The 144,179-nt window shown below is 40.0% G+C and overlaps 1 protein-coding gene across 1 annotated transcript; it reads right to left on the bottom strand.

Moving 5' to 3' along the window:
- Positions 1 to 36,417: 36,417 nt before the first annotated feature.
- LOC126203611 (integrator complex subunit 2-like) lies at positions 36,418 to 128,305 on the bottom strand. Its single transcript, XM_049937978.1, has 17 exons — positions 127,911 to 128,305; positions 127,700 to 127,838; positions 127,311 to 127,533; positions 114,343 to 114,473; positions 103,895 to 104,068; positions 93,472 to 93,641; positions 80,635 to 80,832; positions 73,996 to 74,179; positions 71,466 to 71,614; positions 65,553 to 65,959; positions 56,369 to 56,512; positions 52,315 to 52,467; positions 51,701 to 51,875; positions 50,765 to 50,993; positions 45,780 to 45,890; positions 37,043 to 37,256; positions 36,418 to 36,937 (listed from the first exon to the last, which is right to left on the bottom strand). The coding sequence occupies exons 1-17, from the start codon at positions 128,192 to 128,194 to the stop codon at positions 36,639 to 36,641; spliced, it is 3,384 nt and encodes a 1,127-aa protein (XP_049793935.1). The 5' UTR covers positions 128,195 to 128,305; the 3' UTR covers positions 36,418 to 36,638.
- Between the last annotated feature and the right edge of the window lie 15,874 nt (positions 128,306 to 144,179).

The following is a 144,179-nucleotide window of genomic DNA, read 5'->3' as shown; positions in this document are numbered from 1 at the left end:
TGCCTTCACTATTTCATCCCTAAGAGCTACCCATTCTTCTTCTACTGTATTTCTTTCCCCCATTCCTGTCAATTGTTCCCTTACGCTCTCCCTGAAACTCTGTACAACTTCTGGTTTAGTTAGTTTATCCAGGTCCCATCTCCTTAAATTCTCACCTTTTTGCAGTTTCTTCAGTTTTAATCTACAGTTCATACCCAATAGATTGTGATCAGAGTCCACATCTGCTCCTGGAAATGTCTTACAATTTAAAACCTGGTTCCTAAATCTCTGTCTTACCATTATATAATCTATCTGATACCTTCTAGTATCTCCAGGATTCTTCCATGTATGCAACCTTCTTTTATGATTCTTGAACCAAGAGTTAGATGCAACTACTATATCTTAAAATACATCTACGTAATGGGCCACCGTCAGTAATTATATCAGCATTTTCATTTGGCAACGTGATTTCAAGAAGCGAAGACGTCACGGAGGAGGCCCCTTACGTACTGGCTGTGTCGGGTAAGATGCGGAGACGGCGGCTTGAAAGCTCCTTGCCTGAGAGATGGCTGCTCAAAACTACCTGCCGGAGGGGGTGACCGCAAATGTCGGCGATCGAAATTGCCCGGCATTCGTTCATACACACCCTATTAAGAACCGTATCCCGCCTTTTGTAATGTCCTGGGGATCGTCATGAATTGTGGCGACTTCAGCGTGATTATCGTCTTTGAATAAAAGTGCCATTTCTTTTCGTCTCCTTGCGTGTTTCTTTCAGTTACCCTCTGTACTATACTGTAACAATTATTTCTATGTATGGTCCAATTTCATCGGGTTATGTTGCTTGGCAGTGAGAAATCACGTGAAAGTTACTTTCATCCTTAAGTTTTGCACACCAGAGTAGCACTAATGAATGCAGGTTTCAACAAGAATCTTAATAAAGATAGGAAAATATCCATGTGTAGCAACCTAAACTCGAAGGTCCACTCACATAATATAGTAGAAAGAGGAGATGCTAGACTGAGATTCATTCGAAGAATACCAAGAAAATGTAATTCATCCGCCAAAGACGTTACTTACAAAACACTCGTTCGATTTATTCTATTCTGCGAAATAGTTGTTGGGTACGGTATTCGGAGTTGGTCTAGATAAACCGCTGCCAGGTATCTATTCAACGGAGGTCATAAACCTGCCTAAATGCTCGAAACGATCTGGCAAAATGTACAGCAGAGCAGTTTTAAGGCCAACGCTAAGCAAGTACAGCAGAGCATGAAGGCGCAGTACTGTCTTACTGACACGGTGAGTGCATTTTGTTAAGGAACTCTGCAGTCAAAAAGGGAAAGACAAAAAAAATACTGTCTGCTCTATGAGGGACCGTACCGGATTACTCGTCTAACGTCCCCTGTCGTTGCCAAGAGACAACGAGCAGATCGCACTGTACTAAAGCTGTTTGATAGGTTAAAATCCTATGGTGTGGTTCAGAGGGAGGCCCCCCCAAGCAACAGACCAAGAATTCAGCAAGTGGTTAAGCCACGTAAGAGTGTTTTCGTCCTGGTACCTCATAGGTATACAGGGTGTTTAATAAAGAATGGCCGGCTTTTGGACGATAATAACTGCGAAACGTGGGACGTGCCGGGGAAGGAAATGTGCCGTGTTTGAATAGGTGTGGCCTAGAGTTTCAGAAAATCGTCGTTAGATGTCAGTCAATGCGTGTTCTCGGTTTTCAGTCGGTGAGGAGCAAGATGGCGTCCACTCAACAGAAGGCGTTTCTTGTGCTGCAGTTTGTAAAGAGTAAGTCAGTGATTTAGCTCCTGCGTGCTTTTCGTCGGCGTTTTGCATTGATCCTCGTGCATTCATCGACATTCGCCGTTTGTGTCGCCAGTTTGAAGAGACAGGATGCTTATGCAAAGGTAAGATTCCAGGTCGACCTCGCACTTCTGATGACATGGTAGCAAGAATTCGGCAAACCTTTGCGCGGAGTCTACAAAAGTCTACTAGCCACGCAAGCAAGAGAACTGTCCCTCATACGACTGTCTGGCGAGTGTTAAGGCGTCGTTTGGTTTATAAACCATACGGATTACAGTTAGTGTAAGTTATTCAGCTTGGTAGTAAAAAGGATATGGAAGATGATACTTTTTTACCATGGTTAATTTTCAATGTTGAAGCAATATTTCATGTTAACGGTACAGAAAATTGACATAACATGCACATATGGAGACTCCAGAACCCCATGACAGTATCGAGCACGAAAGAGACCCACCAGAAGTGAATTTTGTTGTGCTATTTTTCGTGAAAAAGTGTACAGACCCTTCTGTTTTGAGGAAAACTCGTGACTGGATTAAGCTATTTTCAAATGCCGCAGAATTGGAGTTTTCCTCAACTTCTGAAGGACACCAGTGACTTATTATCCAACAGGATGGAGCTCTACCACACTGGCACAACATTCGTCAATTTCTCAACGACACGCTGCATCAAGCCTGGATAGGATGCACATAACCCAAGACACTATCCAGCGTTCTTGGACTCCGAGATCGCGATACACGACCCACACGACTTTTTCTTGTGGGGATATGAGAAGGAACGTATGTTCATCTGCACTTTACCTCGTGAGAAAAAAGAAGTGAAGAACAGAATAACAGCCACCATAACTACTGTGAGAGCAGATACGTCATGTAAAGTTTATGACTAATTTAGCTGTCGTCTAGATGTCGTTCATGCTGCTGGTGGTGGTGGACACACAGAGCATTTGTAATAGCATAGTTAAAAAAGATTTTGTGAGTATTTTGCAATTGATCCCATGTTTGTAGTATGTTTTATCAACAAATATGGAGTATTGAAATCCGGTCATTGTTTTTGAAACACCCTATATCTCATGTTCCCATCATCCCTATGTCGTTTGATCAAGGGATCAAATGAAACCTTGAAACCTCCTCCCCCTCTGGTTGGTCTTACTGGAGTACCAGTGCCCTTTTGTCACTAAATACAGAACATTCCTCCAGAACTTTGTAACTTGTTATGGGTGGCAACCACAGAAAGTTCAGCTGATCTCAGCAATCTTCCCATTTCAGCCTCATGCTGCAATCCATACCCTCTTCTATTACCTTTTCTGGCAACGTATACTACAGTCCCACACCTTCTGACCCATGACAGGAAGACGAATATTAGCAGTTTATTAGTACAATGTACCTCACCTTACGCTACATTCATGGGTAAATAGACGCTATGCCACTACCCTTTGCTAATACACCCCGAACAGCCTCCTGCCATTTTCCTCTCCAGAATGGAAAGTGTTAACACCGTCAAATGTTTTGCTTTTCCTGCCTGCCATTCAGCATTTCATATTCGACTACCTTAGCACCCAGACGTCAAAAGATGACAAAACACACGTCGCTACTTGTGTAGTGAACTGAACAAGAGTAATCCAAATGCAACTTTGCCCCTTTCGCTGCTCCAACATCATATTTTGTAAACATTGGGACCCCAATATCAGTTTTACAGGTCTACCTGGTATCGTGTTCCTGAACCTGAGCAGACTACATGGTTTCTTATTGAGAATTTGCGTTCGACTGAGAATTCGCTAGCTACACAGGCGGCTGGTGATTTCTACACAAAACCAAAATCGGATGAGCAACACCAAAAACAGAAGAAATTTGCAACAGAGCGGAGTAAGTCAAAGAAGAAAGAAATTCGTAGGCGTCTTTATTACAAGAAAGCTGGACATATTATCGCAAACTGCCGAAAGCGCATGGCCTCAGAAGAAGCAAAAGCGACAGCTAACAACAATAATAATTCGAGTTCCAGTTTAACAAACCAAATACATTTCTTGCCACTAGCTTGTTGTCTCTAAGTTGGATAGTGCAGATTCTTGGATTTCGAACTCTGGCACAACACATCATATTTCACCAAATAAATGGCATTTCGCTATATCTGAAAAGTTTCCGAGTGCACAATGTGTACAGACAGCTGGCAAAGAAGCTATTTTTGCATATGAGACGCACTATTCATACCTGATGTCAGACACCAACTTTTCTCTGTCCGTCAAGCTACACGTGGATATAATGTGACTTATGATAACAAAGGTGTTATCATTCGGCGAGGTAGTGAAAGAGTCGCAACAGTTGGTTCAAATGGCTCTGAGCACTATGGGACTCAACTGCTGAGGTCATTAGTCCCCTAGAACTTAGAACTAGTTAAACCTAACTAACCTAAGGACATCACAAACATCCATGCCCGAGGCAGGATTCGAACCTGCGACCGTAGCGGTCTTGCGGTTCCAGGCTGCAGCGCCTTTAACCGCACGGCCACTTCGGCCGGCCGGCAACAGTTGGTTCAGTAAACATTATGAACATGAGAGTTTGTCCTCCGGATTCACAAATAATGATTAACTTAGCAACTTCAGAACAACTACAATGCTGGCATGAGAGACTCGGTCATCAAGATAAACGTCTTGTACGAGATGTGCTCTCTCGTTTCGGTGTATCAGTTAAGTGCCCTGGTACCACACCGTTTCGTGATGGATATGTTCTTGGCAAATCTCACCGTAAACCATTTAGCCATCGCAGAGATCGTCCACAAACTGTCGGTGAGCTGATCAATGCAAACGTTAATGGACCCATGTCTGTTGACTCTGTAAATGGTTTTCGTTACTATGTGATTTTCAAAGATGATTATTCTCGTTTCGTTCGGATGCATTTCATGCGAAATAAAACTGAAGTGGCGAACAATTTGAAAACATTTTTGAAGGAGTGTTATGCTGTTTGTCATAAGGTAAAAGTAATTCGGTCTGACAGTGGAGGAGAGAGTAATTGTAATGTGGTAGCTGCTGTTCTAAAAGTTCGTCTTACATGTCCAGACACTCCTGAGCAAAAGGTGTTGCTGAACAAGCAAATCGACATATAGTTGAATTAGCTCGTTCAATGTAATGTCTAGCAAGTTATCTAAATCATTTTGGGCTCATGCACGTGACACAGCCGTTTTTCTGCTCAATCGTACTGGAAAGTCAAATGCTGAAGGTAAAACACCTTTCGAATTGTGGACTGGCAAAGTTTTTAACAGTTTTAGCTATCTACGAATTTTTGGATTATAATGCTATCTTTATTTCCCAAAGAAATTTCGTTCTCAGTTCGATGACAAGGCTATACCTGGCCATTTCATTGGCTACGTGAACAACAAAGGTGGTGAAAAAGTGTGGATTCCATCAAAACATTGTGTGTTGAACTCACGCAATGTTGATTTTCAACCAGAAAAGCTATGTACAACTGGAAATTTTATTGAATTGGATTTTAATTCCGTACCTGAAGAAACATGAGAGAAAAGTGAATCTACTGTTGGTCAGATAAAATCTAGTGACCAAATATTGGGTTACCAAATCGACGCCCAGTTCGTGAAATACGTCCCCCAGTAAAATTTAGTGACTACGAATTAGGACACCAGCCTCACCACTCTCAAGAAGCAAATGCACTAGATTGCCTGACAAAAGCAATCCATGAAGAATTTGCACCAACAGACTTCAACGAAGCTGTGGAAAGTAGTAATTCCAATGAAAGGTTTAATGGGATGAAAGAAGAAATGGAGGCATTTGAAGGAAATGATACCTGGGACTTGGCGGAACTGTCAAAAAGGAAAACGTGTTATCGATAATCGATGGGTTCGTCGTATTAAATATAAAGCTGAAGGATCGATTGATCGATATCGTGCTCGCTTGGTTGTCCGCGGTATGTTTCAACGTGCCAGATTTGATTATGATGAAACGTTCTGTCCAGTTGCTCGTTATGACGCTATTCGTGCTGTAATAGCGACTGCAACAGAAGAAAATTTGAAACTTGTTCCATTCGACGTTAAAATTGAATTTTTATGTGGTCACTTGGATACAGTAATACACAATGCTCAGCCAGAAGGTTTCGATTGTGATTGTGATTTTTATTGGTCCCGTAAATTACCTTTTGTAGCCGGCCGAAGTGGCCGTGCGGTTAAAGGTGCTGCAGTCTGGAACCGCAAGACCGCTACGGTTGCAGGTTCGAATCCTGCCTCGGGCATGGATGTTTGTGATGTCCTTAGGTTAGTTAGGTTTCACTAGTTCTAAGTTCTAGGGGACTAATGACCTCAGCAGTAGAGTCCCATAGTGCTCAGAGCCATTTGAACCATTTTTACCTTTTGTACAGATATGTGTTTGTAACATAGGACTAGTCATTAGGCTTACAATGTATATAAAATAGCTTACCCATCAAGTATACGTAGGAGCTTTCACAGTGTATATAAATAATGACTTATGATGCAGTATATTCATAATATTACACGGTACAAAATGACTTATCATACATGATACATACAAAAAAATAATAATTTAGTGAGATATAATTAGCTTGTATTACACATCAGTGGTTCCTAATTATAGTTAACTGATTTTGTTTCTAGGTCTGTTTACGGTGCGTGAGATTTATCACTCTCAGGATGAACTTTTTATCATTGTTTGCTAATGTAGTCAGCTACACTATAAAATTCTCCTTGTATCAGAAACTTTTTTAGAGTTGTGGGGAACGTTTTCTCAGCTTTGAGGTCTTGTAATTCCCTTGGCATTGCTTGTATTAACTTGATGCCAGAGTATTTGGGTCCTTTTTCAAAACTCTTATCAATCTATGTGGAATGCACCGCAGTTGTTTTCTGTTCCTTGTGTTGTGTGTATGAACACTCTTATTAGTCTCCAGTTTTGTGTGATCACGTAATGATGGGTCAGGTCGTGTTTGTCGCCTCAATAAATCATTGTATGGACTTAAGCAATCACCTCGTTGCTGGAATAATGAGTTTCATTCATTCATGACAAAAAATGGCTTTATTAGTTCGACAGCAGATCCTTGCATTTACATTCGACAAAACAAAACAGAAAAATTGCTGATTCCTATTTACGTCGATGATGGAATTATCGTAGGAACGACTGAAAGTGCAGTGAATTTATTTTTAGGTATGTTGAAGTCTGAATTTAAAATAACAGTGGGATCCTTAGACTAATTCTTAGATATGCAAATAGAGCAACGCGAGTCTATTTTATTTCACAGTCACCATACACAGAGAAGATTCTACATCGTTTTAACAGAGCTGATTCAAAACCATTAAAAACTCTGTCTGATAATGAACAATTAGACAGTGAATATAGCAATAAATACTCTTGACAACAACGTTCCTTATTGTTCGGCTGTGGGATCATTACTGTATCTGGTGGCATGCTCTACTCGTCCATATCTCGCTTATGCTGTTTCAAAAGTTGCTCGATCTATGGCTAAACCCACTTCTTCTAATTGGAACACTGTAAAATGTATTTTCAGATTTCGTGGTACTTCAGACTTAGGTCTCTTCTGTACTTCATCCGGCGGTAAACTTTGTGCCTATGCTGATGCTGACTTTGCTGGCAGCACTAAAACAAGACGATCAACAAATGGTTTTGTATCAATGATTAGTGATCGGCTGTCTCGTAGACATTTCAACTGCAGAAATCAGTTGCACTTTCCACCACTGAAGCGGAGTTCGTTACTGCAAGTGAAGGAGCCAAGGAGTTAGTGTGGCTCAACAGACTGCTGTTGGAGATCAGTGGAAAAAGAAACACGCCCATATTGTTAACTGACAATGCAAGTGCCATTAAATTAGTGAGAAACGCAGAGTTCCACAAATGCTCTAAGCACATCGAAGAACGGTATTGTTTTGTGCGGGAACTCTATCAAAACGTGGATATCAACCTAGAATATCTATGTTCTGAAAATCAACGTGGTGAAATGTTCACAAAGCATTTAAAATCAAAGAAATTTAAAGCAATCTGTACCAAGATAGGATTCGTAACTAATGTGTTTTTACTTATTATTTTTTATTTAAAAGTTGTTCAGTGCACCACAGTCTGATTGGGGGGGCGGGGGTAAAAAATCAGAACTGTTTCCTCTCCTACGATGGTTCTTGGTTCTGTGTTGTGAATTTCTTTGCTCCGAAGAGTTTCTTTTATTTTCCATGCTTTTACTCTATGAAGTTTTCGTTGTTGCTATGAGACTGAGTCATCATTTAGATATTAACGGAAGGAGATCACTGTTCCTTAAGTGTTGTGTTCTTGCTATAAAATTATATCCTAAGTTCACCCACAACAGGATTTACTTTGGTACGAAAAGATATATTCCAGATATTAGTATGCTTTGAAATAAATCTTTGAATATTTTTCTTGTAACAGTTTAGGGATAAAGGATAAGTCAGATGCTGACTTTTTCAGTTTAAATTGTCTGCCGTTAATTCGTTTACAGGTACAAGTCAGTGTTTTAGTTCATGAGTCCTGGTTCTTTATTTAAAATTCCACTAAGCGGAAATGTCAACCACTTCAGGCATTTGACTTCTGCGACCCACTAAAATTTAAAACTTAAATCACGGCACTTGACTGTCTCTTTTAGAGAGAATTAGCGTGTTCTCTAATAAATAGTTCTTGATTTGTCGTTTAGAGACAAGGGGAAAATCGATCATATTCTCAATAACGTCCTTGTCGTTCTTCAATAAATAAGTATTGCTTAGGACGACATTCACTGCATCCCGAGATTTTGAATTTACTATATTACAACGCTCGCGCAAAAGTCACACAATAAATCCTAACCAAATATCGCAACGCCACTACTACTCTGTTTGTGTACACCTATACAATCACAATAATGCACTGCAACCCTACTATCCCTTTGTGCATGCTTTAGTCCTCAGCTACAAAATAACTCAACGACTTCGCGTGAATTCATCTCTTCACGTATACCATCCAACGGAAAATCTCCCAAAAATATTGAAACACTGCTTGCCAACAAACGAATGGCCATTAAGCAGCATAATGCACCATTAATAACAAATAGGAGAAACTAATCTCACACTTCAATAAATCGGAGCTCTTCCTATATATGGCGAGTCTACACACTACCAAAATCGGCGAAATAATCACTTTCTACACAAGCTGATAATCTTATCAAAATATCTTTCTAAATGACTTAGAACTGCACTGAATACACTGGTGTTCTATCCCCGTCGCAGACTAATTCACGTATCATACGTGTGAGCCGATCTCACAGCACTCTTGAAGTAATCTCTCTCGAGGCTCACTGCTCAAACAATAGTCGGATACTCAACTGAAATTGTAAAAGGAGAAGCCAAGAACCATTCTCTGCGAACAAACATTTCACGGTAATTTTGTCTTTAACAATAAGTGGTTCTTCTTAGCAATTGTCGTCAGCGGTTTCTAGTGGCTACCTACTCCATAGTCTGGAACCGCGCGACCGCAACGGTCGCAGGTTCGAATCCTGCCTCGGGCATGGATGTGTGTGATGTCCTTATGTTAGTTAGGTTTAAGTAGTTCTAAGTTCTAGGGGACTGGTGACCTCAGATGTTAAGTCCCATAGTGCTCAGAGCCCTTTTTACTCCATAGTTTGTCATCTTTGCCGCACGTCGCAATTCAGAATTCGGCTGGGCATTGCAAACGCGCTGATTTGACAGGACACAACTTTTCACGAACATTAGGTGCTACATATTTACACCGTTGTAACAAAAAAATATAGGAATACTTTACAAACCTCTTAAGAAACTCTTCATTCGCTCAAAACATTAAAGTTTATAATAAGTTGCGGGGATATTAACACCTGATGTGCTTTTTCGAGCTGAAGGCGTGCGGCGCATTTCATGGAATGTGTGGGGACGTTCAAAAGCGAATAGGAGTAGGTGTCTCAGATTGAAAAAATAATGAAAGGCAAGAAATTAGAAGATGGAAAGCCACTGGGGGACTGACAGACAAGGAAATACACACTTTACAAATATATTACGGAAAAAGCATCAGGGATAACTTACATAGTATGAAAACAATTCAGAAAGCCACGAGGGCAATATTCTTTCACAAACTTTCCACAGAGGTTGGTCTTATACTTCCCGTTTGTGACATATCGTGGTGCAAATATTTTCAGGCAGAAACCAGTGGAAAACCATATACTCACAAACATGGTTTGCCTCTTGCTGTTTTGGATGTTATAAAACCAATTGTCAGGTACCCAACCAATCCCGAACTGCTGGAAAAATGTGTACATGGGAAAACACAAAATAAAAATGGGAGCTTCAATCACCTTATGTGGACGTGTTGTCCAAAAACAGTATTTGTGTCCGCAATTGTTGTGAAGATAGCTGCATGTGATGCCTGTCTAGTGTTCAATAGTGGAAATGTAGGTAAGATTAAGTGCCTGCAGAGACTATTCTTCTCTTCACATTGAAGATACTCAGAAGCATCAATGAAGTGCACCTGGACTGTACAGGATGGCGGGTATGGGCAGGCGGTGGGCGTTGTGGAATAATAGTGTGAATTTTAGAGAAAGGCCATTTATTGGCTAAAGCATGATGAACGGGGCTACATAGGCCTAGGGAGGTGAGGGTGAGCCAGAACTTATAATGTGGCGAACATTGTTCGCGAAGCTACCGAAAGTTGTTGTCTGCCATAACTAAGTCCACAGTGCCGCAGCACCGGGAGAAGCGGGAGATGTTCAGTGCTACAGGGCGCGCATCCGACTCGCGGGTGAGCAAGAATACAAGACAGCGGGCCCGGCGACGGGCGGCCGGGTATATTCGACGCACCACGCGGCTTCCTCCACCCTGATTGGTCAGGACCGAGCAAACCGTGCGGGCGGCATGGAACTTTCCAGAGCGTTGCCTGCTAAGCGACGCCTGGGGCGGCGTTACCTCGTAAGCACATGAGAGAGGCGCGTGATCAAGGTGCCCTTCCTCGGTGCTGACTTCCTGTTACTAGACCGTGGGACGAAAGAATTTACAGGCAGCTAACACTGCCGGCTGTGGCTTGGCCGTAATGGAAAAATGAAGTTACCGTTTGGAGGCTCATATAATAAAGTAAAATCCCTTATTGTCTGGCTCATCCTTTACATTCCTCCCCCTTCCGTGGGAGCGGAGAACGTACGTGAATTCGCTCAATGTAATTATTATTTGAATGTAAACAAATTTATCTTGCAAAAGAAAGTGAACATCACTTGATTAAGAATGGCCCTCACGGAAGACGGCAGGGGTCTTAACCTACGGGAGGATATAGACTCTAAAGACCTCCTAAGGGTCGCAAGGGGACTTACATCAACAATATTGTGTGCATACAAGAACCATCATAAAACATCAAAACATCATAAAACATCAAAACATCATAAAACATCAAAACATCATAAAACATCAAAACATCATAAAATCATCACAAAATTAGAACCAAACATACAGTGTGAGTTAGGTAAACATGTCAAGTGTTCTTGTTGCTAAGATGGAGTAAAAATGTCTTTTTTTTTAAAAAAAAAAAACAAGTTGAAAATGTAAACATATCACCACTGATGAGTCACGGCGAGGGCGACAGACGCGAGGCGGCGTGGTGTGTTGTCCTCAGCGGGCAGCGCGCAGGCTGCCGGCGGGTAGGGGGCGTGGCCGTGGCCAGGTCCGTGCACTGGAACTCAGCGCAGGGGGGGTATGAGGGGAGGTCCACACGTTTCAAAACACAGTTGAAAAGGGAGTTATCACTAAGGGATCACTTCACTACACTACGCTAGTTTTTCCACATTAATTGATATCTCAGTTTCACTCTTAAAACTAAGGGAGGGCACATGCCTGATAGGTTTTTGTTTTCTCTTTTTTTTTTGGGTTTAGTTTGTGGCTGTTTGTCATTCATTCAAGTGTGCCAACAGGCGAACGTAAGAAATTTGTCCTTTTTCATGTTTTAGCAAGTCATCAATTGACGATAGGTGATCATTTGATTTATTAGATAAAGCTGGCAAGTTAGCTGACAGAGGAATCATGAATGGGCTTTCAGGTATAAAAAACATAATTAAAGGGGGCGCAAATACTAAGTGAGTAAGCCGTAGTGGCATGAAACGTCATTAATGGCGTTCCGACAGGAACCGTTTGCTAAAGATCTGCGCGGAGGCTACGTCAGAGTGGCAGCTGACTGCAAGGCCGAATCTCGCTCTAAGTCAGAAAGGCGCGCGGCAGATAATTTCCAAGGCCAGCGCGGCGTCAGGGCTGCACGCGGCAGCTGAGAAGCGAAGCCGAGGCGGCTACGTGCGCACGCAGAGCGCACGTGCGCGGCTCAGGAAGCATGCGTCAGATGTAAGAGCGAGAGAGAGCGATGAAGCTTACCGACGCTGTTCACTGCGCTGTCTGTATTTTACATTCTCTCCAAAGGGAAATAGATATGCGTAATCGATATGGTTTATTCACTGATGACAAACAAAATAGAAGTGGGATTACGCGTGTCATCACGCTAGACGCGTTGTTACCGTAGGTTCTGTTTAAAATTACATTATGCATCAGTAAATTGGTTCATAAGTGACAGATACGTCACAACCCCGTAATACAGGTCTTATGAAATCCATTTTAGCCAAACATAATTGTTACAAAAACATGAAAATAAAAAAAGTAAGGTACACAAGTATCATATTAAATTTACTGCATATTCCATATCGGTAAACAAAGAAAGTTAAGTGCCTCTTTGGGCTGACCCTAACGTGTAATGACGTTCACATTATGAGAAGTTTCTCATGCATCAATGTATTTGCTGAACATATCAAGTGAAATTGACAAAGAAAAGTGACACCAGTTTTGTGCAGGTGGGGCGTAGATTGTGTCGTTGGATGTCAACGCTGTTGTTAACGAGAGGAGAGAAACAAAACACGACGATGTCCATAGTGGACAGAGGGACGGATAGCTGAGTACTCGGTGGGGCAGTTGCGTTGCTGTAATTTGTGGAGGCTCAGCCATCTTGGAGGACAGAATATCAGGAAGCAGACATCTGACAAATGGGCGGACTCTCTGCTGTGGCACTTGTCAAAAGTGCTCACAGGAACAGGAAATAACACAGGGAGAGACGAGATGAATGGCAAGGACCCAAGAACGGGTGGATCCCCTAAGGGCGTGACACTGTTTAATCTTTAGTAGTAAATCAGCCTGAGAGTAGGCTGGGCGCAGGATGAACGCTGCTAGACTATAGTAGTCATATGGAGACAAGAGCCACTGACGCGTAGACGAAAGTGATAGGTAGGCGATCGATTTACGAAACCGAAAATTGAAGGAATAAATCGATCAGCTGGGCTCTCTGCGGGCGCTAACCGCAACGTGTAAGGTACACGGCCCTGGAGGAATTCAACGCCGTTGGTAGGGAAAAGCAAAACTCGACAAGAACCTAAAGATTTCCACAGTAGAAGCAGAAAGCGCAAGGAGTTAAATTAGAATCAACTAAGTTGAGCGTAATTTCTGAAGGACTTTTCCTTTATGAAGATACAGTGCATGGCGCATCGTTGACACGACGTTTTCGCCTACTTAACTGTGTACATGACAATGCTGCGACTCCAAGATAGCTACTTCATACTTCTTCTACAAACTCCACTTCTCTCACATAAAAAAAACTTTACTGTGCGACAAAATTCGCCGTCTTTATCCTCTCAACATCTTGCGAATAACTTTACTTTGCGACCAAATTCACCGTCTTTATCCTCTCAACATCTTGCGACTAACTTTACTTTGCGACCAAATTCGCCGTCTTCATCCTCTCAACATCTTGCGACTAAACTCGCCGTCTCTATAACTCCATGGTGCTGGCCTCATTGGGCCCAGCTGGTTGCTTAAAACTCCGCCTATCATTGGTTATCTCGCAGTGTCCTGGGACACGTCATACAGTTAAATGCTACTACTTCAATAGTCGGTATTCCTTCGGAATATACAATGGGAAAACAAAGAAGGCTCAAGGTTTTGAACAGAGATTTCCGCTTACTGGCGTTTAGCTGCGGGCTAGACGCGGTTCGCGTCTGACGTTGCCTGATCAGCTGTCGTCAGAGAGCAAGGAACACTGTTCTCGTGAACTCTTCTTCGAGATGGAAGATCAAAGTCTGGGCTGAATAGTTTTGTGTCTGTTGAAAGTTGACAGATCAAAGTGGGTAGGATGGACTATGTCGCGAAATGGAGAAGTGAAGAAACGACACAGACAGCTGAGGGACCGCGCGGGTGCCAGCCGCGTCACGTAAGGTACGTGCCCTTGCGGGTGGTGCATGACTCTTCATGTGTTGTGTTGTTGATAGTAGAAAGATGAAAGTGGTTAGAACAGACTATGCCGCAAAGATGAAAAGTGAAGAAACGGCATAGACAGCTAGGGTTCCGCGCGATCGCCATTCGCGTCACGTCAGGTACGTGCCCCTGCGGGTGGTGCATGACTCTTCATGTGTTGTTCTGTTGATAGTGGAAAGATGAAAGTGGCTAGAACAGACTATGTCGCGGAACGGAAAAGTGAAGAAACGACACAGACAGCTAAGGGACCGCGCGGGTGCCAGCCGCGTCACGTAAGGTACGTGCCCTTGCGGGTGGTGCATGACTCTTCATGTGTTGTTCTGTTGATAGTGGAAAGATGAAAGTGGCTAGAACAGACTATGTCGCGGAACGGAAAAGTGAAGAAACGACACAGACAGCTAAGGGACCGCGCGGGTGCCAGCCGCGTCACGTAAGGTACGTGCCCTTGCGGGTGGTGCATGATTCTTCATGAGTTGTTCTGTTGATAATTGAAAGATGAAAGTGGGTAGAACAGACTATGTCGCGAAACGGAAAAGTGAAGAAACGACACAGACAGCTGAGGGACCGCGCGGGTGCCAACCGCGTCACGTCAGGTACGTGCCCTTGCGGGTGTGGTTCTCTTGTTCATCCAACAGACTAAGTATATAGACAAAGCTTACTCGTTCTGTAGGCGTGATTCACTCTGTTTACGTTATCTATCACGGGGGTAGGCATGTGGTATGTCCCTCGAACTCAGGCAGCGGGCAGCGCGGCGGCGTCCGGCTCACGTGGCTGACTAGCGTGGGCTGCCTCGCTGCAGCGCGCGCCCTGTGCGTGTTTCGTGGAGCAGCCACGGCCCACGTGGAGCAAACGTGGCGGCCGGTTGGCGCATTCCATGCGCGAAGTGTACGGCGTCTTGCCGGGAAAAATTTACTATAGCGACAAAGTCACTACGGGAACGCAATCCCACTTCTGACACCAATTTGTACAGGATGGCGGGTATGGGCAGGCGGTGGGCGTTGTGGAATAATAGTGTGAATTTTAGAGAAAGGCCATTTATTGGCTAAAGCATGATGAACGGGGCTACATAGGCCTAGGGAGGTGAGGGTGAGCCAGAACTTATAATGTGGCGAACATTGTTCGCGAAGCTACCGAAAGTTGTTGTCTGCCATAACTAAGTCCACAGTGCCGCAGCACCGGGAGAAGCGGGAGATGTTCAGTGCTACAGGGCGCGCATCCGACTCGCGGGTGAGCAAGAATACAAGACAGCGGGCCCGGCGACGGGCGGCCGGGTATATTCGACGCACCACGCGGCTTCCTCCACCCTGATTGGTCAGGACCGAGCAAACCGTGCGGGCGGCATGGAACTTTCCAGAGCGTTGCCTGCTAAGCGACGCCTGGGGCGGCGTTACCTCGTAAGCACATGAGAGAGGCGCGTGATCAAGGTGCCCTTCCTCGGTGCTGACTTCCTGTTACTAGACCGTGGGACGAAAGAATTTACAGGCAGCTAACACTGCCGGCTGTGGCTTGGCCGTAATGGAAAAATGAAGTTACCGTTTGGAGGCTCATATAATAAAGTAAAATCCCTTATTGTCTGGCTCATCCTTTACAGGACAAAGCTCAGGCAGCAGAAGAAAAAATGCAAAGGAGGCACAGAAAGAGATTACTCCAGGAATAGAATAAAGATTATTGATATGGACAGCATTAGTCACTAGAAGAACAGCAATACGGCTAAAAATTGAAATAAAAGCTTTAAATGCAAATTATCATAAACTGACGTTTTTGGGCTATAACTCAGGAACTATAAAAGCTAACAGCCTGAAATTTGGCATAGTTCTTAAGAATTACTTACAGAATAATCACGTGCAGCACTTTTCCATTAACTTTTCTATGAGGAAAGTTCTCCTTTAAAATTTGAGAAAAATAGAGCAGTCCCATGCAACATAAAACTGAAAAATTAATTTCAAAGCAACTATGACCTTAAATACAAATGTGTTCCACACATTTTATTAGCCTCTTATGCACATGTAAACTATGAAATTCCAGTTTTATTGCTTAATTAGTTTATCAGAAAAGGTACTTTATAGAAACAATGGTAATCAAAAATTCAAATTCTTATAAAATGTGTGTCAAGGGGCATTTCTGAACAAAAATTGCGCAGAATATCAAGCACTATATTGTACATTATAGTCTTAAGTTTTACTGTTTTAGCTGTAATATTTTTGAAGAGATATACGTTTATGTACAAGAATGCATTTTGATTTACATTTGTCCGTAAGACAAGATAAAAGCCAAGCCATTCCCCAAACAGACTGAAAGCAGAGCAAATTGATACACAGTGATGTAATGAGTGTATCTGGGCCACAATCACTCGGTGGAGCAGAATATGTTGCCACATTCATTGATGATTACTCGATATATGCTGAAGTATTTCCGCCATTCAAAGAATACACAGCATATGCAGAAAACTATCAACAGAAAAGAATAGGAATGCTATGTTCAGACAATGGAGGTGAATATACAAGGAAATAATTTGAACATTATTAGCAGAAAGAAGGAATTTGGGGGCAGTTGACTATGCCTGGTGTGTCTCAAGAAAACAGTGTTGCAGAATAGTTCAACCATATACTTTCAATGAATGCTTTTGCAGAGTGGAATGTCAATATTTCTGGGGTGAAGCAATAGTAATGGCAAATTACTTGTGAAATCAGTGTCAGACAGCAGCAAATGATGGAGAAATGCCCTAAAAATGATGGCATGGATGAGAACCAAATATCTGTGATTGTTTGTATGTTGTCCATGGTGAAACATGAAAAACCGATGTGGCAAATTTAAAACACTGGACAACTTCATGTAATGGTTGGATATTCAGAAATCATGAAAGCCTATAGGCTGTTGGATCCTTAAAGAGCAAATATATCAGTTACCAGAGACGTTGTATTTGATGAAAATATCATTCCTTCAAAACTGAACAAAGGTGTTACAAAAGTGATTGATCATCACATATGATAAAAGAGCATTACAAAATTTAGATGTTATGGAAACAGGAGAATCATCTGACGTCAAAAGAACCAACTGAAGATTTGGAAACATGCGGCTTTTGAAGACATGAGTGCAGAGAAGGAGACTGAAAGGGTGGGCAAGAATGATTGCTCCACAGCAAATGATGTTGTTGTTGTGGTCTTCAGTCCTGAGACTGGTTTGATGCAGCTCTCCATGCTACTCTATCCTGTGCAAGCTTCTTCATCTCCCAGCAAATGATAATAACTGCAAAATATAAGAGCCTCAAATAAAGAAAAACTCCAGAACACATTCTGGGTGACAAGTCAAACCACTGCAGTGGCTAACAGATTACAAGACAAATGAAAAGAAAAAGGCATATGTAGTTGAAACGAGAATAACCAAGATCAAAAGATCCGAGAAGTGTACAGGAAGACATGTCAGCCGAAAATATAAAGAAATGGCAAGAATCAATGTTTGGAGAACTGAACAATCTAAGGCAAAACCAAATCTGGACATTTGTACCTCATATTAACAACACAAAGATGATGTGAACAAAACTGGTGGTAGCTTAGTTAATGATCATTGACCAGGAATTTATTTCGACCATTGTTAAGTCCACTTTCAAAAATGAAAATTAAGTGACTACTTATGGGAATATCAATGAATGAGATTGAGAAATTCTTCACTTAGATGTCCTTGCAGCATGTTTGATGGCTGGCATAAACTAGGAAATCTATGCACAACTACCAATTGGTTGCACAAAGCCAATCACAAACCACGAAGAAAATTAAATGAGATTAGATTCAGTTTCCATTCTATAGACACAAAAGTTAGATGATTCTCATGGGTGTGGAACATGTCAGGAAGTATAACATAGAAATATAACATTTGGGTAAAATATTCACTTCACTGATCATTCATCATGAGATTGTCAAAATATAGGAACACATTACAGTAAACTGGAACTGCTAATATTTACAGAATTAATATACTGCCAGAATGAAACATAGTTATGCACTTATAATAAATTGATCATACACAAAATACCTAATCTTAGCCATTATGACCAAGTCCTGTCAACATTGAAATCTAACAGATACTTTTACTTCAGTTGGTCTAACAGTCCCTGTTAAGACATTCACCTATAGAGTACAAGGAGTTGGCTATCAAAAAGTCTTTTAAACTGTTTTAAACTGTGCTTTATCTCAAGCCAAGTTTTAATGGTTACTGGCACTCCTTGTAAAGAGGCTTAACTTTAGCAAACTTTAGGCAGTTGGGAATCATTCTGCTGATAAACCATTGAACTGTTTACTGAACTTGACAACCCCAAGGTGTCAGTAACAGAAACAAAGTACCAGTACTTGTTTAAGATGTTTGCAACATTACATGAACTTTGTTAACAATGTCTCATTTATTTTCTGAGCCATCTGCTCCTCTTCCTTTCTGTCTTCACTATATCCCATACACTTTTTATTTTGTTGCCTGAGGTAATTATCTTTTTCTCATAATAAAGCTGCTTAGATTTCTGGATTACTTGCTTCAATATTTTGCAGTATTCTTTGTACTACATCACAAACTTAAAATCGGAGCTGTTCCTAGATAGTAGAGACAATCTTATTTTTGTCCCACATGACATCTTTATTCCTTGTGTAATTGACGGCATATTTTTAGATTTCTGTTTGATATGAGTTACCATTAGGGGGAAACAATTTTCAAACAAGGAAGTAACGTTATTAATGAATATTTGGGTCAGAAGTATTGTAAACATCGGTACAGTTCTTGTCTTTGAGTAATCTTCTAAAATTCTCAATTTCTGACTGATTTATTGCCCTCCTCTATTCAGGTTTAATAGATTTTATAGCCTATACCCTAACAAGTTTCAACATTTAGCGTAAGATGCTGTGTGTCATAATCAGATAGCCCATTTACTATTGGTTTGTGATATACTATTGGTTTGTGATATGACTTTTTTTGCCTAGATTTGTCAACAAATATATTATCAATAGCCATCTCAAAGCATTTACATACCCCAGTTACAAATATCATAGTAGGAATTAAATTGAATGACAGTGTTACTGATTTCAATAATTGTTCACTGACAGAGCTTTTCAGTAAATCCACATTAAAATCACCAGCAACCACTATCCACTGGCATATGAAATCAGGAAGAATTGAAATATGGCAATGGGATCTGAAGACTTAAAAAGTGTGTCTTTGTGCTGTATCAGTCCAGCAGAAGATGGAATGAAACATTCAGCAAGTTCCTGGACAAAAAAGGACACTGCTATTAGATGCTGACCCTTGTGTTTACTATGACCTAAAGCGTGAACTTATAGTAAGTGCGTGTGTGGGTGAGTGATATAGTGCTGCATCACGAAAAAAGTGAAATAAAGAAAGTGAAAAATATCTTAAGCACTGAATTTGAAAAATCCAAGCTTCGAATAGCAATACATGTAAGGGAGGGTGTGCCTGCAGTGGACACTATTTATTTTTTGTGTTTTATCCTAAAAGTATTTCAGGCTGATTTTTGGGATTTAATTTCTTTGAATCAACACATCTCCACACCAAGAGAAGCTTTAAAGCAGTGCTTTGTATCTTCAACATTTTGAACACCAGCAAAAAAAAAAAAAAAAAAGAAAAGGAGAGAGAGATTTTTCTGAAACTATTTTCTTGATCAACATAGTTTAAACTAGGTTGTGTGTGAATTTTATCATAATAGCAGCTTTAGAAATGCCTTTAAATTGTTAAACGGATTAGCTCTGCACTGGTGGCCACTCTTGCCATTTCCGACATTTGGGAAACTGCTTACTTCAGTGGGATTTTTGTCAGTATGAAGGCTATTTTCTTTCGATCTCTTTAGCTGACATCTATATCTCGCATGTGTTTTATTTATGCTTTGAGAATACTACCACATATTAGTAGGTGGAATATCAAATTTGCAAACCTTTACGTGGAAGTCAAGATTTATGCATAATGGGTAGTGGAAAAATTGTGTTTAGGAAATGGAGGTTTCATGGAAATCAGTTTACCAACAAAAAAGAGGAAGCAGCTTGAAATGAAGAACATGAGCTCTCAGCTTCAGCCACAGAGGGATATTAGATTGTGGCTTCAGCACTGAAACTTGGGACAAAATAATTGTACAGGTGTGTGAATGATGTTGATAAGGATTCAACTGGATTCAGACTTGTCGATTTAGAGCTTCTCTGACAGGCTATAAGGTTCTCATGTTCATGTGTTAGCTGTAAAAATACAGTATGCATGATTGTTGTTGAACAAAGAAGAGTGGGAATAGCTTGTGATTTAAAATTAATTTGTAATTCGTGTGGCTATGAATTTTCATTTTCCTCCTTCATAAAACTGACACTGGTACCTATGAAAGCAATTTTAGGTTAGCATATGGTCTGAGATGCCTTGGACAGGACAGGGAAGGAGATAATTTATTGTGTGGTTTTCTGGACATGCCTCCACCTTGTGCAAGGTTTGAAAAAATAAATAAAGAAATGTCTGATGCTGTATGTGATACTGCCAAATTTTCTATGAAGAAATTGGTGGAAATAAACCAGAAAGAAACAAATCCTGAAGTAGATCATGACAGTGAATCTCCTACAAATGTTACTGACCTGTGTGGGTCTGTAGATGGGACATGGATGAAAAGGGGTCACATATTTCTGTATGGAGTTGCATCTGTTACTGGTATTGACTCAGTTAAAGTTTTAGATGTAGAAATTATGTCCCAATACTGCCACCAGTGTACAACAAGGAAAATGTCCAACAATTAAGTCAGTGAGGAACTGTGGCAAGAAAAGTATGCAGTAGAATGCTCTAAAAATTATAGTGGCACGAGTGGGGGCATGGAGGCTGCTGCAGTAGTGAAGATGTTCTCCACATCTGAGGACCAGTATGGTGTTAGATATACTAAATACGTTGGTGATGGGGACTCCTCTTCGTTCAAAGCTGTAACAGCTAAAAATCCGTACAATACAACAATAGAAAAGTTGAAACGTGTTGGCCACATCCCAGAGGATTGGTGGTAGGCTTCGTTGCTTGCTGAAAGTGAAGAAAGGTGAAGTACTTGAAGATGGAAAATCACTAGGAGGAGAAGGCAGGCTTACTCTGGAAGTAATTGATTCGCTTCAGTTATTTTATGGGAGAGCTATCAGGAAAAACACACACAATTTAGAGGCAATGAGGCGTACTGCATGGGCAATTTTTTTCCATAAACTATCCACTGACCGAACACCAGTGCACAATCTGTGTTCGAAAGATGATTGGTGTAAGTTCAACAACAGAAATGAGACTTACTCACATAAACACTCATTACCAGAACCTGTTATGAATGCAATTAAGCCCAAATTCAGATTTCTTACAAACCCTGATTTATTGAGGAAGTGTCTTCACAGAGAGACACAAAATGCAAATGAAAGCCTCTATAACTTTCCACATTCTGTGGACTTGAAGTGCTCAAAATAGGTGTCTATGATGCATTTTATGTTACAATAATGGAAATAATGACAGAATTGAAATTCTGAAGAGAGCTGATAAAGATCCTAATGTGTTTACAACAAAAGCATTTTACACCATCGACGAGAGCAGGGACAAGAAAGCTAACAGATCAGTGTCTGACCTGCAAATACAGGCCAGGCAGATTAGAAGAGGAGAGAAGAGAAATCTTGAGGATGAGGAGTATCAGTATGGAGTATTTTAAAATTGAGGTAAGCTTATTACATGTAGAAGTATGAGAAGAAAATCTTTGAATACAATTTTCTCTGTTTTACATTTTTTATGTTATTAGAAGGCTTTTCTCAAAAAGTATATGTGCTAATGTTATGAAATTTTCAGGAACTGTTCGCAAAGTGTAGCTGTCTCCCTGGAACTAAAAAATACGAGATCCTGCAATTACATTCTGATTTTTAGATGATTGTATGTACAAAAGAAAATTATTTTGGATGTGCAAAATTAAAAACTCTGTTAATGATACAATTTGCACCATTTTAATAACCGTGGTTCAGTGGTCTTATAACCTTCTCAGGACACTACAATAAAATTTTTGGATTAATTGTATGATCAGAATTTTGAGTTATGGCTTCAGACTTCTGGCAAAATATTAATCCTGCATATTTTATTATATTTTTCTATTAAAACACAGCTTTTTTGCTTTACACACTCAAAATTTTAGATTTGTACATTAATGAATATGGCTGTAATGATTTTTTAAATAAATGTTTACATTTTCCGTTACATCACCCCTTAAGAAGTTGGCATTTCAGTTAGATCTGCACCTGTGGCAGGTGAAGCATCACACAAGATTCTACAAGAGAAGCTGTATCACGACTTGACGTAGAGGCTCCTAGCTGCTCAGTTATTTCTGGTGGCCTAAAACCTTCCTCAGTGAATGCCAGACTATTAAAGGGCCACCATCCAGGCACCTTGAAGCCAAATGAGATATTTTTGAGTAAAGGAAAGTGGAAATGCTATCCCACAAAACACAACAAACTCTGAAATAGTGACTGAGTGACCTAGATGCATTCTCATCCAGTCAGTTATTTCTGTTCTTCGATATCCCTTAAATGGTCTAAACACCATGATATCTGGAGGCTGCCTTCTGTGGAAACAATGTGCTGGAAATCTCAGAAGAGTGATTCCCAGTTTCCCTAGCCATACTAATAATGCCAGTTGTGATGCAACTTGCATAGGTGCCGAGAAGTATGCGTAGGCGATAATCTATAAAACAACACATCTGCTTAGCTACATGCTTCGGAACCTTAAGGAAAAATTTAGTTGCCATATAACCAGATTTGTCAGCCAAACCAATACTTCCTCTTGGCACATGATCCAGAAATTTGTTCGCCATAAGGTTTTGTGGTCTAGTGGTAACGTCTTTGATTCACAATCAAAATATCTTTGGTCCCAGGTTCGAATCCCGCCGCTGCTTAAATTTTGATAAATAATCAGCATTGGCAGCCAAAGACTTCTGGCATAACAAGTCACCCTCATTCAGACAATGGCCTTGTCAAAGAGGGCGGAGGAGCGGACAGAGGTTCAGGGCACTCTGTTGTCCTAGAGGTTGGAAACTGCCCCTAAAGGCGGAAGAATCAGCAATGATCAATGGCATGAGGATGCAGAAGGCAATGAAAACCACTGCATTAAAGACACACAACATACCGTATTTACTCGAATCTAAGCCGCACTCGAATCTAAGCCGCACCTGAAAAATGAGACTCGAAATCAAGGAAAAAAAAAATTCCCGAATCTAAGCCGCACCTGAAATTTGAGACTCGAAATTCAAGGGGGAGAAAAGTTTTAGGCCGCACCTCCAAATCCAAACAATGTTGGTCCATTGTAATATGAGACACAATTTAGGTCGAATGAATGACGATACAGCTACAGTAGTTTGGTTCGAGTCGTAAGCTTAGCAGTTAAGCTTTACCAGGTAGCCATTGCTATGCGTCAGGCGCTCCGTCCGTATTTATACTGGTACCCTTCCCTTTTCACGTGCTTCGTGTGGTTTAAATTGATTGCTTATTTTGCTTTGATCTGATAAGTGCCATTTTCTTTGTTATAGGTGTTAACGTCACTCTAAGCTAAAAATGCCTTATTGTACTGTCAGGCAGTTTGTTGCATTCTGACGATGAGTGTTTACGACCAGTCGCCGCTCGCGGCATGGCTTGCTCTTGTGCGCGCAACCGCCGCTTAAAATAAAAAAAAGGAGAGGAATTCTCTCATTAGCGAAACAATGGCAAGAGACTGCTACTTGTTGTTACTTACACTACTGCTTTCTTTGATAAAGAACAAAAAGAACCAAATAATAGACTGCGTATGATAGACAATGTTGTGAACGAGAATTTAGCCAAAATTATTCTCCGTTTGAAAATCTTTGCAGACGCCTCTTTAGTACATTACATTCTACACAGAAATTAGTCATCTTAGATTCAAAAATCTAGTCAGTTGCCGTGCTTCATTTCTGACTATCACTATTCCGCATGAGAATAATATGAATATAAATATGACATGATATGATATGTATATTCTTTCGCGTTTGCTGTTGTCTCACTCTAGTTTCGCTGTGTATTAGGCAGACAGGATTTAAATGAAATAGCAGCAAACACGAAAGAATACATGGCATAATGCTTACATTCGTATTATTCTTATGGTGAAGAGAATACTGCATGTGATTCACGATTCATAAAAGTTCCCATTAGCAACCATCTCTTGTCACAGGTAGGAAAAAATTCAGAATGTAGAGTTGGCCATATTGACATACATCCCAAACAGTCTTGCCAGCCGGATTTTCGTAGTAGATTTTTAGTGATGACTTCAACTGCAGAGTGTGTTGTTGTCTTCAGTCCGTAGGCTGGTTTGATGCCGCTCTCCACGCTTTTCTATCCAGTGCAATGCAGAGTAGCAACACTTCTAAAATAAGAATGAAAATAACTTAGAAATTAAACGCTGAAATTTAAAACAAAATTTTATTAGGTTTGTAATACATCTTATACGATATGTTTAAACTATGTCATGATTCTGAATCACTATCACTCGATTCTTTGTTGCTCATTTCTTCATACAGAGCATCGTCCTCCGTACCATCTAGTGCATTGGATATCGAACACTTTTTAAATGCTTGTTGCACAGTCTGATTTGGAACACACTTCCATGCATCATAAATCCACTGGCACACTTGCGACTAACTTGCGCGTTTTACACGTCCTGTTGGTGTCAGTTGTCTGTCGCTTTTCGAAAGCCAGTCTGTGTACATGCGTTTAATCTTGTCCTTAAATGGTTTATTCAAACAGACGTCAAGTGGTTGCAGAATTGACGTCATCCCGCCAGGAATTACTGCCAAGTCCGTTTTGCTTTCCTCTAATTTTCGTTTAACTGCAGGTGTTGTATGGCCAGCGTACGCATCTAATACCAACCGACTGCGTAACCCAAGCATTGCGCCAGGACGACGATTCCACACACACCTAACCCATTCCAACACCATGTCCTCCGAAAACCACCCAGTTTCGTTTGCTCGTACAATTACAGTTTTTGGAAACACTTCCGATTTCGGTAAAGTCTTTCGCTTGAAAACTATGAATGGGGGTAATTTATGTCCATCTGCTGTGCAAGCAAGCATGACAGGCATCCGCTGTTTTTCACCCCCTGATGTAAGAACACTTATGTCTTTCTTTCCTTTGGCGTCAACTGTATAATTTGACGGCATGTCAAAATATACGGGAGTTTGGTCAGCATTTCCTATCTGACCAAGGATGTATTGCTTTTCTGTGCGCCGCCTAATTATGAAGCGCTGAAATTCCACAAGTTTTTGTTCATAATTTTTCGGCAGCTTCTGAGCAACTGAAGTTCGCCTCCGAAGTGAAAAACCCCAGCGCTTCATAAACAGATTAATCCAGTTGCGACTAGCCTTAAAATTTTCGATTTTTTGCTCTCTAGCAATTTCATGTGCCTTAATTTTTAAAATTTCGGCATTCACAGGCAGGAATTTCTGACGCTGTTCCTTAACAAATTCATTTAAAATCACTTCTAGTGCATGATATCGGCCACACTTTGGCCCACTAAATGCTTTCCTGCTACTTGAACATTCAATTAATTTGTCTCTCTGTAGTCGCCATCGCCTGACGTTGCTCTCATCAATCCCGTATCGCAGACCTGCAGCACGATTAGAACTTTGTTCCGCAAAAGAAATAACTTCCCTCTTGAATTTGGCACAATAATGAAAGCGCTTCATTATGGTTCACTAACACCAACAAGCACTTCACAAAATTCCACGAAACAATAGGTGCACTGCGTGAAATCTTAATGAGCCCCAGCGTATCAACTCGTGCTACAATCCTAAAGTCTTGTGCATTGTTGGTATTTTTGTGTTAAGAAATTTATTTTCGTTGCTACGAGTATTTTGAAAGGCCGCTACATTCGAAGATGAACAATACGAAATTTCTATTTACTTCGTTGGATAATGTCTGTAAATGCAGTGGTCGAAACTTGGGGCGGAGACAAAAGCTCGTCGTCTACTTTTTTTTTATTTTATTTTTTTTTTTTTATTTACTTACTGACGCAGAGGTTTCGGCGCCAGTATTTATCTTTGTGCCTACAAAGCATGTCTGTGTAGCGCTACATATATTCGACGGCAGAACTTAGTTGTGGCGGCACCTACCAACATATTTCAGAACTTCCGCTTACTTTGCACTCGATTCTAAGCCGCAGGCGGTTTTTTGGATTACAAAAACCGGAAAAAAAGTGCGGCTTAGATTCGAGTAAATACGGTACATCCACAGGATATGTGGTCTGTTATTGAAGAAATTTCATTATGAACTCTCCATTGGCAAAAGATTCCAGAGTAGTCCCCCATTCGCATTTCTGGGAGGAGACTGCCATGAGGGAGGTTACCATGAGAAAAAGTTTGAATAATCAGTGGAAGGATAACATTCTACAAGTTGGGGCATGGAATGTCAGAAGCTTGAACGTGGTAGGGAAACTAGAAAATCTGAAAAGGGAAATGCAAAGGCTCAATCTAGATATAGTAGGGCCCAGTGAAGTGAAGTGGAAAGAAGACAAGAATTTCTGGTCAGATGAGTATAGGGTAATATCAACAGAAGCACAAAATGGTATAACAGAAGTAGGATTCATTATGAAGAAGAAGGTAGGGCAGAGAATGTGTTATTGTGAATGGGTCAATGACAGGGTTGTTCTTATCAGAATCGACAGCAAACCAACACCAATAAAGACAGTTCAGGTATACATGCCGACATCGCAAGCTGAAGATGAAGAGGTAGAGGAAGTGTATGAGTATTTTGAAAGGGTAATACAGTATATAAAGGGGGATGAAAATCTAATAATCACGGGAGACTGGAATGCAGTTGTAGGCGAAGGAGTGGAAGAAAAGGTTACAGGAGAAAATGGGCATGGGACAAGGAATGAGAGAGGAGAAAGACTAATTGAGTTCTGTAACAAGTTTCAGCTAGTAATAGCAAATACCCTGTTCAAAAATCACAAGAGGAGGAGGTGTACTTGGAAAAGGCCAGGAGATACAGGAAGATTTCAGTTAGATTACATCATGGTCAGACAGAGATTCCGGAATCAGATACTGGATTGTAAGGCGTACCCAGGAGCAGATATAGACTCAGACCACAATATAGTAGTGATCAAGAGAAGGCTGAAGTTTAAGACATTTGTCAGGTATTAAGGAATGACGAGATACAGTTGAAGTTCTCTAAGGCTATAGTTACTGGGATAAGGAATAGCTCAGTAGGCAGTGCAGTTGAAGAGGAATGGACATCTCTAAAAAAGGCCATCACAGAAGTTGGGAAGGAAAACATAGGTACAAAGAAGGTAACTGCGAAGAAACCATGGGTAACAGAAGAAATACTTCAGTTGATTGATGAAAGGAGGAAGTACAAAAATGTTCCGGGAAACTCAGGAAAACAGAAATACAAGTTGCTGATGAGTGAAATAAACAGGAAGTGCAGGGAAGCAAAGATGAAATGATTGCATGAAAAATGTGAAGACATTAAAAATAAAATGATTGTCGGAAGGACAGACTCAGCATACAGGAAAGTCAAAACAACCTTCGGTGACATTAAAAGCAAGGGTGGTAACATAAAAAGTGCAACGGGAATTCCACTGTTAAATGCACAGGAGAGAGTGGATGGATGGAAAGAATACACTGAAAGCCTCTATGAGGGGGAAGATTTGTCTGATGTGATAGAAGAAGAAACAGGAGTCGATTTAGAAGAGATTTCTGAAAGTATTTGTATGGAGTGTAGCCATGTATGGAAGTGAAACATGGACGGTAAATAGTTTGGACAAGAAGAGAATAGAAGCTTTCGAAATGTGGTGCTACAGAAGAATGCTGAAGATTAGGTGGGTAGATCACATAACTAATGAGGAGGTACTGAATAGGATTGGGGAGAAGAGGAGTTTGCGGCACAACTTGACCAGAAGAAGGTATCAGTTGGTAGGACATGTTCTGAGGCATCAAGGGATCACCAATTTAGTATTGGAGGGCAGTGTGGAGGGTAAAAATCGTAGGGGGAGACTAAGAGATGAATACACTAAGCAGATTCAGAAGGATGTAGGTTGCAGTAGGTACTGGGAGATGAAGAAGCTTGCACAGGATAGAGTAGCATGGAGAGCTGCATCAAACCAGTCTCAGGACTGAAGACCACAACAACAACAGGGGATCCAGTATTAGAATCATAATTTGGAGGACTTAAGGTCAAATAAGGCAGAAGGGATAGATAACATTCCATCAGAACTTCTAAAATCTTTGGGGGAAATGGCAACAAAACAACTATTCACATTGGTGTGTAGAATATATGAGTCTGGTGACATACCACCTGACTATTGGAAAAGCATCATCCACACAACTCCGAAGACGGCAAGAGCTGACACATGTGAGAATTATCCCACAATCAGCTTAACATCTCATCTTGCTTACAAGAATAATATACAGAAGAATGGAAAAGAAAATTGAGGATGACAAATCAGATTGGCTTTAGGAAAAGTAAAAGCATGAGAGAAGCAATTCTGATGTTGCGGTTAATAATGGAAGCAAGACTAAAGAAAAATCAAGATGCGTTCATAGGATTTGTTGACCTGGGAAATGCATTCGACAATATAAAATGGTGCAAGATGTTCGAAATTCTGAAAAAAGTAGGGGTAACCTATAGGGAGAGATGGGCCATATAAAATATGTACAACAACCAAAAGGGAATAACAAGAGTGGATGACCAAGAACGAAGTGCTTGTATTAAAGAGGGTGTAAGACAAGGATGTAGCCTTTCACCCATACTGTTCAATCTGTACATTGAGGTAGCAAGATGGAAATAAAAGTAAGGTTCAGGAATGGAATTAACATTTGAGGTGAAAGTATATCAATGATATAATTCACTGATGACACTGCTATCCTGAGTGAAAGTGAAGAAAATTACATGATGCTGAATGGAATGAACAGTCTAATGAGTACACAGTATCGATTGAGAGTAAATTGAAGAAAGATGAAGGTAATGAGAAGTAGCAGAAATGAGAACAGCGAGAAACTTAACATCAGGATCAATGGTCACGAAGTCGATGAAGTTAAGGAATTCTGCTACCTAGGCAGTAAAATAACCAATGATGGATGGAGCAAGGAGGACATCAAAAGCAGACTAGCTATGGCAAAAAAGGCATTCCTGGCCAAGAGAAGTCTGTTAATATCGAATATCGGCCTTAATCTGAGGAAGAAATTTCTGAGAGTGTACATCTGGAGTACAGCATTGTAAGGTAATGAAACATGGACTGTGGGAAAACCGGAACAGAAGAGAATCGAAGCATTTGAGATGTGGTGCTACAGACAAATGTTGAAAATTAGGTGGACTGATAAGGTAAGGAATGAGGATGTTCTACACAGAATCGGAGAGGGAAGTAATATATGGGAAACACTGATAAGGAGAAGGGACATGATGATAGGACATCTATTAAGACATGACGGAATGACTTCCATGGTACTGAAGGGAGCTGTAGAGGGTAAAAACTGTAGAGGAAGATAGAGATTGGAATACATCCAGCAAATAATTGAGGACGTAGGTTGTGCTACTCTGAGATGAAGAGGATATCACAGGAGAGGAATTCGTGGCGGGCCGCCTCAAACCAGTCAGAAGACTGATGACAAACCACTTTTTTCTAACTACATTGGGCAATAATTTTAGCAGGTTGCATTGCATCACGAATGCCACACTCATCCAAGTTCATTATACTGTCTGGAGTTAACATAATTTTTTCAAATACATTCAAAAGGCTGTCAATGAAAAGTTTAACACTTACTTTATTAAATGCTGCATACCTTGCTGAGCTTGTTTTTTCAGGTGTGCAAAGATCTAGCTTCTGTGAAGAATCCATACATCCACTCTTTTTCTGCTGCATTCCACATGCCTCCAGAGCTGCCTGCTCCATCCCACCAGTTCCTGCTATTGCCAACAAGTAAAAAATGGCCTGATGATGACGGTCATATAAAAGGCTGGAACCAGTAACCAAATGAAATATACAACATACATGCAATCAAGTCTGTTTTCTTGAAATAATTTTAATATGATTTTACTGATCACTGTGTTTTCTTAGGACAATATTCCAAAGCATTCTTTGAGAACTGTGGTTAAGCAGCTGGACCTATTCATGTGCATCACCTTTATGTGCTGCATGCTCTCTGAGTGCAAACCAGAAGACACAATGTGATACTCTGTCACAAGCCTTTTACAGGTCCAAGAAAGTCAAGTGAGGGTGCTTACAAAGGGACCCTCCATACTGTAAATCACGGATTTTGATGCACTTCAAATATGTTGTAGAGGCACTTACCCTGAATACCTGGCTATCTGATTTTTTAACAACAGGCCTTGGTTTTTGAGAAAATCAATTTTGAAGTTCATTGCGAGCTTTGTATATCCGTGACACTACATATATTCCGAACAAGTCAGTGTAGCGCAGTGGTAAAGGTTCACGGCTACTGTGGTGGAGGTACCGTGTTCGAATTCTGTTCGTGTACTTTTTTTTTTTTTCAAAATCAACCAAATTTTTCAATTTTATTTCAAAGAATATCAACAAACAGTATAAGATGTGCGTAGTTATAAACATATATTCAGTTATTAATTTTTTCTGTCATACAATATTACAAAATCTTATTTTTCATTGTCCACATTGCTTGATGTGCCAAAACAATATTGTGGGTATTACTTATCATAGAAACAACCGAAGCACAAATTTTCGCAGCACCACGCGCATTTTATGAAAGCAACTGTCTTGCAGGCACACGGTTTCTTCATGAACGATACCAGGAAACGCAATTCTTTTGCATTCAAAAAGATTTCTCTTTCATCCACTAATTTTGATGCGAACCATGTGTATATAATCACTCTTTCAAAATTAGGTGCACTGAATTGATGTAGGATTAGCGAATGTAATTTTATCAAGTCTTCCCTAGAAGTGATCTCTCTATTGTCTTTCATCAAGTCGGGAGCATTCTGAATAATTTTCGTGAAGATTTTCACTTGTTGGTATAAATAAACATTGCAGGGCTGACAATAAAGAGTGCACTTTGGCGGGACCACTTTTAGGGTCCAGGCTTTCACTTTCCCTTCATCAGTGAACAGATGATCGTATAAAGTTGAATCAGTTTGCCCACCCCACGAATCGATAATGTACAAAAATTTTTTCTGTCCCACGTACGGAAGAATTAAAGAACACAAAAATTCTTCGTACACCAGTTTTGTGAACTTCCCAGATTTCATGCAGAACACGACTACATTTCTGTATTTTCCAGTTAATTCGTCTACTCGTTTTTGAATGTTAGGACCAAATTTTCGACGGTTCTTGCATACATAAAAAAACATATGGGATCACCTTTCCTGAGGCCGTTATGGTATATTGGGCCATATAAGAATGAGTAGTCTTGTTTAAATTTTTTTTTAGCTTCTTTTTCCGAAAGTGATCTATTACACGTTGCCTGATACTGGCAGCCAGTTTGATCAGAGTTGATTACAAAGTCAAGGTCAAAATTCTCCGTAAATATTCTTGTTTGTATGCAGAATTGTTCGGCAGCTGCTAAAACTTCGTCTATCGTCGCAAATTCTTTAGAGCTGACAAACTTTGTAATTTTTCCTTGCCGAATCTTATGTTTTTTCTTGAAAAGCTCAACCCAAGCATGACCGGCCATGAAGTTCAAGGTTTCCGATAAGAAGGGAAGAGCAGCGTTCATCGCCCTCTGCTGTAGAGTTCTCGTTATCACCTGATCTCGGAATTGTTTTAAATTATTTTCACAAGCCATTCTCTTTTTTGTGATATCTTCTTCTTGGTTGGCTCTACAGTCCTTGAAGAACCTTGGCCTCCTGTATCACCTGCCTCCATTCTTCTCTGTCCATCACCTTCCTTCTCCAATTTCTTATTCCCATCATCTTTAGATCTTCTTCCATATCGTCCAGCCACCTTTTCCTGGGTCTATCTCTTCTCCTTCTCCCGTCAGGTTTTCCCATGAAAACTTTCTTGACACTATGAGTTTCTGGCATTCTCTGTACATGTCCTGTCCATCTTATTCTTCCCTGCTTAATTTTAACAACAATACCCATCTGTCCAAAAAAGTGTTTGTAGCTCTACATTTGTCCTTAATCTCCAGCCACCTTCCTCTCTCACTGCTCCAAAAACCCTTCTCAGTATCTTTTTTTTCCATCTCAATAACCAGTTCTCCTCCTTTAATGTCAGTACCCAGCCTTCTGATCCATATATTACTATAGGTCTTAATATGGTCGTGTATATTTTGATATTTGTGTACCTACTAACATTCATAGAATTAAGTACATTCTGCAAGGCAAAATAACGATGATTTCCACTTGCTATCCTTTCTTGAATTTCTACTGCTACTTTATTGTCCTCCGTTATTACAAAACCTAAATATTTAAATGTTTTCACTCTTTCATATTCTTTCCCATTCATTAATATTGAATTCTTTTGTCCGTTTGTATTGGGCTGCCGCATCACCATATATTTTGTTTTGTTTATGTTTACTTCTAAACCTACTTCTCTTGCTGCTTCCTCCAACATATCATAGTTCCCCTTTAGTGCCCTTACATTCCTTGACATTAATGCTATGTCATCCGCATATGCTACCACTTGAACTTGCCGATTCAGTATTGTTCCTCCTGGGTTTATCGGCATTTCCCGTATCACCTTTTCTAAAACTAAATTAATCACATCTTCCTGTCATAGCCGCCTCTGTACTTGTAATTCATCAGACAGTTCTTGCTCTATTCTTACTTTACACACTGTTGCTTTCATTGTCATTTCTGTTCAATTGACCAGTTTTAGTGAGATTCTAAATTCTTTCATAATCTGTATAATTTTCTTCCTGTGTAGGTTGTCATACGCTTGCTCGAAATCAATGTACAACTGATGTAGTTGCTTGTCATACTCATAAAACTTCTCTAGCACTTGTCTTAACAAAAATATCTGAACCACAGTGGATCTGTTCCTCCTAAATCCATAACACAAGAAACCAAATAGATCACATACTCATAGACAAAAGGCATGCATCAGATATTATGGAAGTTAACAGCTGCAGAGGGGCAAATGGAGACACAGATCAATACTTAGTATGAATTAGATATAGGCATAAGATAGTTTTGGTAAGAAACCAAAGGAATAAGATAAGAATGAAACACAATATACAGAGACTCCAAACAAAGAAAACACAGGAAGAATATAGGAAGAAACTAGAAGAGATATTGGAAGCAGGGAGAAACACAGGGAATGAAGATAATGTGGAAATTAAATGGGAGTCATTGAAAACTGCCATTAGCATAGCTGCAGAAGAGATACTGGGGAGAGAACAAAGCAAAAGGGTGGTTAAGTGGTTCGACAAGGAATGCCTAACAGTAATACACGAGAGAAATGAAGCAAGTCGGAGAATGTTGCAAAGGAACACGAGGTTAGCGGCAGAAGAATACAGAGAAAAAGAGTGGATAAGCTTTGTAAGGTAAAGAAAAGGCAGCATGAAAGGAGAAGGATAGAGCACCTGGACGAAATGGAAGACAATAAAGAGATCACACGGTTCTATGAAAGAACAAGAGATTTGAAGAAAGGTTTCCAACCTCAAGCAGTTTTCTATAAGGATAAGGGCGGAAATCTAATTGGAAATAAAAGCAAAGTCATAGAAAGGTAGCAAAAGTATTTTACCGAACTGCTTGGCAGAAAAGAAGGGGATAAAGAAGAAGGAATCGTGATTGAGAATGAAAGGGAACAGGACTCTGAATTGGAATCAGAGTTAGATGTAGAGGATCAGGAAGAGGAAGTGGTACCAGAGCTAGAGGAAGTGAAGAATGCTATCAAGAGCCTAAAAAATAATAAAACTGCCGGAGAAGATAGCATAGAGGCTGAATTATTAAAATATGGGGGAAAGAAAACGGAGGAGGCAATCCATGAATTGATAAAGGAAATATGGATAAAGGAGGTAATGCCTAAGGATTGGAACATGGGAATTATCTGCCCATTACATAAAAAAGGCGACAAGTCAGAATGTAGCAATTATCGTGGAATCACTCTCTTGGACGTAACATATAAGATACTTAGTAAAATTTTAGCGTCCAGACTTGAAGGGATGATAGAAGGGATATTGGGGGACTTTTTATTATGTACTCGATATATTTCATGTCAATATGATTTACCTATTCCAAATTCTGCCTCGCTTTGACAAACTTTTCATACGTTTTGTTCTAGGGAAGATTCGATAAAATTACATTCGCTGATCCTACATCAATTCAGTGCACCTAATTTTGAAAGAATGATTAGATACGCATGGTTCGCATTGAAATTAGCGGATGAAAGAGAAATCTTTTTGAATGCAAAAGAATTGTGTTTCCCGGTATCGCTCATGAAGAAACCGTGCACCTGCAAGATAGTTGCTTTCATAAAACGCGCGTGGTGCTGCAAAAATTTGTGCTTTCGTTGTTTCTATGATAAGTATCACCCACAATATTGTTCTGGCACATCAAGCAATGTGGACGACGAAAAATAAGATTTTGTAATATTGTATGACAGAAAAAATTAATAACTGAATATATGTTTATAACTACGCACATCTTGAAATAAAATTGAAAAATTCGTTTGATTTTTTTTTAAAAAAAAAGTACACAGGCAGGATTCGAACACGGTACCTCCAGCGCATTAACCGTGAACCTTTACTGTTGTACTATGCTGACTTCCTCGGAATATATGTAATGGTACGGATATATAAAGCGAGCAATGAACTTCAAAATCAATTCTCAAACACCAAGGCCCGTCGCTAAAAAACTGGATAGCCAGGTACTCAGGGTAAGTGCCTCTACAACATATTTGAAGTGCATCAAAATCGATGAATTACAGTATGGAGGGTCCCCTTGTAAGACTTCTCACAGTGTTTCTCAATAAGCTAGCGAGTTGCATGGATATCGTTGGCAGTTCCACAGCCTTTCACGACGCCTTGTGTGTTCTGCTGTGTATGCTGGGCTATAAGGTCTTCATTGTATGTGATAGGAGGTGTACATGTCAGCAGTGGGAATATTCAGCCGAGCTCCCCTTCTGTTTCTAAATTGTGACTTAACTGCTCAGTGTCCACTTGGTTGATATGCTCCGCTCTTCAGTGATCTTGTTGAAGAAACCTGTAAGCCACACAGCTGCCTGTCAGTGCATTGATCTCTCCAGTTCTGCGAGCAGATCATCTGGTCCAGTCACCTTCCTAAGTTTCATTTTCCCTGTGGAAATTGGTGGTTGACATATGCATCAACTTATATTTTTCTAATTTAGAGCAAGCCTTCTTCATCACTGATGCCATAGGATTTCTCTTCGTCTACCATATGTCCATGGCACTTCTTTGCTAGATGACAGATATCACACTCGTCAGCTGGTGTGTCAAGACTTTCTTAGGTCTCTCTGTAATAGGCTGATCTGACTGCTGCAACTGCCTCATTTGCATCACATCTAGCATCAAGTAGGAACTCCAGTTTTCAGATGTTTTCGAAGCAAGGATTTACCAACATTACTCTTTTTCCATTTTCACTTTGTTCTTAGCATCTCCAGTCCACAATCACAACTGACTATGTCTTTCACAGCGTCCAGTTTTGAACATTCCCATTTGTTCACAGGTAACTGCCTGAATAGTTTCTTTTAATACACTACACACTGTTTCAACTTCAGTTATATGTGAGAGTGTGACATTTGAGATTATATCTTTCTCTCTTTGAACCACCACTTTTTTATCATGTTAGGCCATTTTGTTCTTCCTTCCTTCAAGTCATTATTTTCATGTTTCTTTACACTACAAGTGGGCAGTGTTGAGGAGCCACTGTTTCATAATGAACTTTGTATCTACAACTAGCTTTTGATCATGGTTTCACAAAAGAAAGAAACCGGTCTGGCTGATGTTGTTGTCACAATAATGTGTCCAAATGTGGAAGACTCCCTTCTTGAAAAACATGTTTGTGATAACTAGGTCATGAGCTTAAATCAAATATAGTATTGTCTTACCATCTTCATTAATTACACCTGCAAAGTTTCATCAAGGAATCAACTTACTGTAGTGTAGACCTGCTACACACACACACACACACACACACACACACACACACACAGAGAGAGAGAGAGAGAGAGAGAGAGATTTATTAGTATTCATATAAGTAAACATAAAAGTAACAATCCAAAAAGTACGTAGTACGCAGTAAAGTAAACAATAAAAGGAGTAAAGGTTATCACCACTTACCATATAGTTGAGAAGTCAACTAACACACAAATAAGATTGGAATCTTCACAAGCTTTTGGAAAATGTTCTTCCATGGAGCTAACTTATTAAAACAACTTACAGAAATTAAATTTATCAGCATAGCGTTCATAATTTTATTTACAAAAGTTGTTAAATACATATTCTGTGCTTCTTTAAAATACATAAAGAAATCGTCAGCAATGAAAACTAACATTATTTCTCAGTTTCCACTCCTGTATTTGGTGAATTAAAACACTCTCTCTTACCAAAAAGTGGAGGAAGGAAGACAAATAGTAGATATACCAGCTGATCAGGTACAATGTTATCACTTTCTTACACATCCATAACATTAATAATTTTTTGTTTTGAGAACTGCTCTCTTCAGTATGCTGTCAAAAGTATGTTTAACTTCAACACAGAGCTTATCGTTTGCTTGCGTTCTTGCTTTATCTTCTTCACATAACATTGACCACTGTCCAACACAGACGTCCCGTGGGTAGGAGAGAGATGCTTCAGAAGCACATATACGCCCCAACTGCATCAGAAGGGAGACAGTGTCATCCACAAGAGGAGGAAATGCTTCACAAATTCGAACCAATGCTGGTAAGACTGGCAGGAAGAGCTGAGTTCGTAAGACACTTGGCAGAACTATTGGAAAAAGAAACCATTATGATTAGAATATTGTCATGAAAACCTACTACTCATCAATTAGACAGATAACTGTGAACATATGAGTAACATAATAAATCTTACCTCCAAGCAAAGTTGATAATGTATTGATAGCAAGACGTGCAACACTTAAGGACTTTGGTAATGCATACTGAATAACTAGATGGGATACCAAATCAACAGCAAACACTTGCTTCTCCAGAGATGGTTGACTTAGGAACTCAGGAATAAAGTCTAGGCAGATATGCATAGATGGTATGCCGGGTACTGTAACCGGCAGCAAGTCCCGGTTGTAGCCCTGCAAAAGGATGGGAGACATTAAACACTAAATACAAATTTTACTATCTCAATTTAGAAAGTGCAAGGGGTAAAGGAAAAAGATTTTTACAACAAAACAGTTGAGGAATAAAATTACAAATGCGAACCAGAGATTATGCTACATTAACCTTTCTGCACATAGTTGTATTTGCAGGGAGAGGTAAGGGAGAGTTTAAAAAGAAAACAATATTGAGAAGATGTTATACAGTTACATAAAAATGCTACAGTGGAACATGACTTAGATTAAAGCTGGCTAATCCAAGAGAGTAATAAGTTAAGCACTTTTTACGAGCTGATTTGTTTTTATATAACTATGGAGGGGAAAAAAACTGAAGTTAGCAAAGCAAATTTAGTTGTTAACATTTTGATCCCAAATACTGAATCATACATAAAATATGGGAAAGGTAACCACTTACCTACAGACAATTCATGTATGGCACCAGAAACATGTAACAGAAAACAGTTAACACTAACTTACAAGCTCTTTTTTAGTGCGAGTACACACACACATTCATTAGCAGTTAGATTGATTATTTAATGTTGATCATCAAAGATAGTTGCCTGGGTAGATGGAGGTGGGCAGGGGGCAGGGAAGGAAGGACACACAGGGCAAGGAGGTGGTAGCAGGGTAGGGAATGTGAGGCAGATATTTTGCCAGATGACTTAGTGGCTGCACAACAGGACAAAAGAGGTTCAGAGGGTAGAGCATACAAGGGATAGAGAGACACAAGGGGAGGAAGGAGAGGGAGGCAGTGGTTAAGGAGACAGGGAGTGGAGAGAGAAAGGGAGAGGGTCAAAAAATATGGGGAGAGGCACGGGGAAAAAAGGGAGTAGGGAGAGACAGAGCGAGAGAGAGAGAGAGAGAGAGAGAGAGAGAGAAAGAGAGAGAGTCCACATGAGGGGGTGGAGGAAGAGTGGTGGGAGAAGGCACAACACAGTCTGGATGGGGAAGGATGGTGTGGGCAGCAGGGAGAAGGGAAAAGGTAAGGTGAAGCAGTGGGAAACAAGTTAAGCAGATGTTTAGACCAGGACTATTGTGAGAGTGCAGGATATCCTGGAGAGAGAATTCCCACCTGCAAAGTCTTTAGAAACTTGTGCTGGAAGGAAGTATCCAAATGGTCCATGTAGTGAAGCAGCTTTTTTTTAAGTCCTTAACATTGTGGTGTGCAGAGTGTTTGGCAACAGGATGTAAAGTTTGCCATTTGCCCCTATTTGGTGATAGCCATTCTTGCGAGTGGACAGTTTGTTACTTGTCACACAGAATGAATGTTATACAGTAATTGCAACATAACTGATCTATAACACTGATATTTTCACATGTGGCCCTGCCTTCTATCAGGTAGGAGATGTCTGTGACTGGACTGAGGTAGGGGGTTGTAGGTGGATGTAGGGGACAAGTCTTGCACATGGGTCAACACCAAGGGAATGACCCATAGGGTGCAGTATTCGGGGCAGAATTGGAGTAGGGGTGGACCATGATATTCTGTAGGTTGGGTGGGTGAGTGGCAGAACACTACTTTGGGTGATATGGGTAGGATATTGAGGCTTGCATGCCTCAGCAATACAGATAGCCGTACCATAGGTACAACCACAATAGAGGAGTATCTGTTGAGAGGCCAGACAAACGTGTGGTTCCTGAAGATGGACAGCAGCCTTTTCAGTAGCTGCAGGGCAACAGTCCGGATCATTGACTGATCTGGCCTTGTAACATTAACCAAAAAGGCCTTGCTAGATTGGTACTGCAAATAATTACAAGCAAGGGGAAACTACAGCCATAATTTTTCCCAATGGCATACAGCTCTGCTGTATGGTTAAATGATGATGGTGTCCTGTTGGGTAAAATATTATGGAGGTAAAATAGTCCTGCATTCAGATCTCTGGGTGGTGACTACTCAGGAGGATGTCGTCATCAGGAGAAACAAAACTGGCGTTCTACTGATTGGAGCATGGAATGTTAGATACCTTAAATGAGCAGGTAGGTTAGAAAATTAAAAAAGGTAGGTTGAAGTTAGATATGGTGGGAATTAGTGACGTTCAGTGGCAGCAGGAACAGGACTTATGGTCAATTTAATACAGGGTATAATAAAGTCAGTTAGGGGTAATGCATCAGTGGGTTTAATAATGAATAAGAAAATAGGAATGCAGATAATCTGCCAGGAACAGCATAGTGAACGTATTCTCATAGGTAAGGTAGATACCAAGCCCACACCTAGCATCGCAGCAATACAAGTTTACATGCCAACTAGCTCCACAGGTGTTGAAGAGATTGAAGAACTGTATGATGAGGTGACAGAAAATATTCAGATAGTTAAAGGAGACAAAAATTTAATTGTGATTGGGGACTGGAATTCGATAGCAGGAAAAGGAAGAGAAGGGAAAATAGTAGATGAATATGGACTGGGGAAAGGATTGAAAGAGGAAGCTGCCCAGTAGAATTTTGCACTGAGCATAATTTAATCATTGTTAACATTTGGTTTAAGAATCATAAAAGAAGGCTGCTTACATGGAAGATCTGGAGGCATCGGAATGTTTAAGATTGATTATATAATAGTTAGACAGAAATTTAGGAACCAGATTTGAAATTATAAGACTTTCCAGGAGCAGATGTGGACTCTGGTCATAATTTATTGTTTACAAACTCTAGGTTAAAATTGAGGAAACTGGGTGGAAGGAGAATACAGAGGGTCTTTACAACTTGAAAGCAATATTATAGGAAGGTGCAAGTGGGCTTAGATGAAGATGAGATGGGAGATATGATACTGTAAGAAGAAGTTGACAAAGCACTGAAAGACCTGAACTGAAACAAGGCCCCAGGAGTAGATGATATTCTGTCAGAACTGCTGATAGCCTTGGGAGAGTCAGCCCTGACAAAACTCTACCACCTGGTGAGCAAGATGTATGAGACAGGCAAAAATCCCCCACACTTCACAAAGAACATAGTAACTCCAATTCAAAAGAAAGCACTTGTTGACAGTGCGAAAATTATTGAACTATCAATCTGATAAGTCATGGTTGCAAAATACTAACACAAATTCTTTACAGAAGAATGGAAAAACTGATAGAATTCAACCTTGGAGAAGATCAGTTTGGATTCCAGAGAAATGTAGGAACACGTTACACAATGGTGACCCTACAACTTACCTTAGAAGACAGGTTAAGGAAACACAAACCTACATCTATAGCATTTGTAGATTTGGAGAAAGCTATTGACAATATTGACTGCAATACTCTCTTTGAAATTCTGATGGTAGCAGGGATAATATAAGTAAGTGAAAGGCTATTTACAACTTGTACAGAAACCAGAGGGCAGTTATAAGAGTAGAGGAGCATGAAAGGGAGGCAGTGACTGAAAAGGGAGTGAGAAACTTATGAGGTTTGCCGATGGCATTGTAATTCTTTCAGAGGCAGCAAAGGACTTGGAAGAACAGTTGAACAGAATGGACAGTGTCTTGAAAGGAGGGTATAAAATGAACATCAACAAAAGCAAAACAATGATAATTGAATGTAGTCAAATTAAATCATGTGATGCTAAAAGAGAATCAGTTGAGAAAATGAGACAAAAGTCATAGACGAGTTTTGCTATTTGGGCAGCAAAATAGTTGATGATGGCCGAAGCAGAGAGATTATAAAGTGCAGACACAATGACAAGAAAAGCATTTCTGAAGAAGGGAAATTTGTTCACATTAAATATAGATATACATGTCTGGAGTGTAGCAATATATGGAAGTGAAACATGAATGATGAACAGTTTAGATAAAAAGAGAATAGAAGCTTTCGAAATGTGGTGATACAGAAGAATTCTGAAGATTAAATGGGTCAATCACAGAACTAATGAGGAAATCCTGAACAGAATTGGGGAGACAAGAAATTTGAGCAAAAGAAGGTATCAGTTGATAGGACATGTTCCGAGACATCAAGGGGTCACCAGTTTAGTACTGGAGGGAAGTGTGTGGGGTCAAAATCGAAGAGAGAGATCAAGAGATGAATGCGTTAACCAGATTCAGGAAGATGTAGGTTGCAGTAGTTATTCGGAGATTAAGAGGCTTGCACAGTGTAAAGCAGCATGGAGAGCTGCATCAAACCAGTCTTTGGACTGAAGACCACAACAACAACATCCCTCATCTCAGGGTACAGCGAGATGTAAATAAAGCCCTGGTGAAGGATGTGGTTAAGCTTTTGAGGCCAGGGTGATCATGGTTGATTATAGGAGTGCCGATTGGTGGCTGGTAAACACGGCTGGCACAGGAGATCTGTTTCTAGATGAGGATCTGTTTCTGGATGAGTTGGATAGGATGTTGTCTTTTCAAGAAAGGCTCTTGTAAGGTCACATGCTGCCCACCCAACCAACCAACACAATCCCCTTGTCCATCACCCCTACTCTAATTCTGCTCCCAATCCAGCACCCCATGGGTCATCATTCCCTTGTGGCTGGCCCAGGTGGATGACTTGTCTCATACACTCGCCCACCACCTCCTACCACAGTCTAGTCACAGGCGTCACCTACCCAATAAAAGGCACGGCCATCTGTGAAAGCAGCCATGTTACAGCTCCATCATGCTGCAATTATTGTACAGCATTCTATGTGGGCATGAATGGCCACTGCCAAACTAGCAAACTTGACCATCCACTTGCTGAACATCCTGCACACCATAACACTAAAAACTCCAACAGCTGCTTCACAACATGAGCCATTTGTATACTCCCTTCCAGCACTAGTTTCTCTCAACTAAGCAGACCTGTCACCCATTTTTTGCTCCACTCTCCCTTACTCTCTGCCCTCCCTGACTCCTCCATCACCACCACCTTCCTCTTCTTTCCTCCACTCCCTCCTCCCTAACCCTCTGTCTATCCCTTATATGCTCTACCTTCTGAACTTTTTTTGTCTTGTTGTGCAGCTGCTAAGTCAGCTGGTGAAAGACATGCCTCACACTACCTTGCCACTCTCTCCTTCCCTCGTGTGTCCTTCCCTACCGTCTCCACCTCCATCCACACAGACAACCATCTGCAATGAATAATATTAAGTAATTATTCTCACTGCTACCAAGTGTTTATATTACTCTGTGTGTGTGTGTGTGTGTGTGTGTGTGTGTACTGCTACTAGAAATGGAGCAAGAGCTCGAAAGCCAGTGTTAACTGCTCTGTGTTACATGTTTCTCTGTATGCCATGCATCAATCCTCCGTAGATAAGTGGTTGCCTTTACCTATTTCTGTTATTGTTAAATAATGAATCAAACTGTTTTGTACAGGGGACATCTGAAAGAGAAGGGAATTCCTTTGCTGCAGGTAGAGGGGCAGCAGTGATGGCTTCTCCTGCTAAGTGTCTCCACTACAGACTTTTCTGAATCAGTTGACCAATCGAATAAAAAGTTCTTGGATTTCCAACAGTGTCAAGTAACTAAAATTGCCTGAGCCATTGTCAAGTGGTATGACTTAACAATGGCCAAGGAGTACTTAGATGAAAGCTCATGCAATTTTAATTGCTTGACACTGCTGGAAACCTGAGAATTTTTAATTCAGTGTTACTGCAGTGAGACTCTGTATACTTACAATTGACCAATTGGCCTCTACGGGTAAGCATCAGTTACAATAGAATGCTTATTTTTATAATACTGTTTCTCTCTTCTCAAGTTTGGCAATTCTGCATTCGGTAAAATGTCATGGCTTTAAGTTCTGCTTCCTGTTAGAAAAACCAGCAGCATAAACTGTCACTTTGCTTCAGCTAGGGGGTAGGATGTTTCAGCCTTCATCATCATGACAAGGGGTACAACCCTTGTAAGAACTGATGTGAACAGAAACATGATATTACTCCAGTGCCTGTTATTCTGATTATGATGGAAAGTTGCCTTGAACAGCAAGTGGATAGGAGGACCATCACTGAGGAGAAACAGACTGAGATTGTAATGAAGCTCGCCAATCAGAAGACACCTACCAGATGAAGATGAAGTGAAGTGCATTGAAATCCCCAAGTAGGAGAAAATGGAAGGTATGGAGGGGGGGTAGTAGTTCTTTGATTAAGGTGGTCATCTTAAGATCTGTAAGTGGCTTGTGCCTGGAGGAGGAGGAGGAGGAGGAGGGGGGCGGGGGAGGCAGATAAGTAAATGTTACAAATGGAGATTGCTGGGGTTATTAACACTCTTGCACTCCTATTACTTCCAACAAGGTATGGAGGGGAATCCACTCAATGATGACAACTGCGTAAACCAATGTCCTGACCTCTCCCAATGTTCTCTCAAGGCCAGTAGGTTTCCAACAGAGAGCACAGTAAGCTCAAAGAAATGGAGAATGGTCATCAGTGAGGTGTGTTTCCTGCAGAGCAACACAGATTGCACAATACTAGCAAACTAGTTGTGGCTCTGGAAGGTGACATATCCATTGCAGTCTCAGTGGATCATCATGTTGAGAGCGCTCTACATTGGCAGGAAGAGGCCAGTGCAGAACACTGTCCTACATCACTGTCTGTCACCTGTGGGGACAGAACAATCATCATGAACAATGATTCAGAGTCTGACAACATGGGAGGATCTGGTGCCTTCAGGGTCACGCCAGGTTTCTTCTCCTTATCTACTGTGGGTGTAGGAATAGATGAAGACTGGGTAGCCCTAGGACCAAGTCTCCTTCAGCCACTGGCTGGTGTTGGGCCTCTGATCTGTGACTTTCTGGTGAGAGGGTTACCAAGAGGGAGCCCTGTCACTGGTAGAAGCAGGAAGAAGCTGCTTCTTTGGCCAGGTGCAGGAGCCCATTCCCAAAGATGGTGCAGCAGGAACTATCAGAGGGGAGAGCCTATCGCCCACATGGGAGGATTTTTTTCTTTTCACTACTAGCAGATGTCAATGATGAGGGAGTAATGACAGCAGGTACTGATGAGGACCTGGCCACAGTAACAGTAAAGGTCGATCCACTGACACTGGGTACAAAAGACATATTTTCCCTGAGCTTCAAACTATGAGAGACTGCCTAGGTTTTGTGTTTCTTGAGTAGGTTAGCACATTTTGGGGATTGGGGAAGGTGGTCATTTCCACAGTGGTACTACACATGGAGAATTTTTGTGAAGTGGCCAGCCATAGTGTCTACAAATCGGGTTGCATGTACACTGGGAAGATAAACATACAAGACACTGGCATTTAAAACACCACATTGGGGATGGAAAATATGGCTTCACAGTGAGTGGTAACATATGAAATGGACCTTTTCTGAAAGAAAATCCAAAATCAAGGATGAAAGTGTCACTGTCTGCCTTGGCGTCTAGCAGGCCTTGACATACATGACATACAAAGAGTATCACTCGCCTCTCCCAAGTGTTTGCGTAGTGCACCTGCTGGAGCATTAGATCTTTGTGAAAAGTCAATCCCTGACAGTGTTGATGTTCTTTTGGTTTGTGATGGTACCAGGTACATCAACAAATTACTTAAAAGAGAGTATCAACTGGAATTGGGTAGGATTTGACTCCACAAAAACTTGACACTCCATCCAATTGGGTGCAAAGAAGAAACTGAGGAGAATAACTTTCTACTAGCTGATTGGTTCTGTTTACCTTCCTAGGGTCATACCGAATGGCACTAAATTGCAGTCAGTCTGAAGAGACAGTCAGGGCCTTGCAGCCACTGGCTGATAACTTTGATCATTTCATCATGCCAAATATCCCCCCTGATGTTGTCTACCCTGAACAAGTGCTCTTCCATTCGGTTTATGCCACTTTGCACAATGGCCAGTGCCTGGAGTCCCAGTTCCCCCAAATGGACAGGCATCAACAGTGCAATCCCTGCGTGGTCAGGAGGCTATCACCGTAAAAGTACCTGATGAACCCCAAATGAACTGACTACCATGGTACCTATAGGGCGACCTTCCCTGCAAGACACACACTATCTATAAATTTTTTTGAAAAATCTGGAGGTAAGCCCAGATGTCTGGACCGAACATAAATTAACTGAAAGGTGTGGTGTAACACAAGGGAACAAAGTGGGAGAAGCCAGATTTGGTTACCAATGAGCAAACTAGGTTGACAGCAGGAAATCTATCCTAGAGAAGACATTGGAGAAAAGATATAGGCAGAGAGTAAAATTGCAGCACAGGAACAGAAGTACTGCAGTGAATTGGGGTCCCATGCTTGTACTCACAAAAGAGCTGTGAGCCCCCTAGGGGTCATTACATTTGAGCCCAGAATATGTTCTAAGATTCTGTAACAAATGGATGTCCAGGATATTGGTTGGTAGTTTTGATGATCACAACTGCTACCATTGTTGCGCTCACAACAAATCAACCTTGCAGTTTATGATTTCTTAATTTGCTTATCTCATAATATATTATGGAATATGAAGGGAATGTAGAATGTACTTTGAAGCTTATGAAACAATTTTCTTTGGGGTATCATGCAACTCTGATGGCTGCCAATTCTTAACATAATTCTTTAATGATGTAGGACACTATGAAGATTTTTTCGGATTCTTTGTCATAAAAACTGAATTAATATTACCTTAATTGCTAGATTATAAACTTTTATAAGTACCTGGTAATGCACAAGTTTTGCCAGAGATGGATCTGCAATGAACATCTGATGCAGAAATGAGCAGATGAGGCTCCTTACTTCCCTCAGTGCCCATAAATGTCCAGGTTTCTCCTGCAGAATATAATACAAAATTACTGATAACTGTGTACAAAAACTACTATTTGCAGACTTGAAAATGAAAATCAAAACACTACATTTAATTACAACAGAACTATTTATTGGAGGGTTAGATGTTAAATATATTTACAAACTGGCATTCACTTGTCATTTTTTAATCATTTATCACTGCATATCAAAAGCAAATATTATGTTATCTGTCATTTTATTAATGTGCATAAGCTTTCTCTCTTATTTTAAACATGTTATTCACCTTTTTGTGCTCAAAATAACATGCATGCAGAGGTGCTATACTTATACAGTGTGGTCCTGAACTAAAGATACAAATGCTGTAAGGTGAGTCTATATCTATATCTATACTCCGCAAGACATCTTACAGTGTATGATGGCATGTATTTTGAATCTCAGTATCACTTCCTCCTTTTCCTCTTCCAGTTGCAAATGGTTTGTGGAAAGTATGACTGCTGGTAAGCCTCTGTGTGGGCTCAAATCTCTCTAATTTTATCTTCATGGTCTTACTGCGAGATTTATGTGGGAGGGAGCAATATATTGGTTGGCTCTTACAAGGGAACCTCCCCATCGCACCCCCCTCAGATTTAGTTATAAGTTGGTACAGTGGATAGACCTTGAAAAACTGAACACAGATCAATCGAGAAAACAGGAAGAAGTTGTGTGGAACTATGAAACAAATTAGTAAAATATACAAACTGAGTAGTCCATGCGAAGATAGGCAACATCAAGGACACTCGGAGTCTAGGTACGCCGTGGTCCCGTGGTTAGCGAGAGCAGCTACGGAACGAGAGGTCATAGGTTCAAGTCTTCCTTCAAGTGTAAAGTTTAATTTTTTATTTTCAGTTTATTTGACAAACTCTTATGTTTTCATCACTATTTTGGGAGTGATTATCACATCTACAAGAAAACCTAAATCGCGCAAGGTAGAAGAATCTTTTTACCCATTCGCTAAGTGTACAAGTTAGGTGGGTCGACAACATATTCCTGTCATGTGACGCACATGCCATCACCAGTGTCGTATAGAATATATCAGATGTGTTTTCCCGTGGAGGAATCGATTGACGTATGACCTTGCGATCAAATGTTTTCAGTTCCCATTGGAGAGGCATGTCCTTTCGTCTACTAATCGCACGGTTTTGCGGTGCGGTCGCAAAACACACACACTAAACTTATTGCAGTGAACAGAAACGTCAATGAACGAATGGACAGATCATAACTTTGCGAAAATAAAGTAAGTAAAATTTTCAGCCGAGGGAAGACTTGAACCAAGGACCGCTCGTTCCGCAGCTACTCATGCTAACCACGGGACCACGGCGCTGCTGAACGTGCACTGTCCTTGATGTTGCCTATCTTGCATATGGACTACTCAGTTTGTATATTTTACTAAGTTTTTTCATGGTTCCACATAACTTCTTCCTGTTTTCTCGATTGATCTGTGTTCAGTTTTTCAAGGCCTATCCACTGTGCCAACTTATAACTAAATCTGAGGGGGTGCAATGGGGAGGTTCCCTTGTTAGAAGTACATCATACTGTGATGCAGATTACCTTTCTTGTAGTGTCTGCCATGGAAGTTTGCTGAGTATCTCTGTGTTTCACACTTTTTAAATGAGCCTGTAACGGAACGCGCTATCCATCGTCAGATATTCTCTATTTCCTCTGTGAATCCTATCGGACACAAATCTCAAACTGATGAGCAATTTTCAAGTACTGGTCAAATGAGTGTTTCGTAAGCTACCTCTTTTGTTGAGGGACTACATTTCCTGAGGTTTCTTCCAGTGAATCTCTCTGGCATCAGCCTTCCCTGGTATTGATTTTATGTGGTTACTCCACTTCAAATTACTCTGTGCGCATCCTCCTAGATATTTCACGTAAGTAACTGCTTCCACTGATTGTTCAGCAATCTATCTCTCTCTCTCTCTCTCTTACCCCCCACCCCCCCCCCACCCCCCATCCCTCCTTTCATTATAATGACAATATTATGCAAAGGGCTGCTAATGGCCATATAGTGGAGATGTTGAGTTGCAGATAGGCACAACAAAAAAACAGCTTAACAAGTGAGCTTTCGGCTAAAAGGCATCCTTCTGAAGTAGACAACACACATACACATTCACGTAAGCATAATTCACACACACAAATGATTACTGTCTCTGGATATCGATGCCAAACTGTGAGCAACTGCAGGTGATGGGAGAAGTACCCTAGGTGGTGGTGGTAAGGAGGAGCCTGGGGGTAGGGAGGGTGAGGGATAGCAGGGTAGGGGTGTAGGGAGGGAGGGGGGAGGGAGGGGGGGGGGAGTAAAGTGCTGCTTGTGGGAAAATACAGGGAGTTGTGGGGACAGGACAGGGCAACTAGATGCAGCAGGTTGGACAGGGGTGGGTGGATTTTGGCAGGAGGGGGGGGGGAGGGGGAGGGAGTGGAATAGGAAAGGAAGAGGGGGAAAAAAGGGTAGGGGGCAGCCTGTCTAGCTTCCTGTCCGCAATTAGCTGCCCTTCTCTGTGCCCACCACCTCCCTGTATGCTCCCACAAGCAGCACTTTACTGTCCCCCACGCCTACCCTGCTATCCTTCCCAATTCCTAGCCTCCTCCTTACCCCTGCCGCCCAGACTGCTTCTTCCATCATGCACCATTGTTCAGTCTGCTCTCAGCAGCCAGAAAACATAGTCACTCACAGTCTGCTCTCAGCAGCCAGAGACAGTAGTCTGTGTGTGTGTGTGTGTGTGTGTGTGTGTGTGTGTGTGTTGTCTGTTTCAGAAGGTCTTTTGGCCGAAAGCTCACTTGTTTAGCTATCTTTTTATTGTGCCTATCTGCAACTCGACATATCCACTATATGGCCAGTAACAATCTATCCTTTTCATAATATTGTCATTACAATGAAGACAGAGAGAGAGAGAGAGATATTGTAGAACAATTACTGCAAGCAGTTGCATCCATAAAATATCTAAGAGCATGCGCACAGAGAGATATGAAGTGGAATAAATACATAAAATCAATCCTGCGGATGCCGAGCCTGACTGAGATTCACTGGAAGAATCCTTGGAACATGTAGTCCCTCAACAAAAGAAGTAGCTTCCAAAACACTCATTCGAACAATACTTGAAAACTGCTCATAAGTTTGGGATATGATTGAAAGAGGAAATAGAGGCAATCCAAAGAGGGACAGTGCGTTTCATTACAGGTTCATTTACTAAATGTGAAACAGTCACAGAGATGCTAAGCCAACTCCCACAGCATAGGCTGTGAAAGAAGCTTTCTGGACCACAGTATGGTCTACTGATCTGACTTCCAAGTAGCAATCTATCCTTTTCATAATATTATCATTATTCCATCGTCAATTTTAAACTTAATTATATTTGGTTATGTTGAGGGTCAATTGCTACTCCCTGCATCAAATGTTGATCCTCTGGAGGTCTTCCCACATTTTGCTACAATTTTCTAGTGTCGCAACTTCTTGTATACAATAGCATCATGTGTGAAAAGCCTCCGGTAACTTCCGACATTATCTGGTAGGTCATTTATGTAAATTGTGAATAGCAATAGTTCTATAACACTGCCTTGGGCATGCCCAAAATTACTTTCACTTCTGAAGACTTCTCTCTGTCCATAATGACATGCTATGTTCTGCTCACTAGACTCTTCAGCCCAATCACACGGTTGGTCTGATATCTCATAGACTCATATTCTTTTCATTAAACAGTGGTGCAGAACTGTGCCGAACGCCTTCTGGAACTCAACAAACATGGCATCTACCTGGATGCCTGTATCAACTAATTTCTGGGTATCATGGACAAAAAGAGCTAAATGGGATGATATACATTAAACAAACTGTGTTGTAAAATAACTTATAAGCATAGTAACCGCCCTTTATAATACATGCCTCAAATGGCTTTATCTTTCATTTTTCATGAGATGGCAGAACAATTCTGTGAATATGTTACCCTGTTTTGAGAAATGATCTTCATATAGGCCAGAATGTAGCACATCTGGATAATTAGTAACTGATGCATCTGCAAACTGGTGTAGTGTTTGTTATGACAATAAATAACACAGTACCAAGATATTACCTTAAAACCTGCATTTCACACGACCAACCACTTACTGCTCCCTACTTATTTTTGCCTCTCTCTTTTATTTCCTTTTTTTATATATTTATTTGACGAATGGCAACTCAAAAGTATAATGCTTTCCATTTCTACTATCATATTTTTGTTTTTAGTGCTTTACTAAGTTTTTTTCAATAATTTTTATATATCCATACTTTATGTCCTACACAGTTCATGTAAAGGCTATTTTTTTCATCAGCATTATGGCTACAAACAGATGATTTCATCATACAAGGAAACTGTACAAATGAAAGCATCAGAATAATTTTATGACTACCTACTTACAGTTAAGATCACTTCACTACCATACATAATATGCAACAGAAAAATTCTCATGGACTGATGACCATGATGTAAAAATAACAGATAATCAGTTCTCTACGTGCCACAAGAAATTCCCTGTCAACTAAATCAAGCAATCACGGTACACGGACAAACACTACACATCAGGTCAGAGACCGAGATCACTGAGTACCATATGACTGCCAAAGGATGTTCTAGATACTAAAAATCTAATCAACAAAGAATGAAAGAAGAAAATGAGACTCACAAATTGTGCGTGATAGAAAATAAAACAAAACATTGTGACCACATCACTTTGTTTCTGTGAATTTACTCACAAATTTTAGATAAAGAGATGGCCAGTTCAAAATTTCAAGGAATATTTTTTCCTTAATGTATTCTACATGATATGAAATATAAAGAGCATTGTTTCTTTTAACATCTTATAAGAATTTAAAAACATCACACACATACTCTGTCATCATCTGTTGGAAGACATGGCTCCAGCAACATCTGCACAGCAAGGCTATCTTGAGTTGCAATAAGTGCCTTTCGAAGCTCTTCCCGCTCATTGTCACCTAGGGCACTGGATGAGGTATTAATGGAAGGTGCCTGGTCCTGTAGGTGCCGCTGTAGGTAATTTCGAGAAGCCGCCAGTGATGCCTCAAGAACTCGTAGTATAATTACCAGCATGCTTGCACATCTGCCCATAAATAAAAACCAAAACACAAAATATGGTAGCAGTTTATAACAATAGCTTAATTTCTGTATGTAAAAGCTTAACATTAATATCATTTCAGACATCACAGAACATGCCCCACTAAAAGAAATCATTAGTCAGAGTCTTTATAGAAAGTCAATACCCTGTTCAGTGAGCCAGAGACAGATTTCCCATGCCATTTTACCACATGACACTGAGAAATGCTATTACACTGGAAACCCTCTTCACTGTAACCTGGTCATTGACTAGTACTCAAAACATTATCGATATCATCCACGGTCTTGAAAAACTTGGAAAACAACCTTTGCCAGGCTTCACCTATCTCACCAACATCCTACCCTCATAGCCCAGATTATCAGTATCCCAGCCCATGTTAGTGCCAACACTGCTCCCTTAGCAGCAGCACTTAGGACATTTCTGTGTGAACAACCCAGGTATAACATCAGTTCTGTATTCCCACAAACAACAGCATACTGTAGCCAGTTACAAAATTTCCTATTCAAAGGCAGGGCTTTGTGAGAAAGCTGTCATGTCATAAACTAACTGTATCGAAAAGATGGTTTCACTTGTCTTTCACTCTGCATCCCCTTGTCCCCACATAAGGCCATTTCATAGCTTTATTCAATGTAATCAACCATAAGATACATACAATAATTATAATTTACGGATGAAATGATCAATGAGCATACCTGAAAACTCTTCTGTCACATCTTAAAACCTGTATGGGGTTAATGACAATCTTCTCCTGAGTGAGAGATACCTTCTTAACTCCAGGGTCCTCATGAAGGATGGCATTGATTGTCATAACCCAAAGACAGCGTGGCAATACTGTGTTTAGTTGTAGCCATACTCTTCTATACAGTTCTGTATAAGAAAAAATCATAAATGTATAGCAACATTACTAAATTATTAAAGTACAAAGCACATTAAATCTGAGTTATAGATCAAATATGGCTTGTTAAAAAGTTACAGATTACTGAATTGACTGACTACAGTATTTCTCCAAGTCAACCAAAATCTTGTGTTGCAATAGAAAAATACACCTAAACATTTCTGCTGGTATAGTAAACACCAACAAACAAGACTCTCAAAACAGATATACATATTCATATGTTTTTAAAACCTAAGGACACAGACTCCTTCCTCAAATTTCATGCTTCTGTCAGTTTCTAACTCAAGACAATAATGATTATTGTCTTTCTTGTTACCTATATACCAATTATTCATTCAACCTCTTCATAATAAAGTCTTCCCTTGCCACACAGGTCAAAAATGAAAGTAGAAAAGGTTCTCTCATGCTTACCTTGTATATATCGAGGTACATTCTCATGTAGCAAAGATTTGAAATAACTTATGATGGTTTCAGCAAAAGGCCATACACTAGTTGCTGGCATATTTAACAGCTGTCTTAACAATTGAGCAGTTCTTGATGGACATGTGGAAATATGGCTGAATGCTGTTGAACAAGAAAAAAGGCGATACTAAGTGCACTGCTCACTGCAAAAGGTTAATAGTAATAACACATGAAGCTGAAGCGTTTACCATCTTAAGTAATAATGAAAAGATAACAAATGAAAAATTCAATTGATAAAACTGTTAAAACTACAAGAAGAAAGAATCACTGTCCAATACTTACCTGTAGGAATTGAAATTGCTAGTATGGCTGATAGAAACATTTAAGGAATAAAATAGTCATCACAACTTTCAGAACTCTTTCCTCAGGTTGCAAAGAAATGGGAGGAGGTGAACTGGAGGGGTGGGGAGGGGGGGGGGAGGAGGTGGAAAGACCACTCACACCTTATACTCACACCTTATCTTAAGGACTAGGGCAGGCAAATATGAATCAGACAGCAATGGCGAGAATATGAAGTCAAAGGTAACAAAGCATCAGGTTCAGTGCACAGAAGACAGAAGGAAGTGGGAAAGTTGATGAAGTGCAAATAAATACGTAATTAAATTCTACTACTTGGGAAAGAAAGGGATCAATGGTATCTAACAGGGGTTAAGTGTGTGTGTGTGGGGGGGGGGGGGGGGCGTACAAGGTGGTGGTGGTGGGGGGGGGGGGTTTATTTGATAGGAAGTTCTCATCTAAAATCTCCAGCGTTTGAAAGACATGTTCGTTTGGATATTCAGAACACAATCTAACAGGCATCCCATCAGGTCCAGCAGCCATCCTCTATTGAGTGATTTGTGCTGATTTTCAATTATGTGCTCCCCACAGATTCCTAGACCATAGAACTCCACTGGGTTAAGGGTGCAGCCAGTATCTGCATTTTATCACAGTTCATGAAGTGGCCTGAGGAAACACATATACATCCAAAGCAGATTTGTTAGGATGAAGCAGCTAGGTGTTCAATGCACTGTGGTTTGTCAAATATGACATTTTGAATACTGGCAAAATTTTTTATAGATTTTTATACATTCTTGCCCTCTGTAAAATTTGTTCATCACATACAGTCTCCAGAAGAGATATATTTGCCCTTAGGGTGAGCAGACTGACAGTGTTGTCATGGCACCGCTCCTTAACATATATGGAAAGGAAAGATCTGACAGACTGTAAAGGATTTAGGAGTAACAGAGACAACTCACGGAATAGTGGAAGTGTGAGTCTCTCTCTCTCTCTCTCTCTCTCTCTCTCTCTCTCTCTCTCTCTCACTCACACGCTCACACAAACACACACACACACACACACACACACACACACACACACACACACACACAAACAAACAAATTGAAATTTTAGTTCAGTTCTACAGCTGTCCGCCTATGCTTAGCTGAAGTACAATACAAGTACTGTAAATAATAGTGTGTAAGTAAAACCACAACCTTACTCTTCAATCATTTATACATGTGGAGATAGAACCTACTTAACTGAGCTATCTCAGTTTGCTAAAACATGAATTTTGAAAGTAGCTAATGTATACTTTAAAACAGGGCTTCACAACATATGTGCTCACGGAGCAAGCTATGAGCAGCAAGGCGTGAGCACGGAGCAGCGCGAGCATGCTACCCCCACTACCGGACCAGAGCGGAGAGTGGGGAGAGTCACGTGGGGCACACAACAGCTGCCGCTAGTCAATGTAAATCCACGGCCACCTGCAGGGATATCACTCACGAATTATTACTGTGACAAATGAAACAAATAAAGGAGAATGTACACGTGCCACATAATTTTATTAGCTTAGTGTATGCCTCTACATTTGTATTAATTTGTGAACTTTTACACATTAAAAGGTGTCACTGAAGTGTGGGATTCTCTGTTATCTTGTACGTTTTGCCCTTTACAATTGCGTCTATGTTCAGAGTAATATTTCTTGTGCATTGTAGGCACAGCGTGCAGTTTAAATTTCGATCAGACAATGCGTTTCTCAGGCGTGTCTTATTTCATTTCATTGCAGAGAACAGTTGTTCACAAACATACGTGGAACCGAACATTGATATTATTGTAGCTGCCAGGTGGTGCAAACGAGGAAATCTATCCTGAGGGAAGTGTCTCTAGAATTCCAAAATGTTTTTCTTGTTCTGAAATTTGTCTCTGTATTCTCTATCACATTGCAGGTCAATAATTTCTAGTTGCAGCTCAGGACGAATCTCTTTAATATTCACTGAATATGGAGAGGAGAACAGATCAAAATCACTGTCTAGTGCTGTCAGATCTTGAAAGCGTTGATCAAATTCTTTCTTAAGAGCAACTAAACTATGTGAACAACGTTCATAGTCTTTGTGAACATCTTGCATGGATGGTAATTTAGGAAAATGAGCTAGATTTCCTGTTTCCAGCTGACTCACCCAAAGTGTCAATTTCATTTTAAAAGCTCGTATTCGATCTATGAAATGAGTAATTAGCAGATCTTTACCTTGTAGTGAAATGTTCAAAGCATTCAGATGGCTAGTTAAATCTGCTAAGAACGCGAGATCACATTTCCATGAAGGCTCTTTTGATTCAGGAACGCACATGTTATTTATTTCCATGAACATATTTATCTCATCTAATAGGCAAAAAAATCTATTTAATAATTCGCCACGACTAAGCCAGCGGACCTCGCTGTAATAAGGCAAGCTACCATACTGGCTTTGTACATCCTCAAGAAAGCCTTTAAATTGCCTGTGTTGTAGCTCAAGCTTCCTTATATAATTGGCTGTACGAACAACAACACTCATCACATTTTTTAGAGTGATACTCTTTGCACATAATTATTCCTGGTGGATCACACAGTGAACGCCCCTTATTTCATTCGGCACGGTCAGTTTTTTCATTTTCTCCTTCAACAGCGCAACGAAACCTGATTTTTTCCCTGTCATCGGTGGTGCACCGTCTGTAGACACTGAAACTAAAGAATTCCACGACAATCCTATATTTTCAACACTTTCTTCAACACTACTTAAAATATCACCTCCGGTTGTAGTGTTCTTCATGGCTACTACATCGAGGAGCTCCTCCCTCACCTGCAGATCTCTATTAACACCTCTAACAAATATGGCAAGCTGCGCTGTTCCAGTGATATCAACACTTTCGTTCAGAGCTAGAGAATACACCATAAAATCTTTACAGATATTTGCAAGCTGGCTCTGGACATCGTCTGCCACATCCTGTATGCGACGCATAATGGTCATGTTAGATAATGGCACAATCCGAAACTGTTCAACTTGAGATGGACACAAATGTTCCGCTGCAACTACCAAACATTTTTTATTAAATCGCCATCAGTGAAGGGGCGCAGGGATTTTGCTAAAAGCAAAGCAATTTTGTAACTCACTCTGAGAGCTGCCTCAGTTGATTTTTCTTCATCGTCCAGATCTTCTTCGGATAGCTTCCTTTTAAGTTTAATAACTTCCTGTGCACGATCTGGTCCATCACATTTTCCACTTCCATAGTCTATCGCGTGGTACGACATATAATGTCGCTGCAAATTAAATTTCCTACAAGAATTCAGCGTTTTGTGACATACTAAACATTTTGCAACACCATCTTTTTCTGTAAACAGATACAATTCCTCCCAATGGGGGTTGAACTGCGAAAACACGGTTGGGGTTACACAACGGCGACTTGACATGATTCTTAACCAGCGAAGTGACTGTTAGAGCTGATCGTAGTCGGCGCGAATTCAATAGGCACGCTGCAGCCCTATTCAAACGTGCGCGTGAATTTCCCCTCCCTCCCTACTCCGCGACCTTGCACCTGCTCGCGAGCACGTGCCTGAGCAGACGCGAGTACTCGCGCTCAAAACTGGCCAGTTGTTAAGCCCTGCTTTAAAACATCAACTGTGGCTTCTTAGAGAAAATATTAATTCCAGTTTATGAATAAATTCGTAATAAGAAACTTCCACTCCTTGTTAGTGCCTAATGAAAATACCTGCCTTCTTCTATGGCAGCTACTGTGACTGGTGCCTGGTCATGGCTCTCAGTAACATGCACCCTTGGTTCTTCATCAAGCCAGTCATCAACAAGAGACAAGTGAGGAAAGTGTGTTGCAAGTAATCTCAACAAGGGAGAAAATAGGCCTGAAACAAAAAAGACAAACAATTGTGATAAACACAGTTTTATAACTAATCTAGTCATTATTAATGGGTAATAATAATTTTAGCTGAAATAAACTAGATTTTTGTAAATTCACCATCTGCAAAACATAAAATGTTTTTCCCTCTTTTGGTTGTTGAGGTACACTGCAACACCTACGTGTCATCTTCTGTGAGTCTCACTCTGTTTCCATTAAAACACAGTACAGTAATACTTTGTAACAGGCAACCTGTATCATTACACTTCACTATATGTTAATGGAAGTATGCAATAATTATTTTACAAAAATCCAATAACCAAATGGTTGTAACATATAACATCAGTAATGGAACATGTGTGTATTACACACCACACTACAAATGAGCTGACCTTGTATTGAGTGCTCTGATTGGAGGAAATCAGTTTTGAGGTTGAAGCAGCGAATAATAACAAATTTTAATCAAAAATTAGGAATACATCTGTGTAACTCACTTTACCACAAAGAGGTCATCCATATGCAAACATACTCTCTTATTGCTGCCCACTGCCAATACTGATGTGATGCTCCGATCGGTAGCACTAACATAACTGTCAAAGGCAGTAGTTATAGTTATAAAGTAGTGAATGTTGGGACATGGTGGCAGCTGGACATGTTGGCTGCTCACATGACCTGTGTAACAAAATTCCTTCCATGTGGTTACAATATTGCTAAACTATGTCATTTTGAAATACCAGGAATGTTCTCTCCACCTGGAATGAGTGTGTGAACTGTTACAAAAATATTGTAGACCTTCAAGTATGTGCGTCGTGTTGTGGAGACTGGCGATCAACCGTGCCGCAACATTTTCAATAAACCTCAGCATGCATCTACTCAATGCCTTCATGTGATATTTCAATATAAGATCAAGTATACCTTAACCGCAAATATTTCATGAGTAGTTGATTATCCATTTCATTATCACTTTGTCGACATTACACCATCCGTGTAGCAATAGTTATGCGTGCATCTGTGAACAGGAACTGTGCGTTATGCAATTATTATAAATTGCAAATATTAGGACAGAAAATCCCTATTATATACAAAATTGTATCTATCAATAATTTCTTTCTTTCTGGGAGGGCACTGCAGCCTCCATAATAAATGTGAGGAAAGACATCATTCCACTGGGCTGCACTGTAGAAATGCACTTTCTTCAGCATTTCTAGTTTTGAGCATGGACCATTTTCAAGTGCTTCTATAACAGCTGTGGAAACATCACCCTCTTCTTGTCATACAAAAATTGGATGCCATGTATAATTGCCCATAGTGCAGTGCATAATCGCCTCTTGCATAGCTAAAAGCACTTACACACACTTGTTTCTGTTACTGATCCATACAAACTGCCGCACGCAGATGTGTTTTGTAGCTATGCATGACAAGATCATGCACACTGATGACTATGCTACGCACAATTATGCATGGCAAGCAAATTTTTGTACGAGAAGATAACGACAACACATCGACAGCTGTTACAGAGCACTTGAAAATGGCTGATGCCCGAAACTAGTAGTGCTGAATAAAGAACATCTTTTAAAATACAGCGTAGTGGAATGAGGTCTTTCCTCAATCCTTAATTTAATGTTACAATATGGGCAGGTATAAACAGGGAACACTGCAGCCCACACTTAGGTATGTTGGTTCTGGTCTCAACAGATACACAGTTTTATCAGAGCTTTGTGTGGGTGATATCAAAGTTTACCCTTCCCTCAGCCCTGTAGACACTAATTAATTACAGGAACACCTGCTGTTGGAACTGGAGTATTTGGCTGAGAATGTAAAGGTAGGTCAAGTCCTTGAACATTACAGGAGGCATGAACCATCAGCAAAGTGAGTGTGACTCGTTAACCACCCATTCACAAATAGCTACTACAATACTACTGCACTGTAGTATTCTTTGATCGATAGGCTGGCATAAAATACTAGCAGTCTGATGTCCTACCAATTTAAAACTTGGGAGCTAAGATGACAAGACGGATTACAAGCTAAGCATTGTTTACCAAATTCTACTGATTGACTACTACAGAGCTGCTATGTCACGAAAATATCTACTGAAAGTATTTATAACAATAATTTAGTACAATTTCTGACCACATTATGCAAAGGGTATGTCTTTCCTCAAAATATGGACAGAATGAACTTCGAGAGAGAGAGAGAGGGGGGGGGGGGGGGGGGGATCAACAAGGAGAATAGAGAAGAAACTGATAATTTTCGATATAAAACATTTCTATTCTTGAATTAAATAAGCTATGTAACTGAAGTTTCAGTGGGTTGAGTGGTAAGGGGTAGTCATCGCCCAATCACAGCTCTTTCTCTGATGCTGTGTGTTCACTGATGCCTGTTCTGCAGCTAAAAGGAAAGCCTTGTCAGGTGTGGCAGGCTCCACAGGGTGGAGAGAAAAGAGCCAAATACTGAGGGATTTTGTCCTGTCAATTCCAAAGTTGAAATGAGAGCCAGATTTCATTCCAATATGGAGTCAATATACAGTATATTATATAGTGGAGGTACACTCCCACATCTTGTTCAGAGCTGTCTTTGCACACTATGCTTAATTCACTGATGTGTTTCACATTTGACTTTCATGTGTTGTATATTAAATCAAAAAATGGAAAATCCAGGATGGAATGTAACAATATTATGAGCAGCAAAGTTGCTACTCACCATATAGTGGAGATGCAGAGTCGCAGATAGGCACAACAAAACGACTTTCACAATAGAAGCTTTTGGCCAATGGCCTTTGTCAACAATACACACACATACACTCAAGCAATCTCAACTCACACACATGACTGCAGTCTCAGGCAACTGAAAACACACTCACAGTTTCATGCAACTGAAATCACACTCAGGTGATTTCAGTTGCCTGAGAGTGCAGTCTTGCGTGTGAGTTGTGTGTGTGTGTGTGTGTGTGTGTGTGTGTGTGTGTTGTTGACTAAGGCCATTGGCCAAAAGCTTTAATTGTGAAAGTACAATCTGTGATAGCAACTTCACTATATGGTGAGTAGCAATTTCCCTTCTTATAATATTGCATATTAGATCAGTCATACATCCCTACTATTTCATAATCAGCCTGAAATGTCGAAGAAAAGAAGAAAGGAAGGAAGGAAGGAAGGAAGACAGAAAGAAAGAAAGAGAGTAGGAGATTAGTATTCAACTTCCTGTCAAGAACAAGGTGTCAGAGACTGAGGAACCATCCCTTCATTTGCCTGAAGTAAAACCTAAATCAGGATGGCTGGATGTGGGTTTGAACCATCATCCTCCTGAATGTGAGTCCAGTGTGCTAACCACTGCGCCACCTCGCTCGGTGCAGAATGAAAGAAAGGGATAGGTTTAACATACCATCAGAGCTGAGTTCATCAAAGGCTGAGCACTGGTTTAATCAGCACAATGATGGGGAAGGTTGTTGGGTGTGTCCTTTCCACAGGTATATCCTATTATTCACCTTTACCAATTTTAAAAAACAACAGAAAAACTGATTCTGGATGGCTGGATAGGAAATTGAACCCTACTCCTTTTGAAGTGCAAGTTCACTGCCTTAACCAGTGTGGCACATCACCGAGCTTGAGATATCAAAATGAGGTTTTTAGCAAATTTGGTAATACTTCTTTTTAACGGCCATGATGTAAAAGTCATTCGAGTCTACTTCCCTCTCACATAATGGGACAGTGTACTTCTACTAACAGCATTTGACAACTCATGAAAAGAACAATACAATGTGTAGCAGATAATAATATTTATGGATGGTTCTTCTCCAGCAAGTCAGTTGGTGGTCTCTCTCTCTCTCTCTCTCTCTCTCTCTCTCTCTCTCTCTCTCTCTCTCTCGCTCCCTCCCTCCAAATATATATAGCAGGTCGATAGACACACAAACAAACACAAACATACACACGAAATTCAAGCTTTCGCAACAAACGGTTGCTTCATCAGGAAAGAGGGAAGGAGAGGGAAAGACGAAAGGATGTGGGTTTTAAGGGAGAGGGTAAGGAGTCATTCCAATCCCGGGAGCGGAAAGACTTACCTTAGATGGAAAAAAGGACGGGTATACACTCGCACACACACACATATCCATCCACACATATACAGACACAAGCAGACATATATATGATTATAATAGAGGAAAACATTCCACGTAGGAAAAATATATCTAAAAACAAAGATGATGTGACTTACCAAACGAAAGTGCTGGCAGGTCGACAGATTTATCTTCATATAGATAAAATGACTTTAAAATCTCATTTAGTTTTTTGTTTAATTTGTATGCGGGACAGTTTTTATGATAGACACTTGGTCATATTGCCAAATTAGGCTTATGAGGTTTTAATTGTGTTCTTGACTTTGGTAGTTGTGCATTCATCATTTTCAGTGATAGTTTTTCATTTGGCAGAATTAAATGACTATTTTCATCAATCAATTTTTTATTTTTAATCTTGGCCTCAAATTTCAGAGAAGGATCTCTATCAATCTCTGCAGTACCATTTTCAGTAAAAAAACTGTAAAGTTTTGGAAAGATAATCATTCTCACTAATTACAGCTGGAATATTGCCATTATTCACTTTAGTTTTTGTGAGTGGATGGGGCCCTATTTTTTGGTGACAGCTGTTGGCACTTAATCAGTCATCATCTATAGTGATTATGGAACAAAAAAGGACTATCCCATTGATAATGAATGGAAAGTTTACTAAAGATTTTTTAACAGCGGAAACCACCCATTCCACATCAAACGGTCCCTTCCCTACAGCCTAGGTCTTCGTGGCAAACGAATCTGCTCCAGTCCGGAATCCCTGAACCATTACACCAATAATCTGAAAACAGCTTTCGCGTCCCGCAACTACCCTCCCGACCTGGTACAGAAGCAAATAACCAGAGCCACTTCCTCATCCCCTCAAACCCAGAACCTCCCACAGAAGAATCACAAAAGTGCCCCACTTGTGACAGGATACTTTCCGGGACTGGACCAGACTCTGAATGTGGCTCTCCAGCAGGGATACGACTTCCTCAAATCCTGCCCTGAAATGAGATCCATCCTTCATTAAATCCTCCCCACTCCACCAAGAGTGTCTTTCCGCCGTCCACCTAACCTTTGTAACCTGTTAGTTCATCCCTATGAAATCCCCAAACCACCTTCCCTACCCTCTGGCTCCTAACCTTGTAACCGCGCCCGGTGTAAAACCTGTCCCATGCACCCTCCCACCACCACCTACTCCAGTCCTGTAACCCAGAAGGTGTACACGATCAAAGGCAGAGCCACGTGTGAAAGCACCAACGTGATTTACCAACTGACTTGCCTACACTGTGAAGCTTTCTATGTGGGAATGACCAGCAACAAACTGTCCATTCGCATGAATGGACACAGGCAGACAGTGTTTGTTGGTAATGAGGATCACCCTGTGACTAAACATGCCTTGGTGCACGGCCAGCACATCTTGACACAGTGTTACACCGTCCGGGTTATCTGGATACTTCCCACTAACACCAACCTCTCAGAACTCCGGAGATGAGAACTTGCCCTTCAGTATATCCTCTCTTCTCGTTATCTGCCAGGCCTCAACCTCCGCTAATTTCAAGTTGCCGCCGCTCATACCTCACCTGTCTTTCAACAACATCTTTGCCTCTGTACTTCTGCCTCGACTGACATCTCTGCCGAAACTCTTTGCCTTTACAAATGTCTGCTTGTGTCTGTGTATGTGCGGTTGGATATGGGTGTGTGCGAGTGTATACCTGTCCTTTCTTCCCCCTAAGGTGGGTCTTTCCGCTCCCGGGATTGGGGTGGCTCCTTGCCCTCTCCCTTGGAGCCCCCATCTTTTCGTCTTTCCCTCTCCTTCCCTCTTTCCTGGTGGGGCGGCCGTTGTTTGTGGGGGCTTGAGTTTTGTGTGTGTGTGTGTGTGTGTTTGTGTGTCTGTCGGCCTGCCAGCACTTTCGTTTGGTGGGTCGCATCATCTTTTTTTTTAGATATATTTTTCCCACGTGAAATGTTTCCCTCTATAAACAAAGATGATGTGGCTTGCCGTGCGGGGGTGCTGGCGAGTCAATGGACGCACGGGCGGACACAGGCATGCACGCGGGATTCAGGCTTTCGCGCCCAACGGTTGCTTCGTCTGGGGGGGGGGGGGGGGGGCATGGTGGATTTCATTCCCCATCCTTGTCCAATCTGTCTTTAGACTTAATCTATAACAATCTCATCATTAATGCGCCGTTAAAGCCTAATCTTCCTCTCTTCTTACAACTGAAAAAAAGAAGCCTGGAAGCTAGTGAAATCTCTAGATTACTATGTATGTCTATGTGTGACACATCAGCTAGGTATAGCTGAGTGGTTTCCTGTCCTCATACTTCTTTCTTGATAAAATACAATTGAATGCTGGCCTCTATTTTGACGGAAAATGAGGTTGGAATCTTCCTACATGTCGATCAGGAGACCTGAAGACAACATAGTAAAGCACCGAAACTGGCATCCAAATAAAATAACTGTTTGGAAACTGGACAGCTGAAAAGTGTTTGGTTTGACATTCTGTACTGAACAGCCGTGTCCCGCAACCATCTCTGAAAAGATGGACATACAGGGAAATACAATAGTCTTGTTCTTGTTCTTCTTCTTCTTCATAAGGTGCATTCTCCTAATGGAGGTTGGCGATCCGCGAGGACATGGACATTGCAGCAGGGAAGGCATTTTCTAACAAGCAATTGTAGCATCTATAAATATCCTTCAGCCATAAGTTCCTTCATCTTCCAACACACATTTTCCCTTGTATTTTCCCTTCAATAATGAGTTGTAAAAACTGGCATCTTTCACCTCTTACAATGTGTCTTAGAAATTTAGTTTTCCTTTGTTTTCTAGTGAGAAACAGTCCCCCCCCCCCCCCCCCTTCCATCGAATGAAGGACTTTTTTGTTTGAAATTTTCAGTATCCAAGGAACAGGTAAGAATATATTTATATTAAATGCATCAATTCTTTTCTCCAGACATTGATCAAGGGTCCAGATTTCAATCCATAGCAATAAATCATTCATATTCTCAGTTGCCGACTAACATCACATCTTATGAAAAGATTTTCCTTGCTAATAAATTGTCTGCTGGCCTGTTCTGTTCTAGATCTGATCTCCTTCTTACAGTCACACTGCTCAGCCATCACACTGCCTAAATACTTTGAGGAGGATACTTGTTCAATCTTATTTCCTTTTACTGACAAGATTTTTTGGATTCTTCTCTTAGAGAAGACTAAAACTTCAGTCTTGGAACTGTTGACAAACAGGTCAAACTAAATTGTTTATCATGTGCTGGAGTGCAGGTAGATCATTTGCTATGACAAGTGTCATTTCTGTACCAAATACTGCTAATTACCTTTCTATTTATAATGATCCCTTTCCTTTCTTCCACCAACACTTCTTTGAAAATTGCTTTGGAGTAAATGTTGAAAAAAAGAGGTGATCTTTACATTCCTGATGAATGCCTTTACTAATTGTAGTCATTTCTGATGTTTTTACATCTGCAGACTGGTTCCAATACAATGCACTGATGATGAGTAAATCCTTTCAGTCAGTACAAGTTGATCTCAAAAACTCCACAATCTTTTTATATGTCACACAGTCAAAGGGTTTTTTTTTTTTTTTATAGTCAATGAAACAAGTGTCCACATTGACATTTCTATCTCTACACTAGTATGTTTAAGGAGAAGAGTGCCTCACGAGTTCCAACCCCATTTCGGAAGCCAAATTGGGTTGCATCCATTTGGGATTTACATTTCTTGTAAATCTGTGTCTATGATTCATAGAAATAGTTTGAGTATGTGAGACATCAAACTAATCGTACGATAGTCATCATATGGTGAGGAACTGGTCTACTTCATCAGTGGTAAAAAAATTGATCTCAGCCAGTTATAAGGTATCTTTCCTGACGCACAGATAACACTGTGCAACGATTTTAGAAAGCTGAGGCCAATCAACTGCTGTTCAGCTAGAACTTTAATAACCTTAGCATAGACTCCATCTGGAATGGTGGCTTTACCATTCTTCTGCAATTTACAGTAACAAATTAAAATGTAAAAACAAAAATGTGTTGGTAGTGACCATGGAAGCAAGTCAGTTGTTAATGCATCATAGCACTGGCAACAAAGATAAATAGTCACACAGGATTACACCTCAGACAATGAGTGTTATTCCTGATACAATTTTGAGATTAGTATAAAATGTCCAAAATGATGAATAGAATGTTCCGAAACTGATCACCATTTATCACACACTCAATATGGAAAAGATTGATACAGGTAAGTATGCAAGGAAAAATAGATAAAACTAATTTTTGTTAATGTGAAACATCCTAGGACTAGGCACTAAGTTCTATATTATATAATGTGGAATACTTGTAAAGTACAGGATTTGAAGCCCCTAAGCTTTTCATAACAATATTATAACTATAAGTAAAACAATGGGAAGTCCAGGTTGGAATGTCAACGATATTATGAAAAGGGTTTATTATATCATGTGGAATACTTGTAAAATACAGGATTTGAAGCCCCTCACCTTTTCATAACAATATTATAACTATAAGTAAAACAACGGGAAGTCCAGGTAGGAATGTCAACAATATTATGAAAAGGGTAGATTTCTACTCACCACCGAGATGACACTTTGTGTTACAGACAGACACGATGGAAAGAATGTTACAAATAAGCTTTCAGCTGATGTCTTCTACAGAAAAGAGAAACGCACACATATTCACAAAAGCAAGCACATTTCACACACACATGACTGCTACCTCCCAATGCTCCAGTGAGGTGTGCTTGCTTGTGTGAATGTGTGTGCGTTTCTCTTTTTTGAAGACGACTTTGGCAGAAAGCTTATTTGTAGTGGTTTTTTCATCATGCCTGTCTGCAAATCAAAGTGTCATCTTTATGGTGAGTAGCAATATATCCTTTTCACAATATTGATATTTGTAAATAAAACATTATAGGCCTAATTGCATATTTAATATGAACATGTTATATTACAGAGGCAGTTTCTGAATAAATGTCAAATTACCTGCATAGCTTTGTTGATCTTTCTGTGCCTGCTGCAGTAAATATTTGATAGGCAGCTCAGCGAGAAATTCAGCAGAGTAACTCTTCACTTTGCGACCGGCAGCTGCATGGTTATGAATGTTGGCCAGTCTGACATCTTCATACAGCAGCAGGTAGTACAGCAGCAACAACTGTGATGTTAGGGATGGTGCTGCTTCGGCATTTTGGCTGCCAGCACTCTTGCCAACAACAGACTGTGTATTCGGAACTGAATTCTGAAAGACCCTCTGGATTTCTTCTTCATCAAGGGGTTGGTTTGTATGTTCCAAGTTGTGTGCTTTAGAGCTTGGTACCAATATAGAATTGACATAAACCTCCACTAAAGCTGGTAATAGGGGATGAAGGGGCGAGACACTGCTGCATATCTGCCTGAAAATGTTGAAAGGGATGTAGAGATAAATCATGCCACTATATAATTTCATTAATAATGTTTTGCTAAACTAATTATTATTTAGAGCACAAAGAATCTTAAAAGCAGCCTCATTTTCAAATTTTATTACAATTTTTCTATCTGTAAGTTTAGTCCATTGCGATGCAAGACAACTGAAGGATTTCCCTGACTTCCACTAATTCCAGGAATTGGCTGTAATACAAACCAAAACACTACATAGTCAAGCAGTTATCATCATCATCATCATCATCTTGAACAATTTCCAGCCCCAAGCTGGGTCTGTTTGGAACATAAGCCTCGCTATCTAGTCCCTTTTCCCACCACCTTCTTTGTGTTCACTCTGGTCCAGTCCTCACCTATTTTTTTCAACATGCTCCTCCACACATTTCAACCATCTACCCCTTAGTCTTCCTCTTGGTTGTTTGCTTTGCCCTCTGCATTTCATTGATCTTCTTGGAAATCCTCTTGTTTTCCATTCCCTTTAAGTGCCCATACCATCTTAACCTTGATGTTTCTATTCTGCTGAACAAGTGTTCCTATTTCACTACTTCCCTTACCCTTTCATTTCTCATCCTATTTTTCCTTGTTACTCTTATCCTACTTCTTAGGAATTTCATTTCACATGCCTGTAATCTGCTTACACCTCTTTTTTCCATTACCCATGTTTCAGACACTTGGGTCTGTCCTGGGAAGTAGTAGCTTCTATATATTACTTCTTTGCTTTTTTGTGGGACGTCTTTGTTCTAAACCAGGCTCCTAATACTTCCCAGGAATGCTTCTGCCTGTCTGCCATGTTCACTGATCTCTTTTTCATTTCTTCCCTTTTCCTCTGTCACACTTTCCAAGGACTTGACGCTTTTCAATTGATCACATGCAGTTCTTATTGTACTAGTAGGTCTTTTTCCCTTTCTAATAGTGACCAGGAGCTCACATTTGTTTACACTGAATTTCATTCCACATTGTCCCACAATTTCCTTACAAGCACCCAGCTGTTCCTGAATCTGCACCTCCCTGTTTTTCCAGATCATCAAGTCATCCATGAACACCATTGCTCAGTTGGTAGAGCACTTGTCCGCAAAAGGCAAAGGTCCCGAGTTCGAGTCTCGGTCCGGCACACAGTTTTAATCTGTCAGAAAGTTTCATATCAGCACACACTCCGCTGCAGAGTGAAAATCTCATTCTGGACCATTGCTTTTATCTTGTCTTCTCCAGTTTTTTCTGCCATCACAGTCATTCTCTCATCCAAGACGACAATGAAGAGGAGAGGTGACAATACACAGCCCTGTTCGCACCACTTATTTGCTGGAACAGAGTCAAGCAGTTAAACTATGGTTATTTTGAAAATCATGTTTAAAAAGCAGTAAACTGATTTGCAAAGATTCCACTGCTCAAAGACCTAAACCAATAGGCTTTAATGCCATAGAACTGTGCAGTCAAACAGAAATTTTAAATGGAATTATGAAAAATTTCTGCTAAGCTTACACTGGCACTAGTTGAAAGTAGCCAGTTCATGTGGGTTCAAGGACCAGTCCCCGTGATGCAACAGTGACATACAGCGGTATAGATGGACTCGACATCATCAGCAAGCCAGGTTCACTGAACGCAATGGTAGAGTGGGCTAATGACACTATGCTGAGCTATTCTGCAGTGATAGCAACCACATCACAGTACTTTTGCATCTCAGAGTTGTTGCGTTACTAAGTGTTTACTGTTGTATGTAATGGAAGGCTCACGATGTAATAGCAATTATAAGAAACGGTTAGATAGTTACCTGAGAGACGAAGCATTAAGTGGCAGATAGGGACATTAATGAATGACTACTAGGTATTATTTAGATATCGAATTAAGTCCTTTATTGATAATATAATGTTAATGGACAGACAAAAAAAAAAATCTACTCATCAAGCGATGGCAGGGGAACACACTCACAAAAGGATTTAACTTTTACAAGCTTTTGGAGCCAGTGGCTCCTTCTTCTGGTGGGAGAGTTGAAGGAGAAGGGAGAGGCATGAAGGAAACGAGCTCGAGAGGTTTAGGGAAAGGGGTACGGTTTAGAAAACTTAACCAGAACCCCAAGTCAGGGGAGACTTACCGTCCAGTAAACCTCTCCTGTCTTTTTACTTCACCCCTCTTCCTTCCACTTCAACTCTTCCACCAGAAGAAGGAGCCACTGGATCCGAAAGCTTGTAAAAGTTAAATCCTTTTGTGTGTGTATGTTCCCCTGCCACTGCTTGGTGAATAGATTTGTTTTTATGTCCATTTACTTTGGATTAAGTCCTTTGTCACACACACACACACACACACACACACACACACACATACACAGAGAGAGAGAGAGAGAGAGAGAGAGAGCCACTGTCATCCCAGGTTCTGAGGCCTGACTGCAATAGCACACAGAGCACGCGCGTGTGTGTGTGTGTGTGTGTGTGTGTGTGTGTGTGTGTGTGTGCGCGCGCGCGTGTGTGTTTTGCCTATGTCCGATGAAGGACTTAGTCTGACAGCTAAATAATATCTAACAGCCTTATATCAATGTGTCTGTATATATATATATATATATATATATATATATATATATATATATATATATATATATAGTGTGTTTGTTTTAACTTGGAACAATGAAATATCTCAAAAAATAGGCTCATATGACAAAAATGTTCCAGACGAAAAGTTAACATATTCCAAGTGGACCTCTGTCTATGCTAAAATTGGCTGTAAAGCAACACACAATTGTTTTAGGAATTCCAGTGAGCTCCTCAATTAACCTGGTAGGGTACCACAATCATTTTGAAGAATTTCAGCCCCTTTTTGAACATTCTGTACACCTAGAATTGTCGACGATGCTCCTGGATGTGGATTACTTTCAGTGCTCTGTCTACCATCATGAAACCTTGCATGCCACTTAAAACATATTTATAACTCATTGCTTGACCGTCACAAACAGTTTGTATCATTTCAAAAGTGTGTCTATAGCACTTCTACTCTTTAAAATAAAACTTAACGTTCACACTTTGTTCCATTGCTCCTTTTAAGACCTAAGCTGAAAACATACTGTTAAAATTTTCTGTCATCACAAGCAGCCTGTGATGCAAGTGCTCTTAAATGTAAACCAGAAGGTAGTCAAAATACCACAATAGTTAATTCATGCATTCACAGATGGCATCAGTAGTTACGCAAATATAAAATCAGCCCCCCCCTTTTTTTTCTTTTTGGTGGGGGGTGTGGTGCAATGAAAAATGTTGCTTCCTCAGCCATAGGAACAAGTCCTTTTGCCAATTCCTATTATTTGTTATTATTAAGTCACAGAGAGCCTCATCCCTAAGTGCTGTCAATAGCATACAGATAATATTTTAATATGAGCTATCCTGTTTTCCCCTTCTTTTCACCTGATTTGTTACTAAGGAATCATCATTTTCCCCATTAAATTCAAGACATGTTGTCAGATCTATGACCTATTACTCCAGTTCCACATAGACACTAATAAATCCTTGTGAGAAAATAATAGTGCCTGAATCATTTATAAGTACGTACTTTGATTATGTTATGCACAAATATTTATGTCAACCTTGAAAAACCATGTCTTTCTTTTATATTTTGCTGGCATACTGACAATCCTTAACAATATATATGATGATTAATATTAAAGTTCCAGTTTCAAAATGCTGTAACAGTGAACCATTGCATGATTTCAAATTTGAACAGAATATTACCAATGAAAGGGGAAACTTGATGGAGACAAAAAATTAACAAAAAATTTAAACAATGGAAACTTCAGGTTTGTGGCACTGTAAGCAACTGAATAACAGACACGGGGTACACAGCTGTTCCTCAGTTTGCATCTGATATGTTCAACATGACTCTCTATGCAGGGCCATGTGCTGCTGGTACAGCATTCTTACGAGAACGGTGACTGTGTGTCAGTAGCTCTGCAGAAGTTCCAGACACTCAGGGTGTAAAGAAAGGCATTGGTCCAATGTCTGCCAAGGGCCTGGAGAAAATGATTACGAAATTCGAAAAAAACAGGTTATTTAGGTTATTTTGAAGTGCAGTGTGGCAGAGGGTAAAAAACAATTCATCTGACTTAATTGTAGATGTGGCGACAGCATTGCAGGAGGGGTCAAGTGGTGGTGTACAAAGATGCGGATCATAGGGAAATGCCCGAACTTTGGACATGCTTGTGAGCACGGTGCATAAAATTCTACAAAACATCTAGCATTGCTAGCCATGCAAAATTACCAATGTTCAGGAACTGCTTCATCCTGACCTGTCAGTAAGGCAAGTGTTTGCTCTACAATTTATTGCTCACATGGCAATAGAAAATGAATGGCCATGGAATGTTCTGTGAACAGACAAAGACCATTTCCATCTCCAAGAACGTGACAGTACACCAAACTGCAGAAGTTGAGCAATGGAAAATCCACTCGCACATCAAACAGTAAAGTTTCATTCTGCAAAGGCAACTGTGTCATACAGGATTACAGTATCGTTTATCTTTGGGCCATATTTTTTTAAGGTGATGGGTATGGGTCCTGTTACCTGTACAGTCACTGGTAAACACTATGAGTGTCTTTTGCGCACTGACATCATTCCAATCCTTAAACAGCTTGGATACGCAGGCAGCATGATTTTTGTCGAAGATGGCGCTCCACCGCACATTGCAGAACCAGTGAAGCAGCTGCTGCAGGGACATTCTGGAAATGCTAGAATTACCAGCCATGATTTTCCTACAGCCTGGCCGTCCAAATCATCTGATCTTTATCCATGTGACTTCTGGCTTGTGGCATTATGTGAAAGATATTGTGCTCAGTGCTCCAATTACAAAATAGCTGAACTGAAGGCATGCACTGCGAAACACATTCTGAACATGAGCCCTGACATACTGCATTATGTTGTGGAACTCACAGTTTCTCGTTTTCAACTTGTAGCATGAAACAGCGGGCAGCATATCAAACATGTCTCGTGCTAGTCTCACATCAATTAAAAACCAATTTAACTGTTGCTTCTGACTTAGTTTATGGACTAAAGACAATTAAAAACTGATTTCATCATTGATTTTTATGCAGTATTTGGCCTTAGGAGAATTAAAAACAAATTTTCGCATATGATGTGGTATGACCTTGCTGTGGTGGACGGGCCTTCCTAAGTAACAGTTCCACAACTGTTGAAGGCCAAATTTGTGTGATCATACACATTGCTTAATACAGTTGGTTTAATGGGCACCATACCCATTGTATTGCAATTCATCTGTCATTTGTAGCCGAATCTATTTACGTTACGACACTTACAGTGGCCATCTAGTGAGAAAACTGTCATTAAATTCTCTTTGTTTCCACAGCATATCCCTCCTACTTTGGTAATATTCCATTCACATTTGATGTCATTCTGAGCAGTGGTTCTTCATTTACAGCATTTTGAAACTGGAACTTCAATTATAATCAACCCATACTCTCAAGCTAAATATGGATAAAACATTGATATTTATACTTGTAAATCCAGTCCTTGATGGGCACCCTGTGTTTTGTGAATGCTCTGCTCTTCAGCAGCTGGTGAATGCAATGGATTGGCAGGAATCCTGGAATGTCAGCATTGAGATTGGCTGTAACTGGCACTTTCACAGCATGTGATGTCACAACCTAGAATTGAGATAATCATACGAGCACAATCAATTTCACACAAAGCTATAAAAAGTTAGCAGTTGTCTGTATTACTCTTTGTTGCACACATAATACACAACTATAACAATAAGTACTTTCATAAATTACATAACTCAACTGCTACAAATTTGAATAACACAAAATACAATTCCATGCTCATCTGAGATCAACACCAACAATTCACTTGTATCTCCGTCAAATATCAACAAAAGTAAATTCAGAGTCATAGAGCTATTTCCTTTCCTAGAAAGATCTTTAGTTACACTGAGACATAATTATAGAAAGAAACTGGTAACAAATGTTACAACATAACATAATCTCTAAACCAATAAAATCAGTAGTATCCGTCAATTGTCTAAGAGAAATGGTAGAAGAAATGGTTTGGGCTTAACATCTTACCAACATTGTATTAGGGAGCATACCAACTCAGTTGGAGAGCTATGATCTGTTTCAAGCAGTGATAAGACATTCACCTAAAGTAATTCAGAGAGGTCCCATGGAATTGAAACATGTAGAGCTGGATGCGTCTGTGAACTCCATTCCTCCCTATCTTAACCACTATGCACCACACATCCAAAGTAATGTGTAGTGCAACAAACATGTGATGAGAGGAGAGAGCAGGAAAGCTGTCTCAATTTATTAATGGGTACAATGCAGATGAAAAATTATGAAAGGGAAGTACTAAATTTAATTAGTAAATACGATAAGCAGACTAAAACTCCAAGTCTCCCAACTCTGAATGTACTACTTCCCCTGTGAAGAAGAGAGTCAAAGAGACGATTATTTTAATTTCTAAGTAAAGACATGGTGGACTAGGAAGGAACAAATAAAGGTCAAATTATTCAGATTTGCAAGGCTATCAACTGAACATTTACCAATAGGGTACTTTTTTCAAACAGCAGTACAGATTTTCTAATATTTTGCTGGCACCAACAGCCAGCAATACTTTCTTATGTGTCTACTGGCTGTACATGGAATTCTGATTCCTAAAAGCGAGTACTGGCCAGCTATTCTGTTTTCAGATTTTGAGTCTTAAATAAATAAGCAGATGTTATAATAGCTGACTTTAATAAAACCCTGTATGTAACTGATGGGCATGATATGATGATCACCAATATGTAATATATGTAGGGGACATATTAACTTTAAATTGCAGGCTTTCAAAATTACATCCACAAGAAATGGTCAAAAACCAAAAACTATTTAGTTATTTTATTCATATTCCTATTCTAAAGCAGATGAAAAACATTGTTATCAGTACTGCATAGTTTTAGTTGTGAAACCATAGTTGATGTGAGCAGATACAGTTACAATGTCGTCAAGTCATTTGTGGCACGTGTGGGGGTACATGAACACAGGCAGACAATGATGATGTGTTTACAGACTGCTTTGGAAAGATCCCATCTCATAAATCAAGCCTGCTTGTTCTCCCTCCCCCAAGACAGCCTTAAACACAGGCCATACAGTCAACGTAACAAATTGTGAGAGGAAACAGGTACTGCCATCACTCAATCAACTGAGCAGTCTTAAATACATTCGAAAACCAGCAGCTGACCTTCAAGTACCCTGGTCTTCAATGCATAACATGTTAAAAAAGATTTCAAAAGGATTTTGACCAACTTTTTTAATGAATTATCTGATAATGATACGGAGCAGCGAACTGCAGTCTAGTATGCTTTGTTGGCACAATCTCTGAATGGTGTGTCTCACCTAAGTGTGTTATTTTCTGATAAATGTGAGATATATCACAGTTCAGACAGGAAGTACGCAGCTTTATGGTACAAGAAAAATCTCTAGTATGCACAAGAGGGGGAAAGGAACTCATGTTACGATAAGCACTGGAAAATCATCAGATACCTGTTTGGACCGCATTTCTTTGAATGGTAACTGAAGGAAATCATTATTTCTACGAGTTTTGAATGGATTAATACCTCAGCTCAAAGACAAGGGAATAAAGGATGATGTGTTGTTACAAGAAAATGCAGCTCCAGCACACTGTGCTATTCAGATCTGATTGGAATGGCAACCATACCTGCCAGCTCGTTATGGGGAATAATCGAGTCCCACAAGGTTCAAGAACATTACCACAATAAAAATTAAGCTAAGGTGTTTAGGCAACCATTTGAAGCATAACTCACGATATGCTCCACAGACATTAAGGAGAACTTGTAGATGCATAGACCTCTGCTGTGGGCATGATGATGCACGTACATATCTGCTGGATAAAACGCTTTTGTATGTAAGTGCCCAAATATAAAATACACTGTTTTCGCCTAGGGGTAAAAGGACTTCTTGTATTTACTGAATAAGCCAACCTGTAAAGTGTTTCAGTCACTAATAAACAATAAACAGTCCATTACCTGCTCTGTAAAAATCTCCTGTGTGAAAATTTGTTTCATTCGTGTCATGTTGTTGGAACGTATCTGTACTTTCATTCCAAGGGTGGAACATACTAGTTCACAGATAGCACTTAGCTGATTGCTGTGGAAATGGATTGCCATAAGTAACAGCATTTCTCCAAATGATGCTGTCACTCCACTTGAGCTGTTGATAAGATTAAGAACAATAAATATTATTTACAATAATGTTCAACAAAAAAATTTACATTCCTCCTATACAAGATGATAACTCAATAAGTATCTGCGCTAAATTTTTATAACTTGTTGCAACTGAACAAAACTTAAAACAAAATAATTTTTAAACACAGTTTTCAATAGTTTCAATAGTTTTCACTAGTTTTCAATGCACTTGGTCCACTGTTAGACAAGTTTTATAATACCACGACAAAAAACTTTTTCATGTGAGCAGCAGACAGATTATGCATCGCTTCCTTCACCCACGAGTGGGAACAAACAGATGCCCCTTAATGCATCGCTGAGTGGACCAAACGGATGTTAATGTAACAAGGCTAAGATGGGACTGTATAGCAATTCTGAAGAGTTTCAATCGTGTGGGCAACAATATGTGGAAGCACTTGGTCATGATGGTGAGGAGGTAGGGAAGGGGGTGGGGTACAGGGTGGGGAGTTACTTTAATCAATTAATCTGGCATTTGGTCTGAATTACAAACTTTAATTTGTTTCAAAACGATTGGCAGAGGGAACAAATCTAGTGTCATGGTGATTTAGTGGGTAAGGTTTGAGTTTTGATTCCTAGTTGGTCATGTATTGTTTCTTTCCACCTCTAGCAATGCTATGTTAGTGCAAAAAATGCCAAGGTCTGCCACGATCTGGAATCCACCTTAAACCTACATTTGGCTGAGTGAGTCCCTTCCAACAGGACCATGCAAAGTGAAACACCATGGTGTTCTAACTAACTTTCTGGTCAAGTGCAATTTAATCCACTTTCTTTAACATTAATGCATATACTGTCATAATTTGAGCAGTAGTAAGCTTAAAGAAATAAATTATATATTTTATATATATAAACAAAGACGCTGTAGCTTACCAAACGAAAGCGTTGGTATGTTGATAGAAACAATAAAAAACACACAAACATCTACATCTACATCCATACTCCGCAAGCCACCTGACGGTGTGTGGTGGAGGGTACCCTGAGTACCTCTATCAGTTCTCCCTTCTATTCCAGTCTCGTATTGTTCGTGGAAAGAAGGATTGTCGGTATGCTTCTGTGTGGGCTCTAATCTCTCTGATTTTATGCTCATGGTCTCTTCGCCAGATATACGTAGGAGGGAGCAATATACTGCTTGACTCTTCAGTGAAGATATGTTCTCGAAACTTTAACAAAAGCCCGTACCGAGCTACTGAGCGTCTCTCCTGCAGAGTCTTCCACTGGAGTTTATCTATCATCTCCGTAACGCTTTCACGATTACTAAATGATCCTGTAACGAAGCGCGCTGCTCTCCATTGGATCTTCTCTATCTCTTCTATCAGCCCTACCTGGTAAGGATCTCACACTGCTGAGCAGTATTCGAGCACTGGGCGAACAAGCATACTGTAACCTACTTCCTTTGTTTTCGGATTGCATTTCCTTAGGATTCTTCCAATGAATCTCAGTCTGGCATCTGCTTTACCAAAGATAAACTTTATATCATCATTCCATTTTAAATCACTCCTAATGCGTACTCCCAGATAATTTATGGAATTAACTGCTTCCAGTTGCTGACCTGCTAATTTGTAGCTAAATGATAAGGGATCTATCTTTCTATGTATTCGCAGCACATTACACTTGTCTACATTGAGATTCAATTGCCATTCCCTGCACCATGCGTCAATTCGCTGCAGATCCTCCTGCATTTCAGTACAATTTTCCATTCTTACAACCTCTCGATACACCACAGCATCATCTGCAAAAAGCCTCAGTGAACTTCCGATGTCATCCACAAGGTCATTTATGTATATTGTGAACAGCACTCCCCTGCGGCACACCTGAAATCACTCTTACTTCGGAAGACTTCTCTCCATTGAGAATGACATGCTGCGTTCTGTTATCTAGGAACTCTTCAATCCAATCACACAGTTGGTCTGACAGTCCATATGCTCTTACTTTGTTCATTAAACGACTGTGGAGAACTGTATCGAACGCCTTGCGGAAGTCAAGAAACACGGCATCTACCTGTGAACCCGTGTCTAGGGCCCTCTGAGTCTCGTGGACGAATAGCGCGAGCTGGGTTTCACACGACCGTCTTTTTCGAAACCCATGCTGATTCCTACAGAGTAGATTTCTAGTCTCCAGAAAAGTCATTATACTCGAACATAATATGTGTTCCAAAATTCTACAACTGATCGACGTTAGAGATATAGGTCTATAGTTCTGGACATCTGTTCGATGTCCCTTCTTGAAAACGGGGATGACCTGTGCCCTTTTCCAATCCTTTGGAATGCTACGCTCTTGTAGAGACCTACGGTACACCGCTGCAAGAAGGGGGACAAGTTCCTTCGCGTACTCTGTGTAAAATCGAACTGGTATCCCATCAGGTCCAGCGGCCTTTCCTCTTTTGAGCGATTTTAATTGTTTCTCTATCCCTCTGTCGTCTATTTCAATATCTACCATTTTGTCATCTGTGCGACAATCTAGAGAAGGAATTACAGTGCAGTCTTCCTCTGTGAAACAGCTTTGGAAAAAGACATTTAGTATTTCGGCCTTTAGTCTGTCATCCTCTGTTTCAGTACCATTTTGGTCACAGAGTGTCTGGACATTTTGTTTTGATCCACCTACCGCTTTGACATAAGACCAAAATTTCTTAGGATTTTCTGCCAAGTCAGTACATAGAACTTTACTTTCGAATTCATTGAACGCCTCTCGCATAGCCCTCCTCACACCACTTTTCGCTTCGCATAGTTTTTGTTTGTCTGCAAGGCTTTGGCTATGTTTACGTTTCCAGAATGAGACTTCCACTCTGCAGCGGAGTGTGCGCTGATATGAAACTTCCTGGCAGATTAAAACTGTGTGCCCGACCGAGACTCGAACTCGGGACCTTTGCCTTTCGCGGGCAAGTAGAGCACTTGCCCGCGAAAGGCAAAGGTCCCGAGTTCGAGTCTCGGTCGGGCACACAGTTTTAATCTGCCAGGAAGTTTTATGTTTATGTGTGCTGTGAAGTTCCCTTTGCTTCCACAGCAGTTTTCTAACTCGGTTGTTATACCACGGTGGCTCTTTTCCATCTCTTACTGTGGTGTCACCGCCAGACACCACACTTGCTAGGTGGTAGCCTTTAAATCGGCCGCAGTCCGTTAGTATACGTCGGACCCGCGTGTCGCCACTATCAGTGATTGCAGACCGAGTCCCGCCACACGGCAGGTCTAGAGAGACTTCCTAGCACTCGCCCCAGTTGTACAGCCGACTTTGCTAGCGATGGTTCACTGACAAATTACGCCTCATTTGCCGAGACGATAGTTAGCATAGCCTTCAGCTACGTCATTTGCTACGACCTAGCAAGGCGCCATTATCAGTTGCTATTGATCTTGTAATTCATGTATCGTCAAGAGCAATGTTCACCATTTATGGATTAAAGTTAAGTATTCCACCATCTGCGTCCGTTTTTCTGGGTTCTGATTACCTTGTCCTGTTCCAGACCTCACGCCAGCCTGCGTGAGCTTAAACGCGTGCCTATCGGCTTCCTCCTAGTGGATTGGCTGTCTTGCCAATCCACAGCACTTACGATTTCGCTTGGCACATACTCATTTAACGCATATTATACGATGGTTTTGAACTTTGTCCACTGATCCTCAACACTATCTGTACTTGAGACAAAACTTTTGTGTTGAGCCATCAGGTACTCTGTAATCTGCTTTTAGTCACTTTTGCTAAACATAAAAATCTTCCTACCTTTTTTAATATTTCTATTTACCACTGAAATCATCGATGCAGTAACCGCTTTATGATCGCTGATTCGCTGTTCTGCGATAACTGTTTCAAATAGTTCGGGTCTGTTTGTCACCAGAAGGTCTAATATGTTATCACCACGAGTCGGTTCTCCATTTAACTGCTCAAGGTAGTTTTCAGATAAAGCACTTAAAAAAATTTCACTGGATTCTTTGTCCCTGCCACCCGTTATGAACGTCTGAGTCTCACAGTCTATATCCGGCAAATTAAAATCTCCACCCAGAACTATAACATGATGGGGAAATCTACTCAAAATATTTTCCAAATTATCCTTTAGGTGCTCAGCCACAACAGCTGCTGAGCCAGGGAGCCTATAGAGACATCCAATTACCATGTCTGGGCCTGCTTTAACCGTGACCTTCACCCAAATTATTTCACATTTCGGATCTCCGTCAATTTCCTTCGATACTATTGCACTTCTTATCGCTATAAACACGCCTCCCCCTTTGCTGTCTAGCCTGTCTCTGCGGTATACATTCCAATCTGAGTTTAGGATTTCATTACTGTTTACGTCTGGTTTCAGCCAAATTTCTGTCCCTAGTACTATATGGGCGTTGTGACCGTTTATTAATGAGAGCAGTTCTGGGACCTTTCTATAGACGCTCCTGCAGTTTACTATTAGCACATTAATATTGTTATTCCCTGTTGCATTCTGCCTACTCCTACATTGCTGCGTCTCAGGAGGCGTCTCGTCGGGCCTAGGGAGGGAATTCTCTAACCTAAAAAACCGCCATGTGCACTCCACACGTACTCCGCTACCCTTGTAGCCGCTTCCGGCGTGTAGTGCACACCTGACCTATTCAGGGGGACCCTACATTTCTCCACCCGATAGTGGAGGTCGAGAAATTTGCACCCGAGATCTCCGCAGAATCGTCTGAGCCTCTGGTTTAATCCTTCCACTCGGCTCCAAACCAGAGGACCGCGATCGGTCCTGGGAACGATACTACAAATAGTTAGCTCTGATTCCACCCCGCGAGCGAGGCTTTCCGCCTTCACCAATTCCGCCAACCGCCTGTACGAACTGAGGATGACCTCTGAACCCAGACGGCAAGAGTCATTGGTGCCAACATGAGCAACAATTTGCAGTCCAGTCAGGTGCACCCAGTGCTCTCTATCGCCGCCGGCAGGGCCTCCGCCACATCTCGGATGAGACCCCCCGGCAAGCAGACAGAGTGAACACTGGCCTTCTTCCCCAACCTTTCCGCTATTTCCCTAAGGGGCTCCATCACCCGCCTAACGTTGGAGCTCCCAATAACTAATAAAACCCTCCCCCCGTGTGCCTGCTCGGACCTTGCTGAAGGAGCGGCCACATGTCCACTCACAGGCAGAGTGGGCGACGCCACACGGCCAGCCTCCACATTTACCCTCCGCCTTGTGCGCCACGAACGCCGCTGAACCCGCCACTCCCCTTGTGGAGAGGTTGGCCCAACCGCGCCCGGTACCCGCGAAGATGTCTCGATAGCAGGGACAGTGGGTGAAGCATGTAACACCTGGGGTGTACCATGCGACGCACCAGACTCCCCACTGCCGCTACACTCCGAGGCAGCAGCCTGAAGATGGCTGACCGCGGCCATCAACACGTTCAGCTGTTCGCGAACAGTGGCCAGCTCCTCCTGCGTCCGTACACAGCAGTCACACATCCTATCCACCCTAAGAAATCAATTTACTGTAGAGAGTTAATCAACCTTTAACTAGACTGCTAATTCACTAAATGTGGCTGATTGTTGACTAAACAGTGGTTGCTAGCCACTTCTTGTAGAAAACTATGAAAATAGCACCACCTGTCTCTGGACTGTATTAAAAACAAACACTAGCACTACTGGCGTTATGGTTGACTAAAGGGACTCTCTCTGACTGTATTCAAAACAAACACGAAATCTATGGAACACTATTACTAGCACTCGACAATTAAAGCTTCCTAAAAGCAAAAACACACGGAAGAAGAAGTGACAAGTAAGAACAATACAGTTAATACCTAAATTAAGGTAGCTCGCTGCACAGCAGACGTGAAGCAGACGGCAGTTACGACGACACACACACAAATTTCAAGCTTTCGCAACCCAAGGTTGCTTCATCAGGAAAGAGGGAAGGAGAGGGAAAGACGAAAGGATGTGGGTTTTAAGGGAGAGGGTAAGGAGTCATTACAATTCCGGGAGTGGAAAGACCTTAGGGAGAAAAAAGGACAGGTATACACTCGCTCACATACATATATCCATCCGCACATATACAGACACAGGCAGACATATGTAAACTTTTTCATTTACACATGTCTGCCTATCTCTGTATATGTGCGGATGGCTATGTATGTGTGTGCGAGTGTATACCTGTCCTTTTTCCCCCTAAGGTAAGTCTTTCCTCTCCCGGGATTGGAATGACTCCTTACCCTCTCCCTTAAAACCCACATCCTTTCATCTTTCCCTCTCCTTCCCTGTTTCCTGATGAAGCAACCTTGGGTTGCGAAAGCTTGAAATTTGTGTTTGTGTGTTTTTTATTGTCTCTATCAACATACCAACGCTTTTGTTTGGTAAGTTATAGCATCTTTGTTTTTATATATATTTTTCCCATGTGGAATATTTCCCTCCATTATATTCATATCATAAATTATATATTTTGGTTGAGAGAAGAATAAAAAAGGCATATTTGTGCACTATTGCTCACCTTTCAAAATATGCTTCTTCCCTAACAAGCCACTGAACCCACTCTATGCTTCGCTTTTCATGTTCTTGTTGACTGATGAGAGAGGGACAAGCAATGAGCATGCAAAGACCCAGTGACACAAATCGGACTCCAGCAGGAGATGGTGGGGGATGAGATGTCAAAAGCTGTACTATTAGTGACACTTCCTCTTCCTGGAACCTGGAACAACAAGGAAGGAAAATACCACTATTATTTGTTATACAATATCTCACATAAGGTTATTAAAAGATGGAATATCGATGTTGCTAAAACCATTAATAAAAAATTAATCACATATTTAAGTACTGTAATCAATGAATTTATTACACCTCCCCAGGGGACACTGCCTTTTTGTAGCACTGACCATGTCGGCAGAGAGGTTTGTGTGTTCACATGAAGCTGAGGGTTATACCAGCTGTAGTACAGCTACTGGCCACCTCCCTTACTACGCAGATCTCAGAGGATGAATCAGACAAAGCATGTCCCACAACACCCCATCTCTCCCACAATCATTCCAATAGTCCTTCCCAAACTCCCTACATACCCACAACAAAGTTTGATGGGATCTGTACTGAGGGGTCCATGGCACATGGGAAGATGTGTTGTCAATGTAGCCTCAGGGATACCGAGCAGCCTCTCTGAGTAATTACCCTCGCACCACGTGGGGCTCCTCTCGTGTTGACCTGATATGTCCCAGTTCTAATGGGACCAAAATAAAGAACACAGAAAACAATACAAAACTTTGAGGGACTTGACGTGACCTCAAACACCCAAGCAACATGGTTGGAACTGATGGAAGATGTTTCTGCAACTGGATTGGGTGACAGAATTGTCCAAGAAGTGGAAAATGTAACTGAGAAGTTGGACCACATAAAAATCAAATTCTTGTCTGGGGCTCAGAGGAGAAAACTTCTCACAGAACAAAAGGGAAAGGAAGGCAAAGGATGGCTTACTAAACATAAGACTTCCAAAAAAGAGACTGCCTCAGAATGATGGGCAGGCCCCTTCCACCTCCCCGAGACAGGGAACAAAAGAACAAGGGAGGGATATAACACTCCCACTTCTCAGGAAATTGGATCCAGTAAAAGGTGACACAAGAAATAGGAAAACAATCTATAGCACTGCAGTCTTGGTTTTTAGGATGGCAGTTATCCAACAGTGATCTCCACTGGTCAACATCACCTCACAGCAGAATACAAAGACAATTCATTCATAGTAATTCTTGGCAAATTTGCAAGTACCATTAGAAAAGTAGCACCTTGCGCCCTCGCCCTTCTGCAAAACTGATGCAGGAAACAGGTTATAAAAGTCAGCTCCAGGAAAACTGTTGTAGTACTGTTCACAAGGAAGCATACCCAGGACACATACTGCAGCCTCAAGCTTCTTGATGAGATTCTACCACTAGAGGGGGGCAGTGAAGTGTCTACAGGTAACTGATGATGCAAAACTATCGTGGACCCTTCACATAACAAATACATGCTCCAAGGCAAATGGTGCTCTTATGTGCAGTAGACAGGCCTGTGGTAAAAGCTGGAGTCTACTTTCCAGGAGTATGTACTGGATATACATCTAGCTGTAATAAGACCTATGATAATTTATGCAGCTACAGTACAGTGAAATAAAGTAGAACAGAAGGTGGCTACTACAGAGCTCGTCTAGGTGCACAGACTGGCTTTCTTTACCGTAACAGGCAGAGTTAGCAGAACACAAACCACTGCGATGAAGATCACGCTAGACATGCTTCCATTACACCTTTGGGTTACAATGGAGGCAATGGTGGGTGTACACAGATTAAGACCTGGCAATAACGGGAAACCTTAAGAATATACAGTATCCCACCCCAATATAATGAATGCAGCAAATTAGGAATGAAATGCCAGCTGACTATACAAAAATTTCCAGTCGCTTCAATAGACCTTTCAAGGCAGCAGTTGGAAGCAGGCAGCAGTGGAAGAAGGAACCAAATACCATTCAGGGGACATAGTCTGGGTTACTGATGGGTAGGAAACAGAAAAATGTGCTGGGGCCGTAGTATACAGGATACAGCCTAGAATAGAAAGAGCAATCACTCTAGGGAAGCTGGCCGCAGTATTCCAGGCATAAATACTTGCTATCAGAGAGTGTGTGGAGGAGAATCTGTGTAGGTGCTACATGGATCACAATATCTGCATTCATTCATACAACCTAGCAGCACTGAAATCTCTCTCACAGTACCCACAACAAGATCAAAGATCATTGTGGAATGCCACAATTCTCTTATGAGACTAGAGGAAGCAACAAGGTAAACCTTTTGTGGGCACCTGGTCACTCGGGAGTTAATGGCAATGAACAACCTGATTGGCTAAAAAAGTGGTGACTTCATTTGCTGTACCGAAACCTGCCCTAACTATCACTAACGCAATTAAGAATCAAAAATATGTAACTGGATCAATAGGCAGCCTGCAGATCCAAAAACAAAAACATGGCAAGCTAATGATGCTTCAAGAGAAGTTCTGCAATCCAGGGCCTGAACAGGAGACAGGTTATACTCATGGTAGAGCTATGACAGGCCCTGGAAACTTAATAAAAACACCTGTACACAATGGGTGTTAAGAAAGAAGCACTTTAACATGGATTATGGCACGGGGAAGATGAAACTATACCACATTTAATCTTCCAAAGTGAAGCACTGGAAGCCAAAAGATATAGAACATTCGTGTCATTAATTCCTCAAGAAATTGTGGCCAATACAGAACTGGTACCTACTACTCTTTATGGGTAATGGCTGGCTTTACTGAAATGACATGGACAGTAAACTCAGTTTCGGTGTGTGCAACAGTGTCTCAATGTGTAAATGAGCACCAAGGGTGTGGTATAGGGCCAGTATTATTCACAATTTACATAAACAATCTTGCACATAGCACTGCAAGTTCTGTGAGATAAATTTCCAGAAAATGCTTTGGTATAGAGAAAAGTCACGACACCTTGCAATACAAAATGCCCAGTATCATATGTAAATACCAACATAAATCCTACTTCACTGTTTCTCTTTCCAACTACCCAGAAAGATGTCCTGGCAGTTATCAGAACTTTAAAAGTTAATCATTCCACTGGAATAGATGGCATCCCAGGCAGCCTTATTAAAAAATGTGGAGATCTTATTAGTGAACCATTAGTTCACCTTTATAATAGTTCCTTTCAAACCAGAATTTTCCCATTGTGCCTAAAATCAGTAAGCTCAAACCACTATTCAAAAACGTTAAGAAGGATGTAGTGGCTAACTACACGCCCATTGTGCTCTACTATCTGTATTCTCAAAAATCATAGAAAAAATTTTTCAAAGAAGAGTAGTAGATTTTCTGGAAGAGCACAAAATACTATCCACAGCACAACATGGTTTCAGGAAAGGTCGATCAACTGATACAGAAATTTTTGCGCTATTAAGTGAAGTACTTCAGAGACTAGATAACAGGAAAAATGTCATTGGTATATGTCTAGATCTCTCTAAAGCATTTGATATCACAGATCACAAACAACTATTGCCTGAGCTTGACAGCATGGGGATTAGAGGAACATCTAACAACTGGATAAAGTCATACCTAAGCGGTTGAAAACAAGTGGTTGAAGTGCAACATCAAAATTTCATCAAACTCACTCAACACTATTCAGACTATGAAACCATTAAATATGGAGTGCCACAAGGTTCAGTTCTGGGACCTCTTATATTTCTGTTATATGTGAATGACCTAAACAATTCTGCAGGAACGTCATCCAGTTTGCTGACGATACAAGTGTGGTAGTGAATTGGAAAGAAATGAAAATGCTTCATAAGTCTACAACAGAGACACTGTGCAATACTGAAAACTGGTTCAGTCACAACAAATTGGTAATAAATGCAAGTAAGACATTGGCACTAAATTTATATAATGTGAAAAAAGGTGAGCAAACTGCTCAGCTCCAGATATCTAACAAAGACCTTCAGAATGTAGACAGCATAAAGTTCTTAGGAAATGGAATTATTTTCTGGGGTAACTCTTCTCTTAGCCAAAAGCTCTATAGGCTACAAAAAAGAATTACACAAATAATGGAAAGTGTAAAATGGAATAAAATCTGTAGACCACTCTTTTAAAAAGCTAGCAGTCCTCCCACTTCCATGTATATATGTGTATGAGATAACCATGTTTGTGAAAAATGTTCAATGGAAAATCCCACTCGCATCCAGAAAATTAAAATATCCAATCCTATAACACCAGGCAAAAAGGAGACTTTCATCTAGAGTCCACCAACACCACCCTAAATAGAAAAGGAACCCTGTATTATCGGAAAGTTATTTATAATAAACTTCCCCCACAAATTAAATCAATAAATGACATGGCAAATTTCAAGTCAACTACTAAGGCGTATTTGACTCATCACTGCTTCTATAGCCTCCACGAGTTCCTTCAGAAAGTTCACTAACGATTTGTGTCTTTACCTTAGTGATGTATCATATAAATGTTAATAGCACTTTAATGATTTACCATGTAAATGTTACTGTAATACAAATATTATCTGCCAGTACAGTACATGCTCTTTCTGCTTTAAAATATCTACTCTTTATTTTTGTAAAATATTTGCTCTGTATATTGTAACTCAGTGATCATTGAATGTAGAAATAATGACATTAATGCAAATTTAATACTATATTTTGTTATACATTGACTTGTCCTACATCAGAATGTACTATTTGTGTACTATATGATTACCACGACCAATAAAACTCTTCTCTACTCCAGTAAACTGTAGTAAAATGAAGGAATACCTGCACAGGGTTAATACCTGGTACGAGTTGTTGATCCTAAACATAAACAAATGTGATGTATTGCATATAAATAGGTAGAAAGTCCTGTTAAACAATTACACGACTGGAAATCACTAAAATGAGAAGTAATATGTTGCACATCTCTTCTTGGAATGATAGAAAAATATCTAAGAGTATGAAAGGTCTAAAGTGTAATGAACATATAAAACCAGTAGTGCGAGACCAGAATGAAATTGTGTTGGAAGAACCCTAGCGAAATGAAACTCACTCATGAAAGAGGTAGCTTAAAAATCCCCAAGCGCAATTAGTTTTTGACAACTGCTACAGACAGGTAAATTTTACATAAAATAGAACAAGAAAAATAATGTGAAATCAGATGATTTTATCATCATAATTTGAAATCGTGGTTTTGAAGAAGTGTTGTGAGATTTGGCATTTTACAATTCCCATGTAAAATGTAGTAAACCTGAAGGTATCAGGGTACTAATATTGGCAACTAATTAGTTACTGAATTTTTACACTGGATTTTAACCTTTTATCCCAGCTCTAGCAGTCATGTACAAACTTGGAATAACAGAATGTAGCTCTAGATGTGTCATTAAGCAAAAATAGCCATACTCCCAATAAATTCCATTCCAGTAACAGTTTGAAGTTACATTTCCCACACTTCTGCATAATAAATTGTACCAAAAGATGACACAGTTCTCACAGATTTTTAGCATTTTAGCGATCAAGCCTGAGCGTAAATCACACCGCAATGCCATGTCCAAAAGACTGTGCCCAAGCCACCAGGTCTACAGGACCACACCTGACAATATCTTTGGCCACAGTTTTCTTGAAGTGTGAGCTACCTATTGCTAAAAACTGGACTCTCTTGCTACCTGTACATCATGACTTGCTGCCTTCTGTTGTCAATTTCTAAAATTATTTCAAAAGAAACAGTAGTGAACACAAGAGCTGTTATCCTGATTGAGTGAGCCAATGCGTGTGCACCGTCATGAGGTTCGTGCATGTACTTGTTAGATTTTGCAATCTGCTATAATTCTGTTACAAATATATCACATCTGTTGAGCGATCATAAAATTTTGGAACCTCTAGAGGAGGAATTCAATGATTCTGGATTACAGGGAGAAATATCTGAATGGGAAAGTATGAAGAAGATTCATATTTAGGTAAGCTGAAGTCTAGTACAATTTTTCCTTGCTAATATTGTTGCTACTGACACTGCTGCTGTAATTATAATTTATTTCTGTTTTATTTGCCTTAATCTGGCTTTTTTCACAGATAAATCTCAAGATGAAGTAGCATCCAACACGTGTTTCTAAGTGTTGTTTTGAGAAAATGAAAAAATCTATTGGAAAGCCAAGAAAGAAATAATCTGGTATTGCCACTATTGCAAAATACCTATCTGCATGCCAGAATATGTTAGACTTTTCCATACAGAAGCCAATTACATGTGAAACTGATGTAAATATGGCTCATTAATTAAAGAGAATATTTTCTTAGTACATGAGTACAGATATGAAAACCATCAAATATGGCCTTTAGTTTTGCAAATATGTAAACCAACATAACATGGTGTCTGCTGCTCTGCTTCTATTAGCCACTTACAGCACAGGACATGTGATGTACGCAAACATCACAGCCCTCCCATATGATAAGCAGAATAATTTTAATTGTGCTCCATGAAATAGTTTGATAGTTTCCTATGAAATTACGTTAACGGGCTTCAAAAATTCATAACCAAAATACAATCTTCCAACCTAACCTAGATCTCAGTCTACGCAACAGAGCAGGCTGTTGCCACAGTCTTCATTCACGAAATAGTAAAAATAATATTGACTAAACACTGAAATAAACATTTTCAGTGTTCTGCATTACTGCCAGAAAAATGTTTACATGACATCTCATGTCCTGTGCCTGGATGATGGATGCAAACTGAGAAGGTGCGTGTTTATTTACATGTTTGTGAAGCACTACAAAACCACGCAGATGAACAGATACACTGCACCAAAGATTTCTCCAAACTGCGCCATCTTTAATATGATTTGTTGCATAAAAATATTGGGAAATGTGAAGTCACCGGATAAAACAATTACCTATTTTCCAGGTTAAAGCTTTTGAAGATTCCTTCATTACTATGCCAAAATGAATTTTTGGTGATGAAATCAGCACACTTTTGATAAACATAATGGGACAAATACTTCAAGCAGGGGTGGCAGGAACACTGCAATACACAGAGTTGTACCTTCAAACTAGACTAATAACTCATATGGTCATAGATCAACACAAGTCCGTTTTCCCAATAGTATGTTCTTTTTTTAACCATAAGATGATAATGATGAAGTCTGTTAATGCTGACTTCCAAAGAGCCCATCCTACTTTACTTGTAATGGCAGTATTCAGCTGCATAAATATTCTGAAGGAAATAGGGACACTGTAAAATTTTTAGTGTTGTGCAATATTCTGAAGGAAATGGGGACACTTCGTAATGTCTAGTGTTGTGCTGAAGGCACTTTATATTCTGTTTTCAAATATAGACTCCAGGCTGCTGCTTTGTGTTGATGGGTCAGTGGCATAATGTCTCAAGTGACATGTCAATGCTTTCTTTTAAATAACATTGAACATTTTATGGTAGCAGAGCTATTTTTTCTTTAGTTGATTAGATGTAATGGGTTTAATGCAAATATTTTTTCCAATGTTGTAAATAATGTGATCTGTGATGCAAATAAATATAATACAGTATAACTGATAGCTAGATTTTCATTTTCATTATAACACTGGAAAGCAATGAAATAACACAAAAGTAACAAAGCTTGAGTACTTCAAAAATATGCTGTCAGGAACTTAAAAAGACTTCTTCCTGTACCAAAGAACTGCTCATCTATCTGGGACGCTTACCAGGTATTATTAATATAAGGGATACAAATGAGCTTATTCAGCAAGTGAGAGAGCATCAGAGATATGCTCGTCAAACTTCAGTGTCAGAAAATAACAGAAATGAGCAATTCTTAAGTCTTCTCCCTCCCAGATGTCAAAGGACAATAAAATACAGACTTTCCTGTTAGGTATGCTACACCTACTTCACAACTTCGGCAAATCTTATTTCCAGGTTACTAGTACATAAATATACCTAAAAACTAATTTTTAAACTACCAGAAGCTAGAGACTCTACTGATTTTTATCTTCAATTGTTTAAATATTAGAAACATAACAATGTGTGAGGTATAACTGAATATAATAAGTCTTTTGCTGTTAATGCAGTTGACTGTCATTTAGTGTGTGTATAAAATCAGCATGTTACAACAAGGTAAGATTAAATTTATAAAAGTGTGTAAATACAGGTATAGGAGATATTTCCAGTTTAAATACAAAACACAGTACTTGTACTCAACTACAAAAAACACACACCAAATTACAGTATATGTTCAGTTACAATGAACTTTTTTACATAACAAGAGGAATGTGCCAGTTTCAGAAATCCAGCTCTACCAGATTCCAATTCAAGTCCCTCTCTTTTAAATTTTCTTATAGAGGTTGATGAGCGTCTTTGGGGAAACAATTTTAAAACATTCACAACAAGCAGTTATGAGTAAAACAATAATGTACATTGTGAACCAAAACACATTTATCCTTGCACATTCTGAGTTCATCTAGCAATGTGATAATTGTGATTGGTCTTGCAATAAAGTTGCCCCCATGCACACCTCTAACAGTTTAACTGCCATAATACGTAAAGAAATTGTATACCTGAAGAAAGGAAATCAGCAGCTATGACTCACTCAGAGAGCATGTGGGACTTCAGAAGCAGTAAATAATGAATCACAGATATCGAAGGTAACCTGTACTGTAAAGGAACCTCCGCTCTGCGAAACGATTCGACATAATAATAGCTTAGCAGCAGTAAATAACCCACCAAGAAGAGTAAGGTTCGCCGACGTAAACAAATATTCACAGCTCTGCCCAGTAGAAGACTGTGTAAAAACCTGTAGAGTGAACGTAAGTAAGTTTTGTGAACAAAGTGATGAACAAGAAACATTCACAGCAAAACGGCATAATGCCAAAAACAGCATAAGTAGCTGCAGTGTGAATGTTAGCAAGTTTCATGAACAAAGTAGCGAACAGGAAACATGCAGTGAAACATAATAGTGCTAATAAATATCAAAAAGAAATTCAAACAGGAGTGAAACAGTGTGATGGTCAAAGTTTAGTACGTAAAACCTGTAAAATTACCTTATTGAGTGATTGCCAAGGTTGTAATGTTTCAAGTTACCTTAATGAAAACATAAATCTCGAGTGTTTGGGGTATGTGTATCCTTCAGCAGAAGCCAAGGATGTCTTGCAAAACACTAACAAAAAGGTTTCTGAAGCTGATGTCGTCGTAATTATGACTGGAACAAATGACACAGCGAAAAACAACAGCGCGAACTTAATAAAAGGTTTAAGAAGCACATTACCAAGTATCACATCAAAAAAGCATTTGTTGTCGATGTTCCATTTAGATATGATCTTACAAACGATCCTGCGCAAATCGAAAAAGCATTTGTTGTCGATGTTCCATTTAGATATGATCTTACAAAATGATACTGCGCAAATCGCGAGGTATTGGAAGTAAGCAAACGGCTATATCACCTGTGTTCGAAATTCAAAAATACTACAATCATTAAAGCTAGCGAGTTTGACAGGGAGTGCTATACACGACAAGGATTCCACCTCAACAACCAAGGAAGAAGATTAATCTCGAAACTAATTACCAAAACTGTGAGTAAAGAAATGGCCACCTTTACAGTAATACCGCTGGACCAGGGAAACCTGTAAAGCCTGCTGGCCTGTCTGGCAAAACATTAACAGATATGCTCCAGCAGGATCAAAATAATCTTCAAACCATTCATTCTGGGTCCAGGAAACTAGATGATCTCAAAGTAAACAGACTCGGGCACAGACCAGACAATTTTAATGTCCTACACTGGAATGTACAGTGTTTATCTAATAAGTTGGAAGTAGTGGAAGATGTCATAGAGAGTTATCACTTAGATGTAGTCTGTCTCGTAGAACACTGGTTAAAGCATGATGAAATAGATCTATACTGCCCTGAGGGCTACACCCTAGCTGACAAATATTGTAGAACTAATAAAAATCATGCTGGGTGTGTTATGTTTCTAAAAAAAAGGGGATTAAATATGAACCAATAGCAAAAGTTAAAGCATTATCTCTAGAAATGTTATGTGAAATTGCAGCTGTTAGGTTAACAGATTTAAATTTAATAGTTGTAGCTTTGTACTCAACTAAGACTGGATGCAATTCAACAGATGATTTTGTTAACAAGTTAGTGTCTTTATGTGAGACAGTCTGTAAGTATAAGTGTAGGATACTAATCTGTGGAGATTTCAATTTGAATTTTCAGCTGTCTACTATCTATAACTCATATGTAAATAATTTATTAAATTCTTTTGGTCTTTATATTCCAACCACTGAAATAACAAGGCCACATTATAAAGGTACTGGTACCTTTATTGACAATATAGTTGTATCAAATGAGTTAATGCATCTCACGTCAGAGGTAATTAAGACCTGGGTATCTGACCACTGGCCACTACTTCTTAGAACAGATATAACAAGAAATTGTAACACTGACTCAGTGCATATGGCAGGAAAGAAAGTATGTGTGGTCAATTATGATAATCTACATATGTTTAAGTCTCATTTTGATAAAAGTAATTGGGTGCAGGTTTATCGAGAACATGCAATAGATAGAAAGGTGGAAGAACTCATATCTACTCTTTCTGTATATGCTAAGATGTCCTTTCCCATTAAGTTACTAAATAATAAAAGGCACTTAGAGTAAATAAGGTCAAGGATGAAAAGGTGTTGAAGATCAAGAGGGAGTGTGATCAATATTATGACTGGTATAGAAGTACAGGTTCTCAAGTATTTAAAGACATGCTCACAGTGAAAAAGAAAAGATTAAGACAGGCCTTAAAGGAAGCTAGGTGTAAAAAAAATGAAGATACAATACTAATGTCTGAAAATAAGACACGTGCAATGTGGAATATCATTAACAGTCAGTGCAACAGTAAAATGACTTCACAGGCTGAAAACAGTAATCTGAATGCTGCACAGTTAAATACATTCTTCACTGAGAAGGTGCAAGAAATAATAAAGGTGATTGGCACTTCCAATATAGTCACTGACCATAAATATACCTGAGAAACACCACAAAGCTTGAAAGTACATTTAGCTTTAAACTGGTCAAGGTACAGGATGTTACTAATATACTGAGGAAAATGAAGAATAGTTTTAGCAATGACGTTTATGGTTTAAGTTCAGCCATTTTAAAGTGTGATTCAGTTCAACTGCCAGAATTGATAACACATGTAGTAAATACATGTATTTTGGAGGCTCAGTTCCCAAAGGCACTAAAGTTTGTTAAAGTCACTACAATACACAAAAAAGACACCCTCTCAAGTTGTGATAATTTTAGGCCTGTTTCAATTGTGCCAATCTTGTCTAAAGTGATAGAAGCTATATTAAATAATCAAATAGCAAAATACTTTGAAGAAAACAAAATCTTCACTGATAGTCAATTTGGCTTCAGATCATGGTTAGGAACTGTTAAATCTGCCTTATCACTTTTAACACAGTGTGTGAAGCAACTAGAAAGCAAGCTAGTGGTTCAGAATAAACTCTTTGATTTATCAAAAGCTTTTGATACTGTGTCTCATGAAATCTTATTGAACAAACTGCAATTCTATGGCTTTACAGGAAGTGCTCTGGAATTGATAAAATCTTATCTAAGTAATAGAGTGCAGAAGGTGGTTTTTAATGGTGTAGAATCAGATTACTTACCTGTGGGCATGGGTGTCCCACAAGGTTCTGTACTTGGCCCAATTCTATTTATTATTTATATAAATAACATAGTTGGGCCGTCAACTAGGACTTACTTATTTGCAGATGATCTTGCAGTCTGTATAACTGCAGAAACAGCACAGAAGGTGAAATATGAAGCAGACCAGTGCACTGTCAAAGTTGAAAATTGGTGTAAAGCTAATTCCCTTTGTGTCAACCGAAAAAAAATACAAGACCTGTAAGTATTGTGGAATAACAACACTGAACTTGAGCAGAGCTCAAATGCTGTTAATTTCCTTGGAATCTCAAGTGATTCAAAATTATCCTTGGGTAGCCATATAGAAAAAGTGGGAAGCAGCATTAGCAAAGGAAGATTTGCTCCAAGGAAGCTACGTCTTTGTCTAAACGTGCCAGTACTTAAAGTGGTTTATTTTGCTTTAATACACAGTCACATTTCCTACGGTACAATACTGTGGGGACATCAAAGCAAGGCAGCTAATGTCTTCAGACTACAAAAGAAGGCAATAAGACTGATATGTAGCTTGGCACCCAGAGCTCACTGTAGGCCAAGCTTTAAAAAATTACAGATTATCACGCTGCTGTCAATATTTATACTACAGTGTGTAATGCATATTAAGGAAAACTATCCGAGTTATCAACAGTATGACATGCGACATAATTATAACACAAGAAACAAGCAGGACCTAGTTTCTTTCAGATGTAACTATAAAAAAACACAAAAGTGTTTCTTATACAAGTCCATAAAATTTTTTAATGCCATACCCCAACATATCAGGAATCTTCCAATTCAACAATTCAAAAAAAAAAAAAAAAAAGTAAATGAATTACTTCTTGAGCTCAGCATTTATGAAACATGAATTTTTAAGGGAGGCAGAGAATATGGTATGACTACTCTTTGTGATCAGTTTTTATATGCTTCTATAAATGAGTAAGTCTGTAATTGGCTAAATTTACTATGCAATATCAATTTGTACCAGAAGCTTCTCTGTTTTGTTTTTGTGTGAAGGTACCATAATTATTTGTGTAATATTTATATTGTGTAATATTTTTCTTGTTTTTGTAATTATTTGTGTAACATTTATACTATGTAATATTGACTTTTGTAATGCCTCAGATGATCTCTGAGGTCTCTACAACAATAAAAATCAATCAATCAATCAATCAATACTTACTTTATAGCAGCAATGCCACGCAATGCACAGTATAATCTTAGTAGAGCTGATGCCTGTACAACACAGGAATCTGGCAGCTGGCTGTCTAGAGAAAACAGCACAATGGTCTGAAGACGACGAAGCAATTCATCACGAAGCAACTGCAATGCTGTATGCGATTCCCATTTACGCTGTGGAAACAAACATTTTGAAGCTACAACTTATGGTAAAAAGTGAAATACATAATTTTTAAGCAAACATGTTGGACAAACATAAAGGTTCCACTCACTGACCTATTTCATACACAATGGTAATGTAAACAACCATTCAAACAAATAGAATTAGGTTGCTACTTGCAAAAAAGCAAATTACTCATGACAATTACATTTCACAGATGAATTCAAATGGTTCAAATGGCTCTGAGCACTATGGGACTTAACTGCTGTGGTCATCAGTCCCCTAGAACTTAGAACTACTTAAACCTAACTAACCTAAGGACATCACACACATCCATGCCCGAGGTAGGATTCGAACCTGCGACCGTAGCGGTCACGCGGCTCCTGACTGCAGCGCCTAGAAATGCACGGCCACTCCGGCCGGCACAGATGAATACAGTTGTTCCATTAAAATGTATCTAATAACACATTAACATCCAACTGCAGACTAAAGATTATACACAAAAAACATATGCTCATTTTTGCCATGTGTTTGTAGGTTTTCCTTTGCACTGAGGTCTATGATCCATGATGTGAATGTAAGTTTGTGTTCCTTAATACTGTATTTTTCTCTATGTAGAGTCGGTTCTGAATTAATATGCATTATACAGCCCTCTTCGTTACATGTAGAGCTCAAGCTCACTTTTCATAAAGGCAGAAAACATGACTGACAACAGCTTTGTTGATCAGAAGAAGATTCAATTCTCTTCTGTGTTGCAGAGATCCAGGTTATGGATTCAATGAGATTAGTTATTTTAGTTAATTTGCATGTTCCTTTTATCATAATTGCAACAACTCACTCTGTATGGAGGATATCAAATGGCTCGCAAATATTCTTAGTGAAACTATGGCTATCATTTATGTGGCTGGGCTTCACATTAATCTTACTCCACATTTAAATTTATAAACTGGTTTGGATTGACCACAGGTCCACCTGTAACTGCCTTCATAAGCAAGCTCAAAGGTTACTGGAAGGCGAGGGTATACCACTTTCAATATGACCACACCAAATGAATCATCACAGTATTCAAATCAACCTACAGGTTTAGCACGTTTTTAAACTGACTATGTAATGAAATTCATGTTTGGAGTAGAAACACTTTTGAGGTAAAAATGATTTCAATTTGTTTTAAAACTGTTTTCATTATGTATCAGTAACTTTAATTGACAAAGGAGATGACACATATGTTACAGCTCTTACCTTCTTGACTGTTGCGCATGAATAAATTTAGCTTGTGGGTAAAGGAGGCCATTTTGTTTGCAGTATTATATTAATGAATGCTACTATTATTTTTAAACTGTGACCTGTCCTTGACAACAATTTTCATGGGAGTAATCATACCATGTGGTTTCTGTTGCCTGAGACTGCAGTCATGTGTGTGAGAGTCGCGTTCTTTTCGTTGTGCCTATGTGCAACTCAGCATCTCCTCTATCTGGTGAGTAACAACTTTCCTTCTCATAATAGTGTTACATTCCATCCTGGATTTTCCACTGTTTAATCATATTGTGTGGCAGCTGTTCACCTGTATAGTTTTTAAATAGTTGGCTATATGGGGTTAACAGTTATACATAAAATATTATCCTTTCAGCATTTTTTTGTATAATAAATACACTGTACTGAATTGCTTCCAGATATTACCCTATAAAATTAATTAATGAAAATGTGTAAATAAGCTAACAAAGCAGTACAAATGTTGGTGCACTTAAAGTTTCTGAGAGTTTTATAATAGAGGGGTTATACAATTAAAGTTCTCATCAATAGGTACATCTGGGAATTTGAATGTTCGAATGTTCAACTTCACAGAAGTAAAACCTTCGGAAAATCTTTAAAAGAATATTTACACCATCACTGCTTTCATTCCATGGAAAAAAATATTAAAATGTAATATTATTATAAGACAAGAATGGAAGCAATTCATAATTTAAATATGTATGTACGTAAATGTAAGTTATGTAGCATATTAACACATCACACACACACACACCACTGCATAGGCCTACGCTGCCTCTGTAGACGGGAGGACCAATAAAGTACAGTCAGTGAAAAAAATTGCAACACCAAAAAGGAGTTGTGCAACATAAATGAAAGTTAGTAGGCATGTTTCTACATCTGAAAGATGGTGTCTGTTCAAATTTCATACCAGTTGCTAAAGAATGGTGCTAGTAGTGCCACTATGAGGACGCAAATCACGATTGCTTTAAATAAACACTGTAACTGTTGTAGGCCTTATTTACCTTTGAGACTGGACATGGTGATTTGATTCGAGTCAAGAATGCCTTTCAGGTGACAAATACAACATTACCAACACCTCACTGAGTTTGAATGAGCTCATGTAAAAGGGCTACAACAAGTTCGATGATCCTTCTACGATACTGCAGAAAACTTGGCAGCAATGTAGCCACTGTACAAGATTTCTGACAGCAGTGGTCACGAGAATGTACAGTCGCAGGAAGACCAGGCACTGGACTACCACATGACACTACCAAGGGGGAAGACCATCTTGTTTGACTTATGACTCTTGCACATGATACTGCATTTGCAGCACTAATTTGACCAGCAGTTGGCGCCAAAGTGACACAACAAAATGTTACAAATCAGTTACTTCGAGGGCAGCTCCAAGCCAGTTGTCCTGCAGCATGCATTCCACTGACCCCAAAGCACCACCATTTGTGACTTCAGTGGTGTCAAATTAGAGCTCATTTGAGGGCAGAGTGGAGGTCTGTTGTGTTTCTATACAAAAGCTGGTACTGCCTTGGTGCCAGTGATGACCCTGTGTTGGTTAGGAGCAGGCCCCTTGAAGGCCTGCAAGCAACCTGTCTGTGTGCTAGACACACTGGACCAACATGTAGAGTTATCGTATGCATATGACAGCAGGAGCACTCTCATGGTTATCCCACACACTCTGACTGCTGATCTGTATGTCAATTTGATGACTTGACCTGTCATGCTGTCAGTCACGAACAGCATTCCAGGGGGTGTTTTCCAACAGGATACCACTTGTCCACATACCACTGTTGTAACCCAACATGCTCTACGGGGTGTCGTTACATCACCTTGGCCTGCTCGATCACTAGATCCACCTCAAATCGAACGCATATGGGACAAAATCTGACAATAACTCCAGCATCATCCACAAAGAGCATTAACATCCCCGTATTGATCGACCAAATGCAACAGGCTTGGAACTGACATCTAGCACCCGGACAAGACAATTCTTGCATGTTTGCATTCCACATCCTGGCGTTTACACTGGTTGTTAATGTACCAGAATTTCACGTTAACCTGCAATCTTGCAACGTTAATCACTTGTGACAGACCTCCCATCACCATCACCTACTCCAATCCAGTCCCAAACATCAACTATCCCATCAAAGGCACGGCTACCCGTAAAACCAGTCGTGTGATCTACAAGCTAAGCTGCAACCATTGTGCTGCATTCTATGTAGGCGTGACAACCAACAAGCATTCTGTCTGCATGAACGGCAACCGACGATCTGTGGCCGAGAAACACCTGGAGCTCCCTGTTGCTGAGCACACTGTCCAACACAACATTCATTAATTACTTCAATGACTGCTTCACAGCCTGTGTCATGTGGATCCTTCTCACCAACAACAGCTTTTCTGAATTTCACAGGTGGAAATTATCTGTGCAATACATCCTATGTTCCTGTAACCCTCTTGGCCTCAACCTTCTTTACTCATTGCCCACATCCATCCAGCCCCTTCCCTGTTCCCATTATACAGCCCTCTATTCCACCAACACAACCAGTCTTTTTACTTCTCTCCTTTTCTGCAACCTTCCCCCCCCCCCTCCCCCACTCATCTCCCCTGCCCCCCATGTAACCTCCCGATTTTGCACCTAGCTGCCCTACCCTCTCTCCAACTCGTCCCTACATAGTCCCCACTATCCACCATCCCTACCCTGCTATTCCTCCTCCACCCCACCCCAGCCACCTCCTTATTCCCACCCAGTTGCCTCACCTATCATGCACTGCTGCTGCTCACAATGTTGGCTTCAGCTGCCACAGACTGTAGTCATCTGTGTGTGTGTGTGTGTGTGTTTGTGTGTGTGTGTGTGTGTGTGTGTGTGTGTGTGTGGTCTATTTCTGACAAAGGCCTTGTTGGCCAAAAGCTTATTTTGTGACAGTCTTTTTTTGTGCCAACCTGCAACTCAGCATCTACGCTATACAGTGTGTAGCAACTATTCTTTTCATAATATTGTTACATTCCATCCTGGAGTCTTGAAACTTCCTGGCAGTTTAAAACTGTGTGCCAGCCTGGAACTTACTTCCAGAACCTTACCAGTCACAAACAATGCTCTTATCGATTGAGCTGTTCATGTACAACTCATAACCTGCTCTTGCAACCATACTTCAGTCTTACTCAGAATCTCATATCTGTAGATATATTCAAACTATTCATGGGTATAAAACCTCTTTCTAAAGTTCTGAGGCCATTATAGTGAAAGAAGTCAATATTTGTTAACACATTTCTTAAAAAGGGTTAGTCCATCATGGACTTTCCACTGTTTAACAGTGCAAGTTAAATTTAATGTCACCTACAAAGTCATTGATAACATCAATCACACAATGTATTGCCCATATACTGGTGTATATCAAAACTTTTATTTAATTGCAGAAATGCAATATTGTTGAAAGTAAAAAAGAAAATCAAATGATCTACGGAAACAGAAAGGATTATTTACTTCTTTACTCCAGTAATGGCCGCAGGCAAAATGATTGCACTTGTGACAGTATTTCCTTCTCTATCTTCGTCCTGCATTCCCCTTATACTTCTATAAGCTTATCTTTCCCTGAGAGACCAATTCTTATGTATTTACATTTCCTGTCTCTCAACTTACACTCCTGCTTCAACTCCTTATTCTTCCTTTCCTTGTCTTTCACGTCCATCTGCAGCCTATCATTTGTTTCACATTTTAGTTTTCCTGTTTGAACTATTATTACTACTATTATTTGCATTATCATTAACAAGCATTATTATTATTATTATCCCCCCATAAACCATGGACCTTGCCATTGGTGGGGAGAGTTGTGTGCCTCAGCGATACAGATGGCCGTACCGTAGGTGCAACCACAACGGAGGGGTATCTGTTGAGAGGCCAGACAAACATGTGGTTCCTGAAGAGGGGCAGCAGCCTTTTCAGTAGTTTCAGGGGCAACAATCTGGATGATTGACTGATCTGGCCCTGTAACACTAACCAAAACGGCCTTGCTGTTTTGATACTGCGAACGGCTGAAAGCAAGGGGAAACTACAGCCGTAATTTTACCTGAGGACATGCAGCTTTACTGTATGATTATATGATGATGGCGTCCTCTTGGGTAAAATAGTCCCCTATTCGGATCTCCGGGCGGGGACTACTCAAGAGGACATCGTTATCAGGAGAAAGAAAACTGGCATTCTATGGATCGGAGTGTGTAATGTCCAATCCCTTAATCGGGCAGGTAGGTTAGAAAATTTAAAAACGGAAATGAATAGGTTAAAGTTAGATATAGTGGGAATTAGTGAAGTTCGGTGGCAGGAGCAACAAGACTTTTGGTCAGGTGACTACAGGGTTATAAATACAAAATCAAATAGGGGTAATGCAGGAGTAGGTTTAATAATGAATAAAAAAATAGGAGTGCGGATAAGCTTCTACAAACAGCATAGTGAACGCATTATTCTGGCCAAGATAACACGAAGCCCACACCTACTACAGTAGTACAAGTTTATATGCCAACTAGCTCTGCAGATGATGAAGAACTTGATGAAATGTATGATGAGATAAAAGACATTATTCAGGTAGTGAAGGGAGATGAAAATTTAATAGTCATGGGTGACTGGAATTCGCCAGTAGGAAAAGGGAGAGAATGAAACGTAGTAGGTGAATATGGATTGGAGTTAAGAAATGAAAGAGGAAGCCGCCTGGTAGAATTTTGCACAGATCATAACTTAATCATAGCTAATACTTGGTTCAAGAATCATGAAAGAAGGTTGTATACATGGAAGAACCCTGGAGATACTACAAGGTTTCAGATAGATTATATAATGGTAAGACAGAGATTTAGGAACCAGGTTTTAAATTGTAAGACATTTCCAGCGGCAGATGTGGACTCTGACCACAATCTATTGGTTATGAACTGTAGATTAAAACTGAAGAAACTGCAAAAAGGTGGGAATTTAAGGAGATGGGACCTGGATAAACTGAAAGAACCAGAGGTTGTACAGAGTTTCAGGGAGAGCATAAGGGAACAACTGAGAGGAATGGGGAAAAGAAATACAATAGAAGAAGAATGGGTAGCTTTGATGAATGAAATAGTGAAGGCAGCAGAGGATCAAGTAGGTAAAAAGACGAGGGCTAGTAGAAATCCTTGGGTAACAGAAGAGATACTGAATTTAATTGATGAAAGGAGAAAATACAAAAGTGCAACAAGTGAAGCAGGCCAAACGGAATACAAACGTCTCAAAAATGAGATCGACAGGAAGTGCAAAATGGCTAAGCAAGGATGGCTAGAGGACAAATGTAAGGATATAGAGGCACATATCACTAGGGCTAAGATAGATACTGCCTACAGGAAAATTAAAGAGACCTTTGGAGAAAAGAGAACCACTTGCATGAATATCAAGAGCTCAGATGGAAACCCAGTTCTAAGCAAAGAAGGGAAAGCAGAAAGGTGGAAGGAGTATATAGAGGGTCTATACAGGGGCAATGTTCTTGAGGACAATATTATGGAAAAGGAAGAGGAGGTAGGTGAAGATGAAATGGGAGATACGATAATGCGCGAAGAGTTTGACAGAGCACTGAAAGACCTAAGTCGAAACAAGGCCAGTCCTGACAAAACTCTACCATCTGGTGAGCAAGATGTATGAGACAGGCGAAATACCCTCAGACTTCAAGAAGAATATAATAATTCCAATCCCAAAGAAAGCAGGTGTTGACATATGAGAAAATTACCGAACTATCAGTTTAATAAGTCACAGTTGCAAAATACTAACGTGAATTCTTTACAGATGAATGGAAAAACTGGTAGAAGCCAACCTCGGGGAAGATCAGTTTGGATTCTGTAGAAATGTTGGAACAACTGAGGCAATACTGACCTTACGACTTACGTTAGAAGAAAGATCAAGGAAAGGAAAACCTATGTTTCTAGCATTTGTAGACTTAGAGAAAGTTTTTGACAATGTTGACTGGAATACTCTCTTTCAAACTCTGAAGGTGGCACGGATAAAATACAGGGAGCGAAGGGCTATTTACAATTTGTATAGAAAGCAGATGGCAGTTATAAGAGTCGAGGGACGTGAAAGGGAAGCTGTGGTTGGGAATGGAGTGAGACAGGGTTGTAGCCTCTCCCCGACTGTATATTGAGGAAGCAGTAAAGGAAACGAAAGAAAAGTTCGGAGTAGGTATTAAAATCCATGGAGAATAAATAAAAACTTTGAGGTTTGCCGATGACATTGTAATTCTGTCAGAGACTGGACCTGGCGGGATACCAATTCGATTCTACACAGAGTACGCGAAAGAACTTGCCCCCCTTCTAACAGCCGTGTACCGCAAGTCTCTAGAGGAACAGAAGGTTCTAAATGATTGGAAAAGAGCACAGGTAGTCCCAGTCTTCAAGAAGGGTCGTCGAGCAGATGCGCAAAACTATAGACCTATATCTCTGACGTCGATCTGTTGTAGAATTTTGGAACATGTTTTTTGCTCACGTATCATGTCGTTTTTGGAAACCCAGAATCTACTCTGTAGGAATCAACATGGATTCCGGAAACAGCGATCGTGTGAGACCCAACTCGCTTTATTTGTTCATGAGACCCAGAAAATATTAGATACAGGCTTCCAGGTAGATGCTATTTTCCTTGACTTCCGGAAGGCGTTCGATACAGTTCCGCACTGTCGCCTAATAAAGTAAGAGCCTACGGAATATCAGACCAGCTGTGTGGCTGGATTGAAGAGTTTTTAGCAAACAGAACACAGCATGTTGTTATCAATGGAGAGACGTCTACAGGCGTTAAAGTAACCTCTGGCGTGCCACAGGGGAGTGTTATGGGACCATTTCTTTTCACAATATATATAAATGACCTAGTAGATAGTGTCGGAAGTTCCATGCGGCTTTTCGCGGATGATGCTGTAGTATACAGAGAAGTTGCAGCATTAGAAAATTGTAGCGAAATGCAGGAAGATCTGCAGTGGATAGGCACTTGGTGCAGGGAGTGGCAACTGACCCTTAACATAGACAAATGTAATGTATTGTGAAAACATAGAAAGAAGGATCCTTTATTGTATGATTATATGATAGTGGAACAAACACTGGTAGCAGTTACTTCTGTAAAATATCTGGAAGTATGCGTGCGGAAGGATTTGAAGTGGAATGATCATATAAAATTAATTGTTGGTAAGGTGGGTACCAGGTTGAGATTCATAGGGAGAGCCCTTAGAAAATGTAGCTTGCTTGCCAGGTTTCAAGAGGGTGCGTTTCAGGATGAGGTATTGAATATATTGCTTCCCTCTACTTATACCTCCCGAGGAGATCACGAATGTAAAATTAGAGAGATTCGAGAGAGCACGGAGGCTTTCAGACAGTCGTTCTTCCCGCGAACCATACGTGACTGGAACAGCAAAGGGAGGTAATGACAGTGGCACGTAAAGTGCCCTCTGCCACACACCGCTGGGTGGCTTGCAGAGCATAAATGTAAATGTAAATGTAAAGGACTTGGAAGAGCAGTTGAACGGAATGGACAGTGTCTTGAAAGGAGGGTATAAGATGAACATTAACAAAAGCAAAACGAGGATAATGGAATGTAGTCGAATTAAGTCGGGGGATGCTGCGGGAATTAGATTAGGAAATGAGGCACTTAAAGAAGTAAAGGAGTTTTGCTATTTGGGGAGCAAAATAACTGATGATGGTCGAAGTAGAGAGGATATAAAATGTAGACTGGCAATGGCAAGGAAAGCGTTTCTGAAGAAGAGAAATCTGTTAACATCGAGTATTGATTTAAGTGTCAGGAAGTCTTTTCTGAAAGTATTTGTATGGAGTGTAGCCATGTATGAAAGTGAAACATGGATGATAAATAGTTTGGACAAGAAGAGAATAGAAGCTTTCAAAATGTGGTGCTACAGAAGAATGCTGAAGATTAGATGGGTAGATCACATAACTAATGAGGAGGTATTGAATAGAATTGGGGAGAAGAGAAGTTTGTGGCACAACTTGACTAGAAGAAGGGACTGGTTGGTAGAACATGTTCTGAGGCATCAAGGGATCACCAATTTAATACTGGAGGGCAGCGTGGAGGGTAAAAATCGTAGAGGGAGACCAAGAGATGAATACACTAAGCAGATTCAGAAGGATGTAGGCTGCAGTAGGTACTGGGAGATGAAGAGGCTTGCACAGGATAGAGTAGCATGGAGAGCTGCATCAAACCAGTTTCAGGACTGAAGACCACAACAACAACAACAACAACAATTATTATTATTAGCATCCTAGAATTTCAATTTCAGCAACTGTAGACCACTGTTACTTTTCATTCTTTTCCCTAAGATGTTCTACCTCCCGATTCAGTGGTCAGAACTACTTCTCCTACCCCCCACATCTTATTCATCATCCTTTTAACTGTTTGGACCTACTATGAATCTCTCTTTCTCCCAAATGAATAAGAGCAAAACATTTTAAACACTACTGCCTCCCCTCCCTCCCTCCCCCCCCCCCTCTCTCTCTCTACCAGCCCCATTCCAGTTGTCCATGTGTCAACTATCAAAAGCTAAGTACTTTCTTCTGCTTTATGTAACGTGACCATTTAATTTCATTCAGCATACAGTACAAAAATATATTTCTGGTACTTTTTTTTTAATCATCATTTTATGATTGGTTGATGCAGCCAGCCACAAATTCCTCTCCGGTGTCAACCTTTTGATCTTACAGAAGCATTTACTTAGATCTTCTAAGTATAAAATTTAAATGCAAAGAAAACTGAAATACAGTCCCGCAAAGGAACCAATAAAAATCATAAAATAACACACACTATAATAAATGTAGAAGATATACACGAAAAGATAATCCTCATTGTGACAACTCGACAACCTTTCTTTGAGGTCCAGCAGCGATTTAAAGATAATAAAACCATATATTCATTCTGAAAACATGCTGATTTCACGAGATAGATGATTAACTTACACTTCATGAGAACAATATATGTAATTCAAAATGACAGTACAGCGCAAGACAAACAACAAACCTTTTGTCCATTGCGAACAAACAGCGCAAACCAGCTGCGAGTTTGCTGATCATTACCCAGAAGTAATCCTGATACAAAGGCAACCATGTCTCCCTCAGCATCTGCTCCTACCGTACGACCAGCATGCTCTAGACTTAGTGTGATGGCGAGGCCTGGAAGTCGACACAGCTCCACCTACAAAAGCAAGAACAAAATAACGCACCACTGGCAACCAGTATATGAATAAAACAACTGAAAAGACATCACTTGTGTAAGAAGCGTGCATAGAAATACCTGTGGAATGCACATAACGTGCCTATGGTATATATCACAATCATCCTCATTAATTTATAACAACAACAATAATAATCAATTATTGATAATATAATGTAAATGGACAGATAAAAAAATCTGCTCACCAAGCAGTGGCAGAGGAACACACTTACAAAAGGATTTGACTTTCACAAGCTTTCGGAGCCAGTGGCTCCTTCTGCTGACAGAAGAGTTGAAGGGAAAGAAAGAGCGGTGAAGGAAAAGGACTGGAGAGGTTTACAGAAAGGGGTACAGTATAGAAAAGTCACCCAGAACCCTGGGTCAGGGGAGACTTTTATGTGTGTGTTCCCCTGCCACCGCTTGGTGAGTAGTTTTTTTATCTGTCCATTTACATTGTATCATTAATTTATAAACTGAATATATCTTAACTATATAATACTGCTGTGTGTGATCAGATACTAATAGGTAACTGGCTTTGTGGAACTGTTGTGGTATTAGTCGGATGCTGATCACCCTCCATTGCTTTTATAGCCCATAGTATTCTAGGTAGCCTTTCCATTAAATTGCAGTGGATATTTAAAGTATTTCTTCCACATTCCTCTTATGAAAGGATGAAGTAATCTTTACATACATTTGGAGTTTTCTGAGTCTGTGAGTCATTCCAGATGCAGTATTCTCTTACAGGTTTCAGCATTCACTGTTTGAGGGACTGAGCTATTCTGAGCCGTTGAAAATATGACAATACAATAAATGCTTCCTTCTTCACAGAAAAGTATGCATTTCTGTAAGTATCACTTTCCTGCCATTCACCTGCCCCATAAATATTCACTGTGTGGCCTCAAGAATTCATTCATGACTTCACACCATGCATTTTGTACTAGTATAATTAACATTATTCATTTACTCTTTTTCTCCTTCATTTTGGAAATGGAAGAGGACATAGATGAAAGTGAGATGGGAAGAATTTGGCAGAGCACTGAAAAACATAAGTCGAAACAAGACCCTGGGAGTAGGCAACATTCCGTTAGAACTACTGATAGTCTTGGGAGAGCCAGCTATAACAAAACTCTTCCATCTGCTGAGCAAGATGTCTAAGACAGGTGAAATACCCTCAACCTTCAAAAAGAATATAATAATTCTAATTCCAAAGAAATCAGGTGCTGGCAGATGTGAAAATTACTGAACTATCAGTTTAATAAGTAATGGTTTCAAAATACATGAAATCTTTACAGAAGAATGGAAAAACTTGTAGAAGTGGACCTCGGGGAAGATCAGTTTGGATTCCAGAATAATGTAGAAACACGCGAGAAATATTGATCCTATAACTTCTCATAGAAGATAGGTTAAGAAAAGGCAAACGTATGTTTATAGCATTTGTAAACTTATAGAAAGTTTTTGACAATGTTGACTGGAATACTCTCTTTGAAATTCTAAAGATGACAGGGGTAAAATACAGGGAGCAAAAAGCTATTTACAATTCAAACAGAAACCAGATGGCAGTTATAAGAGTCGAGATGCATGAAAGGGAAGCAGTGGTTAAGAAGGGAGAGCGTACGCCCGATGTTATTCAATCTTTATATTGAGCAATCAGTAAGGGAAACAAAAGAAAAAATTGGTTTAGGAATTAAGAGTCTAGGAAGAAGAAATAAAAACTTTGAGGCTGTCAGGGGCAGCAAAGGACTCAGAAGAGTAGCTAAATGAATTGAACAGTTTCTGGAAAGGAGCATGTAAGATGAACATCAAGAAAAGCAAAATGAGGCTAATGGAATGTAGTGCATTAAATCAGATGATGCTGAGGGAATTAGACACTTAAAGTAGTAGATGGGTTTTGCTATTTGGCCAGCAAAATGACTGATGATGGTCGTGGTAGGGAGGATATAAAATGTAAACTGACAATGGCAAAAGAAGAATTTCTGAAGAAGAGAAATTTGTTAACATAGAGTATAGATTTAACTGTCAAGAAATCTTTTCTGAAAGTATCTGTATGGAGTGTAGCCATGTATGGAAGAGAAACTTGGTTGATTCACGGTTTAGACAAGAAGAGAATAGAAGCTTTCAAAATGTGGTGCTACAGAGAAATGCTGAAGATCAGATGGATGGATCATGTAACTAATGAGGTGGTACTGAACAAAGAAAAGAAATTTGTAGCACAACCTGACTAAACGAAGGTATCGGCTGGTAGTACACATTCTGAGGCATCAAGGGATCACCAATTTAATACTGGAGGGAAGAGTGAGGGGTAAAAAATGTACAGGCAGACCACGAGACTAATACAGTAAGCAGATTCAGAAGGATGTAGGTTGCAGTAGTTACCTGCAAATGAAGAGGCTTGCACAGGATAGAGTAGCATGGAGAGCTGCATCAAACCAGTCTTCAGACTGCAGACCACAACAGTTTTGTGCTGTACTTTGTCCATGGAGTCTCATGCTAACACATATCTGTGAATAACAGGTTCAATTGAAAAAAAAAAAAATCATCTTCATGCTAACAGCCTGCAACATCTCTGCGAGTCTTCATATCAGTTTGCTTTCACTATGGAACTGATTTGATAAGGCTCTGATAGAAGGCTCCGATGTCGAATCACCGATGATCGGTGTGAACTCCGCAATACTAGTGCATCAGGGTACACATATAATTTCCATGAGGCACAAACTAGAGACTTTCCAAGCCAATACAGATGTTTGGTTCCCACAAAATGTACATCACATCAACCTGTCACAAATTTAAACTAGTTAATGCAAAAGTGTAGCATGAGACTGAGAATTGCTAGGGCAGTGATACTGGTTGAGGCAGCAGATAATTTCAAATCGTTGTTCTCACACACTTGCCAACAAAACAAAACAAATACATTTCTAACAACATGAAACATCTGATTATGTCATTGGACAATGGCTTTCTCAAACTCGTAACAGTCTTCATACATATTTTTTCCAAGAGACTTCCTGATGTAATACAACATTTTTCATCATTCACATACATGCAGTAATGTGATGAAACTGACTAGATGACAAGCATTCAGTCCTTTGTTTCTTACCGTTGATCTTTTGTTGTATACTTGTAATACCACAACCCCTTTTGGGATCCTGTGTCCTATTCCAATCTCATCTCCACTCTCCCAAAGAGAGCATATATGTAATATTAGTAATTTACACCAATGTAAACTGTTGCTTTGACATTGCCTACATTGTGTCTCATCAGCATACAGAATGAAGGAAACACATTTCTGGTTATCTGGATTCGACTACTGTGACACACTGAAGATTCTTTGCGCACCAAGTTAGTAATTTACACTAATTTAAACGGTTGATTTGACATTGTTCACATTGGGCCTCACCAGTACATAGAATGAAGGAAACATACTGGATTAAAAACTAATGTAACCTCATAATTTACACAAAATACAAACTACAGGCACATGGTAGGAATAATTTTGCTATTGTACTTATGAAGTAATTAACGATTAAAGTTCCAATATTTCCAAGTCACAGAGAGACAGTTATTTGTATGTTTTGAAACCAGAAATTATTTGTATGCCTAATGCAAAAAAGAAATGATGATTCTTCAGTCTGACATCCAGCATTCTCATGTTCTAATTGGTGTTAATAGAACTGTAATTACGATCATATAGAAAAGTAAAATTTTACTTGTACAAAATTTAATTAACTGATTCTAGGCCTTTCATTCAATAAGACTAATCGCTCTGTTCTCTTGAAAATGATAGGAAGATTTTCCTTTAAGTCAATAAAATAATGTATGCAAATTAACGAAATATATTGTTGCAATGATAAAACATGCAATTTATGATGTTAATAGAAATAGGTTCTTTCAGTCTTTGTATAAAGTTATTCACTTTTATCCCATGTAATTTTCTATGTAATTTGGGAAGATGTATGTAAAAACTTTAATTTCAGTATATCCATCGTGGATGACGAACTAAGACTGTGATTTAAATTGGCATTTATCTGGTAATAAATATGCAACCAGTCGCTTTTTTATGATTTACTCAACCATGAACATGATTTAGAGTCACTGCAGGCTCATCTTCAGATGGAGGTGTTACAAGAACATTATGTTGTCGACCAAGTGTAGCTATTATTTGTGTACATAGCTTAGTAATGCACATTATAAGAAGCAGTCTGATGTGAAAACCCAAGGCAGTGCACTGTAAGTACCTATAACATAAAAATCTTTCAGGTTCATAAATGTTTCATCACTGATTACTAAATTTCTGTCATTTCCACCAGCAGCACTGGCCCTGCATCTAACTACACTTGGTCCACAACATAATGTTCTTGTAACACCTCCATCTGAAGATGAGCCTACAGTGGCTCGAAAACATGTTCATGGTTGAATAAATTGTAAAAAGCGACTGGTTGCATATTTATTACCAGATAAACGCCAACACTTTAATTTTATAAATCCAAAATTCAATATGTAACAATGATAGTAATTGTTTAAAATCATATAAATAGAGGTGAATTGCATGCCACCAGAGGGAAGTCTTAGACTGAATATTATATCAACAGCATGTAGTCGGAGTGTAGTTTTATGTTTGCCGCCAAACACCTAGAGTGCGAAATAAAATCTATTGTGAACATGAAGCACTGAATCTTACTGAAACTATTGCATAAATCCCATGTGGTGCTGCAATAACATCAAAACAAACCTGTGGCAGCATCAAGCAGCAGCACCCCGGACTACACAAGATAAATCATTATTTGGTGGAGAATATCCATAATAAGACATGGTATATTGAACATTGTTTTTCTTGTGTTAAGCAATGATACACATCCCAAACTTCACCACAAAAACATTTTCACCACATATTATTACATACTGTATTTTGTCAGCTTTGTGGTCAGAAGCAAGCGAAAGGGAGTTGCATTTTACTTTGCTTCATATTTCCACCTTATTCAACTACAGTCAATAGTTTTTGTTCAAAAAAAGGCTTGGCAACACCACTGAGTTACAATTTCTGTACTTCAGGCAGGCAATTGTAGTCACAAAAGTAATAAACAGATATGTAATCCTGGGCAGCCATTACCAATATTGGCACCAGTTCTGATGTGGAATGTCTGTCATTATCAGTAACTTGTAGGGCACCATGCAACATTATTTTTGCAAATTTGGCTCTTCGCGATATGACTTTCAGTATACAGGGTGTTTGAAAAAGACCTCCCTAGTTTTAAGTATAAATTTAATGGGAAAATGAATGAAAAATTACATCAGTGAGTACATACTATAAAAGAGAGTTTTGTTTAATGTCAGTAGACTTCAGCATGGGATCTATTTGTTGCCCTGCAGACGTCGAGATGATATTCCATTTCTCCCCACATCTTCACCAACATTTCAGGTGTAACTGTTCCAACCATTGTGACAATTCTTTCCTGTAAATGATTGATGTCTCTCATCTTTTCACTGCACACAACATTTTTTATGTGGCCCCAAAAGAAAAAGTCCAGTGGGGTTAAGTCTGGGCTTCATGGTGGCCAAGATATTGGGCCAGCCTTGCCTATCCACCTTCCTGGAAAGCGAGTGTCAAGAGCCACATGCACATAGTTACTGTAATGAGGTGGGGTGCCATCTTGTTGGAAAAACAAAGGCCCCTTTTTTGCCTCAGTATTGTCCATTTGGGGAAAGACGTACACTGTCAACATGTCACAGTAAATGTTCCCGTTTATTGTTTTTTTCTACAAAAATGAAAGGACCAATCACACGATCTTCCATCGAACCACACCAGACATTAACTTTGGGAGAATCACGTTGATGCTGAATAGTTTCATGTGGATACTCTGCCAGCCAAATTCTGCACTTGTGGCGATTAACTGTTCCACTGACATGAAATGTAGCCTCATTTCTGAGTTGCTCTGCACTGCACGCACACCTGCACTGAACTGAAGGAACAGAGGAAAAAAGAGCACTGGTGCCATATCAATGTCAAGCAGACCTGCCAACTGCAGGGGAGCCAAACTTGAAGAGTTGATGAATCAAACACCGCAAACTAGAATGGTGCATGTCACTTTTGTATAGATTCTAGGACATTAAAACTAGGGAGTTCTTTTTCAAACACCCTGTACTTGAGGACAATCCTGTACTGCAGTCAGCCTGGAATAATGGGTTTGCACATTATGTTACTTGCAACAAACAGAGAGCCACTGTGTGGAACTGAGTCTGAAGATGCTATGAACAATGGCCTACTTTATCACGAAATTGTCACCTACTCCATGCCACAAGAAGGTGCCTGAAGCTGCTATTATTTTTGAAACACCAGGTAACTTTTTTCTCACTGGGCTTAAAGTCACACACAATTGCATACCAATACAGTGTTAAAGAAATAATGAATTGAACGAACACAGCGTTACGACAGAACCACTGCTTTTCAAATTCTGTGGGAGCAATCAACATATGACTGCAAACAATTTTAACAGGACTTAATGGAACTAATCTTACAAGAAAAACCAGTCACATAAAACATCATCCTACATACTGCTGTTATCCAGACCACACAAAAATACTATACTTCTTGTTCTCCTTCTTCTTCTCATTCTTTTCGTTAGCATTTACCTCATACAGGACAGGGAACTCCTGTCCAGGACTCAAGAGTTTTATATTTATAAAATATAAAATATAATATAAAATATAATATAAAATAATACTAGAACTTCATAAGTGAAATAAAAATAATGGAAGGAGCAGTTGATCTATGTACAGGGGCCTGCTCATTTAGTGTATTAGGAAGCACACTGGCTTACATGACAATGAGATGGGACAAATCCAGATTGAATCCACACGGCAGATTAACAGCTGTGGGCTGGTACACCAGCTAACCCGAATGAGGTTTTTAGGCGGTTTCTGATGCTCGTTTAAGCAAATGATGTGCTCGTCCCCAAATTCCACCTCAGAGGATATGATACACAAGCATTTAAAATATGATAACATACAGAATCAAGTTCACACCATTCAAAGACTGATGGGGCACACGACCTCCCTCCCTCATGTTTCCTTGACAACTGTGGTGCCAGGAAGGGTGTGCATCCACATAGTTCATAATAAAATATAAAACTCTTGAGTCCTGGACAGGAGTTCCCTGTCCTGTATGAGGTAAATGCTAACGAAAAGAATGAGAAGAAGAAGGAGAACAAGAAGGAGACTGAGAAGTCAGCAGGCACATAAAAAGCCACAAACATACACACATACTTATACACATCGGCCCAACTCCAGAGGAGGACACTGTCTGAAAGCTCAACATTTTAAGTCTTTCCTCTTCTTCTTCTTACTCTTTTTCATAGTGTTTGTCTCATCCAGGGCAGAGGACTCCTTTCCAGGATCTGGCAGTTTTTAATTTTATTATTTAACTTTGTGGTTGGATGACCTTCCTGCCAACATAGTCATCAAAGTAACTTAAGGGAGGGAGGTTGTGTGCCCCATCTGTCTGTGAATTGTGTGAACTTGGTTTTGTACGTTATCATACTTTAACTGCTTGTGTACCATATTCTCTGAGGCTGGAATTTTGGGACCGGCAGAGCATTTGCCTAAACGAGCATGGGAAACAGCCTACAAACCATGCTCACATTAGCCGGTGAACCAGCCCACATCATTACTCCATTGCGTGGATTCGATCCGCGTCTTGCAGGCAAGTAAGCTGCCCGTTACGCCAGATGAGCAGGTCCCTGGAGGTAGCTCCATGTCTCAGTTGTATGACGAGTTATTATCTTTACTCATTACATTATTTTTATTTCACCACTGACTTTCTAGTATAATATTAACTAAGCCATATATTGTACATGAGGTATTTGTGAACACTAACTATTAACCTCTTCCTGTTGTATGCATTCAATATTTTGTGTGATCTGATCTGGTAAATTGCTGTATGTAGGATGATGTTTATCTGACTGGTTTTTCTTGAGGGGTTAATTCATTTAACTCATGTTAAAACTGTTTGCAGCCACATGTTGGCTGCTCTCACAAAGTTTGTACAGAAGTGGTTCTGTCATAACAATGTGTTCGTTCAAGTGATTCTTTCTTTAATACCGTATTGTGATCTGATGGTTTGTGGCTTTAAGCTCAGTGGGGAAAAAGTTTCCTGGTGTTTCGAAAATAACAGCAACTTCAGGCACCTATACATGGTGTGGACTAGTTGGCAACTGCGAGTCAGTACTAAGCAGTGGCTGTCTATTTGCTATGAGTAACATTATATGTAGCCCATTATTACACACTGACTGCAAGACATGATAGTCTTCAGCTATAAGAAAAGTCATATTGTGAAGTGCCGAATTTGCAAATAGAATGATGTTCACTGTCCTACAACTTTACTGATAACAGTGGACAATCCACACCAGAACTGCTACCAAACTGTGATTGCAGCTGGCCAGGATTACAGATCTGTGTACTACTTTCTGACTTAAATTGTAACTCAATGCTGTTGTTAATCCTTTTTTGAACAAAAAATCTTGACTGCGGTTGAATTAAGTGGAAATCTGAAGCAAAGCATAATGCAACAGCCTTTTGCACACTCCTGACTACAAAGTCAACAAAATACAGGATACAACAGAACATCAACAGTGAGAAAAAAAGTATTGAATGCCAGTCATCTAATCTGTTTAATCGTATTACTGCATATATGTGAGCGATGAAAAGTTTTGTATTATATCAGGGAGGATTGTGTACATGGACTGTTACAAGTTTCAGAAAGCCATCTGACGCACTGGAATGTTTCTAGTGATTATAAATGGCTTTTTGTTTTCAGTTACAACATTTAACTGCCTAACAACCAGCATTTGCAGTTATCTGTCACTGTGACCAGTACCATTGCCTTAACAATTCTCTGTTTCAGTACTGAACTTTTGCATCCACTAGATAAACCTGTGAACAGATGCTGTAAAGTGCCTTTTATGGGAAACAAACATTTGCACTGGCTTGGAACACACTAATTTTGTTCCTCATGGAAAATATTTTTATATCCCAATACACAAGTAGCATGGAGTTGATAGTTGAACATTTTTATCTTCGACATCACAGTCTCATCCAGTGAAAGCAAATTTATTTGGTGGAAATGCATTTTCCATCTTGTTTATGTGCCTGTTGACTGCTCAACAACTCAGTTATACAGTAATTGATTACCTTTACTCTGTCTAATGTTAGTAAACAGCTTTGAATATCAACAAATTTTCCATTGTTTAGTACAGTAGAGTGTCGATTATCTGAACATCGGTCAACCGAACGACCGCTTAACCGAACTGTGTACTCGCTTGCACCTTTTACTCTCCCACCCTACTGTCCATCATCCCCCTCACTCCCAAACCAAGTTTCCCACAGTAGTCGCCGCACTGGGCCACCGCTGGCGGAACATTGCTTCTAATAAGGCCTTCACAAGGCGCTGCTGACTGGCCAAGCTGCCAGTCACTGTGTTTCAACAATCAGCACATTTCTGTTGGCTTGGCACTGGCAGTAGAAGTAGCGGCAGTATCAAAGCTGGTCACAGCAACAGCTGCGTCAGCTTAGAGCTGAGGCGTGCCGCTCCGCATAGTTTGAAGGATTGCACGCCCCCAAGAAGAGCTTCTCACAGTGCAAACAGTCACCTTCTGTTCTCTGTTACGACCACTTGTGTGCTGCTGTGTGAAGAAGTGAACTTGACAATACAAAATGCTTAAACGTAAACATGTTGTCCTTTCTATAAGGGACAAGTACGAGATTATTACTATATATTCCTACTGAAGTTGCCTTTGTATGTTACTTTGTAATACTAAAAGAGATGCCTGTTTTTGTGAATAAATTTACTGTACAGTACTTTTTTTGACAAATAAACATGTACAGTTCGATTATCTGAACAAACCAGTTTTCCAAACACCCATGTCCCCCAATTACTTCGGATAATCAACGCTCTACTGTACTTCTATTTAGATTTTTTTTTTTTAAATTAAAAGGTGGATAACTGGAAAAAGGGAAGCTGACAGAGACAATAACAGGTCAAAAATCTTGGTCCTCAAACAGTTAACAAATATGCAAACTTGAGAATCAGCACCGTTAACATTTGCACGATTCTGTCAGCTTCATTAGTTTTTGATAGTATTAAGTCAACACTTTAAATTGTCAATATACTTTACAGACTACATTCCGGAATTAGTTTTTAAGTTCTACTATAAGCAATAATACAAGAATTTTACCATATTAAAGCACTTAATTTACTTAAAGCTTACACATTTAGCTCTGATGGCAAGGGCTTGGGAGGGATTCATCTGACAAAGCATGCTAAGTGCTTGTATTCTTGTTCTGCTCCCAACATTGTCTTCTTCTTGACGTTCACCATTTGCTATGAGACTTGTGCAAACTGAAAACAGAGTGATAAATTTCAGAGTTGCCAAACAGCAACAGAAAAATAATTATTTGCATTCTTACAACTAAAAAAAAAGACTGTTGAAAAATCACATATCTGCCATCAAATCCTCTATATACATCCATCAAAAATTAAAACCATCTTCACTGTTCACTGCAGGGAACATCATGGAAATCCCTCACAGCTGCCCTTGACACTCTCCTACTGTACGTGTAGGAGCTTCCTCTGACCTGTTATGAAGAGCCAAGTGCATATCTGTTTTGTGTGGATAACTGGGATGAGTACTTACACAAATAGTGCTGTAACTGCGGTCTTATGGATGAGCAAAGAATGAAGGGAAGGGAAGGAAAAAGGTAAAATCTGGTGCCAACAAAGAGCTTATCCCTCTTAGAAAGGGCCGAAATATAGACTGCAGATAATGGTTGCGTTTCATGACTCCCAGAAGGTACTCAATCACATTCTGCATGTTGCTTCATCAATTAACAATGAAATTACAGAATATCAGACCATAATAGTGCCTAGAGTCTGTGCTTCCAGGTGGATAAATTAAACACACTGTCATTAACAGGGTGAAATCGTCGGACTTTTGGAGTACCCAAAGGAAAGGACAGTTCTTACTGCTTTGCTAGGCTACTCAGAATAGTACTGTTATTAGAGGAAAGTCACAATGCAATTAAAACTGTAGCAAAATGTCGCAAGGCCTGCAGAATATAAACATTTGGTACAGGGGCTGGCAGTTGAGTCTTGATGTACGAGGTATGTTTTTAAGTAAGTACTATCAGCACAATCAGCTTAACAGCTAATGCATCGAAGCTGCTTACAAGAATAATATACAGAAGAATGGAAAAGAAAATTGAGAATGCGCTAGGTGACGATCAGTTTGGCTTTAGGAAAAGTAAAGGGACGAGAGAGGCAATTCTGACGTTACGGCTAATAATGGAAGCAAGGCTAAAGAAAAATCAAGACACTTTCATAGGATTTGTCGACCTGGAAAAAGCGTTCGACAATATAAAATGGTGCAAGCTGTTCGAGATTCTGAAAAAAGTAGGGTAAGCTATAGGGAGAGACGGGTCTTATACAATATGTACAACAGCCGAGAGGGAATAATAAGAGTGGACGATCGAGAACGAAGTGCTCGTATTAAGAAGGGTGCAAGACAAGGCTGTAGCCTTTCACCCCTACTCTTCAATCTGTACATCGAGGAAGCAATGATAGAAATAAAAGAAAGGTTCAGGAGTGGAATTAAAATACAAGGTGAAAGGATATCAATGATACGATTCGCTGATGACATTGCTATCCTGAGTGAAAGTGAAGAAGAATTAAATGATCTGCTGAACGGAATGAACAGTCTAATGAGTACACAGTATGGTTTGAGAGTAAATCGGAGAAAGACGAAGGTAATGAGAAGTAGTAGAAATGAGAACAGCGAGAAACTTAACATCAGGATTGATGGTCACGAAGTCAATGAAGTTAAGGAATTCTGCTACCTAGCCAGTAAAATAACCAATGACGGACGGAGCAAGGAGGACATCAAAAGCAGACTCGCTATGGCAAAAAAGGCATTTCTGGCCAAGAGAAGTCTACTAATGTCAAATACCGGCCTTAATTTGAGGAAGAAATTTCTGAGGATGTACGTCTGGAGTACAGCATTGTATGGTAGTGAAACATGGACTGTGGGAAAACCGGAACAGAAGAGAATCGAAGCATTTGAGATGTGGTGCTATAGACGAATGTTGAAAATTAGGTGGACTGATAAGGTAAGGAATGAGGAGGTTCTACGCAGAATCGGAGAGGAAAGGAATATGTGGAAAACACTGATAAGGAGAAGCGACAGGATGATAGGACATCTGCTAAGACATGAGGGAATGATTTCCATGGTACTAGAGGGAGCTGTAGAGGGCAAAAATTGTAGAGGAAGACAGAGATTGGAATACGTCAAGCAAATAATTGCGGACGTAGGTTGCAAGTGCTACTCTGAGATGAAGAGGTTAGCACAGGAAAGGAATTCATGGCGGGCCGCATCAAACCAGTCAGTAATTTTATTTCTACGTGCCTGTACTGTAATACTTTACTACATCATTCTCAACAATATTCAGCTGTTTACATTTGTTTGTGAATATTTGAAATTCCTTCTCCGATTCAGAATCCCGACAACTGTGAAACATGCTGTGATTCGTCTTCTTCGTGCTAAAGACATGAAGGTTGCTGAAATTCATCATCAGGTCAGCGAAGTGTATCGAGGAAACATTATGAGTGATTGGATGGTAGGGAAATGGGTTAGAAATTTTAAAAATGGTCATACAAACCTGCAAGTTGGAGAACGAAGTGAGCGGCCTTCGGTCATTACTGATGATTTGTAGCAGAAGCTGACGAAAAACTGAGAGAGAACAGACACTTTATGATTTCGATATTATGTAACCCGAGTTTTTTCAAGTAGCAATAAGTGTGTGCTTCATACAACTGTTGCATAATCAGGCAGCAGCTTTCTGTACGGATGATATTAAAAAACTGATTGTATGATATGATAAGTGCCTCAATATGGTGGGAATTTCATAGAAAAGTAGATTAAAATACAGATTTTCATGTAAAAATAAAACTGCTAATAAAAGTCTACATATTTTATTTTTATTTCAAAACAGTTCATACTTAAAAAATACACCTCATTTATAAGTGCAATATATTGCACATAAGTTGATGGAAAAACACATTTTTGTTTACGATATTGATGACAAATCACTGGGAACAGCAGCACCCAAAAAACCCTTTACATACCCATCCAGATCAATCTAAAGGGACCAACTGTATAAAACAACACAGAACAGACATACTGTCTTAGGAAAACATAGTGACTGCCTGGTAAGTTATTTTTAATTATATACTTCTGCCTTGGATCATGATATTATTACCTGTTTTAAGTTCTTAGATGATTTGTAGGTTACATAGTGACTCGTCAAATGACCAGGCCCGGAGGAGCACTCACAATTTCATCATCACATGATTTGAACTGTTGACAAGTTATTACATAACATATTCAAATCATTAGCTGGTGACTTGGTAGTAAGTCAAAACTGGTACTGATATCTTGAACCAACGGTAAAATATGTGATATTAAAGATGACATTAAACTTGTTACAAGAAAAGCAGATGCCAAGCTGAGGTTCACTGGACGAATTCTAAGGATATGCAATATATCCAAGAATGAAGTGGCTTACAAAACAATGGTTCAAGTGAAGCTTCCTGGCAGATTAAAACTGCATGCCTGACCGGGACTCGAAGCTGGTACCTTTGCTAGGCTGTGGCTACACCATGTCTACAATACCCTTCCTTTCAGGAGTGACAATCCCTCAAAGTATGCAAGAAATCTTGTGTGAAGTTTGCAAGGTAGGAGATGAGGTACTGGCAGAAGTAAACCTATGAGGGAAGGTCATGAGTCTCGGATAGCTCAGTCGATACAACACTTGCCCATAAAAGGCAAAGATCCCAGATTAATAAGAGCCCCAGTGCAGCACACAGTTTTAAGCTGCAAGCAAGTTTCAAATCGACACACACTCCACTGCAGAGTAAAAATTCATTCTGGAAATGGTTTAAGTATAGCCACTCAGTCTTAATTCCTTATGAGGCAGGATTAACAGAGGTGATAACAGTTGATCCTAAGAAGAATGGGATGTGTGATCATGAATTCATTTAGCAAGCATTAGAGCATTGCAGGATGCTCATCATTTTCCAGTGGCCGATGTCACAAGATGGGCATTGCACATCTTGGAGAGGTTTAGTGTTAAAATTCCAAGAGAGTACATTCAAAGACAAGTTAGATGATGTATGATTTCCTACCACATACATACACTGGGTAAACTAAATAAGTTAGATGAATATGTATTGGCAACTGAAAATTTGTGCCAGACCAGGACTCAAATCTGGATTTCCTACTTTTTCTGAGCAGTTGCCACAACCACTGGGTTAAATGAGCATGTCTCCAGGCTGGTGTCAAACCATGATTGTCACTGATGTTTTCACTAACAATTTCGAAACACTGCTAATAGAGATCCTCCCACATGGTATGTGGGAATACCACAACTGGTGAGAACAGAGACAGTGGAGGAACATGGTAATCTGAGGTACGTTCTTTGCACATACAGGAAACTCCCTGTGATAAGCCAAATTTTGAAGTTCTAGCCCAAATCAGCAACAAATTTTCAACTGACATTACATATTCATTATACTACACGTTCAGCACATCCAAAAAGTTTGTACTGATATTATTTTATGCCATTGCAGCTTCAATGATGGCATCCCCGATGATACATTCTTTTCATTTCATTGCATTTAATTCACTTTAATATTTATCCCTTCCAGCGGGGAAGTAACAGTCTGCCACTGGCTCCACTTCCCAGTATTTCTGTATTCACATACCTTGTACTGTTCACTAACCATAAGTGAAAAAATCAGTGAAATGGATAAGGCAACTGCCTGCAATTAGCAGAAAATCTGGGTTCGAATCCCAATCTAGCAGTAATTTTTGATTTTTGCTAACAATCACAACAGTGTAGACTCGGCATATCTCAGCAGTCTGCGATGGTATCAATCCAAGCCAGTGCATCTTCGAGAGACCTAATCTCTATCAATTCATTCAATTCCTTTCACAACATTTAATTTGGTCCAGATAAATAATAGGGTATGCTGAAAAGTAATGCCTCTGAATTTTTTCTGCAAAAACTATTAATGCTTTTTAAATAAAAGAAACTTCATTAACATTCCACATCTTTATTCTCCATATCCACATATTTAATCATGAACATTGTCATCCTGGTGATGAACACATTTCTCCCAAAAAGAGACTAGTTTGTTGATACAGGCACCGTAGAATGTTTGAGTTTGTTGATGGAGCAACAATTTCACCTCTGCTTGCAATGATTCATCACTATCAAAGTGAAGTTCTCGAAGGTGTTCTGGAAACAGTTTTGGAAACAGATGAAAACAGGATGAGGCCGAGTCGGGACAGTATAGAGGCTGATCGATGACAGTTTAGCTGTGAACAAAAGCCATTGGATTGTTGCAGATGTCGCTGCACTAAGGTTCAATTCTTTTATCTTGGCGGTTCGCGCATGCCTGCCCAGACGCGGGAGATGGCTGCGTTGCCAGTTGTACGCGCCAAGAGAAGCAGCGCCATAGTATAGTTCGCAAACTTACATTTAGGAGGGAGCACGCAGTTTATGAAGTAAAGCCACCACGGCCGCATTAACCCTTTTGCTGCTACAGAGACGTGCTCCCCGCATTCCGCAATGTGCGTGATTTTGTCATCATTGCATTGCTCACCTGTGCAGACACATGGTGTTTCGACTGCTTTGACAGACTATCATTCGATTTCATAAAAACTATTTGGCCCAAAAATTTGATTTTTACACATCTTCTTGACTGATACCTTCCCCCCATAAATGACTTAATTTTGTTTCGATGTTCAATGCAGTTATTGTGCAGCATTAGATGTAGTAAACCACTGCACGAAATTTTGAAGAGTTTGCAGAGGTAAAAGTCCATAGCGTATACTTTCCGTATGGTCGATTTTAGTTGCCACTAGAAATTTCAAAAAATTACATTCAAACGAATCAAATTCATGAAGTAAGACACTTCGATATTGTTTTTAAAAAAAGAAAATATTAAGCACCGAACAAGGTTTGAACTCAGAACCTGTCACTTAGCAGCCATACACTTTAACCATTAAGCTAACGCAGCTCGTCACTCAATGCATCTCCCGGAGGACTCTAAAATATCACACAAAATACCAACAAACACGTTTTGTCGAAGTACAATTGGAAATAACAATTACCGCTGTTCTTTACTGCGAAAAAGCGGTTAGTGAGAATGATACAAACACCTTTCCTTGCTATCACCTAAATTAGGAGGCTTATTGCTTGTTTGGTTTAATTAATTAATAGAATCTGAAGCAGTTGGTATACAGAATGCTTTTTCCAAACTTTCTATAAAAGGAAGTCTGCTATTAAGACATTGCTTTTGTTCAATTACTTTATTTATGACTGAATGTTTTTAAAACTGAAGACACTCGTCCGTGCTCTGCACTGCAGCGGAGCTCTGGCAACATCATTCTCTGTTCATTGGCTGACAGTGCTTTGTGACGTCAGATGCGCAGAACGAACCTAAACTCGGCCGCCGTCATAAATGACGGCACTTTAGTGTGCGATCTGGTATTGTCATACTGAAGGAGAGGGTGTGCCATGTGTGGACAAACTCTTTAAATTTGTGAAACTCAATTACAGTCATCTGTTTCTCAAGCACTGAGATGGTTATGGGCTACAATTCAGAGCCCCCTTGTAACAGAGGGTTGCAACTTGCATCATTGAGGCAGGAAAGCATGAATATGCATGACATGTAATACCTCCACCAATATTGAGAACAGATTAAAAAATTCATTGGCATTACTTTTCAGCTCGCCCTCATATAACTCCGGACAATAGCAAAGAGTTTAGCATCCAGAAATTTTGCACCACCTTCTCTCCTCTCCTCGCCAGTCAAATATTGGTGCCAAATACCTGTTCTACCACAAATGGATTTACTAGCAATCACTTATAATTAAAACTGTTGTTACCCTGACTAAAGCAAACAACATGCAAACATTTGCATGTCACAGTAAGTGATAAATAACTCACCACTTACTTTTAATTAAGACTTTGTGTTTGATCAAATAGTTGCCTCTATGTATAGGCTATACATAAGCACTGCAAACATAAACATAAAGACTTCGTGAGCATTTTATGTAAAGAAACACTGAATGTTTTCATTATATAAAGATCCAATATTAATAGTAATTTCTCAGCAGGTATATACATGGGAATCAAACTGTTACCACAGCTTTCTGAACACAGCCCTCTCAACAGCACAAACCAGTTTCTTTCCTCTCTTTTAAATGCACAGCACTAGTTGAAAAAGACAATAGATACACTGACTCGAATAAAATAACTTTCTGTCTGGCAGATTGCAGGGACAGGAGGCAGTGTTGCCATGTGTAGCCAATCACATTTCGCAAGTCTCTGCATTTACAAAATAGACAACACTACAAACAAGTGTCACTTTAAAAAGAAGTATGATTCTACATCTATATCTATAATCTGCAAACCACCGTGAGGTGCATGGCAGAGGGTATGTCTCATTGTACCAGTAATTAGGGTTTGCCGGCCGAAGTGGCCGTGCGGTTAAAGGCGCTGCAGTCTGGAACCGCAAGACCGCTACGGTCGCAGGTTCGAATCCTGCCTCGGGCATGGATGTTTGTGATGTCCTTAGGTTAGTTAGGTTTAACTAGTTCTAAGTTCTAGGGGACTAATGACCTCGGCAGTTGAGTCCCATAGTGCTCAGAGCCATTTGAATTAGGGTTTCTTCCTGTCCATTCACATAAGAAGCACGGGAATGTTTTAATGCCTCAGTGGATGCAATAACTATTCTAATCTCATCCTCACAATCCCTATGTGAGCAATACCTAGGGGATTGTAGTACATTCCTAGAATCAACATTTAGAGCCAGTTCTTGAAACTTTATTAACAGACTTTCCTGGGATAGTTTATGTCTATCTTCATGAGTTTTCCAGTCCAGTTCCTTCAGTATCTCTGTGACACTCTCCCATGGATTAAACAAACCTGTGACCAATTGTGCCGCTCTTCTATGTTGTTGTTGTTGCGGTCTTCAGTCCTGAGACTGGTTTGATGCAGCTCTCCATGCTACTCTATCCTGTGCAAGCCTCTTCATCTCCCAGTACCCACCGTAACCTACATCCTTCTGAATCTGCTTAGTGTATTCATCTCTTGGTCTCCCTCTACGATTTTTACTCTCCACGCTACCCTCCAATGCTAAATTTGTGATCCCTTGATGCCTCAAAACATGTCCTACCAACCGATCCCTTCTTCTAGTCAAGTTGTGCCACAAACTTCTCTTCTCCCCAATCCTATTCAATACTTCCTCATTAGTTACGTGATCTACCCACCTTATCTTCAGCATTCTTCTGTAGCACCACATTTCGAAAGCTTCTATTCTCTTCTTGTCCAAACTGGTTATCGTCCATGTTTCACTTCCATACATGGCTACACTCCATACAAATACTTTCAGAAACGACTTCCTGACACTTAAATCTATACTCGATGTCAACAAATTTCTCTTCTTCAGAAACGATTTCCTTGCCATTGCCAGTCTACATTTTATATCCTCTCTACTTCGACCATCATCAGTTATTTTACTCCCTAAATAGCAAAACTCCTTTACTACTTTAAGTGTCTCATTTCCTAATCTAATCCCCTCAGCATCAGCCGATTTAATTTGACTACATTCCATTATCCTCGTTTTGCTTTTGTTGATGTTCATCTTATATCCTCCTTTCAAGACACTGTCCATTCCATTCAACTGCTCTTCCAAGTCCTTTGCTGTCTCTGATAGAATTACAATGTCATCGGCGAACCTCAAAGTTTTTACTTCTTCTCCATGAATTTTAATACCTACTCCGAATTTTTCTTTTGTTTCCTTTACTGCTTGCTCAATATACAGATTGAATAACATCAGGGAGAGGCTACATCCCTGTCTCACTCCTTTCCCAACCACTGCTTCCCTTTCATGCCCCTCGACTCTTATAACTGCCATCTGGTTTCTGTACAAATTGTAAATAGCCTTTCGCTCCCTGTATTTTACCCCTGCCACCTTCAGAATTTGAAAGGGAGTATTCCAGTTAACGTTGTCAAAAGCTTTCTCTAAGTCTACAAATGCTAGAAACGTAGGTTTGCCTTTTCTTAATCTTTCTTCTAAGATAAGTCGTAAGGTTAGTATTGCCTCACGTGTTCCAACATTTCTACGGAATCCAAACTGATCTTCCCCGAGGTCCGCTTCTACCAGTTTTTCCATTCGTCTGTAAAGAATTCGCGTTAGTATTTGCAGCTGTGACTTATTAAACTGATAGTTCGGTAATTTTCACATCTGTCAACACCTGCTTTCTTTGGGATTGGAATAATTATATTCTTCTTGAAGTCTGTGGGTATTTCGCCTGTCTCATACATCTTGCTCACCAGATGGTAGAGTTTTGTCATGACTGGCTCTCCCAAGACCATCAGTAGTTCTAATGGAATGTTGTCTACTCCCGGGGCCTTGTTTCGAATCAGGTCTTTCAGTGCTCTGTCAAACTCTTCACGCAGTATCTTTTCTCCCATTTCATCTTCATCTACATCCTCTTCCATTTCCATAATATTGTCCTCAAGTACATCGCCCTTGTATAAACCCTCTATATACTCCTTCCACCTTTCTGCCTTCCCTTCTTTGCTTAGAACTGGGTTGCCATCTGAGCTCTTGATATTCATACAAGTGGCTCTCTTCTCTCCAAAGGTCTCTTTAATTTTCCTGTAGGCAGTATCTATCTTACCCCTAGTGAGACAAGCCTCTACATCCTTACATTTGTCCTCTAGCCATCCCTGGTTAGCCATTTTGCACTTCCTGTCGATCTCATTTTTGAGACTTTGTATTCCTTTTTGCCTGCTTCACTTATTGCATTTTTATATTTTCTCCTTTCATCAATTAAATTCAATATTTCTTCTGTTACCCAAGGATTTCTATTAGCCCTCGTCTTTTTACCTACTTGATGCTCTGCTGCCTTCACTACTTCATCCCTCAGAGCTACCCATTCTTCTTCTACTGTATTTCTTTTCCCCATTCCTGTCAATTGTCCCCTTATGCTCTCCCTGAAACTCTGTACAACCTCTGGTTCTTTCAGTTTATCCAGGTCCCATCTCCTTAAATTCCCACCTTTTTGCAGTTTCTTCAGTTTCAATCTGCAGTTCATAACCAATAGATTGTGGTCAGAATCCACATCTGCCCCTGGAAACGTCTTACTATTTAAAACCTGGTTCCTAAATCTCTGTCTTACCATTATATAATCTATCTGATACCTTTTAGTATCTCCAGGATTCTTCCAGGTATACAACCTTCTTTTATGATTCTTGAACCAAGTGTTAGCTATGATTAAGTTATGCTCTGTGCAAAATTCTACAAGGCGGCTTCCTCTTTCATTTCTTTCCCCCAATCCATATTCACCTACTATGTTTCCTTCTCTCCCTTTTCCTACTGACGAATTCCAGTCACCCATGACTATTAAATTTTCGTCTCCCTTCACTACCTGAATAATTTCTTTTATCTCGTCATACATTTCATCAATTTCTTCTTCATCTGCAGAGCTCTTCTATGTATACATGCAATATCCCCTGTTAGTCCTGCTTGGTGTGGGTCCCATACAATTTAACAATATTCTAAGATGGGTCACATGAGTGATTTGTAATCAGTCTCCTTTGCAGACTGATTGCACATCCCCAATATTCTACCAACAAACTGAAGTCTACCACCTGATTTACCCATGACTGAACCTATGTGATCATTTCATTTCATATCCCTAGAAAGTGTTACACACAGGTATTTATATGAGTTGGCCAATTCCAACAGTAACTCAATGACATTACAGTCATAGATACTACATATTTTCGTTCTGTGAAGTGCAAAATTTTACATTTCTGAACATTTAGAGCAAGTTGCCACATTGAAATCTTATCAAGATCTGAATGAATATTTATGCAGCTCCTTTCAGATAGCACTTCAATACAGATAATTGCATCACCTGGAAAAAGCCTGATCTTACCGTTTTTGGAAAACTGTGCTACTGTTCCCAGAGTCTGAGATTTACAACTATTAATAATCCTACAGGTTTGAAATATCATCTCACCGAAAAAGTTTTTAAACTCAGGACTATCTTCACTAGTCACGTGTTGCAACTGACAACAAAAGTTAAAGCACTCGCAAGTGTCAATGTCAGCTGCTCTAATTTGTGTCTACATCTATATCTCTATTCATATTGTGCAAACCACTGTGAAGTGCATGGCAGAGCATATTTCCCACTGTACCATGTATTGAGGTTTCTACCCATACCACTTGCATAAGAAGTGCTAGAAGAATAACTGCTTAAATGCCTCTGTACACATTGGAATTAGTTGAATATTGTCCTTGTGTTCCCTACAGGAATTATATGTAGAAGGCCAAAGTACACTTCTAGATTCCTCACTTAATTTTGTTCTTAAAGCTTTGTAAGTAGTGTTGAAACAGTTGGCAGCCACGGTTTTGGCACATGCACAACTCACACACATGACCCGTCTCTGGCCGCTGCAGCTCTCTTCTTTCCTGTGTTTTATCTTCTGCATTAAAAAAAAAAAAAAATTTATTTATGTCTGGGCACAGCTGCCAGAGACAGTGGTCATGTGCATGTGAGTTGCGCTTCTGCAAATGTGTATGTGTTTTCTACTTCAGAAGGAAGCCTTTTGGCCGAAAGTGGAAACGTATAGCAGCCTTTTCATTATGCCAGTATGCATCTCCGAGTCTTCTGTAAATGGTGAGCAATAATCTATCCTTTTAATTAACAAACACTGGTTTAGTATTAGGTCAAATGCTTTTTGGAAGCTCATCTCAAACCATGGTTTCCAATATGTAGCATGGGAAGAGCAAGAATTGGAAACTGCATAACCAATGTTTTCGGAATCCATGATGATTGAAATGCAGTAGGTCATTTTGTTCAAGATAACACATTATGTTTAATCTACATAAATGAGATCACGAGTCCTACCATCCTTGTAGACATGTATGATCTGTGCTTTCCTCCAATCAATGTTACAGGTTTTTGACAAATATTATCTCCTGTGTCCATTGCTCGTGGTGTTGCTGTAGCATTCTCGCTTCCCGAGCATGGGGTCCTGGTTTGATATCCAGAGGGGTCAGGGATTTTCGCCTGCCATGAGATGACTGGGTCTTGTTGTGTTGTCTTCATCATCATCATCATCATCATCCATCCCCATTATGATCCGAGGAAGGCAACAGCAAATCACCTCCACTAGGGCCTTGCCTAGTATGGGAGTGTGGGTCTCCCGCATCGTTCCCCTATGCTCTGTCAAGAAGCATGGGACTTCATTTCCATTATCTGCTATAAGAAAACGGGACAGTTTCTTTTATAATCCTGAAAATGACGTCCCATTTTACATAGATATAGTGGAAATGAATGTCTCTGCTCATGACGCTAATCTGTTGGATGTGTATCAAAAGAAGTTGACAAAAACATGAACTGAAAATCAAACACTATGGACTGTCTACCACATATAACTTCTGCTTTGTGAAAAATGCTGATACTGATCAAAATAAATTTTACTTTATATAGCCCTACTGTAGTTTCATTAATAAGCACAAAGTGTCATCATGTTAACTATATTTCCATCAAGAAAATGTACCAGTTTAGTAAACTGTTTACCACATTCTACATCACTGAAGGATATATGAAAAATGTAAGAGTAACATGAAAATAACTTACTGTAACTTGTTTTCACATTAGCAACTGCATGGAATAAAGAGGAATATTCTATGCAAGTCATCGGCTTTGATTAGTGACACAGGAAACATGTGACAAATAATATGACTAACGTGATATTAGTAGTGATTTTTCAAATGGGCTAAGCTGCAGATCAGTCTGACCCAACAACCACTATTTTTTTGCTTTCACATTCATTGGCATCACCAACTAACAACAAAACTGCAATTAAATGTATCAAAAGGTGAGATGACAGCAGCCATTAATATTACTTTGCTGGCCAAAGCCAACAACTCATATCAAATGTTCTTCTTGGCCCATTGCATGCACTTCAGACCACTGCCACGCCAACAGCATATGCTGCTACCATACTTTAAATGTAGTAAAAAGCTCCACTACCAAAAAGCTTGCAGTACACTGTGCAGAATTAAAAGATGAGGAGTAACTCTAATACACACCTTCTCTGAAGCAGTCTGGTGAATTTGCAACTATCCAACAAATGATTTCGGGGCCATTCTTAATATGTAAAAGTGTTTCCACAATATCCAAAGTATTTAAGACTGCTGGAAGTTCTGCAAGTGCAATGCAAATTACATCACAGACTTCCTCAATGTATACAGCATTGTCAAATAAATCAGAATGTTTTACATAAAAGTCTGGTCCCCGTTGTTGTTCATGAATCTGTCAAGAATATGAGAATAAGATGTACAAATCATCCTTGGAGTCAAGTAATAACAGTCAAAAGAAAATTTTTGCACTGATTCAAAAACAAGCGTTAAAACATTTTTAACCATATCAGTGAATGGAAATGTTATTTTAAAGTGGTAATAGTGGAGGAGGAAACTACCTGTGACGATATGAACAACAATTCACTCAGTACAAGCCGGAGTCTTCGAGTTGAGTCGCTGCGCTCGAATTCCAGTGCCAGCCCATTTTGTAGTGACTGAATAAGTATGCTATCCGATTGAGAACTTCCCAACTTCTGCCTAAGGATATTATTTCATGTCAGTTATGTCTCATCAACGAACATTAATGCAAGCATGTTATCAACTACTTACCTCAATTGTTGCTCTTTTTTTACGTCACTCTCCAATGCATGAAAATCAATGGATAAGAGTGCAACGATGGAGTTGACATGTTCAATCCCCGATAGAAGCGTCAAAATTTCCTTTCTGCCTTCAGCGCAGTCTCTCGTGATGTCATGGGGGGAGATTAAGCTCATTCGTACCAGGCATGGCAGAATAGGTCGGATTTCTTTCGAGGTACATTTTGAAAGTTCAGCTACATCAACGTTCTGAATAGCTTTAAATACTCGTGGAGACACTACAGAGGTGTAATTCATTTTTCAAAAACCTGATCATCAATTACGATAACTTCTCATACAAAAACACACAACCACCAACACAACACACTTCCTTCCCTGTTTGTTTACATACACGAAATACAGTAGTGATTTGCTGCACGCCCTAGCATCTCTGGACACTTGTATCGCCACCAAAGATTTTAATTGTAGACATTACTGAAGGTTTTGCCCGCCCCACAGCCTGTAGTTTTGTCGGAATGCGCAGTGACAATGAAAATAATCGCTGCTTAAAACCCCACTATGAAAATGCAGCCCCAAAAGTTTCGAAATCATTGCAGAATGAGTTACAGACGATTTGTGAATTCAAGTCTAATCCTAACTAGAAAATAATGTATTTTTCAGTGTTTACAGAGAAATAGGGTTATAGATAGTTAAAACTTCCACCTCTCTCTTGATTGTTTCAAAATAGTTAAAAGCTGTAAAAGGGCTGACAGCTCGTAAAAGATTTTGACACTTTTAATTTGCACGAGAAAGAATGAAATGCACTTGACATTTCCGCGTTACTATAAATTCATGCGGATCATTTTATGGGACTTCCGAAAAATGGCTCCAAGCACTATGGGACTTAACATCTGATGTCATCAGTCCACTAGACGTAGAACTACTTAAACCTAACTAACCTAAGGACATCACACACATCCATGCCCGAGGTAGGATTCGACCCTGCGTGGTTCCGGACTGAAGCGCCTAGAACCGCTCGACCACCACGGCCGGCTGGGCATTCCGACTGTAATCTATGGAGTCACTGTACATGGGGTTAGTATCACTTTACTGATGCGATGTTTACCATGTCTTGCACATTTTAACACCTTTTTTTCAGGATGTAATTGAGGAGCGTGGACATTTACAACTGTGTCAACAAACACTATGATTTTATAGCTCCAGTATACTAATATTTGCAAATAAATAAAAAGTAATATGATCTAGTATTACTAGATTTTTTGTTTTCCAATTGTCAGTATTCAAGGCTCAGAGACCAACAAGGGTTTAGGTTATTGAATACACCGCAATGAAAACTTTTGGGCAGTACCGAAGTATTTCAAACATACTGCATACTGCTTTAATTTCTACGGTATCAATGAAACATGCAAGTTACCTCAAGTAATATTCTCTCCCGCGGGCACTGTCTCCTCTACAGGAACTACAAGGTTGGTTTGTTTGTTTTGTTTTAGAGCGCAAAAACAACTATGGTCATACGCACCCATGTCAAACTGTAGAACACAAATACAAAGCGAGGAGTTAAAGACGACCATCGTTAGTCGCAATCGACGGAAGAGAAGGCTGCTAAAAGCAGTGATGTGGAGAAAAGTCTATAAAATACGCCATAGAGAACCGGAGGTCCTGAGCTAAAAATTAAATGACCTTCGCCATATCGCTACGTCGGATAAAAAGTAAAATGCGATCGACAGCCTGCACGTCGTTTGCTATAACGGCTGATAACTCACACGGAAAACATAAACGAGAACTGAAGTCGCTAAAAAAAAAGGGCATTCTGTAAGGAAATGTCAGAGCGTCAAAAGTTGAGCGCAATGAGCACAAAGTGGTAGGGGAGCACCACTTAACAAATGGCGATAGCTAGAAAGACAGTACCTGATATGATCTCACGGCGAGATGGCTGAGAGGAGGTCGTCCAAGCCGCTGGGAGAGGCTTAATAACATGGAGCTTGTCCCCCTGAAGGGAGCATCAGTGGCGATGCCAAAGTAACACCAACTGCTGACAGACGCAATACAAAGATCATTGGAGGTAATGTAAGAACTAGCGGGCTGAAGTGTGAGAACTGCAGCCTTCACAGCACCATCAGCGGCCTCGTTTTCTGACAGAGTGATGTGACCAAGAATCCACATAAATATCACAGTGGCTCCTTTAAGAGTGCGCAAGTGACAGTTTTCTTGGACCCATTGCACTAAGGGATGGACAGTGTACAGCACACAGGGGCTTTCAGGGACACTGAGAGAGTTGGAGCAGATGACAAAATTGAAAAGCCTGTGTTGCCAGATGTACTGCGTGGCCTGATATAGAGCGAAGAGCTCTGCTGTAAATACTGAGCAGTATTCCAGAATCTGATACCGAAAAACATCGGTGCCAATGACAAAGGCACAACCCAACATCACAGTCAATCTGAGCGCCATCAGTATCAAGGTATTATCGCGAAGTTCCATGCAAAGATCATGAACCTGAAGGTGTTGGAACGAGGCTGGAGTAGTGTCCTCGGGAAGTGAATGAGGCCAAGGTGAACAAGAGCCACCACATGAAGCCAAAGTGGTTCACACCCAATGGAAAAGTTGCAGGTAGCGTGAAGTTAACCTGCTGGAGCAAGAGCCAAAAGCAAACTCCAGGAGATAACAGAGAAGAGGGACGTGCCCCATAGTGGCGTTCAAAGGAGGCATCGAAGGAGGAGCCATATGATGGAAGGCCAAACATGGTAGACAAACAGCATGCATATCTGCTGAGGAGAAAGTCATGGTGGTAGGACAGTAGTAGTTTGGCAGCTTCTGCATACAGACTTGCAAGTGGGCTAGTGTAAAAGGCGCCAGTGGCCAAATGGATGCCACAGTGGTGGATAGTATTGAGACGGCATAAGAGGGACAGATGGTCAGATGCATAAATAAAACACCCATAGTCTAATTTCGAACGGACCAGTGCAAACGGAGCAGTGTAGTTTGAGCTGCTGCCCAGGAAATACCTCTGAGGACACATAGGACATTGATGGACCACTTGCAGCAGGCTGCCTGGTAAGACATGTGGGAGGATCAAGAAAGTTTCCCATCGAGATGAGCCCCAGGAATTTTGTAGTTTCAATGAATGGAAGAGCAACAGGCCCAAGATGTGAAGATGGTGGAAGAAACCAGCTGTGCTGCCAGAAATTCATACAAACGGTTTTGTCAGTGGAAAAATGAAAGCCATTGTTGATGCTCCATGAGTGATGACAATGGAGACATCACTGAAGATGGAAGGAGACAAGTCCATGGAGAACTGTAATAGATGGCAAAATCGTCAATGAAAAGGGAGTTGGAGATGCCTCATGGGAGACAAGGTTAATGGCGTTAGCAAAAAGGACGACTCTCAGGACGGAACACTGAGGCACGCCGTTTTCCTGGATAAAGTTGTCTGGCAAGGCAGAACCCACACTTACCTTGGAAACTCGGTCTTTTAAAAAGTCCTGAAGGAAATGGGACATGCGGCCATGGAAGCTCCATGGGTAGAGAGTATGGAGGATTCCATTCCTCTAGCAGGTGTCATAGGCTATCTCTAAATCGAAAAACACCGCCACAGTCTGGGATTTCCACAGAAAACCATTCAAGACATGGGTGGACAAAGTGACGTGATGGTCAACTGCAGAACACTGTGCTCGAAATCCACATTGTGCAGCAGTTAGTAAACTGCGAGACTCGATCCACCATACCAGCTGGACATGAATCATGCATTCTGTCAACTTGTAAACACAGCTGATGAGAGAAATGGGGTGGCAGCTAGAAGGAAGATGTTTGTGATTACCAGGCTTTGGTATAGGTATGACAGTGGCTTCATATCAGTGTCTGGTAAATGTGCCATCTGCCCAGATGCAGTTGTATGTATGAAGCAGATAGTGCTTATCCGCAAGAGTAAGGTGGTGCAACATCTAAATATGAACATCGTCTGGTTCTGGAGTGGAGGATTGGGATTAAGTGAGAGCATGATCTAGCTCCCTCATAGTAAAGGTGGCATTGTGACACTCACAATTCTGAGAAGAGAAGGGTATCACCTGAGCCTCCTCCGCTCGTTTCTGATGGAGGAAGGCAGTGTGATAATGGGAGGAGCTCGAAATCTCTGCAAAATGGATGCCCAAGGTGTTGAAGCAGTTGGGTCCACTATGACATTGTCTGGTACTGTCAGGCCAGAAATTGGGGAATGGATCTTGGTCCCAAAGAGCCATTGGAGGTTGCCCCACATGACGGAAGTGGGACTGGAACTGTTAAAAGAACTAGTGAAGGAAATCCAGCTAGCTTTTTTGCTATCCCAAAGAACACGATGACACTGGGCACACAACTGTTTATAATGAATGCAGTTTTTCATTGTAGAATGATGGTTAAAAAATGTGGAGAGCACGTCTTCACATGTGAGTTACATCACAGCGTGCCTCAGTCTACAAAGTGACTGGGACATGGGGTGGTATAGAGGAAGTACAAGGGATGGAACTTTCTGCAGCAATAAGGATAACGTTTGCAAGATATTCTACCTGGTCATCACAAATGGGGAAATGTTTGTCGAAGGTCATCAGGGAGAACTAAAGCCTCCAGTCAGCCTTAGTAAGCTGCCGTTTGGGTGAGCACGTACGCGGGGTAGGAATCAGCAAATGGATAGCAACAGGGAAATGGTCACTCGAGTATGTGTCAGAGAGAATGGATCACTCAAGACGACGGGCAAACTGGGCTGTGCAGAAGGATAGGTCCAGATGGGAACAGGTGTGCGTGGATTCTGAAAGGAACACGGGTGTTCCCATCCTGTGCTGTTTCTTCGAACACTTGCATAAAAATGTCTGCTGCGGCAGTTGAAAGAGGGGAACTCATAGCTATACTGTCTGTCTGCTTTGGGAGCTAATGGCTACGACATGAGGATGATACGCAAAACTATGTAGCCGAAGGAGGAGGGCAACAGGGAAATCCAGAATGAAGCTCAGAACACCGTCTTGCTACCATATGTACAAGATGTTACTGAATGTCTGTGCAAAATTCTCCATCGGGCAGGTATTAAGCTGATTTTGTGTAGCAACAACAAAATAAAAGACATTCTCGGCTCAATGAAAGATACAATTGACAAATTTCATGCCGCTGGAGTTAATGAAATTGAGTGCGAATGTGGAGTGGTGTATGTAGGTGAGACTGGGCATCCATTAAGCACAAGGCATGCGGTAGGCCACAGCGGCGGGGGGTACACAGAGTGCTGATGTGCCCTAGTCGATACTAGGCAGTTAGTAAAAAAGCTATGCTGCGGTTGCTGCTCAGTTTCCTATTCCCCAATTTCCACCAATGGCAAGCAATAAAGGAAACTACAATGGAAAATGCCGGTTTCCACCAATGACAACACACAATGCAAAGACCTATAAATTGAACTCCTAATATCCTTCCTCCTCACCTTCACATCCAATGACAGCACTCCTCCATAGTATGTAAGTAACCAAACTAGTGCTCATTCAGCAGTTACCAATACACCCTGAGGTGTAGGTCTCTAGAAGAGCGTAGCGTTCCAAAGGATTGGAAAAGGGCACAGGTCATCCCCGTTGTCAAGAAGGGACGTTGAACAGATGTGCAGAACTATAGACCTATATCTCTAACGTCGAGCAGTTGTAGAATTTTGGAACACATATTATGTTAGAGTATAATGACTTTTCTGGAGACTAGAAATCTACTCTGTAGGAATCAGCATGGGTTTCGAAAAAGACGGTCGTGTGAAGCCCAGCTCACGCTATTCGTCCATGAGACTCAGAGGGCCATAAACACGGGTACACAGGTAGATGCCGTGTTTCTTGACTTCCGCAAGGCGTTCGATACAGTTCCCCATAGTCATTTAATGAACAAAGTAAGGGCATATGGACTATCAGACCAATTGTGTGACTGGATTGAAGAGTTCCTAGATAACAGAACGCAGCACGTCATTCTCAATGGAGAAAAGTCTTCTGAAGATAGAGTGATTTCAGGTGTGCCGCAGGGGAGTGTCATAGGACCGTTGCTGTTCACAATATACATAAATGACCTTGTGGATGACATCGGAAGTTCACTGAGGCTTTTTGCAGATGATGCTGTGGTGTATCGAGAGGTTGTAAGAATGGAAAATTGTACTGAAATGCAGGAGGATCTGCAGCAAATTGACGCATGGTGCAGGGAATGGCAATTGAATCTCAATGTAGACAAGTGTAAAGTGCTGCAAATACATAGAAAGATAGATCCATTATCATTTAGCTACAAAATAGCAGGGCAGCATCTGGAAGCAGTTAATAGTTAATTCCATAAATTATCTGGGAGTATGCATTAGGAGTGATTTAAAATGGAATGATCATATAAAGTTGATCGTTGGTAAAGCAGATGCCGGACTGAGATTCATTGGAAGAATCCTAAGGAAATGCAATCCGAAAACAAAAGAAGTAGGTTACAGTACGCTTGTTCACCCACTGCTTGAATACTGCTCAGCAGTATGGGATCCGTACCAGATAGGGTTGATAGAAGAGATAGAGAAGATCCAACGGAGAGTAGCGCACTTCGTTACAGGATCATTTAGTAATCGTGAAAGCGTTACGGAGATGATAGGTAAACTCCAGTGGAAGACTCTGCAGGAGAGACGCTCAGTAGCTCGGTACGGGATTTTGTTAAAGTTTCAAGAACGTACCTTCACTGAAGAGTCAAGCAGTATATTGCTCCTTCCTACATATATCTCGCAAAGAGACCATGAGGATAAAATCAGAGAGATAAGAGCCCACACAGAAGTATACCGACAATCCTTCTTTCCATGAACAATACGAGACTGGAATAGAAGGGAAAACCGATAGAGGTACTCAGGGTACCCTCCGCTACACACCGTCAGGTGGCTTGCGGAGTATGGATGTAGATTTAGAGGTAGATGTAGGAAGGTGCCTTGCAACAGTTGCCGAAAAGTCAGAATTTTATAGTTGACAATTTGGTCTCAAACCCAGAATTTTACTGACTGTGACAACGGCAGTGGTAGCCTACGTTTACAGAAAATGGGAAACTTAATTATTTCCTAAAAATATTCTTACAGCATTATGAAGCCAGCTTTGCTTTACAAAGGTCAGGGGCATTTGCAATGGAAACAGAAAAAAAGGTCGGCTAACATCTGGGATCAAAATATCTTGTACGAGGAAGAGAGAGTGGTTTGTATAATGCAAAGGACTAGTCCTAACCAAGACTTAAAAAGGAACAATGCACAATATTGGAAAATTTTTCAATGTGTTATCAAAAAAAGTAAAAATCATATAGGTACTACGGACAAAAATTCAAAATTCCAAGAACAAGTCATGACTATTTTGGATATTATTAAACATGAAACAAAAAAAAAGTCAAGGCAAATGATATTCATCTTCCAGATGAGCATAACAGCAAGATAGATTATATGAAACTCAAATGATTTCTTCCTAACAGTGGCTGTAAACATGGGAACAAAAAATGGTCTATTTACAGCCAATCCAATAAACTTACTTAGACAGGCATTTGCATACTCCACCACTAGACATCAGTTTTACCATCTCATCTATTAGTAAGATCACAAAAATCGTAAAGTCACCAAAAAATAGTAATGCTTCTGGCTATACTGGTATCCCAGCCAAAGTAATTATATATTGTCCTGCCTTTGTGCCCCCCTCCCCTTGTGTTACCACTGTAACCAATGAATGAGACATGGCATGTTGCCTGAAACACTCACATATACTGTAGTAACACCAATATGCAGCCGGCCGGAGTGGCCGAGTGGTTCTGGGTGCTACAATCTGGAACCGCACGACCGCTACAGTCGCAGGTTCGAATCCTGCCTTGGGCATGGATGTGTGTGATGTCCTTAGGTTAGTTAGGTTTAAGTAGTTCAAAGTTCTAGGGGACTAATGACCTCAGAAGTTAAGTCCCATAGTGCTCAGAGCCATTTGAACCAATCTGAAAAATTGGAAATAAGCAACTGACCTCTAATTACAGACCATATTCCCTCTGCCCTGTGTTCTCAAAATTGACATGGTAGCTTACAACAGAATACTGAACCATATTTCTGAGAAAATAGTTTAACAACAGCTCAGTTCAGCTTCCATAATGATTTTTCCACCAAGAAGACAATATATGATTTCACACACTCCATTCTAGTATAATGAAACAATAAAAATTTAACCTGTTAGCATTGTCTGTGATCTTGCCAAGTTGTTGATTGTGTAGGGAAACTGAAACTGTGTAGCAATAAAGGTCTTCCCCTTGCTTGGATAGGGTCTGTTTGAACAATAGGAAATACAGTATCACATTAGCAAATGATACATTCGGAATAAGATTAAAGTCAGAATGGGAAGCATTAAATATGGTGTGGCACAAGGTTCGGTTCTTGTTGAATCAAGTATATTGATAAAGGGTCCAAACATATTTCTACCAGAAACAACCTGGATAATAATGGAACTGGCTTATAACTGGTCAACAGCCAACAATTTAACCTTTTATTTCAAAACACTCATATTATGCAGTTGCACACAAATAAAGATGACCTATACACAAGATCAAACTACATAGGTGATGTTTCTGGGCATCCAGATGTATAATAAATTGAAGTGACACTAGTTAACCAAAAAGCTAAATTCTCACTGCTTTACACTGAGAAATCTCTCTCAGTGTGTTGATTAGCAGAAAAGATTGCTAGCATGGTTTGCTTACTTTCACTCAGTTCTGTTATATGGCTTGATATTCTGGTGGATTGCAGTGAAGGTGAAATGAGTATTTATTCTACAGTAGCATGCAGTTAGAACACTGTAAGGTTGATAACCAAACATCTTGCAGAAACCTCTTCAGGGGTCTAGGGAGTCCTACATTTACATGCCAATCCACATACTTCTTAATGGTATTTTTAGTTAACAACAAGAGTGAACTGAAGATTGATCTGACAATTCACAACCTCTATATTAGAAGTATAAATAATTTCCATATGGACTATACATCCATCTCATTGTTTCAGAATGGTTTTTTATATTCTGATGGAAAAGTCTATAACATAACAGGTTGCCTTTGGGCATGTGGCAGGAAACTTAAAATCTCCAAATATTTAAAGAAAAAGTAAAAGAATACCTTACTAGATTCAATGCAATTCAGGAAGGAATTATGGATGAACACAAAATTTTTAAAGTTTTTTTTTTCCCTGGCAAGTGCAGAGCTGAGCCAAGACAGGAGTGAGTGCAACCAGGAAGGAAAGCCAATGTAGCAAATAGTGAGGCACACAATGGGGGCATTTCTACACCACACTTGGGCAGAGAGTACAGAATGTGACTGCAGCAGAATCGTAGCATTACAGCGTTATTCTGGCGGTACTACAAAGTACTGTACTATGTCAGTCATATGCAAGAATGGCTTCCACCCCACCGGCATGGCAGAAAGTGCCATGCTGAAGAGCTGAATGTCACAGTTGGGACACCACAGTATGGTGTAAAGTGCTGACAAACTTAGAAAATGGGGCCAAATTTGCTCATTGCTACAGCTTGATAACAAAGCCAACCAGTTTAAATACTGGGACTTCTGAAGCACACATTCTATTCTGTCCAGTTGTCAGCAATCAGTCGTCAGGAGTGTGAAATGAAAGTCTTGTAAGTTCCATGTCTAATGACTTCAACTACAAGACACCAGCCAGCCTGATGCACTCCACAGTTGTGGAATGCTGTGAATGCCACTGATTTGAAGATGTGAGTGTCTTCGACCAGCATCCACTGGGGGTCAATCGAGGGTGACCTGCTAACTGTCGGCCACACACTCTGGGAGAGGCATATTCCTGCTGCTCCCCTGACTGTACATGTGAGCAGCTACTGGACTCTTGGCTGTCTTTTGTTGGGAGGCCAGGGCATAATTCTGCGTGGCTATTGCTGTCCTGAGTAAAACGGTTGGCTGCTGAACTGGGCACAAACTCTGATCTCTATGAGAGCATGTTGGCAAAGCAGTGCACCATGCCACTGGCATCCTGGCTGGGTTGGCAGCACCTGCAGACCTCCAGATCTGCATCCTGCATGACACTGACCCTTCTGAGGGGGCTGTCTCTGACCTCCAATGTACAACACAGATGCTGCTGAACTGGAAGCAACTTGTGTCCGCATGAGCCACTCTGCCCCCTTCAGTCAGTGCCACGGAGAAGCTATTTGCATGGTATAAAGCCTGAAAATAAATGTATTTACAGCTAACACTGTATCACTTGTATCACTCAGTATGACTCATGTCCTCGGGTGTGTCACTGAACCACAGTCCCACACTCTGAGCTCAGCATCCTGCACCTGTAGAGATCGGTTTACTGGGTCTCCACAGCTGACACTCCTACAATTTATCAGAATACTGGGACTCTGGAATGCAAATTCTGTGTAACTAATATTTTTCTTTTAGGAAGAGCCTGACATTGTCAGTATATGGACAGCTGACAGTGGCCTGCATCAAGTTACATAAATGCTTTGTTTAAAGCAAAGCATTAAACAAGAACAGAAGCTGAGCAGTATAGCAGGGGCAGCTGCTTTTTTTCTGAGTAGCTATTTTTCTTCTAATGGATACTTGTAGTGGTGCTAAAATTAAAGTACAGAGAGAAATAAATTTACAATAAATAAATATTTCAGATTCATTTCTTTACAATAAATAACAATGTAGGATTATAATATACAACTATTCATCTTTTTATTGTATTTTGTCAACAGGAAAAATATGGACATTCTTCAGGGCAAAGGACTAACATGACTTTATTCAATTTCAGACAAAGCTGAAAGGTCATTCTTTGGAGAATAAATTGCTTATCTACAAGAGTTAAATGTTGTTGAGTTCATATGAATATCATGTGTCCATAGTTCCACTTTCTTGTATGTGTGTTAGCTTGTACATTTCATGTGGTCAAATATGTGCATTGCACAGAAGTCTAGTGACAAATTTAGCTGCAGGCGCACCACAGCTTAGTCCACTTGCAACTCTTGGATGCAGCACACTGTGTTTATGTGATGTGGAATATTTTCAGTGAGGATTGTTGTTGCAGATGCATTTTGAGTTCCTGTGCATTGGAATCCACTGACACTCTTTTGGTAGTACACCTTCTAGTGTAGGTGGAAGTGGCTTCATTTTGTTCCTGAGATAAGGGTACACTTTATATCTGACAGGAATACTGTTTACTAGTCCTAATGTTTATTTAACACCCCACCAGGGATCGAGATTACCCGTGATACACTCACTCTCTACTTCAACACATGATTGGTCACTGTTTATCAGTCACACAACTCTAGTACATTTTTCACAATGAACAAAATAATTTCATATTTACTGTGGGATTATATATTTACAGTTTTCATGTCCACATAATTTTTATCTTATATTATTATTTTAACAATTAGTCACACATTTTTACAAAGTTGTAACATATTTTCAGCCTTTTAAAGTATGCTTTAGAATCTGAGTTTAGTATTCAAATATCATGAAATTAGTAATTCAAGTAATTATAGCCACATAAAAGTCAGGTAAGAAAAAAGTCATTGCAGCACACCAGCACCCAAAGCACGTGAGTGCAAAATAGCACAGTACCTCCTATGAAAAACAATTCAATTACAAGACAAATAAATGCTCATAAAGAAAGGAGCTGATGAAGGAATAAGTTTTTCACCAGCAGTGCTCAGCTGTGTTTTGTGTAAGTGTACTACCAACATTTACTTTGTGTATAGTCCAATACATTATGTATGCATGTGTGATTGTGTTGTGTTTAGATGATTCATGTCACAGTGCAGTGTCTTTGCATAAAGGTTTTCATTTATTGACAGGATGACATTCTCAGGCTTTTTTCTGTTTGCGCAGTTTTATATCAGTTCATGACCATTCTTTACGCTCTTCACAAAATGACTGTTTGAGCATTAAAAGGGGGTGCATTAAGCATATGAAGTATGCAGCAATTTGTAAGTCTGAGGTGCACTTTTGCTCACAGAGAGAACAATCTTACACCTATGCAGGTGAAAAATACTTAACATGACAACAAACATAGGAAATCATAGATAAATGTGAGTCGGTGCTACAGCATATCTTCTTCAAGTCACTATATGTGTCATGAACAGATAAATACAGTACCAACTAATGTAGCTTTCATATTACTGATACGTAAGTGTTGCAAATTTAGTGCTTGTTCTACAACGAAGTCAGGATATGTGTCATTTCATGCTTTTCAGTTTATTCAACATTCAGCACAATGAATATTATTATAGCTAGTATTTATCTTTTATATTGTTCATTTACTGGATTTGTTTACATTGAAATTTCTTCAAATCTTTGTGTGTAGATCTCTCTAGTCTTTTCCTTCACCCCTCTTCTTTCCTCTTCAACCCTTCTGTTTGAAGGAGCCACTGGCTCCAAAAGCTTGCCAATTACAACCATCTTTTATGTCTGTGTTCTGCCGCTGTAGCTTTTTATACATCCAATTAAATTATTTTGTCAGTAATTGATTCTTTTCATAATATTGTCAGTATTCCATTCTAGATTTTTCCAATGTAGCACATTACTTATTCCCTTGGGCTCAATTTTTCTATGTATATTTTGTATAATTATTGACATGAGATTGTTGTTTTATATATTCCTTTATTTTTTGACACCAGATGTCTGTAACAGATCTCTTTGTTATTCAATTAACATCTGTAACAACAGAGAGATACAGAGAGTAGACACCTTACCAGTTTCACACCCAGTTACATTATATCAGATGGCTTAGTATAAGCCTTGTTGACAGTCCCGTCACACATAATTTTTTTATTCCCCTACTAAAATATAAATTCAAAATTAAAAGATAAGATAGTGAATCTTAAACTGTTGCCAAATGATGGCAGGAGGGTAACAACTGGAACAAAATCATTTTAATAATTATTTTGTAAATAAACAATTGCATGAACACCGCAAAGAACATGTCCAAATCTCCACCCAGTGCTTGCTGGGGGAATGAAGTATCTAGGTGACTGATGTGAATGTGGTGGAGGCATGGAACACTGATATGAGAACAAAGGGAACTACATAAACCACCTGTAGATGTTTCTGAGAGGCAGCTATTAATACTGAACCATAATATAGACAGTTTTTGTATTGTATTCATTCTGGACTAACCTGTTTACAATTTCAACAGGCAGGGTGATTTAATTATCACTGACTATTATTCAAGTCATTGGGGCAGTAAGTTCTATGTGGCCCAGTGCTTGTAGTGTTATTGCAAGAATGTATTGCATTTCAAATTAGTGATGGATGGCTTAATTTGCCAGGTGAATTAATACGAAAGTGTGCCCTTTTATTTTTGGTAGTTCTGTGTAGTGTGCAGTTTCTAAACCACTGTTTTAAGCTTTTAACTTTTTAGAAAGTGTATTGGGCCAGAGTGTATATGCATACAGAGAAAAAACTCCTGAGTTTCTGATTAAAAATACACTTTTTCCTTGATTAAAATACAGTGAACCCCAAGTGAAAGCACATTCTTTCCATGTTAAGCAACAATATACTTTCCCTCTGAGCTGTAAAACTTATCAACCCTTTGAATGCTAAAGGTTTTATACACTGTCTTAGAATTTCCCAACACACTGTGAAACAAAAACCAGCAAAAAACAATGCATTTTGGAAAGATCTTCGATATGCAGTAACACATTCTTCGTGTATTTTCGTATTATGAAAGTATAAATATGAATTCAACCAAATATTACATGGTAGCTCCTGAAGCACTGAAATCAAGATTGGGATTCACTTTTATTAGTCAATCGTAGCTCATGTCATGTGATCTCACCAGCCAATGACACCAGATATTCATAGTGTGGGACATTTGATGTAGTCAGCCAATAGCAACATCATTGTTAAGTATCATGAACACCGACATAGGAAAAGTTAATGGTTTAAGTTAATAAATGCACACTACAGCAACAAGAAAAGCTCAGCTTTCACATATAATATTGGTCATCAGAAATGTTTTGCTGTTTTTCTGAGGGTGTGGTTAGGCAGGATTCTGAGAGCACAGCTTAAGTTGCAGCAGCTGAATATGTCTGACAATTATAAATTTCAGTGCTATGTACCAAAAATTTCATATGTTATCTGGCTGAATAAATGTTCTGTCCAACATTTCAACTTTTCCACAGAAAAATTAATTATGTCTGAAATTGTCCAATAACTCACCTCACACTTTTTTTCAAGGATAATTATACTTGTTGCTATCATTATTGCATAACTTGTATTCTATGAAAGAACTAAAATAAATATGAAAAACTAACCTTGACACTTGGTCTCTTTTAGTCCATGTTTCCCTTTAAGCTATATCATCAACACATATGTGCCTGTAAAATTTTTTAAAAAATGGCCTAAATGGTTGGTCTTCAGGGTCCAAAATTTTTCTATGCGGCTGGTCCTCAAAGTGTTTAGTTTTGAATTAGATTAAAATGATTTGTGATGTAAGAAATTCATCACATATTCTCACACATAACATCATTCACATTGCATAAAAGGAAATTTACTTTGAAAGTAAGATTAGATGGGTAGGTCATATAACTAATGAGGATGTATTGAATAGGATTTGGGAGAACAGAAGTTTGTGGCACAACTTGACTAGAAGAAGGGATTGGTTGGTAGGACATGTTCTGAGGCATCAAGGGATCACCAGTTTAGTATTGGAGGGAAGCGTGGAGGGTAAAAATCGTAGAGGGAGACCAAGAGATGAATACACTAAATAGATTCAGAAGGATGTAGGTTGCAGTAGGTACTGGGAGATGAAGAAGCTTGCACAGGATAGAGTAGCATGGAGAGCTGCATCAAACCAGTCTCAGGACTGAAGACCACAACAACAACAGTCTATTAGAAATGTAAACAGTTGTGATGTCATGCTCACTGAAAGCAGTTTGTTGTTACGAAGTATTGCATGGTTTTCATTGTAAAGCCTTTGACAGATTTTGCTGTTCATAGACACCTGTATGAGTGCTGTGTTTTGTTGTTGTAAATGGTGCATTGTCTTTGCAACTGAAGTTTTATTTTAGTGTTAATCTCTCTTTTATGTTTTATTGCTGCAGTAGTAATCTGCAGTAGTGGGCTAAAGTAAAAGTCTTTGTTAGAGTACCAGTTCTTACCAGTCAAAATGACAAAAATTCATGGAATTCTAAAACATTCCCAGGATTTTTTCCAAATTTCCCAGGTTGTGTACACTCTATGGGCACTTTAATACTCAATTAAGTTGTGTATCAAATAGTTCAACACCTTTTGCTGTGGATCAGAGTCTTCACTAAAAGTTTGCAAACACAGTTGTTGACATGTAAAGCCTATAAATTACATAATATACATTGGGATACTATCTTGTAATAAAAATATAGATAATACTTAATTTGCTCTGATCATTTCCAAAACTTGTGTAAGAAATCAAAAAACCATCTAATCTCTAAGTTATTATTTAATGCAGATTGCTACATAATCTAATGAACTGTTTAACTCTGAGTGCAGACAGCCTTCAGGGTAAGTGGTGGGGAGATGGAGAGGGGGGTGCCAGTGACACATTGCTGATTGAGAGAAATGTTTAATTCAACTTCAAATACATGTCACACATCATTAGCAATGTGAGGCAGACATGCCACCCTCAGAAAATGTTGGCCAGTGTCAGCTTGCAGGCAGCTGACTTGTATCCTGGTGAGGAGAGGCACACATAGGCACCGTGTGTTGAAAACATCAGGCTGAGCAATGGCCAGCTGCTTGATAGTAGGTCATGGCCTTGACATCACAGGTGATCTGCTAGTTTTGCTGTGACGCTGTTACTCTGTGGAACGGCTGCTGACATTGACTCAGACCAGCACGCATTCACTGTAGAGGCAGGTGGAGATTGCCACGCACAAGACACAACCTGCTGCCCTCTGACAGGAGTTTGGTGATGGCAGTTGCAGTTGGCTGGTCAGTGGCACTGCAGCATCAAGTCCTGTAAGGAGACTCTGTGCTGATGGTGATGGAGTAGGTGTAGCTCATGTTGTAATCCTTTTGCGCATGTGTTATTCTAACCCACACGTCACCACACTGTGTTTACCAGCCCGCAGTTGCTACTGCAATTCTTCATGGCGGCTTACATCTTCTTACTAATCTCACTAAAAACTATGAAGCAACAATACAGTGCTCCCCTGCACAGGGAAGGCCAAACTCCTCATGTCTTGCTCAGGGCCCCTTCTCCACTGTTACTACTTCTGCCTTTGATCTATAAAATTAATATACACTCCCAAGCCTATACTAGATGGCAATTCTTAAATGCTATACACTT

The sequence above is a fragment of the Schistocerca nitens genome, chromosome 9, assembly GCF_023898315.1.
Source record: "Schistocerca nitens isolate TAMUIC-IGC-003100 chromosome 9, iqSchNite1.1, whole genome shotgun sequence".
NCBI classification, from domain to species: domain Eukaryota; kingdom Metazoa; phylum Arthropoda; class Insecta; order Orthoptera; family Acrididae; genus Schistocerca; species Schistocerca nitens.
Note: the sequence above shows the minus strand (reverse complement) of the source record. Positions and strands in the feature narration are given on the sequence as shown.

What these genes read in the sequence shown, in the direction of transcription:
- LOC126203611 (XM_049937978.1), bottom strand. Translation starts at nt 128,194, where the DNA reads ATGAATTACACCTCTGTAGTGTCTCCACGAGTATTTAAAGCTATTCAG. An exon ending in AGGAGATTTTTACAGAGCAG is followed by an intron (nt 71,615 to 73,995) that starts GTAATGGACTGT and finishes TCTCAATTCTAG; the next exon opens with GTTGTGACATCACATGCTGT. An exon ending in ATTATCAACTTTGCTTGGAG is followed by an intron (nt 36,938 to 37,042) that starts GTAAGATTTATT and finishes TTTTTCCAATAG; the next exon opens with TTCTGCCAAGTGTCTTACGA.